The 144,179-nt window shown below is 39.7% G+C and overlaps 7 protein-coding genes across 10 annotated transcripts; 3 read left to right on the top strand and 4 right to left on the bottom strand.

Annotated features, from left to right (window-relative positions):
* Nucleotides 1-7,513: 7,513 nt before the first annotated feature.
* Nucleotides 7,514-14,605, bottom strand: rhoub (ras homolog family member Ub). Its single transcript, XM_020651058.3, has 3 exons — nt 14,180-14,605; nt 12,199-12,257; nt 7,514-9,676 (listed from the first exon to the last, which is right to left on the bottom strand). The coding sequence occupies exons 1-3, from the start codon at nt 14,394-14,396 to the stop codon at nt 9,221-9,223; spliced, it is 732 nt and encodes a 243-aa protein (XP_020506714.1). The 5' UTR covers nt 14,397-14,605; the 3' UTR covers nt 7,514-9,220.
* A 1,599-nt stretch (nt 14,606-16,204) lies between these two features.
* Nucleotides 16,205-30,090, bottom strand: rtn2a (reticulon 2a). 2 transcript variants are annotated; one of them, XM_020651040.3, is made up of 10 exons: nt 29,957-30,090; nt 28,766-28,819; nt 27,788-28,351; nt 26,329-26,529; nt 21,845-22,052; nt 20,457-20,595; nt 18,643-18,712; nt 18,512-18,558; nt 18,373-18,431; nt 16,205-17,479 (listed from the first exon to the last, which is right to left on the bottom strand). In XM_020651040.3, the coding sequence occupies exons 1-10, from the start codon at nt 29,985-29,987 to the stop codon at nt 17,404-17,406; spliced, it is 1,449 nt and encodes a 482-aa protein (XP_020506696.2). In that variant the 5' UTR covers nt 29,988-30,090; the 3' UTR covers nt 16,205-17,403. The 2 variants fall into 2 exon arrangements, with proteins under 2 accessions (XP_020506696.2, XP_020506698.1); XM_020651042.2 differs by lacking the exons at nt 26,329-26,529; nt 27,788-28,351; nt 28,766-28,819; nt 29,957-30,090 and adding an exon at nt 25,022-25,173.
* A 4,366-nt stretch (nt 30,091-34,456) lies between these two features.
* ppm1na (protein phosphatase, Mg2+/Mn2+ dependent, 1Na (putative)) lies at nt 34,457-40,115 on the top strand. 2 transcript variants are annotated; one of them, XM_020651078.3, is made up of 7 exons: nt 34,457-34,611; nt 34,766-35,249; nt 36,735-37,306; nt 39,225-39,342; nt 39,455-39,569; nt 39,670-39,733; nt 39,895-40,115. In XM_020651078.3, exons 1-7 carry the CDS (start codon nt 34,609-34,611, stop codon nt 39,925-39,927), a joined length of 1,389 nt encoding a protein of 462 aa, XP_020506734.2. In that variant the 5' UTR covers nt 34,457-34,608; the 3' UTR covers nt 39,928-40,115. The 2 variants fall into 2 exon arrangements, with proteins under 2 accessions (XP_020506734.2, XP_065816486.1); XM_065960414.1 differs by having other exon boundaries at nt 34,474-34,611; nt 34,729-35,249.
* Nucleotides 40,116-41,610: 1,495 nt separating this feature from the next.
* On the top strand, nt 41,611-47,057 carry si:dkey-202g17.3 (amino acid transporter heavy chain SLC3A2). 2 transcript variants are annotated; one of them, XM_065960412.1, is made up of 10 exons: nt 41,611-41,889; nt 43,078-43,462; nt 44,637-44,801; nt 44,878-44,978; nt 45,059-45,136; nt 45,214-45,269; nt 45,368-45,545; nt 46,165-46,272; nt 46,353-46,412; nt 46,505-47,057. In XM_065960412.1, the coding sequence occupies exons 2-10, from the start codon at nt 43,087-43,089 to the stop codon at nt 46,895-46,897; spliced, it is 1,515 nt and encodes a 504-aa protein (XP_065816484.1). In that variant the 5' UTR covers nt 41,611-41,889; nt 43,078-43,086; the 3' UTR covers nt 46,898-47,057. The 2 variants fall into 2 exon arrangements, with proteins under 2 accessions (XP_065816484.1, XP_020506731.2); XM_020651075.3 differs by lacking the exon at nt 41,611-41,889 and adding an exon at nt 42,000-42,989.
* A 1,296-nt stretch (nt 47,058-48,353) lies between these two features.
* ptgir (prostaglandin I2 receptor) lies at nt 48,354-72,654 on the bottom strand. The gene is made up of 3 exons (XM_020651054.3): nt 72,283-72,654; nt 71,087-72,111; nt 48,354-50,169 (listed from the first exon to the last, which is right to left on the bottom strand). Exons 2-3 carry the CDS (start codon nt 71,903-71,905, stop codon nt 49,882-49,884), a joined length of 1,107 nt encoding a protein of 368 aa, XP_020506710.1. The 5' UTR covers nt 71,906-72,111; nt 72,283-72,654; the 3' UTR covers nt 48,354-49,881.
* Nucleotides 72,655-84,537: 11,883 nt separating this feature from the next.
* calm3a (calmodulin 3a (phosphorylase kinase, delta)) lies at nt 84,538-93,627 on the bottom strand. The gene is made up of 6 exons (XM_020651053.3): nt 93,383-93,627; nt 88,990-89,020; nt 88,528-88,671; nt 87,746-87,852; nt 86,944-87,079; nt 84,538-86,299 (listed from the first exon to the last, which is right to left on the bottom strand). The coding sequence occupies exons 1-6, from the start codon at nt 93,383-93,385 to the stop codon at nt 86,271-86,273; spliced, it is 450 nt and encodes a 149-aa protein (XP_020506709.1). The 5' UTR covers nt 93,386-93,627; the 3' UTR covers nt 84,538-86,270.
* A 13,965-nt stretch (nt 93,628-107,592) lies between these two features.
* Nucleotides 107,593-126,613, top strand: LOC109996769 (uncharacterized). The gene is made up of 18 exons (XM_065960538.1): nt 107,593-107,623; nt 107,716-107,745; nt 108,476-108,518; nt 108,890-109,044; nt 110,227-110,361; nt 110,872-111,060; nt 112,154-112,258; nt 112,421-112,609; nt 115,487-115,591; nt 115,755-115,885; nt 116,436-116,449; nt 117,939-118,027; nt 121,384-121,460; nt 121,662-121,882; nt 123,186-123,342; nt 124,411-124,573; nt 124,705-124,758; nt 124,848-126,613. The coding sequence occupies exons 1-18, from the start codon at nt 107,593-107,595 to the stop codon at nt 125,102-125,104; spliced, it is 2,145 nt and encodes a 714-aa protein (XP_065816610.1). The 3' UTR covers nt 125,105-126,613.
* Nucleotides 126,614-144,179: the final 17,566 nt, after the last annotated feature.

Genomic DNA, 144,179 nt, shown 5'->3' with positions numbered 1-144,179 from the left:
CCTTGGTTAAGGTAAGGGAACAATAGAGGTCACTGTTTAAATACAGACAAACAATGTTCATTGTCCTCTCATGTCAAATAAAGACATATTGTTGACACATCCATCACCCTGCCCTCCTCCCTCTGCGGATTTTGTGGCTTCATAATAATGTCAAACTATTTCCTCCTGAGTCTGATTGCGACAGCCACTCTATGTCTCTGTCACCTAAGCCCTTGTGATTTAATGACTGCTGGTGTCATTAAGTCGCGGAAGGACGGTCTTAGCATTTATCTTTGGAATCGATGACCACATGTGCAGTCAATCTTGCATGTGTGGAGCAAAATTATCTCTGTTTACTTTCGCAACCAGGGACACTTTGTTCCCTCTGTGCTGTTGAGCTGGTCAGACCTCTAATGAGTCACAGAGGGGAGTAAATAATCAGCTTCCACCTCTGACATTATCACTGACCACTAAACCTGTGTGCTTATTTCATTGCCCTTTGTTTACTCCTGGAATTAAATCCCACTTTAGTTGATAATGTCAAATCTGCAGCGATGTTTGTGAACACTCAGTCAGGGTGAACAAATCAATATTTAAACCAGTGAGTCACTCATGGGTTAACTGAGGTTTCTTTGTGCTTTAGTCCAACTGAAGGTTATTGGATTTTCAGTCCAAACTGTGGTAAATATTGGATGACATCAAGGCCAGTGAAACTAGTGCATAAATGTACGTCTATGTATATGGAAAACACAAAAACACCCACACCATGTTCTCTTATATGTCCCATATGGGAGATCAAAGCACAACAGGCTGCCAGCAGTCAAACAGAGAATGAGGGAACACCAACAAAATAAACTGAAAAAGAGTGAGAGAGAGGGGAAGCACAGGGTGAAGAAGAGGAATAAACAAGAGCCAAGGACGGAGAGAGAAAGTAAAGAAAGTGGAAGAAAATATGCACATATGTCCCAGAGAAAATGAGGTCACAACATCCATAAGCCATTTCTACACAGAAAACAATGTAAGTCTCAGGAGGCCAATCAGATAACATGAGCCAAGAGGGCTGTAGTGTCAGCCAATCACCATCTCTGTTGGTGACATCAGACGAACAGTTGGATTGAAACCAGGGAATATGATCTCCCAGAGAAAGGGAAAAAACTTGAAAAGGTGGTTCCCCTTTGAAATCAAAACCTCATTGAATCAGACCCCAACGTCTTTACTTGTGTGCTCCATTTCCATCGGCTATTTCGCTTTTAAGAGTCATTTTCATGACCCAGATACAATTTGGCTCTTAACACTGAAACGTTAGGACAGTGGAGGCAACTTGAGATGTTCTGCAAACAGCAGATGTTCTCCTTATCAAGCAAGTCACAACATCTGCTTTGTGTCAGCACAGCAGAGATTATAAAATCCAAAATGCTAGCAGCTGAACCTCAGAGATAAACATGTGAAATTGTGACCTAACTCCAGTCAGTTATTAACTACAATCCTGAATGGTGAGGCGTTTCTGTTGTGTGGCAGAGCTGCAGATAAGGAGCTGATACAGAGCCACTTCTGTCATTGTCTCTGAAGCTGCTTTATTGTCTTTTCAGCTGTGTGCTCAGTTATAAACTAAAGGAAGTTACAGAACCTTTATCTGCGAGTACCTCTTTAAAAAACAATGACGTGTTACAGTAATGCGACATGTGACAAGTGCACTTGGGTGTGTTGTGTTTGTGAATAAAGTGCGATAACCTTTTAATGCTTTACATTCACAGAGCAGGTCTAAAGGCACACATGGTCATATGCTAAAATGCTGATGCTAACCACATGTTAGCATGATACAATTTGATTATTAGCACTAAACAGAAACTATAGCTGAGGTTGATGCCAATGACTTTGGTTTTCAAGTGCAGTGGTTACTAAAAAGGCATTGGATAAATGTTTTGACCTGTTGCTGGAGCCATTAAAACCAGACCATTTAAAGTTTTTTGCAATTCATCCTGAGTGGAAGATGACATAACCATATGTCATGCCTCAGTTGAGGAGATATTCCCTCCATTACACCTGCATTTAAAACCACATATATATATATATATTAAAAAAAAGAATTATAATAAATCATTAAAGCATATACAAGCATGGCTCCAGGAAACTCAGCACTCAGACTCTTGAGTGAATCAACATTAAAGAACTATTACAGGTTGACAGATGCTGAAATTACTTCACAAAGAATCTGCTTGGGCAGTAAGGTAGTTTATAGGTTCTTACACATGAATGAACCTGGAGGGTCGAGCTGAAGCACCTGTACATCAAAACAGTGAACATGTGCGAAGGCAAATATAAACAATAATGTGCACATCGGAACAGTTTGCCTGAAGAAAAGACACATGTTTCCCAAACCACAGGACAGATGTTGTGGAGGCAGGGATGGGCCTCTTTATAGCAAAACACAGAGCTGTTCAAAGAGGCCCCTCTGACCCCGGGACAGACCGACTCAATTAGCTCCCCATAATGAGACCTCACTGTGGGGGGGCTTTTATATAAGCTTATTAAAACATAATCCTGCTAGCAACGCCGAACTGTAGCATGCTGGAGAGGCTAGTCCTGCAACAACAGGTTTTGTCCTCTACGCTCAAACTAAATATTACTATCTATAAATAAATAAACTTTTCATTCCATCAGATTCTGCCCTTTTTGTACAAAATCAGATTTAATCTCTCAGTAATCTCTGTTGATTTTACATATTATTTTTAGGTACTCTATTCACATTATGCTTGTGACCTTTTTCTGTGCCATTGGCTGTGAACGGCAGCACATAATTCTGTATTTCCCCAAAGCAGGTGCAGTACAATGCAAATGTTTGAGGCAAAGGAGAAATAAGGACAAACTTTATCCTCTGACTTGGAGCCTTAGTTAAGCTCTGCTCTCCAACCTGCAGGGGAAATGAATCATACCCAAGAAATCGTCCTTGCCGTCCCTGTGGCCAGGCCCTCACTTCACCCTTCTCACCATGCGCAGACAGAAAATGTTAGAAGAGTGAGTTGTGTATTAATGATAGACTGCTGATATTATCTATTATAACTCTAAAGTGAGTTCAAAATGTAACAGGAGTTCAGGAGAAAGGAGAAAGGAGGTGGGTATGAACATTGACCCTTTTAAATGTTGTCAAATCAGGTACTGAACATTTCAAACATCAACATGGATAAAGTCTCAGTGATGTCATCCATCGGTTACTGGAGGGAAGTTGTGAAGCCCAATGATGGCAGTGGCCATATTGAAAATGCTGTCTCAACCTAACTTTCGATCAACCTAGTAATAGGCAAAGAGATGGAGCTGAGGCAGACTTTAGCCTCATGACAGACAGCTGCAACACAACCACTTGCAGTCTCATCAGTCAATCCCCTAATTATAACTCTTTTTCTTCATAAAATCAAAGCAAATGAGTTGTGAAAAAAATCACCCCCGTACAGTGTGCCAATAAAGACATGCACTATTCTAAACAAAGCTGTTTTTTGTACCAGGATGTAGACATTATTATTTTTGCTGTCAAGTGGAACTGTGTTTTTTTTCTGCACTTGTGTATTGGCATCATTTTACAACACTGGAGGTTGCTGCTTGGCGTCAAACGGTGTTAGCGACACAACTAATTCACAGAAGTAGGGAAAAGTGATGGAGGGCATGACATGGCCTATTCAATAAAACATCTGCATCATTTTAGAACCAACACCGTGATTTCAGCCTCTAACTCCTTGAACTACAGTTCCCATAATGCATTATTTGGTGGCTGTAACCAGTGCAATATTGCTATCGAGCTTTAGCTATCGATGCCCAGAGCTTTAATTTCAACGCCACTGTTTGGGACTATCATTTCTTACACTTCAGCATCTAGACTGGATTAGCCATTAGTAGTTCCTGTTTATTTCTTGATATTAAACATTTGGTTATTTATAGCCCTCATTTTAAGAACACTAAACCATGTACACCAATCTGACCTCTGAATAAACCTGATGTCAATTTCAGACCCAGCACTGAATGCTAATATCCCTGTGAACGTACAGTATGAGAACACTGGAAAAAGTCACTTGAATAACTGGATACAGAGGAGTTAAAAAAGGGAGGTTTAATTCTTAAATGTACCATTAAACCGATTTATGTCAAGAATAATGAACTGTATTCAATCGTTTGTTAAGACAACGTGTGGCTGTCTTTTAATCAGTGCCCCAGACATATCGCATTACACTACAAGAGCTTGAGCAATGGTTAATCCTTAAGACAATGTACAAAGTGGACCACATACTACCGGTTTGATCCCTTCCCACCTTGCAGACCTGATAGACGTTGCTTACTAATCCCAGCCAATAGTCTGAGCTCCAGTTATTATGCGGGCAATTATCTGAGAGGTGCCAGAGAAATCTTTCACCAACTTTAAGATATCAAAACTGAATACAGAGCTGCTCTTTCATGTAGAGTCAGAGTTCAGTTGTTACCTAAATGTTTCTCTGAAGTTATGTAAGAAAGTGGGATTAAAGGTCTCAAGAGTTCAACCACCATCAAAGTTTTTACAGCTGGACCAAGCTACAGCTGACTGGGCCACGCCATTATCTCCCCACCATTAATTTAAAAGGGATATCTGAAACAGTTTCCATTACACCCATAGCTTCCACTAACACCTAGAAATAGAACTGAGGGGATTTACCTAAAAAGAACAGACTACATGCTGTAAAAGCACACATGTCACGCATGGTTTCATTTAAGGCTTTGTCTAATCATTTTTAGACTTAGCTCAACAACTAAAACAGCTACCTAGGTAGATGAGAAGATGGATACAACTGCCATTACATATGAAGCTGAGCCAGTAGTTACAAGCAAAGTTACTAGCTTAAAAACTGGAACAGTAACCTGTTACCCCTCTTAAGGTAAGAAAAAATCCCCAACAATGGTCCTCTAGCTAACAGTATCTTGTTTTTTATACCAATACTTTGTTGATAAAAATAAGGAAATATGAAAATTGAAAAGGTATTATGCACTTCCAATTCATCCAGCGTTAGATCTTTATGCTAAGCTAGGCTAAGTTATGCTATACTAAGCTAAACAGCAGGAGGCCATTTTTCAGCTTTAATTAAATGGAGCTTTGAAAGTTGTATCAATTTACTGTTTGTTTAGGGCACCATCCACACGAATACGATTTTTTTGTAAACATAGTATTTTCTCTCCCTTTTGGCCTCCCGTCCGCATGAAAACAATTGAAAACAGAGTTTTTGGTCACTGCAAACGAAGTCTTTGAAAAATGCATTCCAAGGTGGAGATTTAAAAAATATCACGTTTACTTGTATTCGTGTGAACAATTAAAACAGTTAAAACGGAGCTTTTTGTAATAGTGACGTAATTACGTCGACTTGCGTGTTGAGCATGCGTCATAACCAAGATGGCGGGCTACCAGTTTGTTTACATCTGTTCGCTGCTGTTAGGTTCGTCCGTCCAAACGAATGAATCGGCTTTGTGTTTGTTTGTTGTGTTTGTTGACTTGTTTCGCCATCTTTCCAAATCACCGCTGTCAAAAGGACGCTTAATACGCATATGGTGTTTGATGTGAATGAGACACAGCTATTATCGCCAGCTACTGGCCTGGCATGCTTATGTGAGCGTTTTCCATCGTTACTGCGTTGCCATGTGGACTGAGAGATTTTTTAAAAACTGTTGGTGTGGACGGGATTTTTTTTGCAACTGGAGGGGGGGAAACAGGTTTTTAGAAATACTTTTATTGGACTTGGTTGGACTTTTTATTCATTTTTATAAAAAGGAGTATTGTATTTCCTATCACCTACATGGCGCTGTAAAGAATGTCTATATGTTTTTAAAACAAAAATCTGTTCAAATGTACAGAAAATATATTTAAACAGTTCAGTGAATAATTAATACATTTTATAGTTTAATTTGTAGAAAGTAAAAAAACATCTCCAAGGCAAATAGGAGTTGTCCCTCACGATTTTGTACTGGTGACCTTAGGATTGCTTCAAACCTGACTTTGGTCCCTTTCCCTTCAGCAGGTGTTGACCAAACCAAGGACAGAGCTCCCGTTTCTCTGAGTGGCTCTGTTGGAATGAACTCTATATCTGCCACAGTGGAAGCCGTCATGTTGAGCAACAAAGGTCATTTAAATGTTAGTTTTTCCTTCAAGACCCAATGCATGGAGAACTACAGAAAGATAATATTTGGTCAGTTCCACATGAGCTCTAAAGTGTTTGTTATTGGCTCAGTAGTATGCTCTACGTTTACATATGAGGGGAAAGAAAAACCCACATGTATTTGCGTAACACGAAGCTCTCCTGTTTTAGGTCTCTTGAGATTTCAAACCCTTTTCTACCTCTGGGGCAGTTTTGTTATTTGAGAATGATGTACACGTCACCACTGATGTGTTTCCTGTCTTTTAGTTTCATGACTGACAGCTTAAAAATATCTTAAGACAACAACCTGTACTTCTAATGGAAAGGTAGAGTCAAACACACAAACCGCAATCCTAAATGTTTCACAAGATGGCTGCCTTGCTAGGACAAAACAATGCCTTCTATAATATGGGTGGAAATTGCAGCCATCCTGACAATCATAATTAAACCAGTTGGCACCACTCCTACCTTAATTTCACCGAGTCTGAGGCCGGACAAAATACTCACCCGCAGCCTGCCAGACGACACACAATCTCTTTTAGCAGCCTAGCCTGTCATTAGCGCTTCCAAACAAGTACAAGATACCTAGCTAGCTGTCATTGTCTGCCCATTGTTGTATACTGTGGTGCAGACACTAGGCTATGAATAGGAGAAAAAACCCATTTCAGGCAATTATAACTATCTGAATGTGCATAGTAAGAAGTCTTTGTGCTAACTTAACCTCTGAGACAAAATCTTTGATATCGTATTTTACTCTGCCCGTACTTTCTACTCAGTTGACGAGTGTATGTGTTAAGTGTGTTTTTACTCTTTATGTGTTACTTGCAAGTTTGTACATTACTTTGTCACTGCATTTTTTGAAAATTTGAGTCAACTTTATCGAGTTTAATCATTCTTAATGGACATTCAATCAACAAAACTAGCAAGAGTGCTATACAGTGGATTTATAGGGAATGTTTCATTTTGAACAATGACCCGAATGGAAATACGTTTTTGGCTATTCTTTACTGTTTTGTAGAAATGTTTGACTAACTAAATATAACATGACTTGTTATACTTCAAACAAGCTTTTTATTCATTATTATGGTTAATGTTCTATTTTCCTCACTAAGGCTGAATGTGTTTTCTTATTTAAGGGGGCCTCATACCTCATAAAGTTTGGGTAAACTTTTGCTTTTAGCCCACATTTTTTATGTATTCTGTATTTAATGGGGACAAAGTCCAGTTTTCTGTGAGGTAAATTTCCTATTCAAGCACATGACAACCTTTAGAATAAATACCGAGACTCTGGTGATCTTTGACTTTCCACTCTTATCATCACACATGTCCGTACAGTGTGACACCCAAGATTGCATTATCTCCATGGAAGAGTAGGCAGTAGAGAGACCAGGTTAAATATTTCACATTTTATTTGGTTCCGCTCTTACAGCTCAACAACCTGCTCTCAGACACCAACAAAGACACTCATACTGTTAAGTACCATTTAGACAATGACTGAGTCACTTATACACGTACACACAGATTTATCCTGATGACATTACAAACATCAAAATTGATTATTATGTAACATACATAATGACATACATATTTCATATATCTGCTCTGTATTGCTGTTGATCATTTATTGGCCCAGACAGACAGAGCTGACCGACAGGCTTCTGAAAAATAAGAAGCAAACATAAAATCAGTCTCTTTGGTGATTTCACCTCATTTACCAGATCATTCAAAAGAGGAGAGCGCTCCAATGAACTGACTGACAAAGACGTAACATGATCTGTTTAAGGCCCTGTCTGTGATGACAAAGAAAGACCCTGTGATCATCAAAAACAGCGGGCAGGGCGCTGAACCACTTTGGTTTCAATGCCTCGAAATCATCCTCTATCTCAAGCACTAAAGTTGCATTTTCCTGCTCTATAACTTATTCACGTCACTTGTCCAAAGGCCATTGTATGGCAGGAGTTGAGTGAAGTGTTTAGACTGTGTTTGATAAGTGCAGTGTACAGTGGCACAACCCAGGTTATTGCTGTAATCTTGTAACAGTTCTAGCATAAAAAATAAATGGCAGTCTTTCAGGCGAAGCTTTCATAAAGAAGTAAACGCCTGAATTTCCAAACCTTCCATGTTTTGTTGCATTAATCTCTTGCAGTAGGCGTGTATTGGTGGGAAGCTTACAGACCTCCAATTGTGTGGTCCACTCACAATGTGACGGCTGTATCAACTGATCAAAATGTGGCACAAACAACAAACACAGGCTGTGTGTAGAGAAATCCTTACAGGAGCATTCGGTAAATACAGACCTGAATGGATGGACGAGAAACATGTTCAAACCACATCTCCAAAAAAACTGTAAAGAATTTATACTCATTTACATTTGATTGTAATCCAAAAGAGAATGAGTTCAAAGAAATGTGATCACCTACACATCAACCTGAAGTTGTAGATGCTTCTGATTTAAAAAAACAAAAAAAGGTGCACAACTGCTAACGACTTTAGACAAGAACATTATGATTAAAGCTCTATTTGGGGTTAAAGCTCAGGAGTTTATATAAACATCATGTTCTGATTTCACCGATTAAAAATGATCGGAAGTGTTGGGGCTGATTTTCAGTGTCGAACACATCAAATAATTTATTTTGTTAATGAATTATATTGAACTAGACACACAGGAGGAGTACACTTTTACTACAACATCCCCTCCCCTTGATGTCAGCTCACATTTCATTTGGACAAGTCCAGTTTGATCTGCAGTCCGTGCGTCTTCAAACTTTATTTGCTCAATTCTTTTGGTTGAATGCTGGTCACAGTCATGTTTAAGAGTCCTGACTCTCTTCGAGGATTAGACAAAGGTTACAGCCATAAAATCTCCGTCTTTTAGGCATCAAGAAAGAAATCAATTCTGGTCAAACTGAATTTGTTTTTAGCTCAGGCAGGTATACGCTCTGCTGCGGTTTGCTTCCCTGAATTAAAGTCATTCTGACCACCACATCTTGGGTCATCCTAGAGAGCGTAAAGATAGTTCTTACATCCAACTCAGTCCCCGAAATAAGTCAGCAGTTTCACTGTTATTATTAGGCACAGGATATGTATTTCCTTTCTCCCTACTGGACGCACACGTACTTCTTCCACCAGGACTTAGAGAGCATCTTCATCTTATCCGCCGTGCTGCGGACCTTCCTCTCCCTCCTAGCTCTCCTGTCAGAGTGCCGCAGCCCCACAGCGATGGCGGCGTCAAACACCTCCTTCAGGTTTTTCTGCGTCAGCGCCGAGCACTCGATGTACGTCACCGCTCCGATTTTTTCCGACAGCGCTCTCGCGTCCTCCTCCAGCACGGGCGTCTCCCTCCGCCTGGCCAGCTCGATCAGCACCTTGACGTCCTGCCGCAGGTCGCACTGTGTTCCCACGAGGAGGATGGGCGTGAGGGGGCAGCGGCGGTGGATCTCGGGGACCCACTTCTCCCAGACGTTCTGAAAGGAGGCCGGGCTGACCACACTGAAGCAGAGGAGCAGGGCGTCGGTGCGACTGTAGCAGAAATGGCGGAGTTTGTCAAATTCATCCTGATGGAGAAGGAAACAGATAGTTAGCACTGTGCTAATGTGCAAGTTTCAGGAATATCCAGCAACATTTCTAAGTTGTTCCACATCTTTACATTATGGTGACAAACTTTCCCTTACTTCTTACCTCACTCGCTCTAATGCGCGCTCAGTGATTTGTAATAACATCATAGGAAAGGGAATTATGCTTATAACCAGTCATTACAAAAACTGTCTGAAGGGATTTTATATTGTGCTCAACAGTATACACAAGCCCTACCTACCCATTTATATAATCTACAGTCATTTCTTAAATTAACACTTTGGAGCCACAGGGCTTTGACTAACAAGGGGCCTCCCACACCTTTGAGCACACAGATTAAGGTTTGCAGACAAAGCTTTCCTTCCTTTTCTTAACCCCTTCCTGTCCACAACTCATTTCCTAACTTCTCCTTTGCTTGCATAATCCTGTTTTTCCACCTCCTTCTGGTTTTCAAATATAAAAAAAAAAAAAAAAAAAACGCACAAAAAGAACTTTAAAACGTGGATTTAAGGATCAACAAACACAGCGGGCACTTTTGAACTCGTATCCAACACAAGCTTTGGCTGTACTTTGCAATCTGATGCCGTGAGTCCATCTGCAGATTATACACATTAGACACATATCAACATCTCAGGAGAAGGAACCAATTTGTTTATCAGCTCTGATGGCAGCTGTTATCTCTTTTCTCAGGAGTGTTTCTTTCTTTGTCTCCCTCACTCACTTTCTACCTCTCTCTATAGCTCTCTTTTTGGCACACCCCATCCTGTTACTGGCCCAAGCTCCCCTCTTATGAAATTGCTTAACTACAGAAGGTGATTGCCGCCTTTTATCTGCCCGTGTTCGCCCAGGCTTGTCTGCATGTGTGTGAGTGTGTGTGAGTGTGAGTGTGAGTGTGAGTGTGAGTGTGTGTGTGTGTGTGCCTCTGTGCGTGCAGTTTTGATACAGTGCGCAGCTTGCAACATGCTGTGAGGTTTTATATGTATTCAGGCTTGTTTGAATGCTTCATTCCACTTTACAGCCAAGTTGTCTTTGATTCTGCGTAGAACCGGCAGTGCCCTCGCAGCGTTTGTGAATGTCAAATATTCTGCTCCCTCCCAGGCGCGGCTCCACGGAATTGGATTATATAAAACACTTTCACAACAGAACTGACCAACATTGCCCCACAGTACAAACATAATAGTGAGGCAATCACTTTTGCCTGGCACACTCCCTGAACCACAGAGAGAAATCATCTTCGTGTCTCTGTGCTTTGTTAACCCCAGTCCAACCTCAACATGAGCAGCCTGTTGATGCAACGCCTTAGACTAGCCTTTACCTGTACCTAAGACTGACAGCAGAGCCAAAGAATTTCCTATATGGATGAGCTCACTGAAATAGCAGGCAAAGACTCATACAAAGAATGTAAGGACCCTATTTTTTTTTTTTTTTCACGTAATAAATCATTTGTTCTATCTATTCATATGTCAAGTTGCTTCCTACACATTCTCCAGAAAAGAATATGTAGAAAGCTGGTAGGCTACACCTTTGGTATTGATGCTTTATAATTAGCCTGATAGTTTTCAGCCGCTCTGTGAGGCTGCACTCAGGCATAATAGTGCTTTGACCTAAATGCTAACCTCAGCAGGCTAACACACTCAGAAAGTTTGCATGGAAGACAAAGTGCTGAGGTCAACAGGAAAGTCAGTAGTGCTTTGGCCTAAATGCTAAATCTAGCTTACAAAATAAGAGTATAAAAAAACGATAAAATGCCGATGATGAGATAGTTTAATCTTTTCTGTATTCAAATAATATTTGAACGTGTAATCTAACTTATATTTGCTAATTAGCTCTCAAAACTAAGTGCTGAGGCCAATGTGACATTTATGAGCATTTTAGGTATTTTGTCTTTTGGTTTGGGTTGATTTTGGCGCCCCCTGTGGACACAATAGGACCTCTTATCTCTTGGTTGATCTTGCCCTGTACATGTGTAAATAAGGATTTCTGACAAATAATCTCATCCTGCTGCTTTTAACAGTCAAATTTAACACTCTGTAAATATTTGGGTTTGGAAAATGTAAAAAAAAAAAAATGTAAAATAGATTTCTGAACAAAAGTAGATTCCTCACAGACCAAATGACATTTCCATCCGTAAAGACAGAACGCTATATTGCTAAACTGTGATATGTATTTGAAGCAAAGGTTGTGAGGCATCAGGAATATAACCCTTTGTAACAGCCCCAAAAAGATTCATACATTGAACATGCAACAGCGAAATAACTGTGTCCCAGTTGTGTGATTCTACATTTCTTTACTGCACAGGAGGCACGACGGAGGGAGCTTCACATCAGCTCAAGGCCGACTGACTGTGCCCCACCATTACACCTCTGTGGATTTTACACAGCAGACGAGGTGTAACAGAGGTGTAGGTATCATGCCTTGAATTGAATGTGAGAGGGACTATTGTGATGTTGATAGCAGGCCACTTCACAGTGCAGCGATGTGCTTGTGTGTAAACAGAACTCACCTGTCCTGCTGTGTCACAAAGCTGGAGTCTCACCGGGTTTCCATCCACCTGAACCACAGCTGTAGAGACAGAAAAGGGCAGACAGAGAAAATAAGACACAGCTGTTGTAACGACTAGAAAGCTGTCTACGCTGTTAAGTTCCCACCTGACACTTACGGAGTTAACACACACACACACACACACACACACACACACACACACACACACACACACACACACTTAACCACCCAGCAGAATATTTTCTGGAATAAACAAAAGTCTGCCGGTTGAAAACACAAAGACCCCCTGCTCCGCTCTTCCAGCTCACAGACGACGGCCTGCTCTGCCTCGCCTGCCCACCCAGCCTGCCTCTGTCACTGCCGAGACCATAACACTTTACAGTCTGTGGGACCTCTCTGTGATCTTTGTAATCTCTTGTGTTTTGACAGAGGCCATTCAAAGGTTGTCTTATAGGGGGGGTAAACCAGAGCAGATTGTTGTTTGTGCAATGACTCTCCTCCAATAGGCCCCATTTCGGGATTGGAAAAGTGGATGAGTCATCTTGCAGCGAGTTTCATTATGGAGCCATTTATTCTTTTCAGAAGAGCGAGCACAATGCCGAGCAGCAGGCACATGGAAACATTTACAATACGCCTGGAGTGTGTGGTGGGTCGTGCCACCTGATCAAAGAGTTTGCTGGAACTACTCAAGTAGTAGGACAGGCATCATAGCGCCCGGTTTCAACTACAGCAAAGGAGAAAACTGGATGAAAGGAGAGAAAGAGAGTGAGCTGCCCTTGTGTAATCATTTCTTAATCCCTGACATATGATACTTCTTTGATTTTCCAGACCAAAACTGGCCCTTATCGTCCCCTCTCCTCTGCCTTTCTGCCTCCACCTGTGGCGTTGCATAACAGCCCAGACGTCAGCTTTCATGAGGACGCTCTGATTCCAGGCACCGAGAAATGACATCACCACTAAGGGGCCCCCCCACCCCCCCCAACTGCACAATCAGTCTCTGTCAGGCCCCGGCTGAAAGACAATCACTGCCTCTGAGCCGATGCAACAGATGTGCCCATTCCAGTATAGAGGAGAGGGCTCCATGGGTCAAGGCTGACAACAATAGGCAGAGTTGTGCAATCCAAAACCCCTGAACCAGAGACGCTTTCTGCTCTGTACAGGAGGGCTGAGCCACAGTGCTTGTCTGCGGGCGGCGTGCGTTCTCAGAGAGTGTTTTATTGGATTTCTTCGGGACAAGTTGTTAGTTTTACAGCTCATCGGCGTAATGATAGAAAATTGCAGAGGTTAATGGTGAAAACGCATAAATTGACACGTCAGTTTACAGGAAACAACGCCTAGTGTTTGAATCTTCTTCTTAAAAAAAAACATTTGATCTTTTAAACATGTGACTTCATCTAATGAATCTCTCACTTTAAAATGTTTACACAAACGTGAATCAGACTGTCCTCATGCGTTCACAGTGTTTATGTTGTTATCATGAAGCAATAAAAGGTGATCAGCAGGTCACAGGTGTATTTTCATTCCCCTCTGAAGACTTCTCTGTACTTTTTTCCCCCAGTAAACAAAACTTGAAGGAACAAGTGAGACAGTTTGGAAGGTGGAATTGAGCCAAATGAAAACCTGCTTGCTCCATCAGGGAGGATAACTAATAGTCCTCTGCATTAACACAGATAGAAAAGAGATACTAGGAAATACAAACACATCCAACACACCAGTGGAATAACAGGCAGGTTGACAGATTGCTTAAAATAGGAAGCTGATGAAGATTTTAGGGAAAATGAAAAGCAGATGGATCAGGCAGTTAGAAAGAAACAGACTCACTTCTAAAGTTAGTTTCAACTTTGAAAAGAGGTCCGTGAGAACCTCTGATGCTGAAAAATCATGGCAAATAAGCCTTGAATAGACCCCATGTTTAGGACTATCAAGGAATAAGGCAAAAATGTTTCAAATGTAAAACTGTTCCATTTTTGTATTTTGCTTACCTGAGAAATCATCAAATGCAGTAGGGACGTATCTGGTCGGGTATCCATTCGTCGTATAGCTGACCACCAGGCTGGTTTTGCCCACTGCTCCGTCACCGAGTAGGATGCACTTTAACAGCCGCTCCTGCGCCTGCCCCGGCCGGTCGGTTTTGGGGTTGTGGGGGGGCACCGGAGGGGCCGAGGTCCGGCTGTAATCCATGGTGTCAGGAGGTGACATTCAATCAGTCCACTTTTCTTCGCGCTCTCCTTAGCGGGGAAGATAAAGGACCCACCATGAGAAGACGATTTCTTCTTAAGAAAAAAAAAAGAAAAAAAAAAAGAAGTTCTTAATCCTTAAATGATGGCGAGTAGGCTCGTGCAGAAAAGCGCTCCTCTTATCCTGCGCGCGGTCCTGCCAAATCCACTGTGGCACTTTACTATGAGAGACACAGACTGTGAGGGCGGGTCTTTAGTAGCTTCAGATTCATTTGACTAACCCCGCCCACCTCGGAGCAGGCTGATGAAAGTAAAGCCAACCTGGAAGTGTAGCCTTTTTTAATTAAAACAAAATTGTGAATCTTTACAATGGAAAACGTTTGTTTCCATTTCTTAGTTGTTGTTGTTTTTTTTTTTGTTTGTTTTTTTTAATCCGAAACTCTTACAATTTAAAAACTGTGTCACTTCCCAGGCCTCATTGACTTTGACTTTGCAGGCAAGTCCTGACTTGTTCTCACCGGTGAGAAGCGGACAACCTTGATGTCCATTTTGAGAACGTCACATAAAACCGTCTCAGCTCAGACCCCCTGACCCACTTCAATTTGTAGCCAGCTGATCCTGAGCAGGTCAGCTAAAGACTGTATAGCTACAACAGAACAACACGTGACTTTATATTGGCTATATATTATATTATATTATATATTCATGAGACATGTGAGAGTGTTTCAGACTTATATCCGAGGTGATCACTGATTTCTCTACCTTAAACTGTCACACTTGGGGTGGGGGGGAAAAATGCTTTCTAAGCAATGCTTTGAATTCTGGCGCCTCCTTGTGGTTGGATGCTGGAAAAACTGACCTGCAAGATGTAGGCTAAAGTTTCACAATTTTTATGTTTTAACAAACTATTCATCTCTGTGACTTTAACCTTTTTGACCTACCAGTGTCAAAAAAAAAAAAAAGATTTTTTTTTTTTTTTTGGAAACAAACAACCTGTAACAGCCACTGATTTTTTTTGGTATCATATCCTTAGAACCTAATATCCTACAGATTATGATTATGACTAAAATGACCTGAACCTTTACTGACAAGTCTGAAAATCCATAAAGGTAGAATTAATGTAAAGTTGTGTGGCCAGATATAGGACTACCTTCTTTTGCAAAGTGAAACAGATTATATTTGAAGTCTATTTTATCTATTGCTTTCTCTGAGTGTGTTTATTTTACCCTGATTAAAACTCTAGTTGTTTTTAAGTATTATAAATAATAATAGTGTACTATAACTATATTGCATGTGTTGACAGATTTTGAATAAAACTAAGAGTTACTTTCATGTTTGGATTTAGTTTCTCTTTCTTCTGACATGCAGAAAACAAACAAAAAGTATCTAGACTTATTGAGACAGAGCTACACGACAACACCTACAGCAGTTTGGTTTTAATAAGTAAATCACAAGGAGCTGGTGATCTTTAATTCATTGTGTAGCTATTGTCTTTGCTGATGGGTGAAAATCAGAAAATCAGATGGGTGAAAATCAGAAAATCAGCAGTTCAGAAACTGTAGGCCAGTGTGTGTGCATGTGTGTGTATATGTGTGTGTGTGTGCGTGTGTGTGTGTGTATATGTGTGTGTGTGTGTATATGTGTGTGTGTCCAGAGCTAAGCAGTTCATGAAGATTATCAAAGCCAACATGTTTTGGGGTTTTCTTTATGGAACGTGTCTGCAAACATAACAGTGCTAACTAGACCAAAATAAGGCTTTCATAGGAATAAACACATATTTAGCGAGGGCTACGAAAGCAAGCACGGTAAATGTGGACTTGAACTGCAGAGTGTCCTGAATTCTTTTTATTATCCCTAAAACTGAACTACTTACAACTCTGTATAAGATACCTTGTCATGACACACGTTCTATCACACAATTATCATACACATACATAACACCATTCTCAGGAAGGCGATGGGAGGAGACGTAAGCCGTTGTCAGCAGCCGTGAGCGCTGTGAATCTGATCATGCACTATAACCTGCAGTTAGAAAGGCACCTGCTGTATTTCACTCCCACATTCCTTCACAAGGCTGGAGATGTTCACAAAAGAGCTCAGAGAGGATCAGAGGGGAACTTACTGAAAAGTGATTGCACTGGATTATGATACATGTAACATTAAAGAGGCTGTAGCAAGGGAGGGAATACATCTCTTTGTCTCTCTTTAAACATGTTAGGTTTCCACTTCCTATTTATTCAAACGGGGGAAGGAAAGCTGCCCCTTGTGGTGAAAGTGATGAAGTGACAAAATACAACATGGAAAAATTAAAATAATGAACACTTGAGTGGCCTAAGGTGAATGGTTGTGTAGATGAGGAGAAACAGAAAGTGTTGGATAATGAAAGAGAAATGTGGCTTTAATTTCTTGTTGGTATGTTTTTTTCATAATGCAAGCAGTGTGTGAGGCATAACACAGACACACTCACATACACACACATAAACTGTCATGAGATTGAAAATGCATTCAAGTGTGACACATGCATCCTTAATTGCCATGAATAATGTTTACCCTTGTTTTTGTCACCTTAGCAACTCACTACTCTTTTTCTCAGGTGAGTAGCCATCGGTGTGGGAACTTTCCATTCTTGGTTCTTGGTCTTAGTACCTCATTTGGACTACAGCTTTCCTCTATCTAAGACACTTCTTGAGTCATATTAACATATTAAAAACAACGATTACTTCAAAGAATACGACGAGCTGCATCTTTGCATCTCTGATGTCAGCAGCAAGAGTCTCATCCAGGATTCATACACCTTAATTATTTTTTCAAACTGACACCCCAACCTCCAATCCCTTAACTAAGATACAGTTAGAGTATAAAGTACCATGCGTCATCTTCATCATTGTCCAATTAAGTAACCTCCCGTCCCTTCCTCGGTCTCTGGAGCTCCATTCTGTGGAGCTCTGAGCGCAGACTGCTGGGTAAGACATGTGAGTGACAGCCTGTAACTCTGGGAGATTGTTCTGTAAGTCCTTGTCCATCAGTTTTTACTGGGCGTTGGGTTTAGCGCCACCAGGAGTTGAGTCAGGAGGAGGTCCACCGCCTTGGGCAAGTCTATGCAAGCTGTGGAAGACAAATAGAAGAGTAGTCAGCGGCATCACTGATGCAGGTCAACAAATGACAAACAATGAACAGCTAAAGACAAGTAACAATCTGGGACTGCTAAAAGTATAGAAATATAACTTTCAACTGTCATCATAAGCAAGATTCTTGTAAGGTAATATTACATTTAAGGTTTATTTTGGGGCTTTTTGTGTCTTTTTTTAGAAACAGGACAGTGGAGTCAGAAATTGGGGAGAGAGAGAGAGAGAGCGAGAGCGAGAGCGAGAGCGAGAGAGAGAGAGAGACATGCAGGAAAGGAGCCAAACCCAGGCCGTACATGGGACGTGCTCACTAAAGGCTACCTTTAGGGCGATTGGGCCTGAGAGGCTCCCACAGGAAATTTTTAACCAGCAGTCATTTCTTTTCCTGCATTCGTACCAATTTAAAAAATATATATATTTCTCAGATTCATGATGGACAAGTTGTCTTTGTGCTTTAGTCAAACAAATATGGGATTTCAATTTTTGGAAATCATCACATTCTGTTTTTATTTATGTTTTACACAACATCCCAACAGTTTTGGAAACAGGGTTTTACCGAAATCCAACTTTTTCTGAAAAAAAAAAAAAGACTCAGGACAGAGCAGGAAAGATTTTTATAAGTTGTATTGTTCTAAAATGTTATTGCCGATGCACAGTAAAAGTGGAAGCACCTTTTGTAAATAAAGAAAGAACATGTTAGCACTTTACCACTCACATATTACACCAAGTGTTGTTAGCATGAACTAAAGCCACTATCCATCGATCTGTTTTTTATTTTTTCACTGGGAGATCAGTAAACCAGCTATCTAACTGAAAAACTCATCATATTTGTGCTGATGGCAACATTGTGCCAGAAGATGGCGCCATACTCACGTGTCCTTAAAGTTGTCAATTTGGGCCTGGATTTTTGCAATGTAGGCGTCCACCTGCTCCTGTGAAAGAAAGAAAATAATCAATCACTGACTGTGACATATAAAAGAGCAGTGGTAAGAATGATGAAGAGAGTTATTACCTGGCGCTGTCTGTAGAAAAGTGGCAGAGAAAAGACGGCGATCACACCTGAAGAAGAAAAGAAGAAAAGGAGAAAGTAATGCGGCTGCCATTCAGTCTGTTAGCAGATCCTGTTTTTACAAAGCTTCTTACTGATGATGAGCAGAGTAAGGCCATTGCACAGCTCTCCCAGGTATGTCACAAGGTACATCAGAACCAGGAGCTAAGACCAAGAGATACACAAGCCGGTTAACAACAGACGAGTCATGACTCATATCCATTTTATTTCATTGAAAAAGAAAAACTGGAACAGTCTGAGACTCCAAATATGGTTTGCAGTGTTTCCCCTTATACCCCACAGTGTCACAACTCCTGGTCTAGGATCCAGTGTTGCTCTGATATGGGACACCCCTGTCTCAGATGAAAAGAGATTCCAGCTGATCCCGGGCGTCTCCAGCGTACCTCCGTCTGTGTGCCATGTCACATACCGGCCAGGTCAGGGTTGAGAGTGAGGGGGTGCAGGGGTTTAGGGGGCTCAGTCAGTCCACACTTACTCAGCGTTTACTGTAAATGTGTTAAGAGTCTGTGTGCTGTCGTACTGCTACTGTTCAGTACTGAACAGTCATAAATGTATTGACAGGACTGGATTTATAATCTGATGTGAGAACAAAAACTCATTGGACATTTCAGCTGAAAATGATAGAAGTAAGTCCATGAGGGAATGAAAGACAAATCACTTACAAAATAATCAGGGAAAGAAAAGTGTCACTCATACAATTGTCTCTCCATATATCAGTTATTGTAGATCACTGTACAGTGATATTATGGTTAACTTATCCTGGTCCATGTATCTAATGATGTCTAATGCTCTCTTATGGTATCATGTCATGAGTAGCCCTGCGATGCTTACATTTATTGTATGCTTTGACTGCTCCACTTAAACATATCAACATTACTTTGTCTATGCTCGTCAGGCAAACACTCCCTGTCTGTACCCAGAACATTTCAAATACTTGACATGACCCTTTAATATAATATCACTTTGCAACAATCAATAACAGTGCAAAGAAAGCCATTTATAGAAACTGTATGGTTCTGATTAAGTTTGTCAATTGTACAACTTTTTCTATGATAGATGATGTCATAAAGTACCAGGGCTTTAAAAACACTTCAGATCTTTATTTCAATCCAAAGCAGCGGTGGTGCATTTATATCACAGGTTGGGAATAATTGAAGTTTCAAGTCCTTGGCAAACCTGGCCTATTTTCAACAACAGTATCCTAGGAACTGTTATCCAGACAAATAAAAGCATAGATTATATATATGCTGTATATGGAAACGTTGGTCTATATGTTTGTTATATGATGACATGTGATACAGACTGATTGATTTGATAAATATCTTCAGAACTGTTTGGCTGTGTTAGGATGAGCAGCATACCAAGAGGCTGGATAAAAAAAAAAAACAATGGCTTAAACTCAAAGAATATATGGAATGTGTTTATGCTGTGTTGTTATTCATGAAAAATGACATTACGTATATTTTGGGGGGAAAAGGAGAATCGTGTAAAGGCGAGGGCAGACTTCTATTAGTCATTGCTTTCCACATGATCACAAAAAGACAGCGTCATTGAGGCTCACAGTTGCCTTCAGTGATTTTGGCCAAATTTAGGAGCTTTCTTCAGGTTTTAGCATAATTAGACAGACAGTTGGCATGGCGATGGCATCGTCAGTGAGAAAAGGAAAAGGTTAATGGAAAAAAAGAGCAAAATGAAAGAAAGTAGAGACGTACTGATGCCTGGGTTAATAAGGAGGAGAGATTGTGGACAGGGTGAGGAAAATCTTTGAGAACAGGTCGTTAAGACAGTGAACACAGCCAGCACACACACACACACACACACACACACACACACACACACAACTACACGCGCACACACACACACAAGGACATATTTAATTATAGCTCACCTTGAGGGACTCAAAGAGGTTTCCAACGAAGAAAAGTCCCTTAAGCGAGTCCACTGCAGACAGAGCCATGACGATGGCTTTCTGCATGTAGCCGTCAGCTTCCTCTCCGCTGAAACTGATGTCCAGATCCAAGTATGACCTGAGCAGAAATAAGGCAATGAAAAGAGGACATGAGGTTCATCGGTCCTTTAGTTTTTATCAAATAAGGATTTTAAGAAACACAGTATTACATGTTCTATGGCAGAAATCCATCACGCTCAAATATAAACTGTTGATCAATGATTCAGACAGAACTTTCGATTTATCAAAGACAACTCAACTAAATAATGAAGATAAAAATGTTAAAACAAAAGCTACATAACCTGACATAGCACATCATAATTACAAGCCTTGTGTTTACAAAGTTTTAACCACTTGAATCTAAACTTAACCCCAGCTTTATATAAGCATCTCGCCAGCACACAGCCATAAATAGATTCTACTACTGGTTGTAAGAGCAGTGAGAGGGTAACATACAATACAATATGTGGCCCACAATAATGATAATATTACTAACAGTAATATTGCAATCATTGATAAATTGTAATTCATCACAGTAACTGATTAAATAATTTAAAATGACCTCTAACGTGAATGTTTCACTGCAATTTAAGGTCAGTTTCACTCAGACTGTAAATATTAATAGACGAAGCCTGAGTGACGTCAGCCATCTGTTACGGTAGGGGGTTCCGGAGGCTCATCAGCAGCGGCAGCCATGGTCAACATAACGTCAGGCTGAGAGCCGAAGCTGAGCCGGGTTTTAAGCCTCTTGACGAACCGTTACATCGCGCCCGCATGTCAATCATGTCAGCTACGCGCCTAACTATGGATAACACAAATGTTTTTCAAAATCTTTGAAAAAATGTAAAAAATATTCATCCCCCCGCAGTGTGTGTGCCAGTGATGACAATAACTAATCAGACCTATTTCGTTTTTTGGTACCAGGCTGTAAACATGTTTATTAATGTTGTAAAAATGTCTCTTTTGCCTGTCATGTGAATGTGATTTCGGTGTTCCTGGAGCCAGCCTCAAGCGGACACTCGACAAACTGCAGGATTTTGCACTTCCGCATTGGCTTAATTTTTCAAGACCGGAAGTTGCCACTTGGTTTCACCTCTAATCTCACTTTATCTCTTAACGTCTTCATCACATCTGACGGATAATGAAGAGTGGATTGGACAGGCCTTTGGCTAAATGATCTCAGGTGTGAGTTTTGGAAAACATTTATGCACTGTGACTGTGCTGAGATCTGCGTTATTATGTTTGGAAAAGGTGGAAAAAAAAAAAAAAAAAAAAAAATCACAAAAAAGAGAAAGAAAATTAAATTAAGAACTATAAAAGCATCTTACTGGAAAGGGTGTTTCCCATCCCCCCAGTTGAGGATGTGGAGGACTTGGTAGTAGATCCTCACTGAGATGGTGAAGCATATGACAGCCAGGGAGACCATGGAGACCACAGTGATGATGCTGAGCTGGAACAGGGCCAGTAGGCCCACCACCAACCCTGTGAGCACCATGCCTGTTCGCTCCGTGTCCTTCCAGAAGATCAGGTCCATCACTGAGGGACAAGGACAGAAAAGGGTCAGACAGGAAGGTGAAAAAAACACAAGAGAGGAAGAGGGTGACATTATGAAGGACAAGCAGTGTATAGTTTGCAGGAAAGAAAAAAACAGGGGGGGGGGGGGGGGGGATGTATATATATCTTTATATTTTGAAATGGGAGGTTTCCTCGCTTCAAACAGCTGACAGCATCACTGCATCCTTCCTAGTTTTCACAGAGCAACTGCAGCAACATCACTCAAGAGTCGAGATCCTTTGGCAACCACAGATTCTTTCATTTCTGGGCAACAGATTCCACCTATGGGACATACCGGGAAATACAGACTTAGGGACAGGGACATGACACATGAGGCAGAGAGGGATTTCCAGCCTCCAGCGCGAGAGGACACACAGCAGCAGCTAAGAGGACACGTCAGGCTCCAGCTCAAGCTAAATTTAGCCCTCAGATGAAAGAGGGACGAGAGTGGTCGAGGAGAATTCAAATGCAGCATTTCACAGCACCTGCTGGCGCACGTCAGGTTGTCAGCAGGCCCCTTTCCACACCGTATTGGTGATCTTTATGGTATCCCAGCAACAACTGCCATGGTGACTGAGGCGCCAAATGATTAAAGTTTGCACGAGTACACTAGTGAATATTTCAATAATGCTAAACCTTTATGAATGAAAACTATTCTAAACAACAACAATACTAAATAGAACTGCATGCAACCCAGAGTGAAAGCAGGGATTTCTGTGCTGTGTTCTTACACGGGATGTTGTCTACAGTACAGAACTGTCAGACAGTGTATTCTGTAGCTTTGTGCTCGTCATTCAGTGTAATGCTAAGCCTGAGCATAACAATCAAGGGAAGCCTCTTTGAAAAGCTTGCACTGACAGCACATGGATTATTTATATAAGCATCACTGCACACAAGTAATACCCATGATGCCCCTGGCCTGGAACACACCTGTCCAACATGTTTGTTTGTGCAGCTCTTATTCTCGGACATAATTAATCACAATGGAAATATAGATCAGACAGCTACTATATTTGATAACACAGGCACTGTACTTGAATGTAAAACTACATACGTCCTGCATTAATCTGTAACTCCAACTCACGGTTTTGAAAGTCACCTAACAAGGTTTTAATAATTAGAAATGGCAGAGTCTGTAAATAAGGATATAAGTCTATTTGCTGTCCGAACAAGAGTGAGACAAAAAGATTGACATCATTCTTTGATATGTTTGTATACTGTAATTATGCATCTACAGAGAGCAACTGTTAGCTTAGCATTAATTCAGGAAACATCAGGAACAAAGCTAGCCTAATCGTGTCCAAAGAGAACAAACTCCTGATACTAGCACACTGAACTTTCTACATATTTTTTCATTTCTGTGTGTTTTAGAATTTGTAGGGGCTGCATCGAGGTGCTGTTCGCCGTTGCCTGACAGCAAGAAAGTTCCTGATTTGAATCCCGCTCAGACAGGCCTTTCTGTCTGGAGTTTGCATGTTCCCACTATGCATGCACGAGTTCACTTCAGATACTCGGGCTTCCTCCCACAGTCAAAGGACATGCTCGTTATGATTTGGTTGGGTTGGTTATTTGGGGACTCTAAGTTGTCTTTAGGTGTGGATGTGAGTGTGACTGGTGACCAGCCCAGTCCAGTGTGTCCCACCTCCCGCGACCCTGAACAGGGTGAGCAGTATACACAATGGATGGATGGATCAATTCTGTTATGAAACTAACGTTAAACTATATTTTTTTTATCTTATTCTGCCCAGTGACTTCCTTCAGTCTCCACTGGTCCATTTTCAACGAGTAGTATTAGACTTTTAGTACAGATACAAATTCCCTGATAAAATGTTTGTAAGCATGCTCTCTCAATACGTAGTCTGGGGTTGAATGTGTTTCTTTTCTCAGAGCTAGGTTAGCTTCCTAATCTCTATGCTAAGCTAGGCTAACTGCCAGGTTCATATTCAGCCAGTGGTATCGATCTTCTCATCGAACTTTAAGCAAGAAAGTCAATGACCCTTTTGCCACAATTAAAAGTAGAGACTTAACGCCCAATTTCAAATTTGTGTCATCAACAGGAAATATCTGAAAACCTGATGGGAGAAAAATAAACTGTACTTGTAAACTCTTTTGAGTTGATGGAATAAACAAACATTGGTGCCGTTAAAAGCGCTCTGGACAAACTTCTTCAATCCCTCTTTTTCTATCAACAACCATCTCTGATCAATGTGAACTAATTAACATAAATATATATGAGAATAGAGCCCACAGAGTAACTGAAGCAGTCAATTATCCAGTGAGTACATTAATCACAATGAGTTACGCTTCATTTCAACCCAGCCTGATATCCTCTCAATTTAACATCAGCATCATGTATGTCACAGTCTTTTCGTAGTCCAGTCTGAAATGTCTCTGCTCGTGCCAGCTCTTCAGCCTGAAGAGGAAGCACTAAAATGTAAGAGAGGCCAGCTGCCAAAGTTATTACACACTACAACAGCTATCTGCAATGAGCACACCACAACAGGACAGTTCACACTCATTTGAATGGACGAAAGGAAATTTACATTAAAGCCTCTGATACAACGTGTACTCCGCTACATCTGAACGAGCCGGCTCATCAGTTAAAAGCCAGGCTCTCCTTTTCGCTGACAGAAGCTGCTGTATCCAGAGACTGGACATGTAAAAGATCAGAGAGAAGAGAAATCCAGTCAATTCCCAACCTTCAGTCCCCTGAAAGTCCTGCTTACTCAAGAAAACACTGAAGTTAAGAAGGTCAACAGTCAATTCCTAAAGACTCAAAGTGTCTTCCTCCCCTTCACACTTGAAAAAGAAGCTCTCCTCTGCCTCCTTTCTTCTCGCTGAACTCAAACACAGCTCTTTGCAGTTGCTGAAGACTGTAAGTGAATACCAAGATATAGTCTGCATAGGTACTTTAAACTGTCTTGTTATTCGCTTTAAGTCCAAAGTCTCACCTTTACTGGCCATTTTGGTTACAGCTCCCAGTGTTTCCGCTCACAGCCTCTGTCTCTCTACCTCTTTCTGTCCCGCTGAGATCCCCCTCGCCCCTCTGAGCTGTTTTTGGCCCTGCTCGCTCAGCAGTCCAAAGGCCCAAAATAATCTTGCTCGCAGCACCGCCCACCACTCTCCGCAAGACTCCAAGAGCTTCACACATAGTGAGGTGATGATAGAAAAGAAGATTCACAACATTTACTAAATGACTTCATCATTTATTGAAGCAAAAGTTCACGTTGAAACAGACTGAATATTTTCTATTCCTTTGAACTCAGATAGTTATAGAGTTAATATAGAGTTATTTTGGGCTGTGTTCATCATCATGTTCTGTCCAACACCTGAAACAGGAGAACCAGGGTCTATTTTCTGTTATGTCACCACAAGTGACAGTGCAACCTGTACTTACAATTCATTACAAAGATGAGCTTGACTCAGGGTAAAGTAAAACCTAAAGCAAATCTGAATGCTAAGAGGTAATACACAGAATTACTATTTTCCTGATGTCCTCATGCATTACATTACACTGTATACTGTAGAGGTAGTGTTCACTTTGGTGTTTTGGTTTTTCCTGAACTCTGTGCTAGAATCACATATCAGTCACCAATGAAGAATTGAGGTTTAATCTGCAGCCCCTAAAAGTCTTTTATAAAACCAGATGAAACGTGATGCTCCAATGGATGCATGTGTGCTATTTATTCAGGACACCCTAAACTCTGTCATCAGCCTGACCACACATTCATCAGTGTGAAGGTTTACTGCCCCCCACATCCACTAAAATAAGACTGAGCTCACTAAAGACCAACTGTCCACTTAAAATACCAGAAACGTGGAGGCCAGGATGTTATCTCTCTGTCTCTCTTTCTCCATTTCTCAGTCTTAACCCCTTTTAATTTACAAAGAGAATCACAGAAGCCTGCAGTAGAGAAACCAAACACACACGTGACTATCTTTCTGCTTGTCACTAACAGTGATTCATTCCGACATCAGAAGTGACGGCATACAAATCCAAAAAAGTCTGCCAATGCCAGAAATGCTTCCCTCACAATTAGCACAACTATCCCTGCAATTCTCAGAGAGGGTAACTGAATGGGAGGGTCCATCTTTGTCCGCCTGCCTCTGAAGGCCCTGAAAGCGAAATCTGATATTTTCTTTATTTAAAGCATCGATTAACCAGCAGAGTAGAAGCTACTCGCTCAGCAACAAAGACAAAGACACAGAGAGGAGGAGGGGGAGGTAAGAGGACAGAGGACTGATGTGACTGCTGTACCTGCTACTCGCATGCATACTGTCGGTTCCTCTGATAGGTTGAGTGCTGAAAACCAGTGATCGCTGACCAGCTGTTCCTGAGAGTTTAGACCGATGGCAGCTTGCGATGAAGACGCCGGGCCTCTGGGTTGCACAGATGTGAGCAGCTTGACTGAAATGGTTTCCCTGGAGACAGGAGACTCTGGCTCGGGGGATGCCGCTGCTGGGAAACAAAAGATGATATCATGTTCATGATGACGTCACCACTTAGTATCTGCACATCGTCAACCTGAAGTCAAATGTCTTCCAAAGTTTGAGAGAACATTTAGGACCTTAACTTGCCAGAGTATTTAGACTGGAACATGTCTGATATGACTGTGAGATACAAGTCCAGAAATAACTTAGTTTCAATACTTCAAATTTCCTTGCACAAAATCCTAAGGACAATGCAGTTTTGAATGGGCTTATAAATACAATTCAAATATAAATATGAATGCACTGTTGAAGTTACAATTAAAAATGAATCATGTTCATTAAAACTCGTTAATTGAAGCTGATTTGTTATTTATACTCAAAGTTTTAAGAAACTGTCTATGTCAGCATATTTAATTCCACATTAAAAATGTTGTTTGGATTAAGTTTTCTCAACATATTACGTTGCTCTGAAATGTCTCTTAAATACTAAAAAACAACAAGGTGAGGACTGTGGTGAATGCAGGGCTGATTAGACATCAGAACATTTCCTAAAAGCTCATCTCACATGTTTGATTTGTCATAGCTAGCCAAGAAGAAGATGTGAAAAATCTGATGATATGACACTTACATATCCCCATGTATTAAGAACATGATCAGCCTCTGCCCCCCACCCCCTCCCCCCAAAAAAAACAAAAAAACGACCCAATAAAATTTTGGCACAGTTGACATTAAGTCATGTGTCGTCATAATGTCGGCTTCTATGAAAAATCACATCAGGTCTGCTCTTAAGTAAAACATTTAACGTCATAAAGAAAAGGAATACAGGTCAAGCTCCTTGCACATCATGGTTTTATATCCAACCATGAGACAGGGTGGTAGAAAAAGATATATGTGCAAATAAGACTGGCGAACATTCACATTATTTGTAGAAGCAGAGCTAAATCTGTCAATCATGTAAACTATATGTAAACATGTTAAATGAGCTACACTCCTATAATCAAATGGCTTACTTTCCTAATTTTATCAGGTAAATATTTGGTAAGATGTTTGATATTAATGTTTGAATATGTGGACAGAGCTAATGGCTGCCTGGTTAGAGATAGATTCATGCAGCTAATTAAAGAAAGAGTTTATGTCAATGTCTAGTCGATTTACACTTCTGTCTTTTGCTGACTGTGCTTTACAACCAACTTGAAGTCAAGTGTTACTTGCGCAAATAGCCTCTTCAGTTATGATACTACCCTACACAACACAGAATCAAACAACCTCCTCTGTGTGTTTCTCACCCTGAAGTGTCTGTGAGAGATCCTGGGAAGACAGAGATCGAGAGGGATTGTGGACAGTCTGAGTTTGACTGCACAGTGGCTCCTCTCTTTGGGCTTCTGCGTCTCTCTCCTGATTTTCCTGCTCCAGATTTTGGGGCGAGGGCTGGATTGTGATAGTCTCAATTTGTCTGTGTTGCTCCCTCCTCAATGCTGCCCTCTCCTGTTCTCTCCTTAGGGACGCCTCCTCTTCTTCCTCTCGGCTGAGGAAGGCTTGAGGGTCCCAGTCCACGTCGGGGGAGTCCAACAGTGTTTCCAGGGTGTCTGTGCGGATCAGAGGAGTGCGACTTCCCCGAGAGTAGTTCCTGCGCCGGTCCCGGATGTGTCGCGAGGATCCCACCGCTTCTGCCTCGGCGATGGCAATGTAAGAGAAAGTCAGCTCGTAGGAGTGCTGACGTGGCGTGCCCCAGATGGAGGGAGATGAGGCCAATCCATCGTCATCATCTGGATCTCCACTTCCTCCGTCGTCATCGTCGGACCATTCCCTCGCTGTTTGCAGCTCGAACAGCTCCGACTCTTCATTTCCACCTGAATGGAGACAAAAACAATTGTCATCCTAAAGCTCCCAATTATAGAGACACTCTAACCTCTAACTGTGTGTGTACTAGAACAATGTCCGACAGGGAGAGTTATTTAGCTCGTCATAAATAGATTTGTCAGATGAAAGCAGCCAGGTGTGTCTCTTGATGTCTGCTTAAAAGAAGTGTGACATCCAAAGTGAGTGAAACCCTCTTTGGTGAGAGGAAAAACACCTCGCCTTCCAAAAATACACCCTTGTGTTTAAACATTGATCCTCAGTGTTAGTGTTTGAAAGTTTAGAGAGGCTCTCAGATGTATTCTTCTGTTGTTAAGTTCATAAGACAGACTTCAGGGAGCAGGAATCTCTTGTTTTCCTAAGTATTCCCCAACAGAATTTCTCAGTAGATGAACATGCTTCATTACCGTCGGTGCATGGAGGAGTGGAGTCAGGAGTGGATGCCACTGAGCCATATTCCTCTGAAAGAAAACAACATACAACATCAATCTGAGTAAACATTGCAAAAGAACTAAAGACTCAGATCAATCTAACAATGCCTAAAAACATATCCAGCATAGGTGAACTCACATGACATAATTCATAGTATTAAAGCCCTGACAAACGATGCACTATCATGCTATGAGTCATTTTTAAGAGTAATTACAATGAAGTATTCTATATCTGTTTGATTCAACTTTGAAACCGTGACAGTAGGTGTCAATTTCCCTTCTTATCATGTTCCATCTCTTAACTTCTTTATCCTGCTGTCTTCCTCTTCTTCTTTTGTTTTCATCCCGCTGTCAACTTCTTTGAGCAAACGTTCATTTTACTCTCATTCATGCTGTAAGAGTCACTGTGAGAAGTCATGAGGTGGTGAGTCAAAGTATCAGGGAAATATGTTCAGCATATTTAAATTAAAATATTCATATTTGGCACCAGCTATTCGATAACTGTATCATGAGTCAGAGTGTTCATAATTTGCTGTACTGACACATAACATTTTTTGTGTATCAATTCCAAACAAAAGGGATATGACACTTTAGTTGCAGACCGTCTGTCAGTGACTACAGACATATTTCCTTTCAGAGCTGAACTGGCAGCAGTAAAGGCCTTCACTATTTTAGACAGCCAGCATGACATTAGCTAGTAAATCAGCCAAGGAGCAAATAGTTCAGCTAATTCTCTATTCTGCACGTTTTAACAAATAACAATTCAACTGTAAACCACTCTGGTTTACTATTACAGAACACAAGGATGAACACTTAAAAATAAACAAATAAGGCTGATATGAAAGCCTACAAAAGCTTTAAGGTAGAAATTACTAGAATTCTTTACAATGCAGGAGAGTCTTACACACAAGCACACAAACGTCTGCAAATCAATAAGAGCAAAAACAACAGAATAGGTCTCCTTCCTGCACTGCATTCATCCACTCAGCCATGTGTTTATTAAAGGTAGGAGCAAGAGAGAGGAATGGAGAGTAGGCAGGAAGGGGAGGGGAGGCTGAGCTAACACATACGATGCTTACAGCAGTTATCTAGCAAAGATTGCTGAGCTGGAATATGTTAAAAACATAAACTAATGCAAGAGGAAACAGCAAAAGAACACAGACTCACGGCAGTGGGAGAATCCTAAAACCTGGCCCATGCTCCATCAAGGCATCGCTGGGCCCATCCAGTATGGAAGCCCCCCCCCCACCCCTCCCAGCTTCCTCCTCTGATGCCGGCTCTCACGTCTTGTGGATACGTTCTCTCTCTCTTCCTCCTCCTCCTCCTTCTGTTTCTTGGTCCTCTGTTGAGCAGCTCCCTCTCTCTCCCAGCTCTGGCTCCGTCACTCAGCAGCCCCACCCTGCCTGCCTCACTCCACCATCCTCCCTCCTCCCTTCATCTCCTCTGGCATAGTCATGGCTGCAGGGGTTGTAATACGGCAAATCGACAGAAGCATGAGAGCGTGTCCCTGCGTCTGTCTGAGCCTGTTGTCGTCTCCCATTCATTCACAGCTCCTGTGTCTCTCTTCCTCCCTCGTCATGTGATTTCATCTCAGGATCCTATAGGGGCAGGCAGGAGGAGAGGCAGTAACAAGCCATTAATAATGAATTACTTGAACGTATACAAACATAAAGTAGGCAGTATAAAGCATAGCAGCATGTATGTTTTGCAAGATTTTACAATGTTTATATATACTATTGGTTAGTGTTTACCTATCTTAACTGTAAACACTTACAATTGATTTGCAGTTATTTTAAAATCTAATCATGCAAGACAAAAAAAACCCCAAAGTGCACATGGTAGACTTAAAGCTTTTTCTCAAATGGGAATGAAAGCAGTGTGGTACAGCATAAGAAGGGGGCAGCAGTGTGCAGCTAAAGGTGATAAAGAGCCATGTTTAATGCAAAAACAAGTTAGAAAAAGAAAATCAAAGGAAGGACAACGTGTGAGGCCTTTTGCTCTGATTTATTCTTTACATTTAATTTCAATGAAAACATCAGAAATACGTTGAACATGCAAGAAAGCAGAATTCAAGCAAGACAATAAAACTGTTCGATGTTCAATATTTATTTTACGAGTCAAAGGTGAAATCATCTGTTATTGATAAAGATTTACATTCAAGTTAATACAATCAGGTGTCTGTTGTGTGGTCTGGTATTACCAATACATAAAGGCTGATTCTGTAGTCTAGAAGTATTTAAAAAAGGCTCCTGTTAATCCTAAAAATAGGACACTATCACTTTAAATGAACATCAATGTGCCTGCTAAAATGACAGGATATTTGAACACAACAAAGCGATTCAATTCACTTTCAAGGTAAAAGACACATGCAAATGTCCGTCTTGTCATCGACCATTAGGACCATAGCTGGTTTTATCTCTGGTTTCATAGTGCATCACATTATGATCATGCCAATGGGTACTGTAGTGGAAAAATACCATCTGTCTGTTGCCTTCGTTTGACCTTAAAAGATTAGGATGTTCGTGCGTCATTTAGCAATTAAAAACTGTTTCTCTGTATGGCCTTGGTCTGTATCTCCAACAGGAACACTCCTCAGGATCTGGGTACAGCATGACCCTAAATCAGTGCCCTCCTGACAAAGGAGTTTCTGTTGGTGTTCCTCCGTACCAGGTACGTTATAGAAAGAAGCTTGCATAGATAAATCACCAGGCAAACTAGCAGAAGGCGTAGTCACTAGGGCAAGCTGAAACCAATGACGATGTATCACTCATGTATATGCAAAATACCTACACCCTGTGAAAGTATGAATATGCTCTGAAACCGGGACTGCCCCAGGAATCTTTGATGCACTTGTGACTGATGTTACTTTTGTAGCTGATTACCCCTTTTGCAAAATAACTTTTTACTATATGCAATAAAATACACAAAGACAAAAGACTTTGACTTGAGATCTTTCATTACTAACAGAAAAATCCACAACAGTACACATGCTACTATATCTTTGTTAGACCTAGCACATCATTGGGAATTACAGTAAATTATAAAGGTACTGATGGATAGCCTCTAGAGATGAATCATCTCATTTCTGAGTGATGTGATGTAAACAACACAAGTGATGTAAACATATTCAACATACATAAAGGCTCTCTTTTATCAACCTACACACACACATTCACCACACCTACACAATGTAAACAGGGACTAGACATCACTAAACATATATTACACCAGTAATAATGACACTAATAAGAGTTATCGTAATGCTAAAGAAGATGACAAAGGTAACAGGAAGACATTACCATTGAAAGCAGGGGAAATTTTTGAAGAAAGCATAACAACAACTTTTTAAAGGGACCTTATGAGTTGATTGTTTATAGATCAGCTGGCAAATTGTTCCAGACGGAAGGAGCTTTGAACTTAAAGGCATGTATGCCAATTTCAATTATGGCATCTACTATGTTAAATAACTCATGAATCAATTAAAAAAAAAAAATTAAAAAAAGAAAATTAAATTAAAAAAAGTTTAAAAACTAGTTGTGTAAAAATATAATTCAGAGGTGATCAGAGTTAAAGACTCTTAACTAAGTTTTGCCCTTTAAATGTTTGTTTCTGAAATAGCTGACAGGTGGCTACCTCATGACCTGAGAGGTTGAGAAAGTTAAGAAATGATTTTCACAAACAGTATTTTTGTCCTGAGAATGGCTATGTATATTCAAATACATCTGCTAATTGGAGAGGTATAACCTACTGTATTTGATTTGTCAAAAAACAAATCTTGTTTAAAAAAAAAAAAAAAAAAAAAGATACTTATGTTGAGCCGTAAGTAATATAACAAATGATAAAGGTCACACAGACTCCCACTTTCAGTGTTATCCTGTCGACTCTGTATGTGCTCCTTCTTGCGAGGGTTTATAAAGGTAAACAAACACACGCACTTCACATGAAACACTGCCCGCAGAGAGCAAAATGAGCTGATAAAGGGTTTAGCTCTGCTTATAACCAGATAATTATCACAACCTCAAGAGTTCCTACACCTAAACCAGGTCAAGAGCTCCAAAATACCCAGAAGTTAATGAGATTAAGACAGCAGCTGTTATGGTTGGACAACATGGACTCAGCAAGTCACAAACTGAATGAAGATGGAGTTGGTCTGGTGGTTAACATGAAAGTTGAGGAAAATTGGCGTTAAACTTTATTTATATATATTTGTATTTAAATGTTATAAAATTTCTCATCATTGAGTTATACAATTAAACAAGTATTAGTTTGTTCATTGAAAATTAACTGTAAGTTAAAACTGTGTTATTGGCATTGGAGTCATAGAAGTGGCCTAATTTATTTAACCCTGTGAAGCACTTTGAATTTAAATGTATAAATGACGATTAATAAATAACCTTCCTTCACCTTGCCTTGCCTAAAACCATAACAATTATGAGTGGAGCATGTATAATGAAAATAGCAGTAATAATAGGGGACCTACATTTGAGCCTTGAGGGATGCCATATTTAATGAGAGCAGTTGATGATGATCAGTTTCCAGTGCTAACTGAGTAGGTTCTGTCATTCAGGTGAGATTAGAACCCTTAAAGTTTCAGTCCTGCAGAACAACTTCATTCTCCATGTGTTTTAAGAGGAGGCCCCATGTACAGAGGCTACAGTCCGCGACACACTGATCGCTGGTTCGACTCCTGGACACAAATATTTGGTGCATGCCGTCTCCTGGGCTCTACCACAACATTTTCTGTATCATTTAATCTTTCCAATGTCAAATAAAGATAAAACTGCCAAAAAGTACCTGAAGAAGGGACGTTCTTTTTCCTTTTCGAAGCTTTGAAATCAGAATGGTATTTGTCAAGGTGTTGGATCTGTTCAACTGTTGGGAATCTCAGTGAAAAAAACTGTGCAAAGATCTAAAAATGGTCACTTGGAGATGGCCCTACGGTTGACTAAGATATTTAAGCCTTTTTCAAAGTTTTTTAGCTTTAGAGTTTGCAAAATTGCTTTTTTAAAACTGAATTGGACAAATACATTTCTGTACAGCTTTTTATTAATGTCAAAACTAGGGGGCAGTACGTGGCAAAAATGTTCCCTGAATATGTGTCATGGTAAATGGGATTGATTTGTAAGACAAACTCAGACAGCTGGCGGGATGACACTGGTTAAAAGTGCTGGACAAAAAGAGAAATAAAAGGATGATCAAGCAATATGAATGAGTGCACCAGAGCAGCTATTAAATTGACATTGTCCCTGGGTTGTTGGGTCCAATATTCTCCCTATGTCAAGAATGAATGAGTTGTGTACCTTAATTCGTATTTTAAAAAATCATATATAATTATATTTTACATTGACAAAAAGGCCCTTACAAATGCAGTAGAAGTGACCAGTATTGTTTTCTTTGTCTATTGTGATTGCCCAAAATTATTAGCAAAATTCTGAATGACATCACACAACAAGTTGTTTTTAAGTTTCTCCTTGTAGATACAATCCATATATAGACATGCAAGACTAATTACAGCATTTCTCTTTGTTGAGTTAAACAGGTGCTCATAATCCATGCATTAGTGCAGACCCAGGTCATGTGGCTGCCTCGATAGCCAGGTGATTATCAAGCAGAGTTACAAAGACGGAGGGAGGGAGGGCAGAGGGATAAATCAATAAAAATAGACAGGCCAATAGAAGCGCAGGGCTAATGCTGGATCGGTAAAGAAGAGAAGGAGGGAGAAACAGACACAGAAACAGACAGACGCAAAGAGGAAGACACACTATGGTCCAATTGTAAAATAAAAAGGACAGAAGAAGGATTCTTGGACTCTACCCCACATGGTAAGGGATATAAAGATGGCCCTGATCAGTTTAAACAGAAAAACTACTCAGTTTTTCATTTAAGAGGATAATCCTTATTTTAAGTTACTTTTTGTTTACCTGCTTGGGGAGTTACAGCCTAACTGTTGCACTGGACCTGCTGCGGAAAACACAGGGCCGGAGGAGGGGCACCAGGAGGAGACGTGCTGCTGCCAGGCCAAAGAGGAAGCTCGAGAACAGGCTCCGTGGTGTGATGAGGACAGCCAGGCGTGCCAGCAATGTGGAGGTGCCTTCCTTCCTCCGTCAGCTGGTCAAAGAGACAGAGAAGGTGGTCACCTTCTTCTTCAAAGGGGGACCTAGGGAAAGGGAGAATGGAGAGGAGGACAATTTTGATGAGGACAACTCCATGCCCAGCCCGTACCTGGACCGCCCCATCCTGGAGAAACATGTGTCCGAGGGGGGGTCTCAGACGGGCTTAAACTACGCGCTGGCAAGTATGCAAGGCTGGAGGGCTCAGATGGAGGATGCCCACGCCTGCATGCCCCAGCTGAACGGCGAGCTGAAGGAGTGGGCATACTTTGCTGTTTTTGATGGACATGCAGGCACCACAGTGGCACAGTACTGCTCCAAAAACCTGCTGGATCACATCCTGGCAACTGGTAAGGAACAATAAATTAATTAATAAGATGAATCTCATTCATAAGGATAATTTAATTACTTCTGATATCCCTTTTAATTGTTTGTTTGGAAAGGATGTACGTCCTATGGCTTAAGGACGTTTAGCTCTTGTTCAGCTTAAATGCACTTACAGTAAGTAGTTCTGGTCTGGGGGAAGTTATTTAAGAACAAAACCAAAAAAAAATCTTGTGCATTAATGATGAGTACATTGTATTTTACTCAAAGTGAAGAGCAATACAGTGACAGTAAGACTTAAAGAGCCCATATTCTGCCCTTTTTAGGGTTTGTATATTTAATCTATGTACCTACTTTTGTACGTTCACAATAGCTAAAGTTCAAAAAAAGTGTCTGTTTTCATGTACTGCTCCTCCTTGCTCCCTCTATGCTCTGAGTCTGTCAGCTGCACTCTGTTGAGCCCACACTGTTAGACCCCACGTGGGCCAAGTCTGCTCTGATTGGTCTGCCGATCCGCTCTGTCGTTATTGGTCAGTTGCTCAGCGCACGTCTCGGAAATTTCAACATGAGCTGCAGGGCTTGCCACAACGAGCCAATGGGCTTAGATCAGTGATCTCACACTGACAATGACGTCGGACAGACAAATTTTTATCGAGGGGGGCTAGAACCGAGCGTTACATGCAGCTAATGCTGCAGCTAACAGGAGGACGTAGGAGAAGCCGCGTTTCCGCGGACTTTTTGCACATAGATGTGCCTAAACATGCACAGGACACTTGGAAAACACACTAAAGAGCATATAAAACCAGAAAAAGCATAATATGGGACCTTTAAATGATAAAGGTTTATAGGCAAACTAATACTCCAATACATGGAAAGAGACTGAACATAGAGTCCTCAAGAGAAGCTGCTTGAGAGCAGATTTACTATAGCTAAAAAAAAGATTAGTTTCGAGGGTGTAGCTACCTTGTTAAACTAGCATAGCAGAGTTTATAAAGACTGATGAAAGCTCATAATACAAATAATGTACTTTTCAGAATTGCAATCCCAACTCTGTGTCTATCAAAGTAATAAAGACCGTTCAGGAAAAACAGTACAAGTGCTAACATTCATTCAGATGTCCAGTTTTCTACCAGACATAAAGGGCTTTGGAGAGATTTGTTTGCTATGTGAAGTAAAGTTTTCAATCGTAATCACATTTGAGGGCCATTCTGTGAAGCTTGTTGTAGCTGTTTCTGTTTCAGTCAAGTTTTTTGTAGGCTCTCTTCCTTACGATCTAAAAGTTTACAAATAACCAGCTCTTGTATGCATTTTCTAATCTTAAAATCAGTACCATTGTGTGGGGCAATTTTTAGCCAACATATTAATCCAAACACGGAGGTGATGTTCTGGAGACAGATTTTTCAAATGTAAAACACACCGATACTAATTTATATCCAACTTGGGTCAATGTTTGTTGTCCTCTATGTCAGTGCTGAAAAACTAAATAACTGTATTCGAACCATTTCCAACAGGTGTGATCAAAACTAGTGAGGATCCCGGGCAGGTGAAGGAGGGGATCCGTGAAGGCTTCCTCGACATTGATCTCCACATGCACAAATTGGCTCGCCAGGACAACTGGGACCGCAGTGGCACCACCGCCGCATCTGTCATGATCTCACCGCGCCACATTTACTTTATCAACTGTGGGGACTCACGCACGCTGCTCTGCCGGAACGGCCAGGTCGTCTTCTACACCGAGGACCACAAACCGTTCAACCCCAGAGAAAAGGAGCGCATCCAGAATGCTGGAGGCTCCGTGACCCTGCAGAGAGTCAACGGCTCACTGGCTGTTTCCAGGGCGCTGGGGGACTTTGACTTCAAGGAGGTGGACTGGAGACCTCCAACAGAGCAGCTGGTGTCGCCAGAGCCAGAGGTGTATGAGCTGGAGAGGACGCCTGAAGATGAGTTCCTTATTCTAGCATGCGATGGCGTGTGGGACGCCATTGGTAACGAGGAACTGTGTGCCTTTGTGCGCAGCCGTCTGCAGGTGTGCGATGACCTGAGAGAGATCTGTACTCAGGTCATTGACCTCTGTCTCTACAAGGTGAGCTGTTCAGAACAGAATACACACAAAACACATGAAACCATGAGAAAGGCTTGGGTAAAATACTCTGCAATAGATACACTTAAACCTTTGTGGGATTCAAATATGAATTAATGATCAAATATTGTTTACCTTTAGTATTCTGACAGTGCACCAGGAAGAAGAATGACTTAACGACATGCAGACTGTTATACAGAGATGCAATGCTTGTGCCTATTTACCTGACACCTGATACCTGACTCTCAGCACCAATAGCAGAATATTTAACGTTTATCACACAAAACTACCAAAGTAGAATATTAGTACATAGAATGGTTCAAAATTCAAGACTGAAATAAGAAACAAAGAAAACAAACAAGCACACATTTTGATACATGGTGCAACAACTACATTTTAGTTTGCTGCCACAAAACATTCAGGCTCAGTCCCCAAACACTCACCTACATAGGTGGTGACAGGTTGAACATTTTTTGCTTTTTTAAACTTTCATGTGAATGATATGTTCTTGGTCAATCAAACATGTAGTGAATATAACAAGATGGAAACATGCCTTAATAATGGAAATGGATCATTTGTATAAGAAATTTTGATAGATACACATTAAGCCTAGTCTCCACAAGCACTTTTTATATCAGATGGTCTAAATACAGAGTTAATTCTTAATTCTGGCCTCAACTGTTAACTGGCTTATATGTTTACTTTACTGACCTACTAACAGAAGGCAGTTACTCAGGAATATCATGAAAATATTGAGATTAATTTACCTAATTACCCAAAACCTGTGTACATGTTGTTTATCACCCAACATCCATTTGTCCACACTCAGTGCATAGGGTTATTCCAGGGAAAACCGTGTTAAGAGCAGGTGTACTCATGAATGGGAAGCTTTAGATTAAGCCGAGTGTTGTGGGCAGGTGTAAACTGTGGGCAGGTGTAAACTGTGGGCAGGGTCTTTGCTTGGGGGAATTACGCTGCTCTTGTTATGTAAGCCGATTTGTCCTGCAGGTCGTCTTAATGCTTGTTAGTAACTGCCTGTTTGAACAGTGACGAGCACGCCCTATAAATAGATGTATTAAGGCATGAAGGGATATGGAATAGCAGGGGAGAAATGCTACACATGGCTCGGATTAACTCTGAATGTGAGTCTGTTGACGGCAGTCCAGTATTACCAATCCATACATACCAGCTCAGAGGCATTATCCTGGCCAAGATGTGCAGCTATTTATTTCACCTAAAAAGGCTTGCAGTTGAAAGACTGTATGTACCAGTACACACCGAGTCTCACAGCTAGCATCTCTGATGTCATAACCAACAGGCTGATGGTAGAAACCTGCTGAGACTTCACAATAAAGCTGAGCAACATTTGATTTATGTGGCCAATACTGATATCCAACTAAGGATAAAAAATTCACTGACAAAATATCAAAGAATGGTAGTTGTTATAAGAAGAAAAGATGAACTTTCTTAATATGAATCAGATGTTTGACAAAGTTGTGTGCATTTTCTAAGCCAGGCATGTTTGAGAAAGTCGCAACTTTATTTAACAAAAAGATTACATATCTGTCAGTCCAATTCAATTTTGTTTATCAAAAGGTCTTTTAGAATACACTTTTTCTGTAAGAGGGGAGAAAGATCCTTCACTGAAGTAAAACTACCATTTATAGTGTAAAAAAAGATTTATTTTAGGCATCTAAAGCATAAGATGTCATTATGCACACAGAAGTGTCCATGACATCCAACTCATATCAGTTTTATTTAATACCTGCTTGAGGAGGATTGTATTTTTGTTTTATAAAATGTGCAGGAAAGAGAGGCATAATGTGTCATGTATGTAACATTTTTGTATCCTGCAGGATTAGTAAGAACTAGTGTCAAACAAATTAAGAGAAAACATTCTGCACTCTGTCTCCCCCTGCAGGGCAGCTTGGATAACATCAGCATCATCATAATCTGCTTCCCTGGCTCCCCCCAGGTGTCACAAGAGGCACTGCAGCAGGAGGCAAAGTTGGAGCAACTGATCGATATCAAAGTGGAGGGTGATTTCCTGCTGTTACCTCAAAGCCAAACAACACAGTCTACATTTTAAACTACCCTTAACCTCTTGAATTTAATCTCAAGGTTTTGACTGTTTTCCTCATTTCTCCACAGAAATAATCCAGAACATGAGGTCTAGAGAGGAGGACCCTGACCTTTTGTATGTAATCAAATCCTTGGCTGCAGAAGAGATGCCAGGGCTGCCACCAGGAGGCGGCATCACTAGCAAGTGAGTCTGAGTATTGTATCCTCCTAAATGAAACTCCATTCTTAGGAGGGAATGTAAAACTTAAATCCTTTTGACATAATACCACTTTTTCTCTTTGTAGGCGAGACTGCATCATCTCTGCGTATCAGAAACATGTCATGGCTCTCAGATCTCAGGAGCCCATGGTAAGACACAAAATACCGCAATAAACGATTCGTTTCATTACCACTGTTAATCCTTTTTCACTTCACTCCAATAGAATCTGAATATCTTGCTTTATCCAATACTAGGCAAAAAACAAATAAATTCCTTTAATCAGCATGGTTGTTTATTTGTGGCATTTCAGGACATTGAAGGATCGTCGGAGGAGTCAAACTAAAGCTATTGCCATGACAACAGAATCCTCACCTGCATGATCATCACGGTCTCCGTGGAAACCACCTTCAACAAGAAGCTTGATTTTTTAGATGAGCTATGAAATGAGGGTGATTCTGCGTGTAAAATGCTCTCTTAAAGTTTGGCTTTGTGGTCAAATAAAGTAAAGTCCAATTAAATATCTAGAATGTATTTCTGTAATATTGGCACTACATTTCATTATTTGTTAGCAATAATTATCTATACAGTGCCTTGGGGCACTGTTTGTCTCCACATACAGGCTTATATAAAGCAGCTCAGTGTTTATATTTGGTATCCAAACTGTACATACAGAAAACAAAAGATACCACTGCTAATTCTTAAGAAGCTGGTCACACATTCAGAATATAATTCCACTCTTTCAAACAACATGTTTACAGGCACACGTGGGCTTCATGCATGTTAGAGCCTCTCGTAAACAACTGCAGTATGCAGTGCCCCTAAGTAAGTAATTTGCACAATGCTGTCAGGTACTAAAGTTGACATGGATAGTAATGACTTATAAGAGTAACAACATAAACATAAACATATGGCATAGGAGGGGGAAGCTAGAGGGAGAGAGAAGACAGGATAAAGAAAGCAGGAGAGGGAGAGCTGAAGAAGGAGGGGAGGGGTGGAGGAGGTCTGTACTTGGAAGGAGGATGAGATGTTCCCAGGAATTAGCACACACATACCTCATTAAACTTGAACCTTTGTGGGACTTTAGAGTGGACGTGTCATGTGTGATGTCACCGGGTTATTTAAAAGCCATCTTTTTTTAGGAGGCAGATTAGTGTGGACGGATTTAGCGCACTGATAGTAAAAATAGTTCTATGATAATATATTTCAATTATGGAATAGTTATTTCTGATTTCTAAACATTTTCCATTTCACTTCTTATCTTATACTTTGATGGCATAAACAGTTTAAGGCCCCAACTTTATGGAAGCCTTTTTATCTGAACCAGCATTTCACAAAACACAAAGACCTCTCACTGTTACGCTATTTGATACGCTGACATTTCAATACAACACAAACACAATTCACAAAAACATTTTTAAAAAACACAGTATTTCACAAATACAAACATTTTACACAACAACATTAAGGACAGCATTTTATTCCATTTTGTAATGTTTTCGGAAATAATGTTTTTGTGTGTTTTGTGAAATGATGTGCTTTTTGAGATTTTGATACATTTTGTAAAATATTGTTGGTTTTCTGAAAACGTTGACATGTTTCGACCTATAGGGCTACTTTTAGTTTGGTCTACAACATTTCAGAATAAAAAGAAAATACAAAATCACACTCCCAAATTGTGACAGCTCCGTTTTGAAAGATGTAACTAAGTGTACTTTGACTTTTTTCCTCAAAAGTTTCTGACATTGATAACAAATGAACTATAACAAATGAAAAAAGTTAATCATTTTCGATCACTAATTTCAGCCATTCCTTATTAAAATATTTTCTTCTTGGCCTTTTAACCTTCGGGTTTTGAATTTATAATCCTGCAATGATTTTCTTGATATTCAGGTCACGGACTGAAAACTAAACACGAGTTAAAGACAAATTCTGTTAGAACATGAGACAATTCTCCACTTAACCTATTCACAGCCTGCTTAGCCTATTCCAGGTAGTTCAATTCAAGTGACTCCATCATGAGGGTCTTTAGATGGCTCCCCTCAGCGGTCATGGGTTTTTTCAGAATGTGCTGCGAGGGTGTGGCGAAGCTCGTCACCTCAGTATTAATTGACTGTGTAGAGCTTCTTTTTTCTAGACAGAGAGCCTTTCTCGTCACACTCCTGACAAGTCAGACTCAGAAATCCAAGTCAGCTTAGGATAGCACGGCTCAGCTTGGATCACTTGTGGACAAAGAAAAAGAGGAAAGACAAGTTGGAAAAAGACGAAAAGGATCTGAGAGAAAGTCCAGAAACATCAGACAGAAAATGTGAGTAATGAGCCTTTTGGGGTGGAATTTTGAGTTTCTGCAAGGTGCTCTGATTTCTCACACAGACCCATGACATAGTAGTGCACTGTGCTGTCATTTACAGTGTAATTTGAGAAGCTGCTGTCAAGTAAAGCTTGTTTGTGCATAACGCTAACTTTTTAAAGGAGCTCATAGAAAAATCTGCGCATTCTTTGGAGGAGTTTTATGAGTCCAATGATTTAAAATAGACTCACTACAGACTTTATATACGTCTAACTCAGGCCTTTTCTGCAGGATTTAGTATGAATAGACAAACAACAACATGTCAAATATGAAGAAAGAGATGAATCATAAACAGGAGGGGTGATCAATGACATCAAAATCAGATTAATATTGTAACAGCAGTCAATATGCACATAAGCATTTGGCTTTAATGCTTTACATATTTTGTAAGAAAGGGAATTTGGCAGTTTACTGTTTCAAGGTTTTACCATTGCATTTATCTAAAGAGTAATACAATTAAAGCCCATTTTTGTCTATAGTCACAAGAGGTAAACTTATGGGTTTATTCACAGTATTTAAATATTATCTTTTGGCCTAATGAGTCAGTGACTGTTTTTGGCTGAACAGGCAACTGTCCATGTGTAGGATTTTCTTTCATTAGATGGACAAAATAAGTGACCATAATTAGCCAATACCAAAATCCCCTCCAAAAACACAATGAATACAATACAGTCAAGTCAATTTTTAAAGAAATATGTTCAATATATGTGAATCTGTTTTGTTGTGAAATGCCTTATTGCACAAACAGCTATCGGCCTTAAACAATTATAGTGAGATCTGTGTGCGAGGGGCTTCAGATTTGTCAATCACACACCAGTGATGGCTTTTGTGCAACGTCACCAGCACGCCAACGCAGCTAATTAATAAACTGAAACACCTGAGTAAACCAGGTAAGCTAATAGAGAGGGGAAGTTGGGTTCACGTCATGGCGGTGCTGAACGCTGAATGTCTTCGCATTTTTTGTGTAGAAACGTGAAGTCCTGTGGTGTTATTATTTGTAGTCCTTTTTGTTTCACATGGAACAAACACATTCCGAGGCCGAGGAGACAGGTAGCAAGGTGTGCTGACAGACCAAACAAACATTGTCCAGGTGAAACTTTAACCCACTTCAAACTAACTCTCATAACTAATCTCACCCACCTGTAGCCGGGCAGGATGCCGCTGAACGCAGGAGACACCGGGTACGGCAGCGTGCCAGGCCCCGGGCTGGTGGGCAGTGTGGGGGCCACGGAGTCAGCCCCGCTGCTCATCCCTGAAGAAGAACCGGAGCCGGTCCAGCTGTGGCAGCCCATGTCCAAGGAGGAGCTGGAGGCAGCCGCTGGGGGCCCTGGGTGGAGGAAGGTGCGCTGTTACCTGGTTGTGTTGTTCTGGCTGGCCTGGGTGGCCATGCTCGCCACCTCCATAGCCATCATAGTGATGAGCCCACGGCCGGTCCCCACGCAGTTGAGGTGGTGGCAAAAGTCGCTGTTCTATAAGCTGCAGCCAGATGTGTTGACGGATAAGCAGGCCGAGGGGTCAGAGGGCATCACTGGTGAGGAAATATCCATATCATAACAAAACACATTATGTTTTAATGGGGGTTTGTCTTTAGCTCAACAACTAATAATTATAATATGCAAATATCAAAATATGCAACAAGAATTCTGTAATTTAAAATGATTTAATAATTTCAAGTTGATTATCTGCCCCCTGGTGGTCATATTGACTCACATCATCTTTGAAAAACCTGTAAAGGCTAGGTTTGTTTTTAGATTCTGCAAAACATGCTTCCAAAAACCTACTATTAACATGTAAAAAGAAAATGCTGACATTTATAAGCCATGGTGTGTACTCATGGGATCCCACACTACTTTGTAAAAATGTATTTTCACTAGATGGCCATGTAGTCCCAGATTAGCTTTAAAGTCAATTTGATACAGGGACCCTCCTAACAACAGGGCTTCAGGCTCATGTAAAACAAAACATAGGCTCTCAACAGTTTATACTCTTTTATTTTTTATTTTTTTGCAATTTCCTGACGTATTTAAAATTAAAAAACACACTTACAATTTGACAAACGTAGGACGGTGTCTATTCATGAGGGGAAAGCGACATGTTTTCTGTTGGTGGTGAAAGGTTGAGTATCAATTTATTTCATCCTTTTGTGATCAGAAGCTGCAAGCATCTTGTTGACAACTTTGAGACCCTGTAAATATATTATTTTAGTTATTGGACGTGCAGCTCTATGGCTCATGTTCGTCTTTTATTTCACTTTAAAAAAGGCCTGAGTGAGAACCAGAGACTGGGATACACACCTTTTATTTCAGCAAGCCCCTAAAGAGTTTCTTTTTTAGATAAGATAATTTTGGACTAAAAAGAAATTCTGAGATGAAACTGACTCCAAATTTCAGTGAATAAATACATTTATCCTTTATTTATACTTTTACATTCTGAATCATTTTAGAATTGTCTTGGTCTCTTGGAATATCTCAATTATTTCAGAATAGGTGCAATTGTGATGTCATTGTTATCCTGGGCCATGTATAACGTGTTGTATTGTGAGTTCCCTTCTCTAATCCCTTGTACGAGTATGAGCATCTCCTACATTTAAAAAAAAAAAAAAAAAAAAAAAGGCATGTACACAAAAGAAAAACAGCTTAAAACATAGATGTCATAGATAATGACATGAATCAGAAACTATACAGACTCTGTTTGTTTCTCTCCAGCTCTTTGTGAGCAGATTCCCTACCTCAAGTCGCTGGGTATAGGGGCTCTTATTCTGGACGGACTGTTTGATAAGGGGGCATCTCCTCTAAACGTCACTGTGGCTGGTGTAAGATTGGGGACCTTGCCTCAGATCGAGCATCTGATCACCGAGAGCAACAAAGCAGGTGACTAAAGGAATTATTTGAGTCAAACAGCCAGCACAGGCAGACTTGTTTAATGAGGATTTTCTTGGTCCTGCAGGTCTCAAAGTGGTCTTAGACATTTGTGAAGTGGATCTCGTGGCTCCTCAGGATGTAGAAGGGAATGCAGACAGGCCTTCAAATACGTCAGCCACAGTACATGTAAGAACCTGGACTCTTTTCAAGATACTGAACTTTTCTCACAAATGTTGGATTTCCTAAAAACTTGACTTTTTCTACAGCAGGGACTCCGGTTCTGGTTACAGCAGGGCGTGGCAGGCTTCGCCATCTGTGATACAGATGCAGCGTATTCAGAGAAGGTAACTCGATACTGAAGAATTTCATATTTCTTAAGCAAGCAGAGTTTTCCCAACATGATGAAATATTACCATTTCAGACCCTGCTAGAGTGGAGGGCAGTCTTCACAGAATTCAACACACAGGAGGAGGAAAGGTATCTGTATACGTGCAGATGTGGATGGTTTTTGTATATTTAAAACTAGTTTCAAAGCTTGTTAAAGTGTGCCTGTTCTTTCTCTTGTGTCTCTTCAGGATTGTTGTGGTAAAACAGACCAGAGACTTTCTGCCTCCTCTAAACAACGCTACACTGGTGGATGTGGTCATGAGGTCAATTCTGCCTCATTCAAATGGCAACATGTCTACAAAAGACGTTGCTGATGCTATAGAGAAAGACCTGCAAAGAAAAGAAGACACATGGCCCAGTTGGACAGTAAGACACGTGCATGAGGCGAATACAGTAAACAGAATACATTTTAAATGCGGTTTTGTTCATGTGCCTTTTTGTTTGGTATGGTAAATCCTTTTCAAGACACATTTTCAATTAAAGATACATTTTACTATCCTTATTTATATCATATTTAATGGCATACACTGAGATTTTAAAATATGCAAAGCATACCTTATACTTTCCAGACTTCTTTAATATCAGATCAGTGCGTGAAACTAAGTCTTTTTCCGACTACATTCTTGAGATTCATTTATAATCCATCTCAAATGAAGAAAAGTGAGACATGACCATCACTGTGTCCTAGTGCCCAAAGGGATCCTTCCAATATCTTGTTGTGCCCCATAACGATCCAAAGAGGATCAATTGGCTAACCTATAATGTGTCAAATAAAGCGAAGTAAACTGTGTTATAACCTTTAAGAAAACAAAAGACGTTGGTGTTTTTGATTAAAGTAAATATAAACTATTCACCAACTAGCATAACACGTTTCTCAGCCAAATGTTTCAGCTTTAACGGCATGGCATAAGTCATTTGCTGTGTAGTTTTATAGCACTTGGGTCGTGGAGGGTGTTATCATAAAACTCAACATGTCTTTCTGCAGATTGGAGGTAAAGCATCTCCTGACTTGAAGAAATTACTCCTGGTGCTGATGATGACACTGCCCGGGTCACCTGCGGTTCAGTATGATGAAGACCTTGACCAAAGACAGGTGACTTTCAGCTCCAGACTTTGAATCCAATCATTCTCAATAAAATTCAACTTTGCCCAATAAAAGTTTGTCTTCAACAGAATGTGTCGGTGAGAGTCGTCTCTCCACCTGGAGAAAACATGCCATCAGAAAGCAATACAGTGAGTTTAAAATACAAAAGTTATCTGTTTTTCATTCCAATCAAGTCGTGTGTCAAATTGAAATGTCTTTCTTCCTACCGTCCTTCCCTCAGGACAAAGAGAAGAAGAAGCGTTTAGCTGTAGCTCTCTTCAGCTCCCTCAGTCACTCCAGAGCCAGAGAAGAAGCCCTCCTATACGGCAGCTTCACTTTCCTCCCCTTCAATTCCACCACCAACTCCTCCATCTCAAACTCTACTTCTCCTTCACCTCCTCCTATCCTGGCCTTCCTGCGCTCATGGGGTTGTGTCCACTTCCTTGTCCTGCTTAACGTCGGGTCTGAGCCTCATGCCCTGGATCCAGCCTGGGCCCCGAGGCTGCCCAAAGCTGGAGTGTTCATGACCAGCACAGAAATGGACCGTTTGGGGACGACCGCTCTGGAGTCGCTTGAACTGCAACCTCATGAAGCCATCGTCATCAAGCTGTTTGAGTCTGGAAGCTACTCGTAGAGCCTCTCTGTGGTCAGCCGTGTGGAGGCCTGAAAGACTCTCATAGAATAACAGATGTCTGACTTTTTCTTTTATGGTCCTGAAAGCATGTGCTCGGAGATCACTGAAATACAGCAATGGTTTGTGTGGCATCATGTCAGTAAAAGAAGTGAACTCTTAAGCTGAATGGAGTCTGTCTGTGTCATTAGTACATTGAGCAATTCTTACTCATAATAACTAAATCCTGTGGAAACACCCTGAACCATATGGTTGATGAAGGTCATGTTTTCAACCATTGCCAGGCATATATGCATCATTGTTATTTCATTTTTATTTCCTAGTATTTCCTTACAACATATGGCCTGATTAATGTGAAACTACCTGAGCCAATAAAGCAATCCCTTACCTAATCTGCCAAGGCAACAAACCACAATGTGAGCTACAATTAGTCCTCTGTGTTCTTAGTCATCGAGCCCCATGGGCAATCTTTTGTTGAGCAACAGCCGTCTGGATAGTAAATACAGGTTTGCAGTTGTATTGATTTACTGCATATTAATTCAATCCTTTCTGCTGCTGTGCTGTCACTGAGGAGAGGTGACCTTTGGGGAGCTTGTGACTTTGAGATGCACATTCAGGTGTTGAAGTGCACATTATTGACCACATAGTGGTGCTACAGTACCATCATTACTCTCCTGGGCTTTCAAAATAAAATTGAGCCTTTTGGGTATGTATAAAAATCAATTGTTTCTAATGACAAACTGATCACACATACAGTAAAAGACCATTTCCTCAAGCTGATTCTAAAGCTCTTGTATTGTTGCAAGTTACAGCATCAAAAATAAAAAATAACAAAGGGTTCATTTGTATCCACCCATGGAAAATAAACTTGGACCCCTGATGCTGTTCTCATGAGATAAGGATCTCATAACCAGATAGTTCCTGATCTTGTAATTACGAGAAAAGACATCATTAACTTGTAATTACACGATAAGGGATCCAATTCTGTATCGTTCCGTCGTGAATACAATGTGCCTCTGCTCTGAATTTATTAGAATAAAAACAATTTCCCTGAGAGAAATACAATTTCTTCAATGTTGTTGAACTTAAGAGGAAGAAAACAATCTAGAAGGAAGGTAGATGCTGCTAAATTTTGAAGCTCACTAAGCAATAATGTGAATAAATGTATACTTTGACACTTCCTCTTTTCTGAAAAATCATCTTTTGGCATGTCATTTTCCATTTATGAATGTTACAGTTGACAGTACCTGGTGACTACAGTTGTGTATACATTTCCCTCTGTATTCAAAGCATATGTTAGGATTGTAACAAGTCCAAAACAAATGACAAATCTAAACTTAAACATATTCACTTTATCTTTTCATTGCTTCTTTTTTATAATCTAAACACGTCCAGCAAACATGCGTGAGTCTCATGGCGGTCAGAAACAACATAATGAACGCTGTGTTTGGATAGGTAGGACTGTTAAACATCACAAAATCGCTGTGAACATTTATTAAATCATAGTTTCTCTTTGGGAACATACATAGCCATGAGATGAACAACAGATATTTTTCTCATATCGGTATTTTATTCTGCATGAACAAACTGTGTACCGTACAGTGAATACATTTGTTTCCCTTAAATAAATGAATAATTTTATATCAATTCAAATATTTAGACCCTCAAAGACCATATGTGCGAGTCATAACGAGTCTGACTTACCTCGAGACATGCATGACTAAGACTTTAAAGACTTAAAAAAAAAAAGTGAATGTGCCACACAGAAAAAAAAAACTTGAATCACCACATCTGTTATCCATTTCTATCTCTGCTCTCCACTGCATGAACCAAACCAACACAATTGTTAGGATATACAACATCATTGCACAGGGTAAAAGGCATAAATACACTACATTTCAATGCAGCTACAGCATTAATCTCATGACAAAAGACAATTTCTCACAGTGCATTTTGCAGCATTAAAAAAAGATTCACAGGTTATCAGGTAGCTTAGATATCAGTGAGAATACAAAGTCGGGTTGGAAACAAATGTTTTATGAAATAGAAACAGTCTCCATGTTAAAATACTGAACATCGTGGAGGGGAAAGTCGCTTCTCGTTAGTTTTCATTTTGTTTATTTGCTTGTCTTAACTTGGATAAACTATGTCTCTCTTAAAGACCACATTCACCTGTCACAACTACACCTATAATTCTTTAGTCACTGATCCAGCAATGACAGGGAAATTGACGAGCTGGTCATTTATATGTAGACATTGCTATATAGCCTACTCAGAAGTGGACGATCCAATTACAAAGACCTACTGTTCTGTGTCTTAAAGCTTCTGTGAGAAGTTTGAAGCTGGTTGTGAAACAGTCTGATCTATAAATGGATAGCTCGCCATGACCTACAAGAGCAAATGAGGCCACTAGCAACAAGATTTATTATTTCTATATTGTAATTTTAAATGCCTGTTTACCTGCCAAACCTGTGTCAAACGAGTGAAATGCTGCAGAAATTGCCTCTTTTTTGCAGACAATTAGTGATACATTTGACGGGTGAAATAAAGCAGGACAATATTTTCAGCAGAAAACATGACTTACACAATCAGCAAAGAGAGACGTACCACTTTTCCAACAGGATGCAACTTGTAACCACAGGTTAACTTTAAAGAAACATCCTTTAAAGAAAGGGTAGAGAGAAAAAAGGAGTCTGTATACATTCATGCAAATTATTTAACAATAAAGCTATATCCAAGTGCATATATTCTGAAGTTACAGTATATTATTCAAAGACATGATACAGTGTGATTGGTCAGTGTGAGTGTTCACTTTTTCAAAAGAAGTTCATAGTGAAACTCTACCTGCCCCAAATAGATGATTTCCAAATTTTCTTTGTCATAGTCTTGTCAAATGTTTCATTTCACATCTTTGTTCCACTGTTTTATCCGACATGAAAGCCTCATGGCCTCCACTGAACCCTGCAGAGCAGAGGGTTCCTGTTGGGTCACAGGGGTAAATTGGGATATATGTTGGTCTGTGGAAGTTTCATGTCAGGGGGATTATGCTGTATGTGATGGTCCAGGGGTAAAGACAGACCGCAGTGTGATGTCGTCTTCACAGCTCCTCTGCTGAAGCGGCAGCTGAGCAGAGAGTAAAGGTGGCGAAACACAGACTTGCGGCAGATGATGAAAACCCAGGGATCCACGATGGGGTTGAGGGCGTAGAAACGGAAGGCAGTCAGATTCTGTGTGTCACCACAGAATGGTTCAATGGCGTTGATGAAGCCTGCAATCTAAAAAAAAAAGAGAACAGACATTAGACAGAGTGAACTATTAAAACTGTAGAGCAAGAAAATTGTGCTTTTGTACACACAGAACTGTCAGTCAGGTATGTTGCATTCTGGTACTGTAGGGTTTTAACCTTTACATATCCAGAGCAGGTTTGGTGAATGGCATAGTTCAGACACACACCCTGAAATATAATTGTAATGTTGTTTTGTTTGTTACACCTCTGTAGCTTTGTGTCAACATTCATGCTCCCTCTTCATCGTCATCTGTCTTTCAACTCATCTACACATCTCTCCTACTTCCTTAAATCAGGTCTTTTACAACTTGCTGTAGAGCATTACTAAACCCTATTTCTTCTTGTTTTTTGTCGTTTCTAAGCTTAGATGTTGATGGAGTGTTTCTATAGTACATTACTATGTGTTCAAAGGAATCCTGTCAAGGAATTGCACTGGTTTGTGCATTTTTGCAATCTCACACCTGACAGTTGAAGGATTTCTTTCTGTGATCAGGACTTGCATTAGTTTGCCTATGTGAGTTACTTAGTATAATGGTATTTGGTTATTAGATACACAATGGCTTGGAGAGGTTAGCATTAAAAATAGGAGTTGTCCCTTTACAAGCAGGGTGTTTTTGTCTTTTGGGCATGTGTGCTTTGTGCTAGCTAGTTATATGCAAATCAGGACTAATGTAGCTGACTAAAGTTATGTGGATTAACAAGTTCAGCTCAACAAACTCTACTGAAATAGAGTTAATCAGTGACTGTTTCATAATGAGTTACTATTTTTAAACCATAAATCTACAAAAATGTCAAAAATGCTGACTTTTGAACTCTTGTTTGTGAGCCAACTGAAGACCCTGCATAGAGCTATGTTAAATGGGGAACATCATTTTTCATTTTTCGGACTGAAATATTAAATTACAATTAAAAGAAAATATTATTTACCGGTATTTAAACCAATCAAAAGGAAGCTTCTGTACTAGACAGTGTTTTGGTAAAAGTGTCATTACACAAGATGAAACATTTTGCTGCTGGTTGGAGCCAAATGAAACCTGATTCATGGCTCTAAGATCAGAAGACGATGGACTTTTCAGCCCTTTGGTGTTTTAACAAGCTGAAAACATGTGACAGAGTGTTTAGTTTCAGAGTCGGTTGAGACTGTGGTCCGTCTTGTTATGCTATGCTTTACAAAATGTTATCATCAGGCTGTTTAAACAAACAGCAAAAAAAAACAGTCTCTGTGAGCGTAAAACAGTCTCTTTTTGAGCATAAAGGTATGACAGGCTGCAGACATTTGGTCCACACGGCAGCGGATGCTTTTCATCACGCACAGAGAGAAGCATCAGCTGGAACACAGGAGCTTTTGTTGTCACCTTGTTCTTCATCTCTGTTAACAGTTCTCCATTTCCTCCATGAAATGTCCAACAAACTGTGACCTCATCAACAGCTTGTGCTAATTGAGTACCACAGTATGTGAACTGCTGTAAATGTTTCCCTGTTGCTAGGGCCTGGACTGAAAACTAATAAGCTGGAGACAAAGTGACTGCTGACAGAGAGAACCTGTCCAGAGCCAGGCCAAACCAGACAAGAGTCATCTTACTCTTTGCTCATTTACCGGCTTAGCTAACAAGGATGTGGTCGCTCTGATAGGCTAATGATGCACTGATACACCCAACAGAAAGACCGAGAAATGGAAAGTAAGAGGGTGAGTATATGCAAACTCAAAACAACAGCAATCATTATGTTCTCAAAAGATGTTGAGCTCAGTTGCATGAAATCGTCAGAACCCTGGAACGGCATTGTCATCTCTGATGTGTCAGAAGTGGTTGCAGTCCAGAGTGCAACAAAACACAACCAGATGTTCATGACTTTTAAAGAAGAAGTCACGTTATTCGAGGGTGTGTGGGACTTCTTGAATTTCACAACAACGATGTTGTCAAAGCCTGTTGACCTTTCACTGATTTCACCGGCTTTTATGCATCTAGTGCTTATAGATTATAATCACACACAAACACACATAAACAGACACACACACAGTCGGAGTCCGGATCTGCACATTTTGAGAAGGTGGGGCTGCAGCTTACTTCCAATGCACCTGCTCACTTTTTTTTTTTTTAAATAGTGATTGCGACACAATCACAAAACTCAAAGGAAATATTTCTTAATTTGACCTTAAGCAACTTTTTTTTTTTTTTGAGAAAAACAGTCAAGTCAGTTTCCCCTGTTAACTCCACCTACAGTATATTTATAATGATTGAAATCAAAACCAAAAGGTCAAATAATTGAGTTCGAGGACAGGTTTTCCCCTTTATTATCATTATTACTTTTTAGATCATTTAGGGCTTTTTGGACCTTTATTTTAGAGATAGGACAGTGAACAGAGTCAGACATCAGGAAGAGCGAGAGAGTGGAGAATGACATGCGGTAAAGAAGCCACAGGTCAGATTCAAACCCGGACCACCCACTTGGAGGACTATACAGCCTCCGTACACGGGGCACACGCATTAACTACGATAGACTACCGGTGCCCCCCCGCCATTATTATTCACTTAACACTACTTTGCATGTTTTTTTATGTGCTAATTTCAAGTCTGTGATTAAGTATGTAAATGTTCCCCCTACTTGTTGCAATTTCTTCATAAATGTGTACAACACGATTTTGGCACTGTCTGATAACACAAATCATCTTGATTGAAAAACAGGAATTTCTTTTGGAATCAGAAGTTGAGAATGAAGCTGAGATTCAGTAGCAAGCATAGTGTTACACTAACTGAAGCTAGCGTATTTTCATGAAGTCATTCATCTTGATAATTTTGTGGCTATATCTTAAAATTGCGTCAACCATTTTAGGGTAATTCTTATTTTAGGTTTGTGAAGCTGTAATACATATGTGTTAGAGACGTCAGCAGCAGAGTTATATTTGGATTGGAGCCAAGTGTCTGTCGTGAGCAGAGAAGGAAATGTGACTCTGAGACTGAAGAAATGCATATGTCTGATATTTAAGAGTCAAGGTGATGTCTTCTTTCTAGCCTTTTAGAGATGAACCGAGGCAGCCAGGAATTTGTGGGCTGTACCTTCTAGCAGAATATAAGCCACACTGTGAAGATGAACACTTTGCCAATGATTGTCAATGATTGTGAGATCTTGGTCAGCGATGGTCTGCACTTTGTCAGCCATGTGTGTTGTTGTCTGACCATGGCTGAATAAATCTAAGATGATCCACAGTCTGTTTCACGATTTCATCATTGTCCATCTACTACAGAAATAACCCCCACCTAACAGGTATCATACAAATCTAAGTAATATTATCATAGGCCTACAACATCATTTATGACCTCTGTATGACTTCTTAGTTTTAAATTTTAAGATATAAGCAGCTAACCTTAGCTTGCTTAGTGGGTTACAGTAAACCCGCCAAACAACACCTGGCAAAGTAAATATAAAAAGGCAAAATATCTTTGCACAAGTAATAGTTTGTGTATCTTATGTTGTATGGTGTATTTAACTACATGGGCTCCATATCCATGGGGCATTTATAAACAATCAGCAGAAGACATTATCCTGTTAAAGGCTCTTTTTCTGGTCCATCATCCCGAAAATATTCACTTTCTTGGCTTAGTCCTACATCTCAGAAAATGCTTCTGCTGGAAATACAACTTTAAGTAAGACTAATGCTTCGGTTACTGGCATAAAACACACTGACAAACACAATGAAAAATGTCTCTTGTGCTTAACATACACTTTATCCATCATCCAGTGTTGCAAGAAGCGTTTCAAACAAACATGAATCACACTGTGCCACCATCCTCGCCTACACACTACCACCCTCAGTGTAGTTTCTGTTCCTGCATGCCACCCTGCCTCTTATGGTCCTCTCAGCAGACAGGACACTTAAGACAAACTGTCTTCTCCAAGCACTCCCGGCTGCACAGCCAAAAAACTGATGAGGTGTCTGGGTCTCCTTAAACAGGAGCATGGAGAAGTCTAGTGTTCAAAGAGATATCCAGAGACAGAACACAGTAGCCAATGATCATGGTGATCATTTAGAAGAACAAAGAATCATGTCAATGCAGACAGATATAAAGAAGATGCTGTCAGTCTGCTTATAGAGACATAAATCCAGCAAAGCCTCATGTTCTGTACAAACAGCTATAAACGGTCCATCACACACAGCAGGCTGTGCGTCTATAAACAGCAGCATGCTGATCACCAGTTACTGTTCTGCAAATCTTCATTTTCATTTTCGTTTTTTCATTTGAGATTCATTGGTTTTTATGTGAAATTACATACATTAAAAAAACCTAAATCACAAAAGTGATATCATGAAATAGCTTGCGTTGTCGACAGTATTTGGTTTTGCTATCTTTGGTGAAGAAAAGCAGAGAATTCTTATACTTTCAATTCTGAAACTATATCAGTTTAGACTCAAATGAATATGACATTATCAAAATTGTTTTTCTGTCTGTAAAATGATGGCTTCATAAACTCTAATCTTATAAGGTCTTAATCTCTTTATGTAGAGACCTTCCAGATATTTTGATGACTCTTCATGTACCTGGACCCAGCTCTCGTAAACTGGTACATCCTGGCAGAGACACATGAGATCCTATTTAGGGCGGATGGCTGGTGTGTCTTTCAGAAAACAACCCACGTAATGGATGTCTACACTCGACGGCTAATTATTTTCCATCTTGTTGGTCCTGGAGGAGTCTTCCCAAACCTTTATTTTCCCTGCTCCTGTTTCACTTCAGGATCGTTATACGAGGTTAAGAGCAAAGAAGGGAGGGGATTACAGCACGCCTTTCAGAGACGACTGTATATGCACAGCAGTGTGCACAGAGAGAGAGAGGTACACTTGCTGCAGCGCGACAGAAATAATCAAAATAGTACGTTAAATATACTAGAGAGTAAAATCAGAATATTAATTTCAGTCTTATTTATGAAATCAGCAATAAGATATTTTTCTTGTTTACTTGGGCGCAGTTGAATAAAGTTGCAGAACTCAGCATTGAAATATTATCATCTGCTGAAATGGCAAACGTTATTCAAGCAGTCGCCTATTCACACACATGGACAAGAAGCATTTATTTAGAGTTGTGAATTTGTAGATCTGAGAAACACGCATTCATACTGACTATTGTGACAGTATATTATATATATACTGACTAAGTGGCTTACTTTGTTAAGCTCTGCCTTCTGCTGATGGAAACGTGGTGTTAAAAAACGTTTTCTTTAAATTGAAATAAGCTGGAAAAAACAAAACAATATGCTTTAGGAGAGGACATTCACAGTCAGGGTTTTTTAAATTGAAATGACTCAATCAGGATCAATTACACCTAAATGTTGTGTGTGAATCTAGCCGACTGACATTGAGTCAACCCCATGAAATGACAACAGTTGGTTGGTTTATTTAAATTACAAATATTTCAAATATTTATTTAAAGCCTCCACGTGTTTTTGGACCAACAGTGATCGTATTTGGACAAAAGGGTGGATATCTGTTATTACATCTCTATCCTGTTTGAAGCTATAAACACAATGTTCTATTGTTTCCAATTATTTTTTGCCCTGTGTTTCACATCACAGACCAAATACACAACAAGCCATCTCTAATTCTTGCCGGCAGGTGTTTGATCTGAGTCTCTGAGAAACCTGCAGACATTGACACCTCTGAAAACGGTCAATTCCATTTTGATTGTCCAATAGCACAAACCATAAATGTGACTCAATTGATTCAATTTGGTTATCGCTTGTGTTGCTGGTAAGCTATTTTTCCCAATTGCTTAAAATATTTTTTGTAATTTTCTTTTCTCACTCAGGGAAAAAAAATAAAGATAATATTTAAAGAATATTATAATTTTTCTTTCAAATGATCAACAGTTTAACATTGAGTGCTAAACAACCATTTGTCACATTAAGGGGCAAACTGCTGCTTCCCATGAAACTACTGTTTCTGGTAATGTGTACTTTCCTTCCCCTGTGTTCACGCCTCAATTATCTTCATACCTAAAAATGTTTACTCAGTTTTTCCAGTGTACTGCTGCACCATCTTTCGAATCTACTTAACCACCTCTCATTTCTTGTAAGAGTTCAAAAGAAGTTCATTACAAATTCAAAGGTCTTTTCACGCAACGCAACTCCTCTCTGGAATTTATCATGTGTACAAAAAAGAGCCAGCATCCTCACAAACAAGTCGAATTTTCCCATTATCTTTGCTTTCAACCAACGACTTGTCAATAATAAGTGATTTCTTGACAAAGCTTTTGAGCCCTGAGCTCCACACAGAGTCAGAGAATCAAATAAAACCCCTAAGCTGTCTGTCCATGCACATTTATTTCCTACAGGACCTGAGGATGCATCATCTTTGACTCATACGGTGAAGACTTTAATGTAAAGGTCAGGAGGGTTTCTACATTGAATGGAAATTTCTTTGCGCCACAGGAAGCAGGAAGTTAGTGAGGAGGTGATTTGTGCAGTCTGAGGAACATAAAAACAAGCAGAGGAAAACAATGAGTGGGGAGGCGCATCTGGTGCATGAAATCAATATGTTCATTAGTGAAGTTTCTCCTTAGGCTTTGTTTAGGTAAAAGATCCATGTCTGGCTTCCAAGTTGGTGCTATTAAGCTGTTGGTAAAGATAATAAAGTAAATGTGCTATGTGTCAGGAGAAAGAAAACATCAAATATTCATAAGTGGCAGCAGAAGGAGTTTCATCAGGAGAATACTTCTGTCTGGATGTCCATTAGTCAGTTTCCTCTTTAAGAAATGCCTGAGGCTGCAGTGAGTTACCTGCAGCCATTAGACCCTACTCAGCATTGTGCAGAAAAGGACTGCTGAGTTTGAATCCAGTCAACTATGTTGGGAGACAAATTACCTAAAAGCAAGATGATAGATTTTTTAAGATGTACATTTAAGATGTACATTTTCCTCGCTACAATCATGCTTGTCTTTAATTTGTGCAAAAATAGCATAATCTGTACATTTTTTAAACAGCCTTTATGTGCACAGAATCTAGAAGTATCACCTTTTCATCTCATTAGTACTGTAAAATGAAGAATTAGGGTCTAACTGACTGTCATCGTTAGCAGATCACACACATCACAATCTCACACACAATCTCACACACACACGCACACACGCACGCACACACACACACACACACACACACACACGCACACACAAGTGTCTGTTTTCTTGACAACTGGAAACAGAGACAGCACTATAAGAGGAAGTGGAAACTGCGGTGTAAGGTTGAAAACTCCACTTACAGATAGTGAAATATAAATATCGCTGATGAATATGTTGTCAGTGATCATTTCGCAAAAGCTTTTTTCTTTTGTAACTGAGACACCAAGAGGCGTTGACGGCGGCTGCCCTTCAACAGAGATTAAGCGACAAGAACCCAATGTCAACACTGTAACTGTGTGGCGTTGCTGGTGTCTGGTTTTGACTCTGTGTTGGCCCTGTGACATAGTGGCAGATTATCTATTGAAAAACAAGAGGAGACTGTGATGTTATCCGTTATGTAGGTCATAACGTTTACATTTTTGTGTAATTGTTGCTCAGCTAATCTTGTGTTTACTTCCACTACTGATGCAAATTTAGATTGGTTTCTGTCGTTGTTACACATAATGTTGCAGCCACATCCTATTTTCTGATTCCAGTGTGTACACTTACTCTTCTTGTTTATATAGCTCGACAGATTAATCGGCCAGCCGATAATATTAACATATCAAGTGACTATCAGCATCAACTAATCTCTAAAATGCAACAGTACTCTATTTATCTCTAAAGAGCGAAGATAGATCTGAGAAAGATATCGGCCAATACATCTGTATCTGATTTTTCCTCTCCCTAATATCGTTATCAGTCAAGCCATACATTTCAGCTCAACTGACCAATGTGAACTATGTCAATTTTTTTTTGATCGGCAGTGAACAACTTGAGCTTGCAATAATTCTGACTTCATATCTGGGTCCTGTCATTGTAGTTAAATCCAGCACTAACTTTGTTAGCTGTTAACTTGCTGTTAACATGTTTGTATTATGTGTTACAGCTCTGTCTAGTTTGTGGATGGCTAGGCTTACAACAATGCAAATAAAGTGAGTTTGAAGAACACTTTCAAATTTAAGAGGCTAATTAAAAAGCAGGCGTTTGTGCACACATGTCTGAATGCATACCGTAAAAGCACAAAAGAACAGCAGCACAGTAGGTACAGAAAACCACAGACGCAGAAACAACAAGATAGAAACAAATGTAATTTCAGAGTTTCGGTTGTCTTCGACCTACAAAAACAAACACAACATGATACTCTTGATCAAACTAAAATGAGCAGGTAAAACAAAATAACTGCATTGGTTTTAGTTTCGGCACAATGGGATAAATGCAGGTTAAACCACCTGGCAAAATGCACTACATTCATGTTTCATATACACAAAGTTTACTTTTCGCAGGCAGTGTGCAGTTCATGCAAAAGTCAGACTTTGTTTCCTCTTTATGCTGCCAAAGTGAAACAAGACACACAACGAAGTACTCCATGAGAATCCTAAAGTTTGTAAGTAAACGCTGAAAAACTGTCACGAGCAGCTAGAAGTGCATGATTTTTATCGTCTCTTTATTGTCCTGGGAAAGTTGACTAGTTCCCTCCTTTTTTTCAAAATTATCTGCCAGAAGATTTGTTTTGTCCAGCCTTTCTAACTGTCAACATCCAACTGTGAGGGTGTCTTTTTGTGCTGCTGGGACTATAAATGTTTGAGCCAGGCTGCGTACTGGGTGGACGCCAGCTGGAGATCAGCAAGGGGCGTCTGAGGTAAACTCTTGAATATTAAGGATGGACACGTAAGACAGCGACTTCCTTCACAGACCGATTGAATCTAAAATAAATTGTACAGCCATCTAAGTCCATATGTTACTTAAACTACATACATAAAAGTGTTAGTATGTTATTATGGGTAAGTCAATGTCCTGACAAACATTAAGCCCACACCATCACACAAGACGTCCCTTAAAAAAAAAAAAAATATATATATATATATATATATATATATATATATATATATATATATATACACACACAATATCTGCCAGAATCATATAGAAGCATATATGTTCAATTATTTTGGTCAATAGTCGAAGATTCCACAATCATGTACTTTTAAACTTCTGTTTTTTGTACAGGCAACACAAATGAGATGCCACATATTCATAAGTGAGCTAAGCGATGACCTGGATGTCTTTGGGCAGAGCTAAGCGAGCTGTTTTCAGTCTTTGTGCTAAGCTAACAGTAGCTGGCTGTAAAGCTTCAGAACGAGCAGCCGACAGAGTTAACAGTGATATTTATATTCTCATCTTACCATCTGCAACTTTTTCAAAATATTTCTTTGAATGTCTCGAATTTAAGTTGCCAGCTGAGTCATTTCAGATGTCAATCATAAGACAAAAATATTTATCGCAACGTGAGTTTTCTCAGCGTTTTCCAGCACTGTGCACCGTGCTTATGGTTGTGAACCGTTCCTCTGTTCAAGTAGAGTTTGCCATGTTCAGACAATAAAGAATGATTAAAGCACAATTAACCACCTGGGTTCTTCAACTTTGACACAGGAGCAAAAATCAGCCTTTAACTCTGAAAGAAATAACGATTTGATTTATCGTGATAACAAGAGATATCGACTGGTATGAACATTACTGTGATAACATGTTTGTTCATATCGCCCAGCCCTACTTATTATCAAGCTTTTGTTGAGCGTCCACATATGTATTTTTAGGAGTCCTGGGAGTATTGGGGGGGGGGGGGGCTTATTCCCATCACATATTTTCAGGTTCTTTGCACTTGTAAATATTGGCTTGTGTTCAATGAGCTTTAAAATCCAAGAACCACAGAATCTGCTCTGACTGTCTGGGAACAATTATCTCTCTCTCTTTTTTTTTCTTATGAAGACCGCATTCTTCTAGCTGAAAGCCGATCTCTATTCTTTTGCATCAGAAGATATTTTGGACAAATCACTCAGGACATTTCATATGGACTGTTCCCAGAATATATAAAAAAAACAAAAAACGTGACGCATGTCAAACAATGAATAAAAAATGCTTCGTCTAAATCAAACCACAAAAAAAACGAGTGTGTCCTGTTGTTTGAACCTGCATGCAGGAATGATTAATTGTTGAAAAAAAAAAGAGTGATTCATTGCGCGCTGTTTCACTCAATCAGAAGGATTGGTTTGTGATTATTTATGAGCTGCGAAAAACTTGAATACTCATCAAAGCTCTAAAACCACATGAATGATCAGCTCGTGTTTTTCAGTGCAAATTTCATGAATCAAAACCAACTTCATGGAACAAAAGGGGAAGATTCAGGGCTGGACCCAATAACACCAACGCTCCCTTTAAACAATCTACAAAAGATAACACTTTATAAAAACTTCTCTTCCTCGACTGATTCCTAGTCGTATTGCGTGTTTTGTGTTATCAGACTTTTATTGAACTATATGTCAGCTGTTTCCCTTTTTCACACGTCGTGCTGCAGGTCCACAGGTGATCCCGATGTTCTGCTCCACTAACAGTTTGTTTGATGTGAGGGTGTTGTATTTCACTGAGGTGTCCCAGCCTAGTTTTATTAGGTCATAAATATCCAGAGACAGCAGGCAAGGCGGGGTATGAAACAAGAATCTTATTGTTTTCTCCGTCAGTTAAATCCCAAAAGATTTAACGATTAAGCTATCACAGGGAAGGGCTTTGGTGGCCGATAACTCTTTGATCCTGATCATGGTTTGCAAAATATTTGTCAAGCTTTAATTTGAATTTTTTGTTTTGCGAATCCATTTTTGACCAATATTTCTCAAATTGTTGTTAAAGCTAGTACATATAGAACACTTTTATCACATTTGCTCACCCTAAGGAGCTCAAAATAGATGATTGAAAAATGTACCCCAAGCCGATATCAGTTTTTGATCTTTCTAGTATAAAAAAACAACCCTAACCCTAACCCAAAAACTTGACCCCATGAGATTGTGAAACTCTACGCTTGGGTGTGGAGCACGTTTCCCACAACAGATTGTGAACATAAGCCGGGGTTGATAGACGGAAAAGTCTGACTGGGGACATGCATCGCAAGAAAACCAAAAGAGAAAAATCTGCATGTGCAATGATACAAAGACACAAACAACACATTTCTTTTGTTGCCAGGTCTGTTAAGCCTAAAGTCAGAGGTTTCCACAGCTGACTCTCTTTTAACCTGGCTAAATCACCATGGTTGCTTACTGTAAGCCTGGTGGATGCCAGGTATGTTCATCAGAGTTCAGAGTAAAATCAGCCGTAAACTGTTGTGTTTTTATGAATTATTACCTGGAAATGTTCTCTGCTATCTTCAGCTGAAGGACTGTGTTCATGGACACTTTTATAATCGATCATAATGTACGTTTGTAATGACACAGAAATAAGCTGTGCAGCTACAAAACCACAGCCTACTGTTTGCATTACATCAGCGAGCCTGACGTATAGTCTGTAATCTATACATCATTTCAAGGAAGACCACCAAATGTCTCTCATGTGACCACATGTTTAGTTACGGCGAGGGGGCAGTCGAGCCTGAGGCAGATATCGATTAGAGAAGACAGATTTATGCTGAACTGACATTATTGTTTCTATTAAAGACACAAGCTAGGCCCAAAAGTAATAACATTTACCAAGATCAAAACATTTATCATTTGGTCAATTTAAGAACCTGTTTGATGACGGCCCTGGACGAGTCGATTGTACCAGCACCTTCTAATTGGTCATCAAATACTTTGATGACTTTGTCATCACATAATGACGCACAAGTTGGGCACTGATGCATCTTGCTCCTGTAGTAAGTCAAGACAAGAAACACTGGGGACAAGAACTAAAAAGTAATACAGGAAACACTTAAGACACAGAGAACTCAAGAATGTTACAGTAACAATACAAACTAGGACGAAGAGAAACACAAGGATAAGAAATGACAAAATAAAACAGGAAACACTAAAGACTAAACTAGGAAAGGCACAAGGGAAACAAGCAACACGAGGGAAGAATAAGACAAACTAAAAGTACAAAGGAACGCTTAACTCCGAAATGAAGAAATACAAAACTAAACCAGAAACCCATGGCTGATAATCTGTTAAGTAATATTAGACACCAAGCATGATAAACAACGCCATGTGTTTGGCTTTAATGAGATTCAGCACTTAAGATCTGTACTGTGAAGGGTTATTGACAGGTCTGTTCAGTACTGGGGCATTTTACAGCCCCGGCAATGGTTTCAATGTGAGTGTTCAGAGGAAAAATGTGGTAAGCTGTCCTACTAGAGGTAAACAGAAATCATCCAATGGACAGAAAAAAAGAACTGCATAGTGAAAACCTAAACAAGATGTTGCAATGGCAGTGCTCCATTTAAAATAGTTTTGGTTTCTGAGCAAAAGATTTGACACAAGGTCCAAGAAAGAATATCACTACCCACGAAGGTAGAAAAAATATAGCGACTGAAGAACTTGTAAAATGTTTTGGAGGACAATGATTAAAACAAAATCCTTATAATGAATGACTGAAAGAACAACAGTGAACCAGCTTACTGTAAGAAGGTAAGTTAATAACATTACCCAACACACAGTGAGCACACCAGATTCCATTCATATGCTTATAATGAATATTTTATAAGAATTATGAAAGGGTCAAGCTTAGTCAAGAAACCAGCAATTATTTTCTCTCAGCTTCCCCTTTTACTTTCTATGTTGTAAAGTGCCTTGAGACAACATTTGTGATGAAATGGCGCTATACAAATAAAGATTGATAGATGTGTTTTTACTGTCTTTTAGCTCATTGTTTTGTTTTTTTCAGCCTGAAACTTTCCCAGCAACATTGAAGTATCCAGGCAACTCTTCTTTCAGCACAAAAGCTCCAAACATTCCCTGTACACCTTCTGTGCCACAATAAATAGCTGGTGGTGACCAAATATGGAGCAAAAAGAGGGTGAATATTGCACCAGAGTTAAAGAAGTGGCCATAAATAAGCCTCGAAGGGATTGTCTCCTTGGAGAGTAAATAGGAACCGTCTGCTAACAAAGTTTGCAATATAAACGATGTTCAGTATTTACAGCTTGATTTCGCTTGCCCCGTGTTGCTAGCAATTTCAGTCAACACAGATTTAGGTCAAAATCTACAGTGAAGGTAGTAAGGTTAATTTGCCCTGAGACAACAGAGGATGTAGTCTGTTCTGAGCAATAAAACAGAGGCAAACTATTCTGCTTTGATCAGATCAGCACATACCCATTGACTCATGTATAGAGCCATTTATTTGGATAACCCAAAACACAACCTGGAACAATAACCTCTGTTGATCGATTTTGTTTTTTTAATCTCCGCTCTGCTCTCCACGTCTGTCTTCATCCTCTTTTTCATCATCCTCAGGGTCTCAGCCATTACAGGCCTCTGCCGCACCTGCTCCCCTCTGATTGAGCCCTGCAGCCATGTTCTTCAGCTTACCAAAATGACACATTAAAGGGCTTCAATATCTGTTCCTTTTTAACTTAATGTTTATTGCTTTCATGTGTTGTCCACTTTTAAAACTACATAAAATCCCACATACCAGAAAAGCTGGAGCCTTGTTTGCTGTAAGAGGAGTACATGTGTGCATGTTGATCATCCTAGTTTGCGTGTGGTGTATATGTTAAATATGGGATTAAGCATTCAAAAGGAGTCCTTATTGTTCAGTACACAAAGCCAGCTGCTGGTTGCAGAGCATCATCTTTCCTTATGGAAACCTGGAAAGCTCGCAGTGACATTTATCCTGCTGCAGCACCTGAGGCACGATAACAGATAGCAGAGAAACAATAGCTGCCTCTTATTGTGCTTGTGTGTCTTTACATGTCAAAATGAAACACTCCCACGCTGTGTGGACTCACCTGTCACCTCAAACATATGCAAAGGTTGACTACACAAAGACCAACTTCAGAAATGATTTCAACATTTCCAGTTGTTGCAGAAGCAGACGATCAGATGATCCAACTTCTCGGAGGTATTACAGGGATTTCAGCTTTGAGTCATCTTGGATACGTCTGGATTTTGGGACTTTCCCCATTTTCCACACTTACTTTACTAGATGTTGGATGTGGACACCGGGGAGTGTCTGTGTCATCCTGTCAATCTGCATATTTTTCATGGCATTCAAGTCAGGGCAAGTAGATGGACTCAAGAGCTCCAGGCTGTTATGTAACTATTGTCATGTGGATTAGTTATGCGCTTAGGGTTAGAGTCCTTTGAGTATATATAACTGCCATTAATTTCTTAACGTGTCAGTTGTTGATGTTAATACAGCTACACACAAGTGTTTCATTCTTCTTTCCAGAGTTCATAACAGATGAACTATTACGTTTTTGTATTTCCAAAGAAAAAAGTGTTGTGCTTCGCACCGCTCTACGTTGTTTTTAAAACTTAATTCCATGTGCGATTATGTCAGAATGGTTTCCTTCTGCCTAGTCTCTTACGTACTCAACCCCAGATTTATCAAGTGCTACAGCCCCCTGAAGGACTGATGATGCCCTGTGACTGTAAGTGTGTTCATCTTCTTGATGACAAACTTCTCCCTCCCCAAGTTTGTTCTGTCATTTTGACATTTGGAAATGGTTTGTTGCTTCCGTTTGATCTTTTCACCAATCCCAAAGTGTGTCATGCTTTTGTGAAACCCTGGGATTCAGCATTTCAGTTTTTATTAGGAAGCCACAGTGAAGCGGGAGAGGCATTTTATTACCGCCTCATGTGTACAAATAAGCCAACATTTTCCACACACACACACACACGCACACAAAAAAACACCCTCATACATCTAGCAACTCGTTATGTCTGACCTCTGTTGGCCTTAGTAATCATGGCGTCAGATAAGTCAGGTTACCTCATCTAAAAAGAGAGAATGGATTGGCAGTCCGTGTTGATGTTTTAGTCATACCAACAAAAAGGGTTGCACAGAAGAGCTCTGGGATCAATCCAAAACCAGAAGTTTCTCCTTTAAAGCAAAACATCACATTCACAACATCACAAACTGATGAAGGCACGTAAAAAGGATTACACGCAGCTCTTTTCAGATGCAGTAATAACTTTAGCTTCCATTATCACTGTTCCTCCTGGTGGATAGATAGGGTGGAACTAGTTTCCACAAGTGGCACTTAAGGGCGTTACAAGTCCGTAATATTTACAGTCTACGGTCCGCCCGTGTTGACTAAGCCATCGACTACGTCACCGTGGGGGATCGCATTACACTCACAAACTCTGCCAGGTCCTAGCACGGACCCGGCACGGTACAGTCAACGTCCCACCACGGAAATAGGGGACGTTTTTGGACGTAACTGAAGAGCTCATTTACGGATTTTCCAAGAATATTATCGTAACGAAATACTCCATGAACGAGTCTTCTGAAGCCAAACAAGTTGTTTCGGCGCTTCGACCAAACTGTAACGATTTTCACAAAGATATATCTTTGACCGCGTTGATGTTTTGTCATTAGTGCACAAGTATTGTGTGTTTTTTTTTTTTTTTTTTTTTTAAATCTGATATTTTTCCGGCACGGACGTCTAGAAGACAGCTGGAGGCCAATTATAGAAATAAACAATGAAAGTTTCACATGATTCCAAAACTTGGCTTTGAAACTATTTTCAGAGGAAGTACAAAAGTACTTTGAAGGAGACACACTACTGTAGTAGTGAAGAACACTGAATGTAAACAAAACTTTGTTTGTAATACCAACTCCACAGGGTTTCTTTAATTCTTCATTTCCTTCCCAGCATCCAGACCACCAATCTCCTATTTATGTAGACTCTTCACTTTAATGCTCAAAGGATTGAGTTTTTTATGAACACTTAAATCAATAAATCCTCTCATAACAGCGGCTACTTACAATATTTTTTAACAACCCAGAGGTGTTACCCTCTTTGCCAACTTACCTTACACACACACAAACACAAGTTAATATAAGTGTGCTACTCCAGAAACCATTATCAGAGATTCAAATCTGTCACACAGTGCTGCTCCTAATTATAGTTGCCAAAGTTGCCAAATAACAAAGGATGCTGCTGGGAGATTTTATAGGGCTTCCCATAACACATTCTTACTTATCTAGCTACTGGAGCTGTCTGGGTCAATTAGTGTACTCTATTTTTTTTACAAATGACTTGCCAACATGTTTTAAAAAGGGCTAAGGTAGCTGTGTTCACATCAAGCGAGTTAAACCTAGAATCACACAGAACTGAAATCAGTGGTTAAATGGATAGAAAATAATAAACTAGTACTGAATATCACTAAGACAAAAGGTATGGTTCTGGGCTCAAGTCACAACCTGTGTTGAATCTTTGCATACATGATGTACATATTAACCAAGTGAAGGAAAACAAGCTCCTGGGCATCATCTAGTAAATTATCATGGAAGAAAAAGATAGACCATACAGTTGCCAAGATGGGATTCTATTTAAAAGATGTGCACATTTTTTTTTTACAGCAGACTCAATGAGACAAGGGGATCAGTGAAAACACTAAAGTTAGATTCAAATTTGTATTTAAGCAGTATCGTTTGACAGAGTAATCTCATCTATTGCCATTCAATCAATCATTCAATTTTTATTTGTATAGCGTCAACTCATAACAAGTGTTATCTCGAGACACTTCACACAAAGCAGGTAAAAGACCTTACTCTTTGTCTTTTAACATCACAAAAGAGCAGGTAAAAAGACCATACTCATTGTTATGTTACAAAAAGCAGGTAAAAGACCTTACTCATTGTTATATTATAAAGACCCTTTGAAGAAGAAAGCCATTCAACAAGCTATACATTTTATTGGACTTATTTTCCTCCTGTAATTGTTGTATTTGCGTATTTATTTATTTATGTGTCTGTATATTTAGGCCAATGTATTTTGCAGATACATGTATACATATTTACATGTATTCTTTAATTCATCAGTAGATTGTGTACATAGGAACTGAACAGGTTCAAATGCCACTACCATGAATTGAACAATCGTATTTATTATTTGAACATTATTTGGTGGAATCTGTCCTAACCTTGTCATTGTGTTCATGTTTTGTCACGTCTGTTAGTACTGTAAGGTAATGTGTTGGGATGAAAGCTGTATCTAATGTTGTTTATGTTCATGAGTGTTATTTGGTTTTAAGTTGTAAGATGACAGTCACACTGTAATGGTTGTTGTGGACCCCAGGAGGAAGAGCAAAGAACACCAATGCTGCAGCTAATGGGGATCCTAATAAACTAAACTAAACTGATCAATTTAACAACAGGAGAAAATCAATGATACAATCACTTCCAATTTAGTAATAGCTTGTGATAGGAGTGCAGTGCTTTATTGATCCAGGTATCGACCTGCATCATATGGTTCCCAAAGCACCTCCTGTGGTTCCCATGGGAACACATGGGAGGCCTGGGGGGATTAGTCACTGACAAAATACACTATCAGTCCATACCTGTCCTCCCCAAAGGGAGAATAGTTTTGATCATTTAGAAAGTGAAGAGGACAGGACAAAAAAAAGCAAATAAAAGACATAATGGACTGATGTCGATTTTCCTTTCAAAGGGAAAACGTCCATCAAGACACATGAAATATACTGACAAGAAATACTTAGGATAGTAAAAACACATTAACGGACTGCACTGTAATTGCACATAAAGCTTCAAATGAGGATGACGTTCTTAAACATTGATTTATTGATCAATGTTTTTATTTCATTTACCGTCAAATTTCACATTTCAAGCTTCAACAAGCAAATGATTAGCAATAAGCAGTGAGCAAGACTAATCTCAACTGTCATTGAATGACTTGCTGTTTCTGCGCTCATTTCAAGCATGCCAAACTGTTTTCATTCTTAATTCATGATTGTTGTTTTTGTTAACTCAGTGGTGTAACCTCCCATAATGGAGCTCTAACAGTGTTGTAAGAGGGTGTTTTGAGTCCAATCCCATGGCTCCAGATGGATTTTTGTGGCTGTATATTCACGTGTTTAACTAACCAAACCAATTATTCCATATGGCATCAATTTCCTAACAATGTCAACAGTCGTTGCCAGAAAAGAAAAAGGAGTTGCATGTTTCACGCCACATCACACAAATCAAACGTTCTCCCACGGGACATCAGCAGGGATATAATTAATCACACTAACTTTAACTGGTTAATGGCACCTTATCTTTTTCCAGCTTTCTACTGTATCCACAATGCTGCAGGTTTAAATGAGTGGGAGGAGATACATATAACATCCAAGGCCATACGCTGGAGAGTGACAAGCCAGGGTAAGCTGGTGTGACTTGTGCCAGTGAAACATTCACAGACAAAGAATTTAGCTCTTGAAACCAGGTCAAGCCACCAAACACAAAAAACATCTATTTTTCTGAGAAACTCCCACACATCTGATTATTGTCTTTCAACACTTCCCTGATAGCACAACCACATGCAAACGTATTCCACCATAAGGATGAAAACTCTTGCTTAACAAAGAATGAATACAGCCTCACATGTTTTCATTCGGGGGGAAAAAGCCACATAGCAAAGATGACATTTGGCTGCCTGATCGGTGAATGCAGATGTGCAATGTTATTCTTTCCGATGAGATGTGAGAGATTTGCGAGTCCACAATTTTTCACCTTTTTTTTTGTTTTTCAAACTTGTACCTGTTTTACATCTCTGCTGATGAGGGAAACATGCAACAAAGCCAGCTAAAGCATTATTCTTCAAGGTGTATTCAGTTACAAAATGAGCTTTATAAGCAGAACTCATGCAGGTGCTGGAACAATTGTGTTGGCACATTCTTGAGTACATAATGACTCGATGTCATTTGTATCAAAAGGTGTCAGAACTCAAAAGATCTGTCACGAAATATGCCAAATAAAAACATTTTCATTGCACTTCACTTTTTTTGTCATGAACATCTGTTGTGCCTCAGGCAAACCAACCCATGTTAATCATAAGACCCAATCTGTCTGGAAACAAGGTAGGTCTGCTGACATGCACTTAAACACTTCATCACCATAGTCTCACTTCTTTCAGTTCCAGAGGTCACACACACACACACACACACACACACACACACACAAACACACACACACACACACACGCCTGCTGAGAAATGAATCACTAATTACTTAATCATAGGGTACTGAATTACTCACAGTGATATACTGCTGATCAGGTTGGTAGAGATGATTAACTGATGGAAATGAATGAGAATGTCTAACATTGAGGTTGTGAAGATAAAATAAATGTAAAGGAACCGAGACTTAAAGGAGCAAAATGGAAGTTGCTAAATAAAAAAGGGACCCTTTACTGTGTGTTCACCACTTACTTTCCCTATTAAATACCTTGTTCCTAGCACACATGTGACCCATACATCTGCACAGCTAGATTGCAAATACCATTTGCAAATGATGAAGTTGGGGTTTCAGTTTCCTTCAGTCTTACTCAGACAGTTTTGACAAATGTATATCCTCATCACTGTTCCTTCCCCCGGGGCCCTCTCAGTCACAAACTCTGCATGCACTGTGGCCAAGTCAGGAGGCAGAGTTTTACCACAAAGTCACCAGATGCAGACAATGAGTAGTAAGTGAATAGCGAGAGCATGAACAAACACTTCTTATTGCTTCCTGTAAACACTCATCAGAGGAATGTTGTTAAAAAAAAAAAAAAAGAAAGTCTGGCGTGAATAACATAAAGCAGGGATGCCTTCATGAACTAGCATTAATCACATCCTCCAGCTGGTGTGTAACGTTGAGAGGGGGCAAACGCTGGAGAAGGGTTTACCTAAGCCTCCTGAAAGAGCCATCTGGGGAAGGCAGGGCCGGACCAGTCCCCCAGGTTTTGCACACTCTTCTCAAATAGGCAAATGAATGGCGCTAAGAAGATAAATGCACTACACAGACACACTCACACACAGTGACAGCATGCCATGTGTGGTGAAGGCTGCATTCTCACTAACACCTTTTATTGCTGGAGTCGGTAGAGCCAAACACAACCATTAAGAACGAAGACACCAACAAGGCATACAGACAAAAACAACAACCATCACCATGCCAGCTGAGCTTTCTGTTTACATAATGATTACTGGAAGAAGGAAGGAATTATTTTTATGAGCTTAAGAGGTTGGGAATATCTTCAAGGCTTATACAAACCTATTCTGTTCTAAAGAGATCAGGATAGAGCGGTTTAAGAAAGGTTTACTTCTGAAATGCGGGATCTGGTATCCACAAGTCTGGGCACTATCTATAGGCCCCCTAAATAATCTTTAATCAACTTTTTTAAACTGATTTAATTTCATGAATCATTTCTCACGGTGCTACTCTGAATAAAGCAGTGCATGTTAAAAATCTGTGTTTATCATGTGCCATGGCTTACACAGCATGCTAGCTTTGAAGTTACAGTTTATGTTGTCTTTGCTCGTTCGCTGTTTCAACTTGTCTTTAAATTTGCATTCCAGTTTGATGAGGATGTCAAGTATTGGTATGGGATCGGTGCTAGCCTTGTCCTATTCCCAAATTCAAGTATCAGTATCTGTATTAGAAGGAAAAAAGTCAAAAGCCATCATTGTCAGTATGCAGATATACACACTGTCTGAGACTTATGTTAATGAGCACACAACAAAAACAATGGTTAAAAACGATGTCTTCTGTTCCCCTTTAAATGCAAACTGTCTGTTTTTGATTTGGTGAGGAGGTTTGGTTCGTATTTCGAAAATTGACTATGACACATCAGGGTGTCAACAAATACCTCCTTTTCCAGTTTATTTAGTTCATAAGATGCTGACATATTGTGATTCAAATTTCAAATCTGAAGAGTGCTGAGCACAGGCCTCAAAGTGTAACAGATGGAGCGGAAATTCAAAAGAGGGAAATCATCACACACTGTGGGAATGTCAAAAGTGATCTCACCGTGAGCGGCAGGGAGCAGACCACAAAGATGACTGTGATGAGTGCCAGCAGCACCAGGTGGTCCATCTCCTCTTCCCCCTGTCCGAACCAGGCTAGGCTCAGCCTCCGCTTTCTCACATTTGAACCCGCCGAGCCCCGCCGCATCATCTGGTTCCGGTGCATCTTGCATAGGCTGACTATGACTGAGCCGTTGCACACCAACACAGCCAGGATCAGCAGAGCCATGAGGGAGGAGTAGGACACAGAGAACGCCATCACCAAGCTGGCCCACTCATCTCCTGTCGCATCCATGTCGATGAAGCACCACGTCCCGGGGCAGTACTGTCTGAATTTGCCATAGCCAGCGTACGGCAGGAGGCAGAAGAGCAAAGAAAAGAGGTAAATAAAGAAAAGAGTGAATTTGGCAAAGCTGCGGCGGATGTGCACAGAGTAAAAGTAAGGGTGGCTGATGGCCAGACAGCGTTCCACAGCCATGGCGCACAGGATGAGTGTGGGTGCTAGGCCAAAGAAACTCATAGCAAAGCCAAAAAGTTTGCACAGTGTTTCATCACCCAGGCCGATCAGGGATACGTTGCGGGCGTAGCAGATGAACACAGGTGGGCTGAGGAGGCAGGTGCCCAGCAGGTCAGTGAGGGCCAGGCCGGTCACAAGGATGCAGAAGACTGAGGACCTGGAGCGATGTTCCTTCTGGTGCACGCCGAGGATGAACAGAGCCAGGAGGTTTCCAACTACGGCAGCCAAGAACATGATGATGCTTACAGCCGGCTTGCCTTCCCCGATAACCTCCATAGTGGCATTGCAGCTATGGCATGATTCCATGTTAAACTCACGAAGATGAAGTATGGCTGCTCAGTGTGGAATAAACAAGGAATCCCCAGACAACAAAGCTGAAGTCTGACCTTTCGATACCATTATGTGACCACAGAGAAGGCAGGGATTGGTGAGACCCATCATGCTGCGTTGACTTAAAACATGATTATCAGACTGTCTGGGTCTCTTTTACAAAACAGAGTTTTGAATTCTTCCTGTGGAACAAAGAAAAACAAATAAGAAAATATTATCTCAGTGTTTAACTAGAAAAAAACTAAGAATCATAAAACTCTCATTAAACAAAGAGTTAAAACATTTCTGATGAAGCTATTCTGCTAAAAGTCAATCACTCAACTCCTTTCTCATGATGACCAATAACCACTCACATGTAAGACTGTAGAGCGGCAGCAACACGAGTGTACACTTCTGCTTCTTCTTCTTCTTCTGCTTCTTCTCCCCCTCTTTCCCGAGCGATTCAGACTCTCCGTATGAAAATATCAAGTTTTGCCTGAGCCGAAACCCAGATGTGAAGTTTAAAAGTGCCGCGTGCCGGTATCGAGTAGCTGATGCACGCTCATCCACAGACAGAGAGAGACTGCACGAGCTCCGGGTCTCCTCCGCTGACTTTCCACTTCTGTGTCTCTGCACCTCCCAGTCTCTGTGTGAAGCCCCGCCCACTTTACCGACGCTCAACTTTTGTTTGAATCTTACGTTAGGAAAATGGGAAGTAAATGAAAATGAAAATCATCCTTATAAATGGTTTCACTTAGAATAACCGTAGTCTCTTTCTTGTTTTAAGATCTTTGTGTGTACAAGAGCAAGTGGATAAGAAAGGCATTTGATGTAAACAAACGATCCAATAAGAAGTTAAGAAAAAATGTCTTAATATTTTCATTATAAATAGCCCAAATGTGCCTCTAGTGTGCTTAGAACTGGCTTATTGTGAGGTAAAAAAAAAAAAACAATGATGAAAAATGTTAAAATGTAATAGCCTAGATTTGGTTTTTCTGCAGCGTCTCGTCTCCTTGGTTTAAGGTTTTGAATAGCATTAATTTCCATTAGTTTAAATTTAATTTAGGCCTATGTATTTGGTAGTTTAAGGGGTGAACCGATTTTTGCACATTTAAAGAAAGTTTTCCCTGTTTTTCTTTTTTTTTTTCATTGACCAATAGGTATATTTGATGTTTCTGAAATCTTAACTTTTTGTGCATCCTCAGAGTGAAAACCCTGATTGCTGAAAGAGGTAAAACCTCTCAACAATGTGGAGCAACAACCCTGGAGGAGACTGCATGCTTGATGTGTCACTTTGGGTTCAAGAGTATTGTCTGACCCTCTTGAGAAGAGTCCAACGACTGTGCACCAGAGAAAGAGCTGTTCAGAAAATACAAGTACTGCCCACGTGACAGCACTGAGGCGCACTTGGGGAAAACATATAAATGCTGAAATGAAAAAGTTCTGATGTAAAAATTCACAAGTAAATCTCTTGCATTCAAAAAGTGGCCAAAGTAGAAGGACAGTATAGCTATTATAATAGACTAAAGAGTAAAGAAATCACAACATAAATTGGTCCATTTTGTATGATTATATAAATAGCATTTGAATTAATACGTAGAACATGAACTTGTATTTAATGTTGCATCTGATAGAGGTAGAGCATTTATTGTTTGGAAATCTTACCTGTGCATCACATTCATCATTATTGATCATCAGATGAAAGATATTATTAAGTATTACTAAAATATAAATTGTGTTTACCTCTAAAATGTTGTAGGGTAATAATTTCCATTGAAAATAAGTAGAATGAGAGTACACTGAGAGGGCTGGTGTTCCGCTGTTTTGCAATTCCCTAATTGAATTTTTAGTCCCACGGGAGAATGACCTCATTCATGTGTTCACCCACGTGTGACCTGTGATGACTAAGACACCATTGACTGATTTCTTTAAAGCTTGTTTTAATCGATTTGAGAATGAAATTAACAGTGGGAAACAAGGTTTTTTTTAAGTTAACCCATCTGACACATTATGAAAACGTTACCATTTCCGCAGTCACAGAATGTAATAATGAAGTTCCTGAGTCCTTAATGGTTTTATTTCATGACAGTTAAAATGAGACTTAGCACCAAAAAAAGTCTCCACACAATACTTTTACGTAGTAATTACATTTGTTTGCTCAGTACCCACTCTCAGTTATTCCACATGCTTGCTTCCTGTTGCTGTTTCTGTAACTGACAGAATATAATTATGTCCAACGGAGTATTGCAGATCAGGTTTCTCCTTGTTTTACTGTAAATTAAAGTGATGATTCACAGTCACATAGCTGATAGCGGATGGTAGTTTGCTGGCACTAACTTCTGTTATATTAAACAAAGACATGAAAATACTTTGGGGTTTTTTCAAATCTCCGATTCAGTTTTGTTTATTCTCTCCAGCCTCTAGTCCTTCCCTGGAAAACAAAGATGTATTCCGCTTTGAACAACAAGGCACCTTGTGGCAAAGATGGCATGTGGGGTGTTTACAGAAGCCCTGCTCATAAAACAAAGCAGGCAGGCAACTTTAAATAAACATCACACACAGACGCAGATGTATTTGTACAGTTCCCAAAGTTTGTGAACATACCATTTTACTGTAGACACCAACTTCACAACATATGGTTTTAAAACACTTTTATGAGGATCATTACCGGTTGAGATCCCCGCACCCGAGGCCACGTGGCCCCTCGGTGCTGGCGGCGGATCGTCACTCAGAAAAACTCTCCCTCTCCCGGTACTAAGCGGTTGGTATGGATATGTAATGCATGGATGGAAGGATGAGTGAAAGTAGGGACAGATGAAAAAGTTGATGGAAGGCTGAACAGAATAATGGATGGACGATGGATGGTTCAATGGATGGCCCAATTAGTTTGATAGATGGATGATGAGGGATGATCAATGAATAGATTTATAATGGATGTAAAAACAGATTGGGGATAGAATAGAATAAATTGATAGAATTGTGAATGGGGCCATGGCTTGACCATTGGATCAGGATGGATGGGTAATAAATTGATGGATTGACAGGTGTGCAGATGGATCAACCATTAGATGGTTGATGGATGAATGGATTGATGGATGGATGAATGATGGATGGGTAATAAAATGGTGCCATGGATGATGAGTTGATTGCTTGACAAAACAATTGATAAATTAACATAATGATTGATCAATGGAAGATAAGGTCTCCTCATCTCCAACAGTTTATCTACTCCGGTACTTTCACCACTCGTCGCCTGAGTATACAATATCTCTCTGTGGTATTTTTCTTGTTTTGGCTGACATCTCTGAGTATCGTTCTGTGTGAACTACTAGTTTGTTGCTAACCTCTGTGTCTCTCTGCCTCAGTGCCTGGTGTTTGTGCTCGTGCCTGCCCGCCTACTCGTGGAAGCCTCTACCTTGTGGATTTTGTTTTTCTCGCTACTATTCTCCTATGCTCTTTTGGCATTGTGTTTTTTGTTGTCGCACAAGATCTGTGCCTCTGTGTCCGGAATTTTGCTTTTGGGTCTGTACTCTCGTGCCGAGTCATAACAGAATACTCAGGCCAAGATGGACCCAGCAGACTCCGACCAGTCGCTGCAACTTAAAGTCCTTCGTCGGGCCATCTCCCGCCAAGGAGAGCGGCTGGGTCAGTCCCTTCAAGGCATCATGGATTACCTCCGTGATCTCTCTGCCAGCCTCTCCCGAGTGGAGACTCACATCCATGCCGCAGCGGCAACGCCACCTGCCGACATTCCTCCGTCTGCTCCAGAGGTTCCGCTGTATGTTCATCAACCCCGTGAGCCATATGTGCCCGCACCAGAACGATATGACGGTAAATTGGGCGAGTGTAGCTCGCTCTTGTTTCAATGTTCTCTAGTGTTTGAACAGCAAACCACCACCTATGCTAATGATAAGACAAGGATTGCTTATGTTTTGGGGTTGCGCACAGGGAGAGCTAGATCGTGGGGTTGTGCGTTTTGAAATAGCCCTTTTACAGCCCACGCCTCGTTCGATCAGTTTGTTACTGAAATGAAGTCAGTGTTTGACCACCCTATCTGCAGCGGAGATTCTAGTAACAGTCTGCTTAGTCTCAGTGTAGCAGAATTTTCTGTTGAATTTAGGACTCTAGCAGCGGAACTGGGTTGGGATGATAAGGCGTTACAGGGGATATTTTTTAAGGGGCTTAATGATTCGTTTAAGGACAGTCTAGTTGGAAGAGCAGAGACAGGGACACTGCAGGAGCTTATTTCACTTGTAGTTAAGATTGATAACCGGCTTAGAGAACGCCGTCGGGATAGAGCCCAGGTGACCTCCCCCAGAACATCAGGCTCCTTGTTTCCCTCTCAGTTCCCCAAGCCCGGGGTCGGATCCAGGAACTCTTCGGGTTTAAACGGGACTTCAAACTCTCTCTCTACATCCCATAATTCTCCTGAGGAGCCCATGCAGCTGGGTCGAAGCCGTCTTTCCCTTGCTGAGAGAAACAGACGCTTCCGTGAGAAACTGTGCATTTACTGTGGTGAAACTGGACATCAGATCGCGTCATGCCAGCAGCGGTTAAACGCAAGGCCTCACCAGTCTCAGCTGGGGTTCTGGTGAGTCGAGCAGTGGTTCCTGCTTTACCCCGTAAGCGTCTAAATGTGGAGGCCAGTCTTATCATCAATGGTGAGCCTCTTTCCCTCCTTGCATTAATTGATTCTGGTGGATTCTACATGGAGCCACAGTGTTCACTAAACTGGATCTACGGAATGCTTATCATCTGGTGAGGATAAGGGAGGGAGATGAGTGGAAGACTGGTTTCAACACTCCCCTGGGTCACTTTGAATACTTGGTCATGCTGTTTGGACTCACTAATGCCCCAGCAGTGTTCCAAGCTCTGGTAAATGATATCCTTAGGGACTTCCTCAACAGGTCAGTGTTTGTTTACCTGGATGACATTTTGATTTTTACAAGAAATCTGGAGTAACATCTCGTTCATGTTAGACAAGTTTTGCAAAGACTGTTGGAGAATAAATTGTTTGTGAAGTCAGAAAAGTGTGAGTTTCACATCTCTTCAGTATCGTTTCTGGGATACATTTTGGAGAGCGTGCAGGTTGAAGATGGATCCAGCTAAGATACAGGCAGTGACTGAATGGCAGACTCCCTCTAACAGAAAACAGCTACAGAGGTTTTTGTGAAGCCAGATGCCTTATCCAGACTGTAGCTGGGTAATGAGGAGGGTTCTTCCAACACAGATACCATAGTGCCTCCATCCTGTCTAGTGGCTGCGGTTACCTGGGAGATCGAGTCAGTGGTAAGAACTGCCCAGATCACTCAACCAGACCCTGATGGGGGTCCACCTAACCGTCTTTTTGTGCCAGACTCTGTTCGTTCTCAAGTGCTGCAGTGGGGTCACACATCCAGCTTCGCCTGTCACCCGGGTGTTTCACGGACCCTGGGACTGCTACGTCGTCACTTCTGGTGGCCCACCATGTCTACCGACACTCGTCAGTTTGTGTTGGCTTGTACGGTTTGTGTCAGGAGCAAGGCATTGCACCGTCCTCCTGTCGGTCTCCTCCATCCGCTCCCAGTACCCAGTCGTGCCTGGTCTCATATCACTCTGGATTTTGTTACTGGTCTCCCTGTGTCACAAGGTAACACTACCATACTCATGATTGTTGATCGTTTTTCTAAAGATGTTCATTTTGTGGCTCTTCCTAAGTTGCCCTCTGCATCTGAGACTGCTGAGTTACTCAGGATTCGTCGGGTCTGGAGGGAGACTCGGGCTGCCCTGCTCTGTTCCAGGGAGCGCAACCAAAGACTGGCCGATCGGCACCGGACTATGTGGTGGGACAGAAGGTTTGGCTTAATGCTAAGGATATTCCTCTCAGTGTTCGTATGAAATTGAAACAGTCATTAATCCTTCTGCTGTTCGTCTCAAACTGCCTTCAGCACTCAAGATTCACCCGACCTTCCATCTACCTTGTGGATTTTGTTTTTCTTGCTACCAATGCTCTTTTGGCATTGTGTTTTTTATTGTTGCACATTAAAGACATTAAAGTTTGGATTGTGCCTCTGTGTCCGGAGTTTTGCTTTTGGGTCCGTACTCTCGTGCCGAGTCATAACAGTATTAGTGGATGGTAGTGATTGAAAAAGGGTTGGTGCATCAATGGTTGAACAAAGAAAAAGAAATATGGATGGAGATAAAAGAAAGAAGCAGCTCCCCAACTTGAGAAAGAAAGAAAAATCATAGAAATGCAAAAACAAGTGACAGTACACCAATAGAATGCTTTTATCATACATCAAACACATTTGTGGTGACAGTGCATGCTTTATTAGAATGAAAAATGATGGTTAGAAAATCCAAACTCCAGATTAATTCAGCTGTTTTTCATGAAAGTAGACAAGTTGCAAAAGTAGAAGAAACAACAAGTTTGTGTGTGTGTGTTTGGTCAGAACTTGTTGAACTTGTTTTACCATATGGATATGTTTGGTCTTGTTCTATTTAGTACAAGACCAGCTCCAGGCTTTTATTCTCTTGTTGTAAATATAAGAAGGTGTCACATCTCAATCTGATTGTTTGGTTTGTTTATTTAGCTTATTTTCTTGCTGGTCTGGAGATGACTGTTGAAAGTCACTTGACTTTTTATATTCATTCCTTTTTGAAAGCAGAGTGAAACTGGCTGTGATGTCAGTAAAAGAAGAAACTCTTTGATGATAAGTATCAGTTCTGGAAATTTCATCACCAAATCGTTCAAATAGCCATTCAGATGTGCACATAGAGATGTCTGTTTTTTCACCTTCAGGGACTTCCAAGTTATTTTTGTTTGTAATTACTTTCAGAAAACCAGCAAAGACAAAAACTAGTTTTCAGCGCAGATATAAAAAGTATAGATGGACAGGGACAAACTCATACATACTGATTAAATCATTTAGGTTGGATTTGACCTTCAAATGATGGTTAGGTCATGCACGATTCTAAATGTTACCTCATGCTTTATATTGACCTGGAGAGTAGTGATGAAAAGCGTCACCGTCTGTATTGAAGTCTGGGAGTTATTTCCAATGGTATTTAGTCTTTCCATAAACAGTGCTTACGCGTACAGTCCTGCAGTTTGATCTTTAAGATAAGGCTCAACTGCTTGACGTCTTCAGAACAACTGGTGTTAATAAAAAACTGAGTAAGAGCTCCAACACAGCTGGAAAGCTTAAATTAAAGATACAAGACTTTTTCTTGTTGAAAAGAAACCATTTTTAGCAGTTAAAACAATAGCTTGTTGCCCTGTTAAATCAACATCTGTTGAAATGATCATCTTAAAAGATCAAAAAAAAAGATAAAGTCAAAAGACTGAGCAAGCCAAAACAAATGACTAAAAGAGAAGATGGTAAAAAGTGGTCTCAGGTCTGTAACAGTTGAATGAACTTGCACAATAAATGTGTGGATTGGTTGTGCTAAATATGAAGTGAAATGAGGTAGTGGGTGATGAGCTAAAACCCCATTAGGCTTTTTTACCCCACTGTTCCCACGTATTCCAATAGATACTTCCTCAAATGTTGTGAAAAGTAGTGACAGTAGTGAAGCTGTAAGTTCTGTGAACTGAATTGAAAAAGAAAAATGATCCAAGACTCATTAAATGAGATAAAAAAAAATGTTGAACTCCTCAGCCCATCCATTACTTTCCTTTTTAATTCAATACTTTATAAAGGAGTAGTGTGCCAAAGTCTGAACTGTTGCCCTAAAAATAATATTCTGTAGAGTCATTTAAAGATTTCACAGACAGTGTTATTGTGTTGTGGAAACTGACACAGATTAGGTTTTTCCTAACCATCTCGACGATACACAGACACCTATAATGCAAAAGTAATGGGCCAGCCCTGCTTTAGCTTACCTTGTTTGATGCAGATCAATCATAATGGAATCTGTAGATGTTTCTCTGATGACAGAAGCTTTTCTTGCTGCAGCCTGTGTCCAAACAGGCCTCGGCTGGCATGGCGTCATCTCAGACTCTGCTTTCTGCCAACAGACTGACATTTAGGATGCTGAATTCCATCACCATCAGACTCAGCTTCTCTTGGGAGCACAAGAATGAAATTAAACATTTAACGGTAAATACAGAACACTTAGACCAAGGTGATTCTTGGTTCTTAGAGCTAAACTTTCAAGACGTGATTTTTGCAAGTGCAAGGCCTCAGTGTTCTTTAAAGCTCTTATGAGGAACTTTCATTTGTGGCGGTTTTGGCGCCCCCTGTGGTGGACACAACCGTATCTCCAATGTATTTGCTGATCTTGTATAGTACATGTGTACGTTGTGGGGTTTTTTTTTGACAAAAAATTTCAGCTAACAGACAAATGTGTCCCTTATTCAGATTCTTACTAGGGAAAATGTAGAAGAAAATTTGATTTGGCAGTAAATATCTTTGTCAGACACCTACCCCGCGGCAGTGCCTTGGCGTTTAAAATAACCAGATAGAAATAGTCGTTTATTATTCTTGTGGTCCCATTTGCTTTTGAATGTGATAAACTTCTATCAACATTCATTCAAGTATGTTTCATAGCCAGCTTAAAACTCATCACAGGGCCTTATAAGATGTTGTCAATTCATCTAAAGGATTTAAAATCACCTTAGAATGAAACAGAGGGCGATCTGTCGGATTGATTTTGAAATATTAAGAAGCCACTTGAAGCCACCATGAAGTGTAAAAACTATAGTTGTGTTGCAGTGTGCAAACAGGCAGGGATTGACCTTTTCTTTTTCATTCATCACATCTCATGTCGCTTGGTATGAGTGTATAAAACAGATGCTCATTATGAATGCTTTAATGAAGTGATTGTATGAAAGGTTGTACTGTTTCAGCACACTCACGCCAGGGGAATGTTGGTGTGGTTATTATTCACTAAGTAAGAAATAAGAAATGCAGCGCTCGGAGGATTTCTGCTGAACTCTTTGGTAGCTGTTCGTCATATCCCACTAAAGGGGAAAATGAAACACGGCCAAAGTTAAATACCATTTTGACACTTTCTCTTTAAGATAGCGAGAAACATTTATATTTATTGTAGTTTCCCTTCGTAGATGTGTTGAAAGAAATACGTTTTCACTTCCCTTTTGCTTAATCTTTCCAGTAATTGATAGACTGACAGTTAAGTGAGGATCAGGAACTGAACGAATGGATCTGTCCAGCGGGCTCGTTCATGATTCCCTACTGTACATTATTGTGGCGCTGATTTAGGAGAAAAATCAAGTTAAGTCAAGAAAAAAACAGAAAGTCTTTTACATTATTTTCAGTTAAATAAGTGTCATGAGGGAGTTTCCCAATTAAAGCCCTGCTTCCCTTTTTGCATTGATAGAATAAAAACATTCTAGGAACCAACCAAACTTGAAAGGCCAGGGGAACATTTTCTGGAAAGGTGAAAGTTTTTTCTTCGAGTGTTCCACATTAAATCTTTGTTTCTAAAGTTTCGAGGAGTGACTCGTCCTTTATCCTATTTAAAATATCATCACCGTCTTGTAGACAGTGGCTCAATTGTTGTTACAACACAGACTAATTTCTGATTTTAAATGTATGAGATGATTTTGTTCAGCAGATTTTTTTAGGTTGTCCAATAAAAGTTCTTTGTGGTAGTGATATACAGTATATAGTCATAGGAAAGTACTGCAGCACATGACTGAATAACTCATAACTGAAATGTTGCAAGAGAAAGTCATAGAAGCATGTTCAAATGGCCATCGTGACATCATGACATATGATACCATATTACACATATAGGCTACAATGTCTCAGTCTACTTTACTGTAATACTTTCCAAGGAGTTTTTTCCCCTCAAAAACACGATTTAAGCACATAAAGAACTTCTATCTAAACAGTACGGTTTAATTCTTAAATGCAATGCCCTAAAAAGCTATATAAACTTCCAAAGGTGAGCTGCTTTCACATTTTTAGTTTGACATTTTAATCATTAGTAAAGAATATTTACAGTTTAATGAAAACCTAAAAAACACAGTTTTTCATTTTTTATTTTACTGCTCAATCTTTTGAACACAGGTTTTAGAGAATAAAAATAAATGCAAATGACTCAATACACACTCAGTTAAAAAAAAAAATTCTGTGAGAAATGTTTTACCATGAACATCTGTTTCCAGTTCAGTGGTGAATACTGTAAATGACAGCAACGTTGTGTGTCATTCTGGAGAATATTCCTAGTGGTAGGATACCACAGAACCACAGAATCCCCGGTTTGCTTCAGGCAGGAACCTGTGTATTTTATGTAAAAAAAACAAAAAACAGCCTCTTATCAACCTTTCTGTGATGGTAGAAAGATAGAAAAATAAGTCCAAACAAAATAGAATATAGGAAATCTGCATATTTAGGCCACTATGCAGGAAGGTATCCTTAAAGGTCACAGTACAGTTTCATTCAATGTGGTCATGCATCATGATGGGCATGATCACACACACTATGAGTGTACAGGATGTACACATGTAAGGGCTGAATCAAGGCACACCCACACCTTCAAACTACTTTGAGCCATGTTGTTTTCTGTGAAAGCTAGAAAACGGATTCATCAAGACTTAGATGATGAGCAGAAGCAATGCTGTGGATCCTTTCCCTATACTGCCTGTCCCCTGTGGCTAACTTAACAAACAGGTATTAATTCTATTAGTCTTTGTTTATTCTGTTTTTGCATTCTGCTCAGTAACAGACAGAACATGGACACCAGTGGTTGTAATGATGTGAAAAAGAAGAAGAAAGAACTAAGTGAACGTGTTCACAATGTTGCTGTGGTCATGTGCAAAGTAAGGGTCATTTGCAAATAAAGCAAAAACCTCCAAACAACAATTTTGTATAAACATTTTCTCAGAAAGGAGGAATTATGCAAAGATCTATAACTATGTTAAATGTACTGCACGTATCTGTTACTCCTATAAACAGTTGCATTGTTTGGTAAAGTTTACATACTGTAATACTACACAACCTCCTCTTCAAAGCATGAGACAAAAAAAGGAATACTCAGTGTTTGCAAAAGGACTATTAGGTTACAATGCAACCTGGACACAACTATGGGCACAGGGTGTGGTGCACACCAAGCAAGCACATTAATAACCTACCACACACCCATGTTCACACATTCAAAAACACACCTCGTGTCAGCATTTTAAGAAAGGTGTGCGGCTCAAAACAAGCTGCATTTAATCAACTTTCATTAAAAAAAATTGTAATCATTTTAATGAGCTGTTCAGTCATTTTGCTTGATCTCTTCCTGTCCTGTCCACACTGTATGTACTGCACCTGTCCTTCTTTAGAGAGGGTTAGTTTGGTTTTGTGGATGATAAAACAGCACCACCTAGTGTTGGAGTCAATCATTTCTACAATATCATGTTGTGGGACTTCCCTGTTGACCTTAGTGCAGTTAAGATGCCAAAGATAACATGTTTTAGATTACAGTGAAGAAAAACATATCCTGTTAGTACAAGTTCTGTGAGTAGGCGACATGTCATACACTTCTGTGGTAATTGTAGAGTGTCGGTTCAGCAAAAGTGCTGTGCTGCTTCTTTTACTTGGCTATTGTTCAAATAGCCAATACATTTCTGACAGCTGTGTTTCCCAGTCGTCCTCAGAACATGATTTTATGAAGTGGTGGAAATGTATTTAAATTAAAATATCAACATTTGGCAGAACTGCGCATTATTGTTACATTACTTATCTATTAACAGGTAGTGTCGTCATTATTGATGCAATATCATTTAAAGCTCCTTTGGCGCCCCCGGTGGACACAGTGGTACTTCATGGTTAATGTAATAAAAGGCTTTTGCAGGTGATAAAGAGGCATCAATGTCAATTTAACTCTGATTCATAACTATCTAAAATCTCCTCACGGGAGCTCTAAGCAGTATACTCAATCTTTTGAATAGCTTTATTTATTCTTGGGTAGGTTATTATGCAACACGCTGTATTGTCATAACATTCAGATCATACGGTTACCAGATAAACTTAGATATAAAAGACTAAAATAAAGGAGTAAAGATAAGGAAAAAAAAAAAAGTCTGTAATCCTCACTGCTCCCTGTGAGAATTATTGCACAACACAGTGGGAGATAAAACCAGTGAACTTCTGCAGTTACACAACCACACAGAGAGATTATCACACCTCCCCATGCCTGTGATCCTGCAGTTATCATTGTTCTGCTGAGTGTGCTTCATCCTTTTCCTTATTTATTTACCTTATCTACTTAACCACACGATTAGTGTGTAGCCTATCACATCGACCTGGCCCAGATAAAACCTCATCCCATTTGCTCTGGAACCTGCCTGTCAGTAAAAAGGCAAGTGCTCCTTGTTTGCATTTAGAGTACGAGGGTTAGGGGTCTTGACCCTGGTTGACCTGGATTACCTCAGGCTCCTGGAGCAGTGTAATGAGCCGCTAAATATAGCCTGCGCCCGGGTTAGTTTCTCCAGTGAAGGGCCAGGGTGACCTGCACCGACCCAGTCTGAGACTGTCTGGGATTAGAGCTCCTCTCTCCAGCACTGAGACACAGGCAAGGATGGGAGACAGTGCCACAACTGTTACATCAAAGAGTGGATTTTGTAAATGGCATCGTCTTTAAGACAATATTAACAGGATGTTTAAGAGTCCATAAACATGACAATGAAACGCAGATCAACTAAAGCTCAGTCAGTTTATTGGTTTCTGGAAAATATATCACATCTTTACATTTTTGAGACACCTTCAGAAGTTAACAGTCCAGTTACCTTTTACTTCCATTCATCTGAATCTAAGATGACCAATTAAAGCGCCTCCAACAATATCTAATTATGATGTTTTCGAGGGAATCATGTGATACCTCAGATAACCCGCTTCTTAAATTTTGACCCAACCTCTTCCAAACACTGAAACCAATCTCTCCCATAAAAGCTGAATTCTTTGCTACACCCCCTCCGTCTCTGAAATTCCCGGTCTTACAGCCCAAATGAAATCACCTCCACTACAAGTTTGTGTTCGTTAATATACATTATTTTTAATCTGTTCAATAAACAGCAAGCAGGTTGAAGTTTGAATCACCGGACTACAAATTGAAGATCAGACACCAACAAGGACGACAAATGAGTAGAACACGTGTTTGTCATGGCAACAGAAGCAGTGACATTTGGTTTCTTTTAATCTTCTAGAACAAACCTTTTTTTCAATATATCCACGTGGTTTATACCAAAGTGCAAACATGTTCAACTGCATGTTTTTTTTACATGTTATTATATTAAGTAGATGTATTATATTCTAATGAATTACAAGTCTTGCAAGAAGGTTGAGGCGTTCAAGAGTATTATGGCACATTTCAAAACCAAGAGAAAACATGTCACAGGTCATTTACTACAACAATAGGCAATGCAAACTTTACGACACACTAATATAGATCGATATATATATATTTTGTGACCAAAGTTTGTCATCAATACATTAATATTTGAGAACACAGATATAAAGCATTACATCAATATAGTATCAGGATATCTGTTTGAAGAACAAAAGGTTTCAACTGCAGTCCTCGAGTGTGTTTTCACAACCATCCCCCTGAAGCATGACAACATACTGCTGTCTCCAATCAGTGCTGTGGGCAACATACAGCCCACCCCCCCACCCCCCCCCCTCCATAAACAAGACAGTATCACATCCCCGAGGGGGGAAAAAAAACCATCAGCAATTTCCAGTCTTTCTTCCTTGTCCAAACTCTTCGGTGCTCATCTCTGACCGAGCACCAATGAACGCCCTATGTTGCAGCTATTTGCTCTTGCAATAATCATAGTGACACAAATGTTACAGATATATAGCTATATAGTAATGTATATACCTCCAGTGTGTACACGATCTGACCACTACCTCTGACCGCATCAGAGCCTCCTTGTTGTGACAAGAGACCGCCACAGAAAGGGTGCATGCAAGAAGAGTACTCATTTCAGTATTTAAAGAGTCACCATTGGTGCAAGAGAGTCCGTTTGTTACGTCGAATATGGGAAAGATTGAAAACAGCCAACTTCTTTGTACTAACTGTGGCTTGGGGTTTCTATCCCGCTGCCTTTTCAGTGTTGCTCTTTCCTCTAAATTAATCAGGAGCAGGGTGACTCAGCAGAATCTTGGGTCTGAAGTACGGGGGCTTCAGCCCTCTAAAAGCTCGGTCCATTAGCTTCTCTAGGGGTTATTCTGTTGGGTGTTTGCTAAACAGATACCTTAGACGTAGTTGGCTGCACTGAAGCACAAATTGGAAAATTTGACAGAGAAGTGATTTTTTTTCAAGGGCGATTTGGGTGTTTCTATTTTGATAATTGTTCCTTTTTTGGTTCTTAAAGACATGTATCTTAGGAGGACAAGCAACGCTGAGAGAAATCTCACTGTTCTCTTCACTTGGCAGTCATCATCTGGACAAACTCTGTGAAAAGAACAGAAGACAAAGATGAACCCTTTCACCTCCACTAGTGCATACATTGGTATATTGACAATTCTGAAGGTTTGTTTCGACTCCTTCAGTGACTTGAATATAAATACATACATACACCGACATGATTTACCCCCAGTAGAGGAAAAAGATCCCAGCAGGATCTATAAAGCAGACCTTGCTTGTCATGGTAGCATGTTGGTAATGTGCGGGCATTTGAAGAGAAAGCACCCTGGACATCTATCTTTTAAAAATCATCTCTGATATTCACAGTCCAAAGATTAAGCCACGCTGTGATTTTTCTATTAATTACATTTTCAGCCCCGCCCATTAAAACATTTCAATTCAAATGTTTTCTCTTTTTCACTCCCCCCCATTAAACTAGTTACGTTTAAAAGATGGCTGAATTAGGCTTTTTAATGTCATATTTTGAGTGTGACTGCTAATAGAGAAATAAGAGTCATTCAGTAATTGCAAAACATAATCCGATAAGTCGATTAATTGTTTCAACAATGCGATGACTAGACGAGGATCAGTCCTATTTCACGGTGGTAGTAGTGCATCATTTTCAATTTGTTCAAATTTAAACTGAAGTAACACATTTTTCTTTGAAGCAACAGAAAAAAAAGACATCTCACCCTCATAGTTGACTTGGCCGTCACCGTCTATGTCAGCCTCACGGATCATTTCGTCCACCTCCTCATCGGTGAGCTTCTCTCCTAAATTGGTCATGACGTGTCGTAGCTCTGCTGCACTGATGTAGCCGTTACCATCCTGCAGATGGACATAGAAGAGCTGTTGTTACTGTGCTTGTTTTTTTTTTTTTTTTACCCCTGTTTACACTGTAGTTATAGCTGAGCATCACTTATCATTCATTTCAGATTCCCTTTCATGTCCTGGGACAGTTAAGTCAAAGTTTGTGCAGTGCCAAAAATAAGAGTTTACTGGTTTTTCTGTGTTTATGCCTGTAAATTCGATGGCATAGATCAGGTATGTTATTGGCAAGGGAAGAAGAAACAAAGACGCAGTAATGTAGAAGCATTTAAACTGTACTTCTTCAGCTTCACCTGGATTTACAGCTAAATGCTGACACATATGCCTCTGAGCATGCAATAGATTATAATCCTGCTAGCAGTGACAGCAACACAAATCCATAAATACACCTTAAAGTGGGGCAAAGGAAAACCAAATGGGCTAGCAGAGTATTATGTAGAAATCTCCCTCTACATATAGAAGCCTATATTACATGAACGAGTCTGAACGTGTTTTGTCGTAAGAAAAAAAAAGGGTAGCTAGCCATGACAGAGATGAAATGGCTGTGACATTTGATAGAATAGAAAAAAAAAAAAGAGTTGAAAAGAAAGTCTTTGTTGTCATTTCCTACATTTTCAGACCACTTTTGGATAAAAAAGTGAATTGTAACACTTGACCCTGACGTACCTTGTCAAAGACTCTGAAGGCTTCTCGGATCTCCTCCTCACTGTCTGTATCTTTCATCTTCCTGGCCATCATGGTCAGAAACTCAGGGAAGTCAATCGTACCATTACCTACACAGCCAACGAATACGAAGAGGTTAGAACTGTTGTGTTACTTAAGTCATTACATAATCTTAGTGAGAAAAAAAGAATCAATCCAAGAGGACCTCAAATCCATCTGCTGTGTTATTGTCATTTTTATGAGATTTCATAGTCATTCCCCGACAATGTGGAGTACATATACTGATTGCTAATTGTTTTTTGAGAAATAGCATACATTCTTCACCAGGTACACATTCAGCTGGTAAAACTAAACAATATTATCAGACTACGGTAGAAACTCTGTGTCATAAATAACTTGTGAGCCTAAATAAATAGGCTCGCTGTAGTGACCTGAGACGATATGGGGTCAGGTCAAAGTTCATTAGAAAGGACGGTACGGCGCGAAGCATTTCTAGGGCCCAGTCTTCAAACCAAACTTCAAAGCTGTTAGAGGACAGGAAAAACACTACCATGGTAACAATGTAGTAAAAAAAAAAATTATTCTCCTCTTTAAGAAGGAAGATAAACCAAAGAAACAAGATTTCACGCTGGAGTGAGACTTCAGTTTTTTTTTAAACAGAAAGTATAAAAGAAAAACCCACAATATGTACTTCCTTTAAATCACCATACTGAAGGAGGAATATTACAAAAAATACAGATGAGCGGGAAAAAATAATGTTGTAATAAGTTTAACGTCATCCTCACCATCAGCATCCACCTCATTGATCATATCCTGCAGCTCCGCCTCAGTGGGGTTCTGTCCCAGAGAACGCATCACAGTTCCAAGCTCCTTGGTGGTGATCGTACCATCACCGTCCTTATCGAACAGCGAGAAAGCCTCCTTGAACTCTGTATACGACAAATAACACTGTTAGTATCCCATGCAGATTGTTTTTGATACAGACACCCTACTTAACGTATTTCAAAGAATAAATTAACATTTCATTATTGACAGTGTGAATAACTACTTTAAATCTACAAACGACACAACGTGGAACTCCAGGCGGATTTCAGAATGGGAACGTAGTCAGTATCAGGAACAGGACCAGACCTGAACCAACACCTCACAGCCCCCTCTGGTTCCTCTAACCTGAGACATCTTAGTTTCTTAGGAGGTGTTGTGATGAAAAGGTGCTGAATTTTAACAAAGAAATATGGTTCACTCACCAGCAATTTGCTCCTCTGTCAGCTGATCAGCCTGTTAAAAGAATAAGACGTTAATAAAACACAGGTAGTCAACGATAAGACTCAGATTAAGGGAATCTTTGTTCATGTAAATATTTATTTTCTCACTTTTTCCTCTTTATTTCTCATGTCTTGATTTATTAATCTAATTACGACACATACATGTTCTTCTGCCTGCAGCGATCAGCTGTTGCCCTGTTGTGTACCGTGTATACAAGAGGATACTGGACCATACAGGATACATCGAGGGGAAAAATGTCTGCAGACGCAGACTCAACAGGTCAGAAATAGTGTACAAACTGGAGCACAGGAGTGATCCCAAGTTACCTGGGGGGGTTCAGGTGTGTAAACTGTGAGCCTATGCCAACGAAACCCGGAGAGCTACGAGTGGCACTTGTTAAAAAGCTGCAGGATCTTTAAAGGATCAGAAAATACTAGTGGCTTAAACATGGCTGCAGTCTGTACATGAAAGACTGCCTGAGCAGTTGGGGGTTTAGTACCTTGCTCAAGGGCACCTCTGCAGTGCTCAGGTAGTGAAAGGGGATCTGGAAAGAGCACCTCTCCAGGTACCAGCCCAATTTCTACAATGGGACTTAAACCACTGACCCTCCAGTTCTCAACATAAGTCCCTACAGACTGAGCTACTGCCCTTATGGTGGTTGATGTAAAAATAGAGTAAAGGTGGTACAAGTACACATGGATGGGTCAACATTTACAGGAAGAAAATCATCAAATATTACGCTCTAGACAGTAAAATCACATCTAAGCGTAATGATATAAGAAAAATGTCATTCTACATTTGTTCAGAAGCAATAATCAAGTTTCACACTGATTCTAGAGATGCAGGTTGATTCTGTCTCTTTATATTGTGTTTTCAGTATTGCTAACGTCATGATTATAAACTAAATACTACATAAACAGCTCAATCTGTCACCATTTAAACATATAACACTACAGGGGTAATTTATGTCTAAAAGAAGAGAGTTTGTTTCCCCTCTGCCACAGTTTCACATCAACATGAAACATCTAATGTTGATCACAGCTGCTTTCCTTTGTGGTCGAAAAATATACACTCTCTCAACAGTTTCAGTGCCTTTAGTGTAATCGAGTTTCAATTTCAATTTTGGCTTCCCACGATCATGAAAACAAGATGGATTCAAATATGCAAAATACTCTTCATCATGTTTTTTCTAACACTTATATGTGTTATGACAAAAGTCCATCCTCTCCGTCTTTTGCCAGCTCCACACAGAAAATATGTGCTAGAGGCCGTTTGGATATTTTCCCTTTGTGACATCAGAGGCAGTAACTCCTCCCCCAGGTGGGAGACACACCCACAGCTAGGTGTCTGTTCTGCCCTCCGAGTCTGCCTTCTTACCGTCAACAACAGAGCATGGAGCAAGAAAGCCTGAGCCACATCCTCTTCTAGAGAGGGGCGCGGTTAAACAGCTGCATTTAAAGCTACAGACACAGAAACAGCCTGTTCTGAGCACGGCTGAAATAGAGGGGTTTATTGGCATGATATCGTACCAGAGTGGATCAGAGTGGATTTTTGGCAACAAACTTCACAGACATGTTTTGGGGAGCTCTGAGACTAATTTAAACTTGTTGAAATAAAGTATATGTGACATTTTAACCACAACTGGACATAGATTTGATCATGTTTGTTGTTATATTCTGTTATCTACACAAAAGTAGATCACAACTATCTAAAAAATCTCTTGGAAACTATGAAACAGCTAGACACAGACATTCTTTCTTTATAAAGCGGATATTTTCAAATAGGGTAATCACTGTTCTAGAATTTCGATACAATGCAAGTTAAATTTAAACACTATTGATACCTGCTTTCTTTGATACCATGGCAACATTTAAAAAAAAAAGCCCTTGGCACTCAGTATTGGGTAACTTCTTGAAACTCTCGCCAAAGTATTTCTGCATTCAAGACATCGCTCTCTCTTTCTTTCTCTCATGGCAGTTTTGGGTTAAAAATAAGAATGAATATATTTTTATAATTAATTATTAAAACAGCTATTCTATTGTTATAAAACCTGGTATCAAAAAGTACAAGAAAGTATCCACATTTTGACAAACTCTTGTCTTGTTTTCTGTTTAACCTCAAATGTAAGACCTGTTGCAGCACAGGAGGAAGCTCATAAAACAGACGCTCTCATGTGCTCTCCTCTGAAGACTGCTTTTACCAATATTTGAGTCTCACACACTCCATTCATTTCAAACTTCAGCCGAGACATAATGCTGCCGTCCACATGAGGCCTCACCGGGCCTGTCTAAGTCAGTGAACATGCCCACTTCAGACTGAGAAAGCGTTATGAGGGACGGGTAAAAATACTCTACAGCCTAAAATACGCACCCCTGCTATAATTAGTGAGACTCGAACAGGGTCGCCAATGTAGCACACTGAGTAGCACCACGAGCAAGCACCTCGTTGTGCCTTTTTTTCCATGAACAGATGTGAGACTCAGTTTATCATCATAGACAAACCTCTGTGGAAACTGTTGATTGCTGCTTTATGACAGTGTGCTCCCTCATTATGTCTGCAAGTGATTCTAAGATGTCTCTGACACACAACTGGCAATCAGCTGAAACGTGAGCTTGCATAAAACAAATTCACTGAAAGACTGGTTCTGATGTTATTTAAGTGGTGAGGATAAACTGATTACACTACTGCTGAAGCAAATGATTCTTTTTATTGGAGAAAAGGCTGTATATAAGCAACTAAGGCAGTTAATCTCATGTAGCTGCAGATATCTTACCTCATGCTCCAGCACCACGAATTAACAACATCTTTTCAAACACACCTTTGCGTTTTCAAAAACCAAAGAGATTAAAGCTAACACATCAGTAGCTCGAGGTGGTAGCAATGCCATGTGTTCTTCGAGTCAATTTCAATGAGTCACCATGCTGGTTGCTGCTGCTGGTGGTGCTGGTTGGGTGGGGGCGGGGGGTTGGGGGGGTGGGGGAAAAAATAGAAGAGAGCAGGACAGACTGCGGAGTATCTATTCTCTGTACTGCCAACCAATTCAGTGGTGCTGAAGCAAGTAGTGTGTGGATCAGAGCACAGATGAGTGTTAGAGGATTTGTAAGCCACACAGTCTCCTTGACTTTCAGATCCAGCAGTAAAAAAAAAAAAGAGATCATACCAAATATTCTTTAGTGAGCACAGAAAACTACATGTGCTTGATAATATAGTGAAGATACAGAATTCTATTCAACCAGCTTGTCACTGAAAACGATATTGCAGCACGTAGGAGCCAACTTTTCTTACTAAAGAGGATTTTTCTATCACAGACCATGTGCCTGTTCTTTGACACTACTGAGATGATGAGAGATGACACACAGAGACAGAGGCAGTGTGCCGCCACCCCCCCCCCCCCCCCCCCCCCCAAAAAAAATACTTAAGTTACCATTTTGGAGGGTGCACTGCAGGTCTTGACAGCCTATTGCACCAAGCACGGTTTGGTTTAATGCAGGGGGAAGGGAGGGGTTGCAAAGAGGAGAATTCAGCAGGAGCAGAATGCGGTGCAACGTTATGGCGCAATACGTAAACGGAAGAGATGCTGTCATTGTGGTGTTGCAAGAACAAACAGTCCGAGGCGATGCAACAATCTCCACGGCGAACAAATTGTTGCTAAAACGCTGGGCATTGCTCTTATGTAATCGCAATTGATGGCGAGGGCAACCCATTGTTCGCTTGTTGCGCATGTCAAAACATCCTGCTGGGGTTGCCCTGGGAGAAGTGCAACAACTAGTTGGATGTCAAAACGGTAGTTCAGTTGTCAGTTTTGATGTCAATCTCTGAAGATTAACGAGAGGGATTGAAAATCTTGAGGGGGAGGGGGGGGGGGTCTATTTTTAACACAACACCCACTTCGCCACCACGCCCACTATTTACTCAAAGAACCGATAAAACGCTGCAAATAATAAACCTTCATCAGAGTTATCAACACGGATTTACAAACACTCTTAATATGGCATTAAATCAGGAAACGAGCGGCCTGTTTCCTGCTTGTATCACGTCGTGCATGCTGCGCAGTTTAACATATTAAATACATTACTGCTGCCGGTGTCCTCGGTGCAGCAAAACCACCAAACAAAATACGTGATAAACTGTTTTAACTGCAACGTTACATGTTAATCAATGTCAGTATTTGTTACTTATTAAGATAATAAATCCGCAAAAAAGGCTGCCCTTGCTCGTTTTGGAGGATGAAGTTGACGTAATTACGTTTCAGAATATAAACTTTAATGCAACAACGATCATGTGTGGTTGTTATTATTTCATGAAAAAACAGTGTAATCGATGATAGCTAACATGAGCTAACAATGCTAACGGTAGTCACGTTCACGTACTCACCATCCTGTAGACTTTTCAAGCTCCTTAAAGATGATAAAACACCCAGGGTACGGTCTTCTTCTTTACAAAGGAGATATCTACTTTACAAATTGACTTAAATGTATATCCAAATCTGTTATATAATATTTAATTCGGTAAAGAAAATGTGGAGAACGTATTGTTGGTGATGCAGAATTGCCCGGCTTCGACGTGCTGTGCAAAAATTAGAGTATCACTCCGCCGGTAGCGCTTCGTCTTCTTCTTCGTTTAGATATTCCGGCAGTTTAGACGCGTACAAGCGTATGACTGCCCTCCATAGGTAGACAGATACTAAATCATGCTACGTAACATAACTTAAATTCTTGAACGTAATCCTGTATGGAGGACGAGACCTGACAGAAGTAGAAATAATGAAATAAATAAATGTATAAATAAATAAATGTGGAAATAAATAAATAAATGGGGAAATGAATAAATGTAGAAATAAATTTAAGACATTTAATTATTTATGTCCCATTTATTTACCAGTTTTTATTTATTTATTCACGCATTTAATTATTTATTTATTTATTCATTCTTTTATTTTTTTATACATTTAATTATTTATTTATACTTTTGCATAATCCTGTGGCATGTTGGAAATGAATCATTGCTTTTGCAATCAAGTGTTCTTTTTCATGCTAGCCAAGCAAAGCTTAAAAGAAAATAACGCTTCTTCTTCTTCTTCCAAACCGCGGGGCCAAACGGGGGCCAGTTGTTTTGTCAGAGGGGGACATTAAACCCAGGTCAAAAATAGACAAAGATGATTGCTTTAAAAAATATATAAATATTATGCCAAATAAAAGTGCACATCATTAAATACCATGATTCATATTTGTTTAATTAACAGTATTTTATACTAGATTGTGAGTCCGGTTGTTGAGTCAAATACTGTGTATGTGTTATTAGGGGGGCTCTTCCTTTTGGAGGGGTGGCCACAGGGGGGACCAAGCTCAGTGTTACAGGGGCACTGGCCCCTGTTGGCCCCTGCCTAGAACCACCCATGACACTTCCCCATTTCTAAAATCCTTTTGATAGGCCTATTGTACGGAAGTATGGAAGCGCATTGCATTCACCGAATAAAAAAAAAAGAGATCTTATCTCGTAATTATGAGATAATGTGTCTATTTTTTATTTATTTGGTGAATGCAATGCGCTTCCATACAAAGAAGCAGCAGTGACAGGATTAGAAAATGAATCCCAATGGTCTTGTTTGCTTTTGTATGTCACTTAGAAGCAAACACTTTTAAACAGTATGTTAAATAACCAGATAAAAACTTCTTATAAATAATAAAAAAAAATATATAAAAACATTTATTGAATAAAAAAAAATGTTAGTCTTGTTTGTTTATTTATTTATTTGTTTATGTAGCCTATTTATCATTTAGTTATCTTATTTCTTAGCATGAGCTATAAGCAATCATGAATGGTCATACTATGCTTTAATTAAATTTGTATGATGAGGAGATGATCTCATAGAAACAGAAAAACAGAAATTGCCTTCCTGACAGCTTAAAGAATACACAGGCATTGGTTTGTTTTGTAGTTGCATTCTCAGTACACTTCACTATAGGCCTACCTTTTTCTTTCATGTGAGTTCAAAAACACTCCAGCAGAGGGGGATATTGCTCAAGCTTTGCCTGCCTGCTTAGACAATATTTCTAGTGGCATCAGAAATTATTGTCAGTGTGTGTGTCCGTCAGTGTGTGTGGGGACTTAATGCTAAGGATATTCCTCTCAGTGTTCATATGAAATTGAAACAGTCATTAATCCTTCTGCTGTTCGTCTCAAATTGCCTTCAGCACTCAAGATTCACCCGACCTTCCATCTACCTTGTGGATTTTGTTTTTCTTGCTACCAATGCTCTTTTGGCATTGTGTTTTTTATTGTTGCACATTAAAGACATTAAAGTTTGGATTGTGCCTCTGTGTCCGGAGTTTTGTTTTTGGGTCCGTACTCTCGTGCCGAGTCATAACAGTATTAGTGGATGGTAGTGATTGAAAAAGGGTTGGTGCATCAATGGTTGAACAAAGAAAAAGAAATATGGATGGAGATAAAAGAAAGAAGCAGCTCCCCAACTTGAGAAAAAAAAATCAGAGAAATGCAAAAACAAGTGACAGTACACCAATAGAATGCTTTTATCATACATCAAACACATTTGTGGTGACAGTGCATGCTTTATTAGAATGAAAAATGATGGTTAGAAAATCCAAACTCCAGATTCATTCAGCTGTTTTTCATGAAAGTAGACAAGTTGCAAAAGTATTGCAAGAAACAACAAGTTTGTGTGTGTGTGTGTGTGTGTGTGTGTGTGTGTGTGTGTGTGTGTGCGTGTGCATGTGTGTGTGTGTGTGTGTCAATGCATTCTGTGTGTGTCTGGGGTCCAACTGTGAACTGGTGAACTGCAGTTGCATGTCACAGATGCAGAATTTAGGATGACTAATTCTTAAGGCTTGTTTTTGTCTGTACCCAGTGGTACTGTGGAATTGCCACACCCTGATAAGAATGCTTATCAGACTAGACATCTTCATTTTTCACTCACAGTGTAGATATCACAGATCAAAAACCCTGTCCATCTATTTAAGAAAATCCCCAGATGCTTTATGTCTAAAATGTTATTCCATTACTGCAAGAAATGAGTGTCTGTACCCATTGGAATTTCCTCTGGAAGGTCAAAAGTATTTATTAAATGCAAAGGACAGTCAACACATTTAGAGCTCTTTGTAAAAAGAGCACAGTTCTACTGATACTATAGAATAAGCGGAATAGGATGAGCACATTCAAAACAGTTCTATCTTTTGTATTTTTATGCTAAGACATCTTTTATAAAAGGAGCACAGATCAACTTTCAAATCACTCTCTTTTGTATTTCTGCGCTAACAACTGGCTGTGACATCTATTTCTGATTGCATTGGCTTCTCATTGGTTCTTACATATCAGCTGATCACAGTTACAGCCTCTGATTGGGATGGAATTTGGCTGAGCCCACCTGGGAAGTTGCACCAAGGAGGAAGCAGACAGAGTCAGGTGACTGACTGGCGTACAGCACCTTAACAAACTCATGGTTAAGAGTTTGTTAACTCGCTTTTGCTCTTTTCTGAAAAGACGAAGAGAAAAGAGGAAAAGCGTGCAGCTTGAAGGAGGTGGGAAAGTGTCAAGTGCAAGCTGTGTGGAGAAAGGCATGAGGTTGAATAAAGGAGTGATCTGGGGAAAACCAGCTGCGGTTTTTATGGATGAACTAAAAGCTAATCTAAAAGAAGGGAAACTGAGGAATGTACAGAGACTACAGGTCTTCAAAGAGGGAGAGAGTAGAGGTAGTGACAACATTTTGTTGGAATTTGAGGAAGAAAATCTCCCACAGAAAGTTATATTGGGATATATGACCTACAATGTAAGGGAGTATATACCAAGACCAATGAGATGCGTAAGTGTCAAAGATTTGGACACACTGTTCAGACATGTAAAGGAAGGAGAAGCTGCGCAAGGTGTGGGGAGGATCATGAATATGAGCAGAGTAAAAAAGGTATGCCATCTAAGTGTTGTAATTGTGGAGGAAATCACAGTGTGGCATATGAGGGATGTGAGGCGATGAAAAGGGAGGTGCAGGTTCAACAAGTCAGAGTGCACAATAAAATCACATAGGCAGAAGGAAGGCCAAAAGAGCAAACAGCTAGAACAAACGGAAGAGGGGAAAGTTTGCGTGGATTTGAAGAAACTGGTTACATTCTTAGCAGCGGTCATAAATGCTACAATGGAAACAGAATCAAAAACTGAAAGAATAGAAATAATAGTAAAAGCGGCAACAAATCATATAAACATTAACGGACTGACATAGGTATGGTAACTTTATTTGTACCTGTAGGTAGATTTGGTTTGCAGCGTGAGTCGACCCCTTTTTGCATACAAACGACGGCACAGGACAAAACATAAAGTGACAACAGTGCTCAGTACTAAAGAAAAAAGCTAAAGTAACCCATCGTAAGAATAACACAAATACAAACAAGATACAAATAGGACTATACCCTCAATCAAGTAAAGTAAAAGCAAGATAAGAATAGGATTTTACCACTGATCAATAAAACATGGTGAGTAAAAGCAAGGTCGACATTAGCCATCAGTAAAAACACGATAAAGGAAAGACAAGATAAAAAGTGCAGAGATCAATAAATATAGTAAAAATGCTCCAAAAGAAGGTTGCTTCTGCATTATGTCTTGATCATCTCACTGATAGCTGCAAGGACAAAGCTGTTTTTGTATCTCTAAGTTTGTTTGTGTTTTTATTTCTCTCTTGTTGTTTCCCATTACTTCGGAACTCAATTTCCATGTCTCTGGTTTTGGAAATGTTCATCAGGAGGAAGGATTCCTCACTCAACAAAGTCCTGAATGACTGGACCGTGATTAGTCTCATCGTCTTGCAGCAGACTGACAGAATCGTCAATGTATTTTAAAATGGTTCTGTCCTCTCCGCTGCTGTGACACATATTCGTGTAGATGATGAACAGGAGAAGCGAAAGCAGACATCCCTGTGGGGATCCGGTGGAGGAGCAAACCTGGTCAGCCAGGGTTCCATTCACTCTCACTCTTTGTGTCCTTTTAATTAAAAAGCTCAGAATCCAGCCCACAAGATTATTACTTAAATTAAACTGTTCTAAGAGCCTCTTAGTTAAAATTTGCGGTTGGATTGCATTTAAAGCAAGATGAAAAATCAACAATTAAAAGCCTAGTATGAGTTCCTTTTCTTTTTTTTCTCATTATTTCCCTGTTAGTTACAGGTGAGTAAATGTCACAAAGCACATAGCCTACATGTGGTCTATATATTCTTGTATAACATTTAGAAGCTAATGCCATCCTTAAGTTTGTGTCAGGATGTGTTTAAAATGTGTTTTGAAGGTTTTAAGGTACTTTAGCTATGATGATCATGAGCGCTAACTTAGCTCATCGCCATGTTCATATATGGGCGCCACTGTATGTCAGTCATGGCTTGTCCCTAGCTCCCATGTTGTTTTGCTAATTTTGCTCCTGCATATCTCTTCAGTCCAGAAGACTGTTCGTTTTCATATTTTGTACTTATTTTCATGTAAAAAGTGTAGCGCTAGCTTCGCCGTTTCTCTATGGGATTTCCCATGTTATTTGTTAGCACAATGCTAAGCGAGGAATGATCTCCTCCTGTATGAACCTGTATGCAACTGTATTGCATTAATTAGAAGCTCTTAAGTAGCAGAACCAAATTATTTTGTAAAATTAGTTTGTGTTTATTAGTTTGTGAAAAGAATAATAACACACAGAAACGTTTATTTTGTAGTTTTGAGAACTTTTGTATGTAATAGGCCTATAAGACAAGTATAAGTTTATGTCTATTTCTGTGCATATCGTGTTGAAATTTGGATAAAATGTTGTTTTTGAAGATAGAAATGCTAAAATACATACTGAGGATGATGTTAAAATGTATGGGAAAAAACTAGAACAAGTCAACACTTTTTGGTTTCTAGGGGTTTTATTTGATTCAAAACTGAGACAGAGTGATCATATAAAGAAGATAGAGAAAAAATGCAAGATGGTTGTTAATGGAGCCTTGTGGTAGTTCAGGCTGAATACGGTAGTTCGCCCACAAGTGGCCATCAGCTTATCTGAGAACTGCCCCAATACCAACCAATCATTATCACACTCTGACAACAAGGCGACATATTTAAACAATTCTGCCTCTCACTCACTCCTCTTGCATCACAACCACTGTGCTGTTAGACACTGTTGTGAAATTCTCTTTCCACCACCCCAACCTCCACCAGCTTCAGTCAGCACATTTTATATTCTAGGATGAATTGTTTGCTTGTTATGTCTGCAAGATGTCAGTATCAATACATGCACAATCAGGTTCTGTTCTGCATGGCCCCATGGGAGAAATTAAAGGTTTTCACTCTCAGCAAAATCTGTGGCATGCTGCACTGATACTGCTGAGAGCTGAGAGCAGAACCAAAACTGTCAAATACAACTGTACAAACAAATAGTGCAATAAATGGTAAAATCTATGATGAGCGTATTCCTGACTGAAATGTTATGAGATGTCTGACTGGGTCGGACTGGGGATCAAGTAGAAGTGCTTTGAAGAGCATTTATGTTGCTTTGAAAAGAACTGTTAGGTTATGGAAGTTTAGTGGAGCAGCAAAAACACAACTTAAGAAAATACAGGTCATACAAAATCAGGCATTAAGATTGTTGCGGGGCTCGAAGGACTTCTCCAGTTACAGCAGTCCAAGTTGAGATGGGAGAGGTCTCACATAACTTGTGATAAAAACAACTAATGATAGAACTACTGGACAGTGTGGGCAAATATCCAAGGTCACAAAGAAGGATACCATCAAACAGTGAAAGCCCTCCAACCGTGCTGGGAAAGTGGAAAAGCAAAAGCAGAATGTTATGTAAGCAACTGAAATGGCAACACAAATAGGAATGGGAAAACATACAGTTCTACAGTACATTATCCAGTGACGCCAGTATGATTATTTCCTCCTGTGACCTTGAAAACAAAAGGCAGAGAAAAAAAGGCGAAGGAAACTAGGCAGACTTATTGGAAAAGAGATTGAAATATACACATTAAACTTGTATCCCTATCTATACAGAAAAACTGGATTTGCCTTTGTCCTTCCAGAATTAAATATAAGTTAAGGAAAGAACACCAGAAATGAAATTTACATGTTGGCGATTAGAATGGCGTTGCAGTGGACAGAAACAAAAAAATTGGAATAAATTATAGTATGTTCAGATTCATTATCGTCACTGGTATCATGACAGTCTATTTCATCAGAAAGCAGATAAGACCTAACTTATGAAACATGAGTCACTCTTTAGGTCACAGAAATCGCAAACAGTTGTCAAGTTCATGTGGATACCAGCTCACAGGGGGATTGAGGGGAATGAAATGACTGACCATCTGGCTAAACAAACCTTAAAGAGCATATTGCAGGTTAAATTTTTTGGTAAATTAACACTTAAAATTGTCTGATCAAGGCTGTAGAATAAGTCAATGTTAGATTTGTGTGTGTTATACAACACTAAAGGGCAAAAATTAGAGGAGAAAGTGGCCGTTTCCAGTATAGCTGTTTAGAACGCTCTTTTTTTCAACATCACGTCATATGACGTAGCATGGGCGACTCGTGTTTTCTGACTCTGCTTTGATCCAGAGTGGTAGTGGGTGAGAGCGGGAGTTTCGGGTCGTATTTATTGTGTTTCTTCCATTGTATTACATTTAATTTGACCAGTTATTAAGATGGTTAAATATTGTTTAAATAATGTTTCCCTAATAGGAAGAAACATGGAGTTAGCTATCGTGCCTGGATTCACTTTGTGCAGTTGAAGAGACGAGACTTTATTTCTGCATCTGTGAACTGTCACAAAAAACGCCAGTAACATTGTGTTTCCAGTTGTCATTTGGTCACAACATTTGGACACATCGGGTGTGACTTGAGGGGCTGATCGCCAAGTGAGTGTCTCTGGTGTGTAGCGGAGCTTGCGATCGGTGAGACAAGTTTTGAATGTGGTTTTAATTTAGTTTTACTTAAATGGTTATAAAGTCATGTACTTATGCCTTGTCCTCCATTTTTAGCAAAGTCGCCGGGTGTTGTACTTGGCGGGGGTTGCTGGGAAGGTTTGGGCCCAGTGTAACCCCTCAATTCTGGTTCTCAGCAGACTGTAGAGATCATGCTTCTCTCAGGTTCATGGCATTTATTCATCAGCACACAGCTGTCAGGCAAACAAACACATGATTGGTGATGATGGTAAACATACAGCACAGCTCCAGCTCCTATACATTGAAATATGAAAACAATTAACACACCGAAGATGACGATATGTAAACAGAAGTGCACGAGACCCTACAGCAGGGATGGGCAACTTTGGTCACAGCAAGGGCCACATTCATTTAATTCTCACTGCCAGAGGGCCAAATTGTAGAACACAAAAACGATTAAAATCAATTATGTCTCAAATTTAACTCAACATATACCAGTGATCAAATATTATTATGGACATATTTCTGGTTTTCACTATTTCATGGCAGATTTTGGCATCTTTTCTTCATGTTTCCAATTAATTGATGTGTCAAAATTGACCTGAGGGCCACGTTGAGGGTTGATGGGGGCCGCATGTGGCCCTCGGGCCGTCAGTTGCCCACCCCTGCCCTACAGCTAGCTACTACATAAATTAACACACTTAGCAAGTAAACTTTACTCAGCAAAACAATATTAAACACAAATCACAACGCAGCAACAGTCACAAAACGTGACAAGACTACTTATGTCACTTTATATGCACTTTGATTTGATTAAAGTTCATTTTATGGCTCAGTGTTTACAACATCAGCTGTTTTCATTATGTACCGTAGTTGAGATCATCAGCCAGCCAAGGGGACCAACTGACGACCCAGACCTCTGTAATTACCACCACCGCCACACGAGGGCGCTGTTCTCAAATAAATAAAAGGAGCCTTGCATAGATAGAGATGAAAGCGCTGTCTATTAAATCTATATCTCAAAGGAATAAGATCACAAGATAAATTTACAGAAAATTAAAGGAACACTGAGTGAACACAGCAATACATTTTGACGAACTTCAATTATCTACAATAACCCCGTTACACCAGCACACCAGGTACGCACAGCAATAGGTATTTTTGTCTAATAAAGCTATGGCCACTGTGTAATTGATGTTGAGGATATGGTTTTGTATTATGTTTATTTTGGGATTAGGGAAATGTATTAAGGTGACCAACTAATGCTTCTATTTTCTTTGTTTTAGGGAGCCTGGCAGATTTCCTCTGCTGCTCTTACCGTGTGGGTTTTGTTTGTTTTTTTGTTGTTTGTTTTCTTCGGTGTTGATTTTTGTTTCGGTATTTTGTTTCTAGTCCGCCTGGCATATGAGCCGGTATTTGAGGCAAAATATCTATGGGGTTGCCTCAGTAGGCAGACAAGTTTATTATTCAGTAAAGCATCACAATACCTGCCCATGCCATATTTCCACCCGTAAAACATTGAAATCTGAGCCGATTATCTTACGGTGACTCATAAATGTTATGTTAGTTCATTTAACAAACCTTGGCACCTGATCTGTTTCTGTGTTTCATTTTTGACTGGTAATTTATTTGACCCCTGTCAGATAAGAACTTAAAAACTACAGTTCAATCAGGAGAGACAATTGAATAAAGACAATTATTTATTACAATGAAATATGAAAATGTTCCCTGACAAAAGAGCTCTCTCTGTTTTATGGAGCCTGGCAGATTTCCTCTGCTGCTCTTACCGTGTGGGTTTCGTTTGTTTTCTTTATTTATTATAGATAGAGAGACTAAAAGCTGGAGCTAAAAAAAAGTGTTGTGTTTTATAACTACAACCTGGGTGGAGTGGTGTAATGTGGGACACTGACTAGATGTTTTATTTTTTATTTCTTTATTTAAAAAAGGACAACGCACATTAATTAACAAGAGCAACAAAGTCACACATGTAAATGTGCCAGATTTAGCCATGCAGGCTATTTTTCATCTGCAGTCCCTGGCAGGTTGATGACATTTAAGAAAACATTAAAAAGCATATAGGAAAATGCAGCACAAAAACATAGACACAAGAACACATAAGCATAACAAATTAAACAACACATACGCATGGAAGCAATTGATAAAGCAGCACATAGACATAAAATAAAAATGTGTAACATATATTTAAATACATGAGCATTTAAACACAGACAAAAGCACCATGCACAGACAAGGAGCATATATAAACACAGACTACAAGTAAAGACAAAGTACATTAATCCAGATTATGGCAGCATGTCTGATTTTTGAATAGCCATTGTTTTATAGATTTAGGAAAGGATTTCAGAGATGTTATGTTCCTTAGTTCTGTGGGTATAGTATTCCAAGTATGTGCTGCTCGATAAGAAAAGACTGACTGCCCAAAACTACTTTTTTTTACATGGAATTTTACAATCCCCTCTTGCAGATGCTCTGGTAGATGTGTTTAGATTTTGTTTAATGAATTCATTGAGTGGAGGGGGAGCCATACGATGAAAATTTTTATATACAAGTAAAATGTCGGCTAATTTAATCATGTTTTCCCAGTTTAATAAATTATATTTAGTTAGGATTTTACAATGATGATATGAGTTTGACTTTTTATCCAACGTTTTTAAGGTCTGTTTATAAAGTGTCTCAACTGATCTTAATGTGGTCCGTCCTGTTTGTGTCCAACTGGTGATACAGTAATTCATATGTGATAAAATCATGGCATTCATGTACAACCTTGAGGCCTCCGTAGTTAAATTATTCCTTATGTGTCTGAAATTCGGATATTTAAATGTCCCCCTAATAATCCGCTTGGTTTGGCCTGAGGATCCCACAGCATGCGAGCGTGGTTTACAGTTCGGAAAAGTTTAACACCGCGGTGTTTCACTATTGCAGGATTTATTTTGCGCTTTGTCCTGTTTATTGATCCACAGTTATTTTGTTGCACATGATTTTCTGTGCACTGTGTCATAGCGCACGGTAAAATCTATTCTGACGTTGCTAAGAATTGTCATTCGACCCATCGCCCACCCCATAGAGTCCAAGCGCCAAAATTATTTCTGTCAAGGAACATTTCCGTATTTCATTGTAATAAATACTTCTATTTAATCAATTGTCTCTCCTGATTGAACTCAAGATAGGCTACTTTACAAAAAGCGGGGTTACTGTTACACTTATTCTTGCCCTTTCTTTTTTCGTTTGCTTTCTTACGACACTGCTCCTCCCCTCTTCTGCCTCAGGACCAGTTTTATGGGGTGCCGATTGTAAAAACGTTGTCATGTATATTTTTTCAATATTTAGTTAATATTCTTCACATTTTAGCGTTTTACACATAAATACTTGCAAAGTTTAACTGTTGAAGAAATATTTCATAATATATCTAAATGTAAAATATAAATGTGAATATTATCTAAATGTTATATATATATCTAAATGTGTTTTAGAAAATATGCAAATCACATAATTCCACATTTAGATTTAAATTTAACATTTAGATTTACATTTAGATATATTATTAAATATTTCTTCAACACTTAAACTGTGCCATTATTTATGTGTAAAACGAGCTAAATGTGAAGAATATTAGTTTAGTGTAGTCCTGTTCGAGGTGCCAAGCAAAGCCCTAGACAGGCTCCAGCATGTCCTGAACTCAGTTTGGCCCTACCACCTGCTATCATCCTGCCATTGGAGACGACTGCTGACTCATCCACCAGACAGTCAGAAAGCTGAAATCTTCCTCCACGCCCCCAACTCTGGACTTTAAACCTCCACTACCCATCATGAATATCTCTCTCTCTCTCTCTCTCTCTCTCTCTCTCTCTCTCTCTCTCTGCCTCCCTCCCCACCTAGCCACCTCAACAGGAAAACCAAATTAACCACACTTAACATTGATGTCAGTTTGACATTTGCTTCTGTCACTTACGGCCAAAGGACTTTAAATAATACACTGGAGTACCATCTTTTCAATAGTTAGTGCCTAATATAGTTTCAAGTCCATGCATATAACACCCTTTGCACATAATCTTAATATTTTTGTATATCTGTATTTAGCCTATGTTTTTATTTGCTATCTTCTATTGTTTTATACTATGAAGTTTGCACCGTGGTTCAGAGAGAAACAATTTTTCTGTATGTCCAGTATGTATGGCAAAATTGACAATAAAGTTGACTTTGACTTTGAAAAACTTAAAAGAAAAAAAAAACAATTCTTGCTTCGTTCACACATCAGCTCACCCCGGCTTCAGGTGGACATTTTACAAGGGGCTGGGGCAGAGAAATTCTGGGAAAAGTCAGGGAGAAAAAAATCTGCAGTTTGGATTCACACATGCAGCGCACCTGAAAATGTTTGTGGGAAAACCCTTTTAAACGCCTTTAAAGTGGCACAGAGTACCAATTGTAATTGTAAAGATAAAGCTGATCCTCTAACATAGATAATGTAAAACCTGCTCTTATCTGATCTGCTTCAGATGTGGGCAGTCAATGGCAGCAAATAAATGAGGGGCGTTGGGCTTGATGCCTGCATTCACCTCAACTCCACAAATGACTTATCTCTTGATTTTTGAAAAACATTTATTATTAACAGTTATACTTCTTTAAAATAAAATCTTTGTTATATTCTGAAGGGATTACACTAAAGCTCGAAGGAGGAAGTAGGACGAGAAACCCAGCTTCAAAATGCTCGGTCGAAAACGAATAATGGAGATCATTCATTGAGTCCTGCAGATTTTCTGAGCCCTTCATCAATGCCGTCTCTAAAGTATGCCCTCCCTGGCACTCAGCAAATTGTCTGTTTGGCTTTAAATACTATTCTACAATTCTACAATTCACTGAGCAACTTTTGAATTTTTGAATTTTCCTCGGGATCAATAAACTATCTATCTATCTATCTTAGCAGACGCTTTTATCCAAAGCGATGAACTCTTAGCTCTCTTGTTGTTTCTCGCTGCCTCAGTGACTAGTTGTGTGGCATTATTAATGTTTTATCTGCTTTTCTATCCATAAATAATTAATTAAAAGTCGTGTCGAATGCGCCCTTTCATGCGTGTCTCTGTATTTCTAATCCCAGATCGCTGATGTGTTAAAGCGAGAGTAAAGGTTATTTTGTTGTTTTTTTTCTCTTAATGTTCCTCGTCAGAGCGCTGAAGATGAGAGACTACAGGCTGGCAAAGCGCACGGCTTTGCCTTGGGCCCATTAAGGAAAGAGATGAGGCATTGCAAATGTATTCTGGGGGCTGGCTGTAGATTGTCTACTTACCCAATCAGAATTCATTTTCCTTACAGGCCCACTGTCTCTGCTTTTTCCAAGCCTTTGATTGGGTGGGCCAAGAGCAGCTTGAGAGACTGCCTCTGTCTCGGTTTATGATGATGTCATGTGGTCAAGTCACCGTTTAGTTCGTTTTAATGTTCTTTATTTTTGTGTCATTTTTTGTTCATTTTTGGATTAAAACAATTGCTACATTAATGATCTCACAGATATCCTAACCCTAACCCTACATGAGGCTTTACAAGGCTATAGGCCTTTACTTGACTCACCACTTTAGATGTTCAAACTGAGCTCTGGTCTCGGTCGTCTGCTCGCTTGACCATCACGGCTGCTTTTTACAAGGTGCGTATTGTTGAATCTTCAGGTCATTAACATAACTCCTCCGATACATGAAGGAGTCGCATCTACGAGAAAGTATTTCATTTACTTTTTTCTCGAGAAGTTTTGAGTATTTGTACCTACTAAATTCTTAATATAGCCCAATACGACTTTAATATCGACGCCCCTCAAACTAATGAGGGTTTTTTTTTTTTTGGAATTTGGTTATTAGGTTAGGTTATTTCTTCAAATCACCAGCTTCGTCGAAAGCAGTTTGAGGAAAAGTTAAGTTTTAGTCAACATCATAGGCTAATAACTCAACAGAGGTAAATGGCTATAGTTTAACTGGAGTAAGTTTTAAACTACTTAGCTTACTAAAATTTGGTTTTATTATTTAAAGATGTAAAAATTGGATTTCTTTCACCCTGACTTTCCACTGACCACTTTATCTCTATAGCTCCATGACATGTGTCAGCAGGAAAGGATCCAAGTGGAGTGAACATGATAGAAACGTTAGTGCTGGTGTGAGTGCGCCATGGAGAAAAGTGACAACTGCAGGCTATTGAGTCACTTTCAAAAAACAGCATGTTTAATAGATGACATGTCAGAATAGAACATGTTATGAACCGTGGGACAAAAGCAAATCAGCTGGTTTTACTGCTCATCTTTCGCCAGACCAATCCCTTTCGTTTTCTTTTATTCTCTCATTCTCACACTAAAGGGAGAGTAGCCTGAAGGATATCTAACGTTAATGCTGCTGAAGTTTGTTGTTTACTTAATGACAAACAGGTAGGCTACACTTTTCTAAACTAAAGGTATGTGGGACTAAATTATTAACCTAATTGAATGTGTTACTGTGAACGATTTTTGTTGGTACACATTTTGGGCGGTGCATGCATCGAGCACGTTTGACAAACAAGGTTTATGGGTGTCTTCTTTAGGTGGTACCACGCTGGAGGAGGGGCTAATTGAAATTGTAGGATAATTATCTCTATATATTTAGTTGCGCATCTCAAACTCCGCAGTTGTAACGCTCTGATGCTTCAAGCAGGCTCAAACATGTTCTCTCTGTCAGTGGATTTCGGTTTGGGTAGGATATGGATTCTTCTTCGCACAAGTTTGTTTTAATTTCTGAAACTGACAGATCTTGAATAAATTTTGTCCTGTTATTTGGTTCCACAGTGTGGCTGACCTTTGGTTTAATTGTGTGCGGTAAGTGTGGCGCTCATTCATTTGGCTGTTTGTCTCCGCTTATGGTGTAGGGTCATGTGATGATTTCTGCAGCTGATGTTACAGAGTGTACCTGGAGGTACTTTTTTATTACTGTACTCACCCTTGGTGTGATGCTATCGTAGCTTTGGGAGCCTCAGTCTGTGTGAGTATGTGTGTGTGTGTGTGTGGTGTATAGCCTATAGGCTATGTCATCATATTAAAAGAATAGTGTAAGACTCTGAGAGATGGGTTTTGGAACTTAAATGAAAAAATGTTATTTCCTTCTTGCATTCCCCCTATGTGATGGTATGCAAGATATCTTTCATTTTCTCCACCACCTAAAGAGATGGCGCTTGAGCTTGCGTCTGCGTAATGCTGTGACCTGCTGTCATGATGACAGTTAAAGGTAAAAGGACGAGTAACGCAGCGTTGTTTAAGGGCGTGGATTCGATTGTCTACACCTGTCATGAAACTAGGAAATACCCTTTAAATCGTAGCAGCAGAACTTATGTTTAGAGAGTTGGCACTAGCCTATCTGCCATAAATAGCCCACTTGGATTGCCACTTTGCAATACAAGTGGCTTATTCACTTGTAAGAAAGCAAGTCCGGTTGCCTTTGCACTTTCACCTAATTTAAATGTGGTTTTCATAATGCTTGAACATATTTAGCCACTTCTCCTTATTTTCCTACCCATCTCTTACAACTTTAAACTTGTGTTTTTGTTGACAGAGTCAGCCAAGGGTTCATGTGCCTTTAAAAGCAACTGTTACAGGTAGGCATTCCCCTTCTTTGTGGGTGTGTGAGGAAAAGTGTTTGGGGCCATTGTGCAACAGTACAAAAGTGTTTGTGGTGACAGATAGAGAAGCATATAGGAAGCACTGATGGGCTATTTGCCGATAAAGCCCGATATATATCATATCTGACCATAGCACTTAACATGAAGATGTACACCTGTGCAACTATTTAAACTGTTTTACCTAAATTCCATAAGAGGGCAGCATTGTAAAGGATATGGTAAAATGTGCATTGACATGACAGGGAACCAAAACAATTGTGTAAGAAAAAATAATTTTCTTTATATTTAAAGTGGTGTCTATTGATTGTAAGAGAATATCTCTTGGTTTATTTTTTCCTTGATTGCAGAAAAACCTGTAAGGGAATAGAGTATGACACCCGTGAGGCTGTGTGCTGTGAGAATAACCTCCATCCAGGAGCAGGACTTTCATGTTGTGGAAATCAGTCCTTCAACTCAGCAGAGGCCACCTGTTGTAAAGCTGAACTCAGACAAGAAGTAAAAGGTAACTGCAGCACATTTGTGTTACAACCAGTTGAGGATGCTAGACACAGAAAAAAATGAGGAGGCAGCTTTCTAATCACGGAGCATGTACATTTAAGTAGTTACAATATTGTTACACTGTTAGGATAGCTTAAACCCTTATGACTCGTGACTAACAAAACAAACAAAGCCAATACAATTGATATACACTATGTTTCAAAAGTCATAAAAACTCCTATGAATAACTTAACTCAAGTGTTTTAGCGACCCCCATTGCTAGCATGTGACGCAACTTACCAAAGAACATGCTGAGAAGTTCAAATAGGTTGTTTGAGCTGAGAGATGGTTGAAAAATGGTAACAGCATGGTTCTGTCACAGGATATCAGGAAGAAAAACTCCCTCCTTGCTAAGTCGTACCCTCGTCAATTATAAATACAAGAGGTTGAGTGTTGATCTGCTGTTGCATCACTTATTCATTGCGCAAAGTTGTATCTGAGATCCACATCTGTTGACATTTGACAATCTTAGCCAATTGGGTGATTCCACAGTTTTGGCATTGTTTTGGAGAAGCCAGCTGCACATATTTAGCACATATAACAATTATATTGGCAAGCCAGTCGTCTCCAGAACATCACATGTGCTCTATTAGCTGGAAGACCACAAGTTCCAACCAACAGTACACAACCGATACCCTACCCAGGAGAGTGCAAGCTATATATAGGGATCTAACTCAATCATAGTGGCTATGAAGGCGATGTCCAACAATAACTGTAAAGAATTCAGCAGTTAAAGATATGAAACTTGAATCAGACTTGTGTTTGAGATCATCGTCACAGGTATTCTCGTCTTATTTATGATCCATGGTTTTACTGATTTTGGGGTTTAGTCATTTTCCCATTGAAATAAAAATCTGTAAATAACACTCTGATGAAAAAAGATTTCACATAATCAACAAGTGACTGTTAAGAACATACTGGCTAACAGAAAAGAAAACACCAACTCTCTTTTGTATTATAGCCTGTCATTTTATAGCTCATCTGCCTTAAAATCTGTCATTTTTATGACGGGTGAGGTACAAATAAGGCCGTCTAAACTGTTTGTCTTTTCATTCAACTGGGAACTTCCACATGCTGACAAAAGCACTTCCTGCTGTAACTGTGTTGCTGTGCTTTGTGGGTCTTGACGTCATGTCTGTGTTTGCAGCTAATGTTACAGAGGGTCTGAGCCAGAGTGTGTCCTGTTGCTGTAGTCTGAAAGCCTACAACCCACTCAATGAAATATGCTGTCAGTCAACCGTCAAAGACAAGCCTACAGCAAACGCACAGTGTTGTGGTGAAGGTTAGTAGACAGTGGACATGATTGTTGGGTTTAAAGCCTTTTTAAAACACACTTTTCATCATACAGAAGAGGAATATATATATCCTATTTCAGTATTAACTTGTGTGATTTATACCATCTCAACTAAATATCCTCGGTTGTGATTGACTGATAAATGTAAATTAGTAGTTTACCAATTAGTATAATTAGACATACAAGATGGACATGTTTAGATCTATTCAACTTTTCATCCAGAGGAAGGCAACAGTGAAGCTCAGCTACAGAACCTGAAACCTTGGTTTGTTTCATCTGAAAATGATTACTCACAACTGTTCTGGTGTTTCCTACATGCAGATTTGATTTTCTGACGATTTCAAGACTCAAAAGATTATTACCACTTTACACTGTAAAAGTGATGTTCTGTTCTTGTTCTGTGCAAAAGCTGGTGGTGTAAAAGATAACTTGTAGCCAGCAGGTATGTCTGAGGTTAAAGTGATACGTTTTAAAGAATCATTCCAATCTTCTCTACAGATGCTTTTGATAAAGATACACAGCTGTGTTGTGGTCTCGGTGATAATAAGAAGATCCTGTTGAGAATTTCCGATCGCCACCAGTGCTGCGGACATGACCAGTTTGACCGTGTGACTCAGCACTGCTGCCTGAAGGATGGCTCTTTAGTGATACATTCCATTAACTCCAGCAATTGTAGAGAGGAGTCAGGTGAGTCTCACCTTACAATTTTTAAACGCAGTTTTATGCAATGTATTGAATTCATATTTTTTAAATGAATTCCCAGCTGTTTTTCCCTTTTTAGGGCAAAAGTGGGATAAAAAATCTGTGTTCTTCGGTAGGGTGTAGGGGGTTACGACCTGGCTAGTAGGGGAAAAGGGAAGCATCATAAAAAGGAGATGGTTTTGGTAAATTATTTATTAAAAAAGAAGTAAAACTGTGACACAGCAACAAAAAGGTGAGGCTAATTGAAATGGCCAAAGAGTGCTGCCCAATTCAATAACACAGTAAAATGTGTGTGTGTGTGTTTACTTAACAAAACTAAAAGCTGTCTCAGTTCACACAATAGAACGAGGGCCTCAGAACATACATGATTTTACAAACAAATAGGAAAGACAACGAGAGGCAAGCTGAAAACAAACAGAGCTTTCCTAAAACTGTCGAGCTGGCAAAGCTTCTTAAGGTGTCAGTGGACAGGTGCTCCCCTTTTGATTGGTTGAATGTCTTGTTGCAGCTCCTTACCTATCAGGGTTCACCAGCAGCAGCAGCACAGGTGAATGAAATCAGGCCAACGCGCACGCCAAACACAGGAGACGGGGTGCGGCTGGAGCTGTAACATAGGGCTACATTCAAAGTGTTTGGGGCCCACGTCGGCGCCCCCTAGAGCGGGATGCTTTACTCGATTGACTATTTCACTGATGCCTAGAGCTGGCCTCTGCTTTTTACATGTACCAGGGTGGAATTTTCATGCATATTGTACATCTATGGGTGCTAAAGGTCCTGCGTTGTCATGTCAGACTTCATTTGGGTTGGTTGGTCTTTAGATGGCATTGTGATCACTTCTTCATATATATTTTTAAGTCACAACATAAGATTTGTTTACGTATCTGGCATGAATGTTTATTTTTCGTCTGAAACTAAAAGATAGCACCCTGCACAGGGACCTTTACACATTTCCCATTCCCTTAAACATATTTTAAATGGTATTGTAACATCAGGGAGGTGTGTAATGCCTGTATCTTGACTTAATAGTATATGTATGCCTGTGTACCAACCATCTTTGCCATCTTTCCAAATGAAACAGTGTCAGCTCTCTGTGGACAGAAGACATATGACGAACGCAACGAACTGTGCTGTGAATCATCTCTAGTAGCCAAACCAACACCAGCTTCCAAATGCTGCGGTAATGGTGAGTAGAGCAGGAGAAAAGAAAACATCCTTTGAATTAGACGGGGAAAAAACTAAGAAGTATTGAACAGAAGTAAAACTAAACACACACTGACTACATCAGGCCAGTTGTGATATTGGATGAGGTTAAAGTGATACTGAATAATCCTGATTCTTTCCCCAGAGACATATGATGAAGACAACCAGTTGTGTTGTGGTCTTAATGAAAAGAAGATCCTGAAGAGGAAGTCCAGTAACCACGAGTGTTGTGGACAGAAGGGCCAGTACGACAAAATGACTCAGCGCTGCTGTTTGGTGGATAACGCTTTGAAGATACAACCTATTAATTCCACATGCTCTGAGGAATTGTCGAGTGCGTATGAATAATCCCTTTAACTGCTTTACACAGCTTCCTGTGAATCTATGAAATATTTTGTTTTAGTTCTGACTGCTTCTCAGTATCGTAGTGTTTTTTTTGATGTACACATTTTTAAGTTCAACTACTCAGTGCAGCCCGGTCTATGACATCAACAGGTTGATCATTAAAGGTCCTCGTAGATCATAATTGACTGTAAAGCTTCCTATTTCTGTTTTATAATTTAAGAGCAGTTGTTACGACCAGGGAATTTAGGACCCAGATGCAGGACACATAAACAGCGGGGTTGATTGGTAATGAGGTTTATTGTGGCAAATGGAGATGAAGATAGGTTGAAGACTCTGGAGGTTAGCAGAGTGAAGGGGATGAAGGCTGACCAGACTAGAGTTGGGGTGTGAGTGTGGCTGAGCAGTTTTGAGTCCAGAGAGCAGGTTGAGGTAGATGGCTGAGCAGGAAGGCAGGTGGGTGAATGGTGATCCTGAAGCAAAGGAAAAAACAGGATGGGACTCAAAAACTAAAACAAGCACAAAAGATTAATTTCAAAGATCTTTCAAAATCCTAATTAGCCCGAGACGTCGTCTACCGCAGTAGTTGATACAACGATCTGGCAATGAGTGCATGGAGAGCCGGGGTATATATACTGCTGAGTTGATGAGGAGATGGAGAGCTGGTGTGCAGGTGAGAGCAGGTGAAAGGAATGAACCTCAATCAGGAGGGAGCCAGAGTGAGAGATCAATGACAGCAGTTGTGTCTCTGCTGTGAGAGAGACAAGACGCAGCCTTCAGGTATGACAGGTGGTTTTGTTTATTTGAGTGCTGCTTATGCAGTGTTATCTGTTATCTGGCATAAAGAGGAGCCTACCGACTAGATTGTGTTTGAGTGCAGCACAGATAAGACAACAGGAACCAAGCAGACAGAGCTGAGTGTGAACTTCTTTTGTTCTCCAGAGAATACTGTATGCAAGTCGTATACCTTGTACGTCGTATTTTCAGCTGCAGACATTAGCTCATCATAGCTGCATCCAGGAACCCATGAGGGATGAAAGTGTGAAATGATAATTAAAGGAATAAACATGCCAGTTCAGGTCCTCTAAGAAGACATTCTGCTTGAAGGGAAGTCAAACAATATGAACTGTTGTGTAATATCTAACTGAAGTTTCAAACCTTTATCATTTAAAGGTCCCATATTATGCTTTTTCTGGTTTTATATGCTCTTTAGTGTGTTTTCCAAGTGTCCTGTGCATGTTTAGGCACATCTATGTGCAAAAATTCAAAGTCCACGGAAACGCGGCTTCTCCTACCTCCTCCTGTTAGCTGTAGCATTAGCTGCATGTAACGCTTGGTTCTAGCCCCCCTCGATAAAAATTTGTCAGTCCGACGTCTTTGTCAGTGTGAGATCACTGATCTTAGCCCATTGGCTCGTTGTGGCAAGCCCTGCAGCTCATGCTGAAATTTCTGAGACGCGTGCTGAGCAACTGACCAATAACGACAGAGCGGATCGGCAGACCAATCAGAGCAGACTTGGCCCACGTGGGGTCTAACAGTGTGGGCTCAACAGAGTGCAGCTGACGGACTCAGAGGGTGCGTTCGAATTGTCCCTCCTATCTCCTTTCACTATCCACTTTACCTTAACCCCGGAAGCATTTAAGTGGCGACCATGATAAAAGCCGTTTAAATTCTCTAAAAGTTAAGGAAAGGTGGGTCAATGCTTCCTTTATAACCTCCTTTAGCATAGGATACACTGGACCATCCTTTACCAAAGGAGATGAGATATGCCGCCCCACAATTCCTTGCGGCCGCAACATTTAAAGCGAGTCGCGCATCCGACCGTTCACGAACATTAACGATGATAGTAAAATGACATAGATCATGTAAGAGTTAAAAAGATAAAAGACATTTTTATCCAGATGATGTTTTATTCAACATATTTCATTCACTTAAGAATGCTGTGCAGTTGTACATTTGTATGCTTAAAACATTATGTGTAGGTTATATCTTACATAAATGTAACAATTAATTTCATACAATCATTTATGTTGATTTCTGATTGGACAGGAAGCTGAAGGTTTCACTTTTGTTACTTGTAGCCTGGTAGCCTATATTTCTTTTATTTCAATCCCAACCTTGTGGTAATTAAGATTATTTCACCAGTAAGAAGGCACAGAAAAAGTTTTTTTTAGATGTGTTTTTTGGAGTCCATTTTCTGAACATTGTAGTTTCAACACGGCAGACCCACGTCATTAACCTCCGCCGGCCTGTCGCATTTAATGACGTCGCCTAGTGGAAAATGCGGTTGGATTGTCAGAGCAACGAGATCGCCTTTCCTTAAGTCCTTTAGGAATGCTCCTAACATCTTTCCTTAACCTTATGACGTTTTCTCGGGGTTAAGGTAAAGTGGATAGTGAAAGGAGATGGGAGGGACAATTCGAACGCACCCAGAGTGTAGAGGGAGCAAGGAGGAGCAGTACATTAAAACAGACACTTTTTTTTCGGACTTTAGCTATTGTGAACGTACAAAAGTAGGTACATGGATTAAATATACGAACCTGAAAAAGGGCATAATATGGGTTCTTTAATGTTGGGGGAAGGAAGGTATTTATGCTTTTATGAAAGAGACAGGACAATGGATAGCTTTAGAAATCAGGGAAATGGAGAGTGGAAAATTAAATATGGTAAAGGAGCCACAGGTTGTATTTGAACCCGGGCTGCTAAAAGATAGCACCCTGCACAGGGACCTTCACACATTTCCCATTCCCTTAAACATATTTTAAATGGTATTGTAACATCAGGGAGGTGTGTAATGCCTGTATCTTGACTTAATAGTATATGTATGCCTGTGTACCAACCATCTTTGCCATCTTTCCAAATGAAACAGTGTCAGCTCTCTGTGGACAGAAGACATATGACGAACGCAACGAACTGTGCTGTGAATCATCTCTAGTAGCCAAACCAACACCAGCTTCCAAATGCTGCGGTAATGGTGAGTAGAGCAGGAGAAAAGAAGACAATCCTTTGAATTAGACGGGGAAAAAACTAAGAAGTATTTAACAGAAGTAAAACTAAACACACACTGACTACATCAGGCCAGTTGTGATATTGGATGAGGTTAATGTGATACTGAATAATCCTGATTCTTTCCCCAGAGACATATGATGAAGACAACCAGTTGTGTTGTGGTCTTAATGTAAAGAAGATCCTGAAGAGAAAGTCCAGTAACCACGAGTGTTGTGGACAGAAGGGCCAGTACAACAAAATGACTCAGCGCTGCTGTTTGGTGGATAACGCTTTGAAGATACAACCTATTAATTCCACATGCTCTGAGGAATTGTCGGGTGCGTATGAATAATCCCTTTAACTGCTTTACACAGCTTCCTGTAAATCTATGAAAATTTTGTTTTAGTTCTGACTGCTTCTCAGTATTGTAGTGTTTTTTTTCAATGTACACATTTTTAAGTTCATCTACTCAGTACAGCCCGGTTATAAAAATTGTTACTTTGAATTATGACATCAACAGGTTGATCATTAAAGGTCCTCGTAGATCATAATTGACTGTAAAGCTTCCTATTTCTGTTTTATAATTTAAGAGCAGTTGTGTCTAAGAACATGGTTAGTGGGACCTCCATGTTGGTTTAAAACCATTCTATTACATCTATCTGAGGCAGAGCACACGTACTGGATTTATTCATGTCAGCTAGCTTGTTTTTGTTTAGTTTTCCGACTGTACAGGGTGCTGAGAATAAGAACAGTTGTATTATGCTGTGAAGAATCATAGTTAGTGCTGTCATGAACATGTACTAAAAACATGTTGTGCTTTATGTCCACAGGTGTGCAACAACAGGTAAGACATATCCTACCTAACACCCTACTATCTTTAGTTTTTGTTTAGTCTTTTTGTTGTGATTCATGGTGTCTCATCAGCTGCGCACAAAGCTGCCCAGAACTGTAACCATAGTTACCATAATAGTAATGTCCAAAACATATCTACTGATTGTAACACAATCTAACATACAGAGAGCCACCTGTGTAACTCCAATCCTCTTGTTGCAAGTGTTGCAACACTGATGTTACAACTTCACCATGGAGCCCTGGGAATGTTTTTTTTTGTTTTTGTTGGATTGCCTTGTATTGATAAATGAGGAAAAGGAACAAAGCAGTGAAGTATTAGTTTGCCCACTAAGATTTCTATATTTCTGTGTTTTTTCTTCCATATATATTTTTAGAAAGGAGCTCAACCCAAACGGTAAGTCAAGTTTTTAAGTCTTGTACTGACACCAACGACTATTGTTTAATGATGAGCTATATTCAATATTCTGACTAGTGTTTCAATTCAACAAGTTCAGCTTTTACCTTAAAAATGATCACAACTTGTTCTAAGTTGTACATACACCGATGTATGTTACATTTCAAAACTGCAAAGAACTTTTATGCACAAAACAAGAGTCATATTGCTATTGTAAAAAAATAAATTCAAAACGTTTAACAATTTTTCTAAACTCTTAACGCACCAACACACCTACAACACACAATTGGCAAAACGGTTAATTTGATGCTCAAAATCACACATTGTAATCTATACTTCAACACTAATTTTCAAAATACAATAATACACAAAAAAACACATTACACTATGTCCACCAAAACACTGCAAATATTTCTCAAAATCAAATAAACTTCCAAAACACTAACACATGTTCCCTTCCAACAGGAATGTTTAGTCAACCACAGCACAATTGTCATAAAAACACTGACATCAGATGGAATGACAGAAACTGCATTATTTTACCTGTGTCAGGTCTGCCCTTATACAATAGAAAGTATATTGTATTGATCATAGATTGTGTTCTGCACTGCAGTTTCTTTTGGAGCCTCTCTACATGTTTGTTTTGTTGGGTTACTGTAATCCCACGTCTTCACTTCCAGTAAAGGTAGTCATTCAAACTGGGCAAATTGCCACCAGAGAGGCACGCCAACTGTATGACTTGGCATGTACGTTTCATGCTTGTATCCACACTGCAAGCTACCTGAGATTATTGCTCTTCCAACATTAATTGTTGTTGTTGGAAGAGCAGATCATTTAGCGAATTAGCAAAAGCTAACTTTCTGTGTTTGGCACCTGCTTGTCCAACAGAAAGCAGGCCAACTCCACGTACGCTGGTGAAAGCCAACCCAAAGTTCACCCTCATTTTGGAACAAGCTTTACCCGTGTGGCATTTCCCCTCACTGTTATCATATTTTCCTCTATTTGCCTCCACAAGATGTGTGGCAGCTGATAAATGATGACTAAAACTAACTATTGTTTATTTGTGCTTATCTGTGCACATTCACAGTCCTGAAACACACAATATTTTGTGCGGGTCATCATGTTTCAGCGGGACTGGATACCTCTGCTGTGAGAGAGACAAGACGCAGCCTTCAGGTATGACAGGTGGTTTTGTTTATTTGAGTGCTGCTTATGCAGTGTTATCTGTTATCTGGCATAAAGAGGAGCCTACCGACTAGATTGTGTTTGAGTGCAGCACAGATAAGACAACAGGAACCAAGCAGACAGAGCTGAGTGTGAACTTTTTTTGTTCTCCAGAGAATACTGTATGCAAGTCGTATACCTTGTATGTCATATATTCAGCAGCAGACATTAGCTCATCATAGCTGCATCCAGGAACCCCTGAGGGATGAAAGTGTGAAATGATAAACAAAGTAATAAACATGCCAGTTCAGGTCCTCTAAGAAGACATTCTGCTTGAAGGGAAGTCAAACAATATGAACTGTTGTGTAATATCTAACTGAAGTTTCAAACCTTTATCATATAATGTTGGGGGAGGGAAGGTATTTATGCTTTTATGGAAGAGACAGGACAGTGGATCGCTTTGGAAATCAGGGAAATAGAGAGTTGAAAATTAAATATGGTAAAGGAGCCACAGGTTGTATTTGAACCCGGGCTGCCTGCTTGAGGACTGTAGCCTCTATACAAGGGGCACTCAAACTAACCACTAGGCCACCGGCACCCTATCAGTCTGTACCCTAATAAAAAGCCACCATTTGGGGCACTGGTGGCGCAATGGTTAGTGAGCGTGTCCCATGTATGGAGGCTGTCGTCCTCCAAGCAGGCGGCCGGGGATCCAATCCGACCTGTGGCTCCTTTTGTGCATGTCATTTTAAGTCCCTGGTAACAGACAACCAAAGAAACTGACAAAGCCAAAGAGTAAGAGAATGTTTATCTTATACAAAAAAAACTGAATTTAATGAACAAGGTGGGGGTGAGGATTGGACAAAGTGGTTGTGCCAAATAAATCAACTCAACAAAACAAAACCGGACTTAACTAGTCTCTAACCTCATGTAAAAGTAATCCAAACACAAACCTGACTAAAAAATATTGAAAGATAAAACCACATACTGTAGGTGGCACATACCACACTTACCTAGTGTTTCTAACAAAGTCAACTAAGTATGTGTAGCAAATGTAGGGGAACACCAACTTACCGAGTCCAACCTCACCACAAACCTTTCAGCACAATGATCCACAGAAAAACTGGCCGATACAACAAGACTGACAGAGAATGATGATCAAACAGCATGACTGGCAAAGAGCTGTTGCTGCAGAGTTGGTGTGTCCTAAAAATAAAAAAAGCCACCATTCAATGCAACTTATGAACACGCTAACATTTACTAACTACAAGGAGAGACTACAATATTTCCTTTAACATATTTGGAGAACATAAGAACATTAAGTCTGTGAGTAAAGAGAGAGAAATCTTTATTTGTTACAGCACAGGACTGTTTCTCTACATACTGAACTCTGTGCCTGTGGAAGTTTTTTTTGGGTGTTACTTTTAAGGAATGTGTCAAGCCAAAATGAGCTAGCGAATCAGCATCAGTTGTTTTTGGCCAAGATCCTCAAGGAAAGCTTCTTCCAAAAATTCGCCCAAGCATTTGATGTTTTGAAGTGGTTGTTATTGAGACGTGACAGCTTAGGAAAAAAAAAACAGACTTTCTGAGCTGACACCTTTACCTTCAGGGCATCATCTGTTCCATAGAAAACTTTTCCATTTAAAGAAATCCAAACTACATTGTTACATTTAACAGTTTTACAACTCATTTATTGCCACTGCAATTGTTAAGACTTGGTTAGATTAAGGTATGAATGTGAGTATGGTGTAAGTTAGGGAAGGATTGAGGTCACGGGTAAAAGAAAGAAAATACTAATGTTGTGAATTTTCACGTTACTTAAACATATTTTCCTTCCAGCTGGAGTTGTATTTCACACAGCTGTTAGAGGTCAGGTTAATGTAAGTGTAGGCTGATGAACTATGAACAATACAGTTGTTTTGTTGTGAAGACATCAGGCACAAAAATGATTTACTCTCTCAAAGCAATCAGAGTGGGCAGCAGCTAACTTGCACACTGCAGAAGGAAAAGACCTCTGAAAACATGGATCAGAAAACAAAAGTAGAGACTTGCCTCTGTTCTTTGGTGTTAACATTTTAGCTGAACTTTCACTTTGGAAGTATCAAGGTGTAGCGGTTGTGTACTCTCTCTTGCGTTGTGTGATGAATCATTCAAACACTTTTACTTTTGGCACCAGCACGCCGTTTAATCTGATAACAACAGAAGCACATGCGGTCTCTCACAGCCACTCTTGTAGTAATAAGCTCGCAACATTGCTAAAATATAAGAACAAATAATTGAGCAACCTGTTAAGCAAGCTACACCACGGAGATCAGAAGTTACATTTTAGCTAGCAAAACACATGTGATGAGCCTAAATGACTCAAAAACATAGTAATATGGTCACAGAAAAGTTTTACAATAATTTCGGAGCTTCTCTCAAACATGTGAAATAGAAAAATATTACTTTTATCAAGAAAAATGAACATATTTTATAGTATTTTAGCGGAGCTCATATACACAAACTTACCACGGGGACAGCATAGTGCAGACTGGCAAAGATACACGGGTTGCACCGCTCAAGTCTGCAGGGGCACAAGCAGAGGGCGCTTATGTTACACAGAGTCCCAGTGGATACTCATTAGAATTAATTATAAACGGTATTTAAACAATAGAAATAGTCAAATAAAGACATTCTATGCCAAGTGATGGCAAGTGGAATCATTAACTCCATTACACAGGAACACAAAATATAACACTGTCTGACGACTTTCCTGTCCAATGACTGACTCCATAAGAATTTCAATAACAGCATGTAGAGTCATGAATTCTTATTTTAGCTTTTTGTATTTGCCAGATCTCAGGGAGTTGTTCAGTTGGACACGAACCATCTGAAAGTGAGATTAAGATTCCATCCTGCAGGTCATTGAAACAGGGAACGCTGTAACCCCGAACTACTGTTATAATTAATGCATGACATCATGGTGAGATCCAACAACAAGAGAGCCTTAGCCCTCCCCTGTGGCGACTTGTGCCATCAGACAGGCGCAATACACACACCCGGTGCCTCGTAAAGCTGCTTTTTCCTATGACTGCAGATCAGCTCATGTCTTTGTTTTGTTCAGATGTGAATATTGAAACACTGTTCACACACAGTTCTACAGCCTTTCTACTCTGGGAAGATAGGATGTGGGTGTTTATCAAAGGAGCCAGAAAACCAGTTTTTCAGCACTTATTAAATGTCAGCCCTGTTTATCAAATTGGTTTGTCTTGGTCTAACCCTCTGAATCATTTTCTTCATGCCCACACCCTCTGCACATGTTTAAACTCCGCTGTTTTTTTCTGTTCTGCTTGAATTGATCCATCTTGTATCAACTATCCTCTGTCTAGGTCAGGGTAATATTGACCCCACATGTTCACATGTCTGCTGTGCTGGCTGTATATCTGAGTGGAAGTCTTTGGATCAGGTAATGTACCACTGACCCTTTTTCTATCTTATGTGCTCAGATGAGTGAATGATGTTAACAGTTTAAATACACGCTGTCATCATTACAACGTTATATGTTATTATTATGTTATTGCATTTGAGTGTGGTTATGACCGACCGTGCCCCCTTGTTTCTGCTCTTCCGCACCCTTTTTATTAAAAAAAATCTCTCTCTCTTCCAGGGCTGCGGAGCGACGCAGAACAGCTTGGTACAGCACAAAGTCCTTTGTTTTGATCTGGAAACAGACAGAAAGGATGGAGAGGAGTGTTCAGACATCAGTGTTCCTTACCTCCAATCTAAAGGGACTATATGTTGTAATAAGTTTCATGGCTCACCAGGACAACACAGCTGTGGGACAGAACTCTACAATCCTCATAGAGAAATCTGCTGCAATGGACACAGGTGATTATGCGTGCATCTCTGTTGATGTTTATCCATAAAAAAATACTGATGACATTCAGTGAAATTGTAACCCTCATTGTTGAATCAGCTTTGTTGGTGTATTTGTCGGGCTCTGTGTGCTGTGGCTTGCAAAGTGTTTAAAAGAGTCTGTGCATGAGGGAATAGAGAATCTCAGACAAGGAGGGGCGGGGGAAAAAAATCAGTGTCTGAGACAGGCAGGAATTCCAGTATCTTTCCAGACCACTGTTTCCTTTTAACCTTTAAAATGCACCCAGCTACTGAGTCAGGGAATGTCTGTACGGCTGGGTCAGCTGCTTTCTCTTAATTTTTGTATTTTTCTGGCTGACTGTATGTTTTTCACGTGTATGTTATGACTTCTCCTCACACAAAGGTTTACCATATTTGGACGGGGCCTAATATTTAAGTCATAATACATTTTGTTCTTGCTTTTGGAGTTCAGAGAAATACTCTTTCCTAACAATGAAATGTCTTTAAAATGTGAATGTAGGGGCGCGCTGGTGGCGCAATGGTTAGGGCGCGCGTCCCATGTATTGAGGCTCTCTTCTGGAGCGGTAGGCCCGGGCTCGCTTCCACCCGTGGCCTCCTTCCGCATGTCATTCCCCACTCTCTCTCCCTGGTTTCCGATTCTATCCACTGTCCTGACTCTGCATTAAAAAGGCAAAACAAAGCCCAAAAATAAATCTTTAAAAAAAATTTGAAAGTAGTCAATAGCCGTGATTAATTCACATAAGTTATTAATACACCCGGTTGATTTTCAGCTTCTTAGTTTTAGGTCACAGTTTTAGATTTACAGTCAGCACTGTATTGACTGAATTTTTTTTTTTTTTTCTTTTTCAAAATCTGCCTGGAGAGAAAAAACTAACTTGCTAATCTACATGTGTTTTGATTGATAATATTTCCACGCTGTTCTGAGTCAGTTTGGTTCACTGGTGCTTTTCAGCAGTGTTTTTAGTCATTTCTGTCTGATACATGATTTTCTATTTAAATAGATATTTTATTTTAATCAGTACACCTTCTAACACTAACAGCATAACATGCATTTTACTCAGATTTTTATGCTTCAAGTCTTCCCCCCCCTTTTAGTAATGATCACTACTGTGATACAACAGTACAGTGGCTGAACATATCATTTTAGACACTGTGTTGCAGAAGTGATGTCAATCTCACATCCATAGCCCCCTTTTTAGACCATCTATCTTTAAATGATCACAATACAATTATAATAATTTCTTCATCTCACTCCCCTGATGTGACACTCACTGCTAAACCTGTATCCACACAGACATTCCAAAGAAGAAAACAAGCGCTGCTGTGGGGTTCAAGCCTACAACATTAAGAACAAACAGAAGAAGTGCTGCGCAGGGACACTGTACCACCTGTCATCTGAAATTTCGGCACATGAAGCACAATGCTGCGGATCCAGCTTGCAGAAATCATCGGTAGGTTTTCTGATAACATCCGTAGTTACTGTCATCATTATGTTTGTAACCTAAACGCATTCAGCGTGTCACAGGGCTACGCCGTACCCTCCAGGGCAGTGGTTCCAAACTGGATTTGGATTTGGAATGTGTGCCTGGAAAAAAGAAACGGTGTCAAAAAGTCTATGAAGTGCTCTTCAAAATGTTTTGATTTGTTCAGTTTCTTTGTTCTGTCACGTGTCTAAGGTCCAAACTGCACCATTTTTAATTACATAAATCTGAATTTGAAATATATTCCAAATTCAGGTCCAATTTTCATGAAGGATTTGGTAGTGGGTCCTTGGTCTATACCAGATAAGATCCCCTGCTCTAGAGTAAGGTACACACTTGCACGCATTAATGTTACACAGCCACTTTGAAGTAAACATCAAGCCGGCTAAGAGGCCCGTGTTAATGTTAGATTATCATGACTAGCAACAACTAATCAGTGTGACTGATCTTTGACAAACCGTAAGTATAACTGCATGTCAAAGAACTTTAAAGATTGTATTTTTGTTACATAAAAACATTGAATTCTTTTTTCAGATATGTGATTGTTACTCACTTGTTGCTCCACAGCCTTGTATACACTCCACTTCCACAATCAGGAACTGTTAAACAGAAATAATGCCTGCCATTGGCTTACAAGGAGGTGTGCCAAGTGGAAGGCGCCAAGTATGGTGGAAGTGTAGGGGTGTTTAGGTTGCTGAGATTAAAAATGTTCTTTTAATGGCAGTTTAAGAGTTTACTTACATGTCATGCAATATGATATGTTTAGCCCCATTTCAGGTGCTTGTGTTGTTTGCAATTCAGCTAATACTCACATGAGATTTAGGCTACAGTATATAGGAGAGGAAGGGGCAGGGGTCCAGATTGTGTAGAGCTCCTTTGTTTCGTTATTTTCATTTTCTCCAGGGCTACACTCTACATATTGCTGCACTTGTTTTCACTGTAAATACATTCACTGGGACTGCAGAGATACCACAGAAGCACAATCCTAACACTGACCCTGCTCTGTCTATTATTCTAACCATTGTACTTTATATCCAGGACATTTGCTGCTCAAATGAACACAAGGAGGTGCTCTACCCTGCCAAGACGGGATTCAGTTGCTGTGGTCACCTCTACTACAACACGTCATTGTGGTCATGTTGTGCAGGGAAGCTGAGCCCAGTCCACAAACCAGGACAGCGTCATGGCAGGTCGATTAAAAGTCAGTTTTGCTTTTCTTGGACACCACTTTGACTAATTGCCTTGAGAGTTAGGCTTGATAGTTGACATTTTAACTTGGTGTTTTTGTCACTATCTGGATCTAAAAAGATGTATATAATGTTCCTTTTACAGAACCCAGACTTGTATCGATGAGCAACCTGAATGAAGAAGATCTCTGCAAAGAAAGTAAGATATCACTTTCATGCGAACTGGGAAACAGATACTGTTATAAATGTAATTAATAATAAATGTAATATATTTATGTTCCTGTTTAGTGCTTATCGGGATTGTGGACAGTGTGTCTCTGCACAGCATCGTGTTCAGCAGTGTGTTCAAAATCTTTGGAAGAAATGCCACTGTGATACATCTGCCCTCGACTCGCGTCCTGAGAGCACCTGATCACTGCAACTCCCCAAAACTGATCCTTGGGAAAACCTGCTTTTTTGATCAAGTTAATGTCTTCACTGATTTCACCCATGACTCTCTTCACCAGTCCCTCCATTTTATTATTTCCAAATGTTATCGTCCTTAAACCACCTCTGGTTAACCTCTTTTAACAGACATTGTCAGTGTCAGGCGGTTTACTTGAAAAGCTTTCAAGTATCTTTTTACTAAAATTACTGAAGTACATACACTACCTTACTAAGCAGTTTGTAGTTAAACAGCTCAATACATTACCTATTGACGCTTCCTTTAATAGTGCCGTTTCACAACTCCATAGCTATGGGTCAGCCTTTTAGGACATTATTCATAGTTATTGAAACATATGATGTTATTTAGAAGTATGAAAGTACAGCACTGATGATGATGATTTGGATGACTGAGTAGAGCTCAGTATTACAGTCAAGAGATTTGGTTTAAGGTCTCAGAACGAGTCACAGTTGAATTACCTTTACAAACATTGTTCGGGGGAACAGTGGAAACCAAGATGATGAGGGAGCTGAAAACATTGCCCAAAAGGGAAGAAGATAAAATGTAGCTATAACCTAACACCATTCAATAAACTAAAAACATGACATTACTGGATGTATCACGAGCTAAAGAGAATCTTTATTGAATGTGAGAAACAAAAATATATTGTGAGTCAGAACACATTGCAGTTACTGTCAGTGCATTGGGTATAAGTTATTGTGCCTTAATTTGGAAATTTACCAATTGATTCTATCTTGTGTGTCATTTTACCAAACAAATTTGCAATGAAATGACCAAAACATAATTTAGAAAAACAGCCAAGACTTCAAGTAAGCAAACTTTCCAAAATGTAGAAGTCGAGCAGTATTACTGGAATTATTTACTGCAATATTTGTAATAATAATTCTTGTTGCGAAAAGTGTAAATGCTCCTATAAGTGTCTTATAAAGTGAATGGGGATTTAATGATCTGTACTCTTTTAAGTATATGCTTCGATTCATTTCCAACAAATGGACATAAACTACAGGGAAAAGCTGTTGTTTTTGCAAAATACCTGTAGCTGATTTATTTTCTGTCATGAAAGAATATTTATTTTCATTTCTACATAAGCTTGACAGCTACAAGCTAATACATTTGGTGTTTTGAAATAATAAGCTGACCTTAAAAACTTTGGGCTTAAATGTATTTATTCTCACACTCAAGTTAGAGGTGGCAAGTGTTTGCACAAGCCTTTGCACTATTACAAACATGATTTGTATCAGGGCTACAGATATGCTATAATGCTAACAGTCACCCAAAGGTTCAACTGTGCCTTGAAAATACTTCTACATTATCATTTCGGTTATCCTTTGTTGTCTCAGACTTTTCATGTGAATGTGTTTTCTGTAATGTGTTACACTGTTTTGGAAACAGAGTCTATTTTGACATTTATCAGTACTGAACATTCTTCTGTAAACTCTAATTGTACTATTAGAATTAAGGAATATTTTATTTCCCACACTATACTTTCTGTTTAAACTGCATGTTTATATTGATTGATTTATCGCATGTGTCTTAAAAATAACAGGATTTGGTGGGTGCCTGACTCTTTTGTGTTTTTCTACTTAATAAAAACAGTTATGACACCTTATGGGCCACACTTGAGTTTTTGAAAAATAATCTTTATAATGTTCCCATTGTACCCTCACTTTGCAGGCTGCAATCATTCATGATTTGTACTAATGCCACTAAAAAAGTAATGCATGTAAATGTATTACATGATTTCTGTAATACCCAGTCAACGTAAACAAAACTAAACACAAAAGCCAGGGAAGAAATATGAAAGGCCCTGAATTCTCATCTGAACTGATCTGGCTCTTAAACTGATACCAAGCAAAAATCCTTTAATTTTTCAATTAAAAATGCACAATTCTGATCAATACCAATACAAATTCACAGAAGCACTGGCTTCTTTCTTGCTTTCTTTGGTATTCTTTTGCTTCTGGGTGAAAAAAAAAGACCAGGGATTGACATAAAAGATACCACATTCCCAGTTTACTGTTACTGCATGGTATTAACAGTGTAGGATTGACAAGTGTTAAACCCCAGTCATTCATTTGGTAAGGGAGCTTCAACATGTCCAATGTTTACAACTGATGGAAGTTTACTGATGACCACAAGCTCGACTGGCATCCCTGATGCATACTTTTCCAAGAGCTAGTGCTGAAAGTCGAGCCTGCCTGAGGTGTTGTGGGCCTAACGTGGGTCTGTTGAAGGTGGCACTGCTGTTTGGGGTTGGGGTGGTCACTAAGGCCCATTGGTGGGGTATGTACTGTAACTTATCATTAAGGCAAAAGCTTGGGGATGAAAGCTTCTGTATGGTTATTTGGAGAGGGGGTTCCTCACTGAGCGCTTATCCTTTTTATTTGGGAACACATATTGTATGTTTAATGTAATTTAATCAACACGAGGTTTATAAAAACAGACGGATTTCTAATCATTGGACATGCATATGTTCTTTCCTTTCTTTATATTGAAAAGTTAAACCATCTTTTTGTCAAATTTGCACCTTAATGACAAAAGATGTCAAAATATAAAAGCTGTTCTCTTTATTAATGTAATTCCAAAAGCATGACCTTTTCAAAACAAATACAGACAATTCCAGTAATATACTGGAACAACACGTGTTTTAAATTGACTCGCCTCCCACTCTCTTCAGTTCCAGTCACCCATTTTTTTTTAGAAATTGGGGAATCAACAACATACCAGACATGCCATGATGGAGAGGGGAATTGAAAAGTAGACATTACAAATTTGATGACCTGCATATTATGGGGTTGTTGTTGGCTAACATATACCTAATGTGTGTGTGTGTGTGTGTGATATCCTAATTAGGTTATAATTATCATCAAATTGTTTAACTTGCTGAAAACATGATCTGAGACATCAGTAGAAACAGTTTAACAGGCTGTCCCAGCTTTTGGCATCAGGTTTGAGGGTTGTATTTCTAAACAGAGAAACAGGAGGCTAAAACATTTGATAAATAGATACACAAATAGTGAGGCTTAACCTCAGAAACATTAAGATCAGTATCTCTGTAAGATAGCCTTGCAGTAGACACACACGTTTTCACACGTTTTAAGCTAGTCTGCTTGTGTTGGCTGAAAGAGGCCATGGGCAAGAACAGTGTATATGTTTGTGTATGTTTGTGGTTCATAAAAAAGAGAGTACAGATGGGTTATTGAGCTGGTGGTAAGCAGTAGCCATACACAGAGCATTCATGCCTCTGTCAAAGCTGCCTGCAGGCTCAGAAGCAACAGTTGCCAACACAGTTATTCAACACGAGGTGAATAAGATAGATTTAAAGGGAAGAACAAGATAAAGACAGAGAAAGTGTAAAGCAGCCAATCGGTCTCTCCTGTAGAATCTGTAGACTTATGGTACCAGACATCATGGATCATGTTGCTGTTCATGTTCAAGTGAGAATGAATAAAGATTTCGCCTGCTGCGGCCCGTCCCTGATCCCCAGCAGGCAAACTGCTCGTTTCTACCTGCTTTTTATTCTCATTGCTCTGAACATGCTGGCTGCCGCTGCCATTTTTTCTTCTTTGGAAAGGCCAGCGGAGCTTCAGGCCCACAAGCTTTGGGAAAGGAGGCTAAAAGTTTTCAGTCAGGACCATGACATCAGCTGTGAAGACTTGACGTCTCTTGTTACGCCACTATGAGGAGACAAGTACTTCACCTATCTGGACGGACCGAGGCAGAGCGCTATTCATCATTTCTTAAATATAATACAGTTTTAATTTCTTGATTGTCTTTCGTTGTATTGCAGGTTTTTGTTGTTGTTGTGTTTTTAACTCATTCCTAAGTGTCCTTTACTTGTAAATGGCCAGCCTGTCAACATGCAAGGAGTAATATCAGAGTTCTATGAATTTACAGTCAAATAATGAAATTTCAATTCCGAATCAGAATATTGTAAAACACTTCTGCTCAGTCAAGGTCAAATGTCTTATCATTCTGATGGCCAATAACAGATAGAAACTGATATGTCCTAATAAAAAGTGTATCCCTTGACAACCAGTCAGTAACATTTTTCACATATCTTTAACAATTACATGCAATGACTTATCACAAGCAGCCTAATACACATTAAGCCACATTGATCTCTATAAAAAGAGATGATTCAAACTCCGCTACAGTCCATCTAAATCAATATTTTACCTGAACCCAAAGAGGACAAAGAAAAGTCTTATCTCTTAGACAGACAGCACTGGACCTGGATCAATTTCCTTTTAAAAACATCCGTTTCTACCGCCTGCAATCATTTCCTTATGTAACTACACCTCTGGGCTTTGTTACACTAAAAGAAGGCTTCCTAGTGAACTTATTTTTTCAAAGAAACAATGATTTGTTTCACATGACTCATGACCGCTCCGTTTTATTCCAACATTAATTTGCTGCATTTCCTTCCTTAAGTTTTCATAATTTCTACCTTCCCTGATTGTCTGTCCTGTGACCTTTGTGTACGTGAAGTATTCGGTGTGAATCACGACTTGTTTTGATAACAAAATAATATTTTTTTTAAACCACTTCCCCTGAACTGAGAGGACAGAGTGGGTGGAAGGACAGGGTCATAACAGAGAGTGTGTGGGTTGTATGTACAATACAGGAAAGAAACAATGCATGTAAATGATGTAGAATAACTGTGTGGAGATGACACTTAACAAAAGATTTAATAAAGGACAAACTGACAGTGAGACCTGGCTCCATTTTCTCAGGAGACTTAGAGTGTTTGGTGTTCGTAAAAACATTATGTTCATTTTTTATAGAGCAACAATAGAGTCCATTTTACGGTATGGCATCACCAGCTGGTTTGGTGTTCTAACAGTAAAATATAAAGCTCAGATCCTCAGCCTGGTTAAGACAGCAGGCAAGATCATGGGAATGTGTGCCCCTCTTACCAGGATCTTTTTGAGCAGGCCACAATAACACAGATTGATTTTTTTTTATAACTCATCGGATTTTATTCTATTAAGGAAAACGGCTATGCCCATATTAGGGTTGTGTCAGATTTGATTGACAGCTCTGCACGCTGCATCTGTCTGTGAGGTCAGCAGGTCAGGAGGCTAACAGCTTGATCCGTCTGATTTCTCCTCTTTCTTACTTCGTTTGGAGAGTTTGTTTAACACAGATCTGACAACATACATGGCTTGCTGTGCGGTTAACAGACCATCCAACAAGTTGATGCTTCAGTTTTCTTCGGTAAGTGATATAGTAGTGTTATATTTACTGCATACTCATGTGTCGGTATTTATATTTACTGCATACTCACTAAACCAGTCGGCTAACTGTGCTCAGTGTAGCTCATTATTTACGGTCAATGGTTTAGAAATGTTTGTTAAGATGTTGTTGTTGAAAATAATGAGTTTGTGTGATGTTAGAAGCTAAAGGTTCACCTCGGTGGTTAACCACAGACTGTAAATATGGTTATCTGACGTTATGATGAATGTTATACTCCACCTAAATGTGGACATTAAAAAACAAACTTTGTGTAGTAATTATCCGTCAGTAACATAAACTGAACTCAACTGAACCTAATGTGCTGTGTAGGTTATAGAGGATGACATTAATGTTACATGGTTGATGTAGTGTCTTAAGATTTATGCAAACTGTTACCAAATTAAAAAAAATGCACTTTGTAAGAGCATCTGTAACCATTAAGAACTATATTAATAACCATATTAATTTTCACTGAACTCATACACAGAATATAGCTGTAGAAATATAAATAACATATGAAATATGTATGAAAATAAGATTTAAAGCACATAGATATAAAGTATAAGAAATAGTTTGAAGAATACAGCCATGTACTGAGCTCATGTTAATAATAAATGAGCTACTGTATGTTCTGTACTAAAGCACAGAGAGTTGGGACCTGTTAATGATTTAAATAATTCAGATTATATTTGTTTCATGTTAAGATGAAGTACTATCCACAATAAACTGCTTAATTTTTCCTCATCCCAAAATCTGAGACAATTTGATGTGGAATATCATTGTGCAAGTGAGAGAGAGAGCTGAAAATAGCATGATTACAATAAGGTTTATCTTCTTAACTTTAAATAGATGTTGATTACCTGAATACTGTACCTTTGTTGTCTGGGTAGTACACTGTTGAATTTATAAATGTGCTCTTACACACAGATGAATACAGAAAAATAGATGAGAACAAAAAAATGATTTAATGAATAACTGATATTTTCTCTCTTTCTTTTCCATCCTGAAGACCGCTCACTAAAAGTCCATGTTCTCCTGGATCCATGTCACATGCTCGAGCTTCTTCTGAATGACTTTTCAACAGTCGAAGTTCTGGTGAGAGAAGATGGCCAGCAGATAAGACAGCAGTACATCAAGGAGCTCCACAAGCTTCAGGAGAAGTAGGGTTTGCACCTTGTAAGACTGTATTCATGCTGTTCAAATAAAACTAGATCTCCTCCAAACAACTTGCAATCAAACTATTTTCTTCCCATTTTAAAACCATTTGTCCAGTTTAGAGGGGAGAAGTTGATATTATGTGATATTGATCTGGGAAGACTACATTTCTAAATCATTTTTAACTGTGTTTTTATTCACAAGTTATTGATCTTATTTACTCTCGATGTATCTTGATTTAAGAATGGGGCTGTGTTTAAGGTCATCATTTTGCAATGACTCTGTTGCATCCCATTTTAAGAAATGAACTGCATTCGTATTTATCAAAAGAATAAGAAGTTGTGTAAAAGTAGACTTCCTTCCCTAAGCTATTGAGTTGAGCATTAATGCACATTTTAGTCTTGTCATTTCAAATCTGAAATGTATACTCATAAGTAGACATAAAGGAGTGCATTTATATAGAAATATTTATTTAATCTGAAAAACAACATTAAAAAAAGTCTGTTTTTACAGCAGAGATAAACATGTTTACAGCTTGGTACAAAACAAACAAATAGGTGTGATTAGCTCATGTCTCGATGGAAACACACTGTACGGGGGGGGGGGGGTTAATGTTTTGATGACTCATCAGTTTTGATTTGATGAAGGATAAGAGTTATTCACAATAAGGCGTGTAGCTGACCAGCTTGACAGGCGGGCGCGGTGTAACGGTTTGTCAAGAGGCTTAAAACCTGCCTCAGCTCCAGCTCTCAGTCTGTGGGTGACATCACTCAGGCCATCCGGGGGAGACCTCCCTCACAGCGAGCTGTTGAAGAGAAGCAACCGAAGTCCACCCCAGAAGAACCAAGAACCAACAAATGCAGATGTTGTTGAGGCCCAGGTTTCTTCCTCTGTCTCTGCAGCTCTCTGGGCACCTCGACGGACAAGTCACCAATAATCCACACTGTGTCTATAGGAGAAATACAAAAATGTTCAATTAATGCCTCAGACAAGACAAAATGTACAGTTAACTACATGTGACAGCTAATGCTGTTTTTTAGTTATGAGCCACATCTGCAAGAATAATATTGAACAAGGTAGCTGCAACTCATAATAATAGATGCCAGTCTTAAATACAATTTTTTCTAATACTTAAAGTTTTTGGTGTGAAGCTGACACTGTCCACAGACTCCATGACTTCACGGGGTTCTATAGAAAACAAATGTCTTATCATAAATACTATATAATTATTTTTCAATTGTCATGTTCACCTCATCGCTGTTGACATCAGTGAATATAAGACACAGACATTCCTCTTTTTGTCAGAACAGAAACATGAACTGTATGCTTTGTAATATTGATTTCTTCTGGATGTCTCATATTTATTTACAGTTTATGGATAAAACTTTGTTCATGTATTTCTCTGCTAACACTGACAAAGTCTAGTAACTGCTCTGACAAATAACTAATAACCATAGTTGTATATTTTAAAAAGTGTAGTTTTAAGACTTTAATTAAATGTTTGGGTTGAATATAATTCGTTTTAACTGTGTTGTAGAAAAGTTAAATGTTAACTTCCTGTTTCAAGAGTTTTCTCAGGACGAGCAGGAATAGGGGATGATAGCAGCCTAGCTGTTAGCTATGCTGTGAAGTGGACTGCTAACGTCGATCTGAATGGGCGGAGTTAAGTCCCGCCGGTCCCGCCTTACTGCTGTAGCTAGGTTGATCCGAAGTTAGGTTGAGACTGCAAATCCAATATGGATGCGGCCGTCGATTGGACTAATTTTCCGCCTATGTCACAGACGGGTCAGGGTTCGTCCAGTAATATTTACAGTCTATGGTGCAAACACAACCGCTTCAAAAACTCACTAGTCCCTTTTTCAGTTAGGCTCATTCATGAGCAAAAAATAGAGGATGAACGGAAAACCAGGAGGCCCCCAATGTACCTGTAACTGTTGCCATGTATATATGTATGAAACCGTCTGGAGTGGCATGTGTACATGTGCACAGTGTGCATGTGCCTGTGATTGTAGGAGTGAGTGTGAGTGTGTGAGTGTGAGTGTGAGTGTGAGTGTGAGTGTGAGTGTGAGTGTGTGTGTGTGTATGTGTATGGATACGTAAGCAGACGCTTGGGTGAACTGTAGCACGGATAAGCTAAATGTTTTTTGCACATTTGTAATTACTGTTTTTATATTGTTTTCGATGTATTGTCCATGCAGCAATTTCCCAGCATCCGAGACAAATTTCTCCCTTGGGAGACGAATAAAGAAACCTTTATCTTGACTTGAAATCTCATGGAGCTTTTTTTAATGCAGCGTGGCTGTATGATGTAGCAGCTGCTGAAATGTTACTAACCCTAACCCTATGAATCATAAGCACAGATGCGCTTTCAAAGTCACAAGGAGATCTCGTAGTTTAAAATAAACCAAGGAAATGGACCAAAGCAGCAGCCTACTCTAATGTAAGAAGGTTCCTTCCTCATCTTGTCGACCCAATCACACTCTCATTCTCATGTCTGCTCTTCTTCCCTCCAAATAAATAACCCTCCTTTCATCTGACCATAAAATATGTTCAATTCTTAGAAACTCTGATGCTGTTTTTCCTACAGCATAGTTTCGTCTGCATTCAACTCCTCTCAAGTGGGTCTTGTGATTTAATCTTGTGTATCAATGTGGAAAGTTGGAGTTCTCAGCCAATGGCATTGGAAATTTTTAAGTGCTGTGTGTCACCTTTTTCACATGGCAGCCATTTTCCTTGGGATGCTCAAGTTCTGCTTAAAGGGATACTTCACCTGTTGGAACATGAATCTGTATTGACATTGGGTCATATATGTAGTAGAAATGTGAAATAAGTTTTGAAGTTGGTGCCTTCTTGGCCGATTCATGTGGATGAAAGACACCAAATCCCAGAATGCACAGCACTGCAGGCCACTCCCACTAAGGTCCTCTATTTCAGAATCAGAAATACTTTATTAATCCCACAGGGAAATTCGATCGTTACAGTTTCTCCAAAATATGCAATATAGCAGTAGAAATATAGTAATAAAAACATTTACAGACACATTCGGCCATTTCCTCAACTGATTCTGAGATTTCTTCCAGAAGGAATTGGTATCTTGGAAATTCCTAGCAGAAAACAGACTGTATGTCTGTGTCCATAGGCAAACAGTGAGAGCACCGACACTACCAGTCCGCCCCAGCATAGCATAGCTTTCAAGCAATATGGCGGACGTTAAGTTTCGATTCTGGGAGTGAGTTCCCACCCACTGATCTGTGATTGGTCTGGAGCTCCAGTGGTCGAAAATATGAGGAACTAGCGTTGTAGTTTCATCCCGCTAACTGCAACAGCTTCCAGTGACACAAAAATCGTCATTTTGGGTCACTGGAAGCTCCTTTTCAGACTCAGAAATACAAAGATTTCCCATCTCAGGGGAAAATGAGAACGGGATGCACGACCATTCAAAAGTACTACCAGGTTTCTAATGATACAAATCTTAATGCAAATGGGTGAAGTATCCCTTTAAAGAGCAGACTGCAGGTTGAAGACACCGGTTAGCAATTTATAGGAAAATAACTTTAAAATAATATTTTGAAAGAAATTCCGAAATTAATAAACCACAAGGTCTCCTGGAGACATTTTAGTACGTTTGGGTTTACCTCCGGTATTCGACCGTGACGTCACATGGGTGAGTCCCGCTGATCCTGCCTCTGTTTAACATTAATAAACATTATTTATATTATTTATTTATTTTATGTATTCCTGATGCAGCCCAGTACTCCTGTTGTTTATCTATAAAATTAATGCATTAAAGTCTATGGTGCAGTAGGCTGTTCCTCATATTAAGAGTAGCATACTTCACAGCGTACATACTCCACAGTTTAATATCTATGCATTTACTGATACAATTAAATTGCGTTTTAATTTGGTAGAGGGCTGAGAGACGAAAAGCTTTTGTTTCTGTTGCAACAGAGAGTTGGATTTATCATAAATCGTATGACTACAAGTATTAATACATAGCCTACTGTCCAGTGTATATTACGCGCACATTAGAGAATGTCTGCGTGTGTGGAGATTGTAATCATTAATGAGGGAACGCCTGAGGGTTGCCTCACGCTGAAATAATCAACGTTTCAGAGGTTGTGGGAATAATTCAGCGAAATATAACTAAAGTATCCTGAGTGTTCTGTATTCAGTGACACAAAGCAGAGAAGTTAAATGAGCCGGACAGAGTTCAGGCTATCTCAGAATAACAACTGAAATCTGCCGTGTAAATACCAACACACTAGCCTGCTAGCGCACCTGACTCTTAAAGGGAATGAGAGCTGACACTCTGGTGTGTTTAATGTACACTTGAAGTGTCTGATGTAACTAGGACAGAGATAATATAAGTTTACAACGGGTGATGCCATTATTTTGCTTTTCTTATTGCCTTACGCCTCAGTCTCTTTATTTCAGGTCTTCACATAAAATGTGCTTTTATTTAGAAAAACTGCAAAGGGGACTTCTGCTACATCGTAAAGTTATGGGAGTAAATACATACAGCTAAAATAACAACCAAGAGGAGAAAATGTTACACTTACGCTGTTTTGTGAGGTGGATTTATCTTAAAAACCTCGGTTTGGGTGACTTACTCTCTTTCAGAAGGATGCTACATGCAGCATGTTTCCATGTGTGAGCTCTGAGCTCTGACTCAGTGATGAGTGACAGGAGGATTAAATGCAAATGTAACCTTACCGTGCTTCAACTGTAATCAAATAGATATGATTGGCTTAGTTGTCACTTAATAAATCTTACTTGACCGATAAGTTTTCTTTTAATGACTCCACTAGTAAAAAGTGTACATTTTAGTGAAAGTAGGGGTGTCACAGCACCCACAACACCCACGGGTGAGATGCGCTTGTCTGTGCATTAAATGCACTAGGTTTGGACCATAGGGTTTGGAGACGATGTTAACCCTTTGACAGCCAGGTTAGACTGGAAGCCCTTGCTAAAATTAGGAGGCGGGTCCAAGAGGCGTTGCCTCACATAGAAAGCCAATTAGCTTACACCTCCTGTTAAGGGGAGTGGAGAGGTAGCCCCCTCTCCTCCTTCTTCTCTCTGTGGGACACAGAGGGAAGGAAAACACACCCCCAGTAGGGAGACAGCCTTTGCAATAGATAAAAAAAAAAATAGATAAAGATTACAGATAATGTGTGCATATTTTACTGAATTGTTATTGCATTGTCTATATGGATTCAGAGTGATTACACTTTTGTTTTGTTTTCTTTCTGTTTTCTCTGTTTCTCTCTACTATGCTGTGTGAGAGCTAAAGGGAAGACAGACAGATGGATTGTGTCTGAACTGGATCAGTCCAAAAAAGGCAGATGAGGAGAGACCTGGGGGGTACTTCACAAACACTGGAAGCTTGCAGATGACAGCATGTAGGGATCCTGAATCCAGCTTGATCAAGGCCAGTGCGGTTTTATCCACGAACTCTTTCAACAAACACCTGAACTTTTCTATCTGTGTATACACATTTTTTATAGTCAACATCTTTGATACATGCTTAGTCTGTTTTCGCATAGAGGCTTACATTGTTTCTTCTATGTATCACATTACAATTATATAGGAGGAAGTCTTGGCAACAGACTGACTAATTGAAGCATTTGGTCAATAATGGAGTATTTTTGATTTGATTGATCATTTATGGAAAAGTTGATTTGATTCAAATGCAGTTGAGTGCTGTGAATGCTGGTTTCATTGTCTGAGTATGGTCTAGCTTGACCTGGGCTATTTTGAGATGGAACATTGACATTATTTCCATAATTTTAAGATAAATAAGTGTGATTAGATGCACTAGGTGATAAACAAGTGCTTTTGCTTTTATAGTAAGAAGGCTTTGGTCTCCTTTGGGGTTGGAAAATTCATTCACTTTCAAGTGTGGTAACAGTTCTTTCTAAATAGTTTGACTAATTTCAGTTTGACTTACAATACGAGGAACTAAGAGGGTCATTGTAATGTCAAAGATGGACACCAAAATTACAAAATCAATCACTCCTGTTGATGTAGTACAGAAGACTAATCCTCTTGTTAAAGATATTCCAAAAATATCAGAAAAATGGAGTAAGCGTTGGCCTGACATTGACCAGCCTTGGCCAGTGGAGGGGACTTTGAACCCGGATGTGATCAAAACAATACAGGTACTTGTGTCTATATACAAGGTAAAGCAGAAGAAGGGGAAAAAGGCGTATGGAGAAAAGACAAACTGAGCTTGGAGTTCTGCAGTTGTTTGAAAATAAAGGACAGAAACTGTTAGAAGCTGCAAACGAAAAAAGAGGCCGCGGTATGCAAGAAATACAGAAAAATGATAAGGCAGTGGGTAAGTTAATGGAGAAGGTTAACACACCCTTCTCACATACTGCCTTAGTAAAGAAGCCCCCGCCTTATGAGAAGGAAGTGAAGTTTACTGATGTTTACCCTCAGCTCCCAGTGATTATACAGAAGGGCAACTATCACATCACAGACGAGGATGAACAAATAATCGAGAAGGGAAAGGCTACAACGACCATAGAAATGTACCCAAGCTCCGACAGCAAACACAAAAAGACCCGTTTGAGAAGTTGGAGCGGTCAGCAGTTCAGACGACTGGACATAGAGGATGACAGTGAGAGTGATTCGGATGAAGCTGTTGGTGGATATGACCCAGCAGTAAGACGGATGTTGGCTAAAGTGGAGAAAAAAGGAGACAAGCCGATAAGAAGAGTGGATCCAGGAAAGGACGACACAGATGTGAGCAATGATGATGAAGACTCAGAGAAAGAAGGTTCTTCATATCTTTACCCATTAGCAGCCGGTTCAGGGGTGGAAGATGATGGATGCAGCGCTTTAAGAGAGGTTGGAGAGGACTTTTCTGTTGTTTACAGGAAAGGTCAAGGAGTTAGATTTATGTTGAAGGAATTGTAAGGTAGAATAGTGAAGGTTCAGGAAGTAGAGAGATAAGTGAATGCTCAGATAATAAAATTGTTAGACCTGCTAGGTCTGATGATTTAGAAAGCACATGGTTTAGCCCATGTGCAAGGGGGGAGTTAGGAGAAAGATTAAGAAAGAATATGGTTTTTGGGTACTGTATTTGCATGAGCAGATTGATTATGTCATAAGCAGGTGTACTATTTGTCTAAAAAAAAAAAAAAACAATGTTAGGACGCCAACAGGTCCTATGCGTGAGTTAGTCGTGGATTTTGTTGACATGATAAGACCGGTAGGAGGTAAAAGATACATGTTAGTTGTTGTGGATAGATTTTCAAGGTGGCCCGAGGCCTGTCCAACTAAGCGGAAAGATGCTCAGTCTGTTGCCAAGTTTTTGTGTCGTGAGGTTATAAGCAGGTGGGGACTCCCAGACCGCATATCCTCAGATAATGGGAAAGAGTTCGTGGATAAAACAGTAAGACTAATTCTGCAAAAATTGGGAATTAAACAACGTTTAGGAGCTGTTTATCATCCGCAAAGCCAAGGTGCTTGTGAAAAAATGAATGGTGTGTTAAAAAAACCGCATTGTTAAAATCTGCCAACACACAGGTTTGAATTGGGTGGAAGCGCTTCCACTGGCGTTAATGGTGTGTCGTTCAAGTGGGCTCCGTGATTTGCGCATGACACCCCATGAGTTGGCAATGGGCAGACGGATGCCAACACCTTGTTTGCGTACAAGTGGCAAGGGTCCAAGTTTAGCCCTTTTAGAAGATGAAATGCGAGTGTATGTTAATTACATGGCTGCTTTACATAAGAGAATATACACATATGTCTCTGACAGGCAAAAACGAGAGGAGGTGCAAGAGAGACTCGATGAGCAAAAGACGAATGCAGTGCAACCTGGAGACAAGGTATTCGTGAAGGTGTTTAGGAGGAAGTGGTTTAATGAACGCCGCGAAGGACCATTTGAAGTAGTCCGCAGTACGGGAACTGCAGTCCAGGATAAAGGGTCTCCTACCTGGTATCATTTATCACATTGTGTTAAAGCGCCAACAGAAGAGGTTCCACGATCACAGAACCGAGATGTTGAAAGCGCAAGAGAGCCAACAGAAGCTGCAGAAGCAGCAGAGGTTCATGCAGACCCCCAAAGTCAAGATCCGGAAGAAGGGATTGACTATGTTGGGGCTATGCATGATGATTTTGATTACACTTTTGATGATGTCAGGGATGACTTGTCAGTCCATGAGCAAGAAAGACGATTTGGTGACATTGATTTACAACATGTCCCAAAAACAACAGAGTCTATTTCTCAAGAGCATGAGTCAAAGACTCCAGAGGACTGTGATGCCTCTACAGGAAAATTCACAGACCCAGTTGGGCCAAGGAGTCCAAGGCCAACCCGAAGAAAGGTTAGACCAAAACGTTACGAGGACTAGAGTAGAAGTGACTTTGGGAAAGTCAGTTCAGCTCCCATGTCAGTGTACAAAGGAAAATAATAGGAAAGGGAAATTCCGAGTCCAGTGGGAAGATAGCCATGGTAAGGTTATTGATTTATTGGGGACATCACCACTAGAAAAGTATGTGTTGCTTAATGACCGAAGAAGGTCAAAGATTGAGGGAGACTGTAGTCTTTATTTACGTAGATCTCAGATTGAAGATCAAGGTGACTATAAGTGTACATATTATGACCCAAAATTAGTAAATATGGGAGAGCATAGTGTCCAATCGGGGTTAGGTTACAGAAACAGTATTGTGACTTTAGTGGTACTAAATGAAACTAGAATTGTAAAACCCCTGGCTGTTGAAGTAGGAAAATTGTCAACTACCATATCAACTCTCCCGCTGATTGAGAAAATAAAGCAGACATCCACCTTTTCAAAACTGAAGGTTACTGACGTCACAGAGATATTGCGTCTAAATACAGCTGAGGCTCAAATGATTTCTACAACTCAATTTCCTGTAAACATTGTGATTAAAGCTACGTTAGGGAATTCAGCACGCCTTCCATGTAAATGTGGAAAATGGAATAATGATGGTAATAATCCCCCTAATTGGGAAAAATGCTCGTGGTGAAGAAACAGTGCTAACAGGACCTGAAATTAATAGTGTGCCTCGTGATCAAAGAAAGTATATTTTGTATAATCACATAAGGTTGTTTAGGGTTGTAGACGACTGTACACTTGTCCTAATCAATGTAACAGGGGAAGATCAGGGAGAATATACATGCACTTATTTGGATCCAGAGTTTAAATTTGTACCATATCACAATTATTGGGTAAAAGGGTATAGAACTCGTAAGATAATGCTTGTGGTAGAAGGCCTAGATCCTATTGAAGTAGTTAAGGTGGCTAAAGAGGTTCAAAAGCAACTAGTCACTCCAAGGGTGACTGATGAACAGATGACGTCTACTACTGTAGCTCAGAGAATAACTAGTAGTATTAACGTATCAACTTTGGTTACTACTCTAGCTGCTAGTAATTTTACAAGTGAGGTTGTAAAGATGGGATCTACTATCAACGAAACAATGATGAGTTCTTCGGTGTCTACAAAGTCTGTAGGTATGATGTTGACATCTGTTGCTACATCTACATTAGTTAAGGCAGCTGAAACAATTCAGATGACTATGTCAAATCTGATTGGTGATTTTGTAGATGCTGACGGGACATCAGAAGTCATGACTAAACATCTTCATGCATTAGAGAAGCGTGAAACCCAATGGAAAGCTTATGGGTTTGATTCCTCGGTGTTGCAAATTGCAGACCCGTGGGCAAGTAGAAATATGTGGTACCAACAGTTGACTCACTCTGTTAGATTGGCTAGTAATTTGAGTGGTCCATGTGTCATGAGAGTTCCAGAACCTTTAACTTCTAAATGTCAAAATTATGCACTATCGTGGTTGGTATTTAAGCAACAAGCACCAAAAGATTATTGGATGGCCGTGTCGGTGCATCTATTTACACCTCAACGGAATTGTGCTTGGTTGAAGAACTTATCATATATAAATCTCCTTGATCAGTATGAAGATATTACGACAGCAGTCCCTGATCCTATGGAAGTGACACCTGTGAAGGTTAAATCTTGTTTTTGTTCAAACGGTACTCATGGTGGAGATGGTATGTTTATGGGAATATCAGAATGTGATAACTATATGATGCAATTTGGACGACGTGATCAAAGGGCTATTGATGACATGTATACAGTGACCTTTCATGCACCACATCGCCGACTGAATAAAACTCTAAGTGTAAAGAATCAAACTTTACCGGGTAATTTTACCATAGGAACATTTAAAGATATCTGGTGGATTTGTGGCGATAAGGCATACTTATTTTTACCTTATGGTTGGATTGGATGTTGTTATATGGCACAGTTGAAACTTCCGTATGATGTTTTTGTTATTCAGAAGGGACAAGGGTCTGATGAGGATAACTCTACGACAATCTCTAGCAGTAGAAAGAAAAGAGATTTGGCACAATTTCACAACTTGGAGTCTTATCATTGGAGGATAAGTTTGGGAGAGAAATGGGGAATAGGATTGTTTCCATGGTATGGTGTTACATACTTAGCTGATCATATTGATAATATTACATATACCCTGCAAGGTTTTGCAAACGAGACCATAAAAGGTTTTGAATATTTGTCAAATACTCAGAGGAGTCATCGATTGACGTTGCTGAAACATGACATGGCTCTTGATTACATTTTGGCCAAACAAGGTGGCCTCTGTGTAGCTTTGAATCTAACTGGAGAAGCCTGTTACACTTTGATTCCTGATGCCACTGACAATATGACTAGTGTCATAGATGCTTTGAAACTAATTAGGGATTCATTTGGTCCATCAGAAAGAGCGGGATGGTCTGCGAATACCTGGTTACAAGACCAATTAGGACCAGTAGGAGCTATAGTGGTTCAGATTTTGGTGGCTACCCTTCTATCACTGTGCGTGATGTTTTGTTTTTGTACGCTGTTGTTGACCTTTGCTAAGGCTATGATATTGAGATGGGTAGGAGTTGTGATGCCAGGAGAAAACATTCAGATGCCGCTACTGAGTGGTAATGACCTAAGTGAAGGTGAGGAGGTCATAGAGATTGGAGAGAAATATCCATTTTTGAATATCTGAATTCAACATTGACTCACTATTATTTTGAACTGGAAGTGAATTGATAAAAGGGGGGAATTGAATATTTTAATCATGTATATTAATCATGTATATGTTAATCATGTAGTGGAATAAGGTGAAAGTATGATACAAAAATGAATATCTTTGATGTTTTTGTATGTACAAAGATACTGGCTGTTGATTTTTCTTCCCAGGATGATATTTGGGAGACCAATGTGAGGGTGGCTGATTGTCCAGAGATCCTTCCAGATTAATGGAGTTGAAACAACCAAACTTAAGAAAATGGAGGATGGAAATGGACAACGGAAACCTGAATGAAGACATCATGATGAGGGGTTTCGATTGAAAAAATCATTGAAGGTTTATTACAATGTAACTTGTATTGTTGATAAATATTTTTGTATGTTTTACTTTATAATAGATATTTTTAGCAAGACATATTTTTCTGGAACTGTATAAGATGCATATATTGGGACCTCAGGTGTTTTCTTTCTTTATCGATCCTTAGGGAAAGTGGTGTTAGGAAGGGAGAGGTCCATTGGAAGGTGTGATGGGTCGACCAGCCTGTCTTTGGACAATTTTTAGATTTTATTTCTGAGGTTTTGAATGTGTGCATTTATATATCATCCTGAAAAGTTTTCATAACCCTTTTTCTTTCTAATTGGTTTGGAGTACTATAGGTGGTTGCCTGGGGCAGAGGGACCGTGAGAGAGTTTTCCTGTCTAGATTGTTTGATGGATAATAAAGAAAGATAGCTGCCTGATGGGTTTTTCACTCTCACACTCCACAAATAAGATTTTACTATATTACTAAGGTTAAGCATGGACAGAAGTGATTCGTATGAGGCTAATTAACATCATAATTGTATAATTTATCTCGTTTGCGAGACTATAGTCTCGCTAGGGGGGACTATGAAGTGTCTGATGTAACTAGGACAGAGATAATATAAGTTTACAACGGGTGCGTCTTGTGATAGTATCTGAAGGAGATTTAGGAGTCCCCTCAGGTGGAATGTTTAAATTGAGGTATTGTATAGGAGTATTGCCACATGTGGTTGTGTAACGTGATGTTTTATGACCCATGACGAAAAGCGGATGTCTCTGATGAGACGCAATTGTCTCTGTGTGTTCGAGAGAGCTCATTATTGGCTTCTTGATCCTCCTGGTCAGACGTGACCAGTGATGCTGTTTCTTGCTTAAATAAAATTATACTCTTTGAAAGCAAGTCAGTGTCAACGGCGAATTTCTTCATCATCAAACATATCAACAACAAGGAAATCCACATCACACTCAAAACACACTATGTATAATAAAGACACTTAATCCATCCGCTCTGCGCCCAGATTGTGCGCCGCGTAAAATCCAAAATATAGTCGGACATGCCCCAAATCGCCGTGCGCCATGCGCTTTTGAACAACACACTTTAAAAAGACAGAGAGGGAGGGGGATAACAGTTTCCTGTAACTTATGTTTGATAGGTGCTTGTGCGGGAAATGTCAGCCCATTGCTTCAGCTGTGGAGAGTCTGTGCTGCAGAGAGCATGTCTGGTTTACCCCCAGACCAGACATAACATACCAGGTTTTGAGGCTTGCTGTCTGAATCCCTTAGTCCTGCAGAAAGCATGCATGACCTTCAGGCAGAAGCATCTCCTTCAGGCAAGTAAACACGAGAATGTGTAGGGCAGAAACAATCTGCAATTCTGCTAACTTTTATTATTTTATTATTGTAAATTAGCCTTC

The sequence above is a fragment of the Labrus bergylta genome, chromosome 11 (genome assembly GCF_963930695.1).
Source record: "Labrus bergylta chromosome 11, fLabBer1.1, whole genome shotgun sequence".
NCBI lineage: Eukaryota > Metazoa > Chordata > Actinopteri > Labriformes > Labridae > Labrus > Labrus bergylta.
This window is presented reverse-complemented; position numbering and strand designations above follow the sequence as displayed.

Bases quoted from the DNA above. Each gene is read 5' to 3' on its own strand.
- rhoub (XM_020651058.3), bottom strand. From the start codon at position 14,396: ATGTCACCTCCTGACACCATGGATTACAGCCGGACCTCGGCCCCTCCG. The intron at 12,258-14,179 runs GTAAGCAAAATA...CTGTCTCTACAG, and splicing joins TGCATTTGATGATTTCTCAG to CTGTGGTTCAGGTGGATGGA. The intron at 9,677-12,198 runs GTGAGTTCTGTT...CTTCTCCATCAG, and splicing joins TTTGTGACACAGCAGGACAG to GATGAATTTGACAAACTCCG.
- rtn2a (XM_020651040.3), bottom strand. From the start codon at position 29,987: ATGGGCCAGGTTTTAGGATTCTCCCACTGCC. The intron at 22,053-26,328 runs GTACAGCAGTCA...CTTGTCCCTCAG, and splicing joins AGTATGCATGCGAGTAGCAG to TGATGGACCTGATCTTCTGG. The intron at 18,713-20,456 runs GTGAGCTATAAT...TCTTGGTCTTAG, and splicing joins ACCTCTTTGAGTCCCTCAAG to CTCCTGGTTCTGATGTACCT.
- ppm1na (XM_020651078.3), top strand. The intron at 35,250-36,734 runs GTAAGGAACAAT...CATTTCCAACAG, and splicing joins GGATCACATCCTGGCAACTG to GTGTGATCAAAACTAGTGAG. The intron at 39,570-39,669 runs GTGAGTCTGAGT...TTCTCTTTGTAG, and splicing joins GGAGGCGGCATCACTAGCAA to GCGAGACTGCATCATCTCTG.
- si:dkey-202g17.3 (XM_020651075.3), top strand. From the start codon at position 42,948: ATGGAACAAACACATTCCGAGGCCGAGGAGACAGGTAGCAAG. The intron at 43,463-44,636 runs GTGAGGAAATAT...GTTTCTCTCCAG, and splicing joins GGGGTCAGAGGGCATCACTG to CTCTTTGTGAGCAGATTCCC. The intron at 45,270-45,367 runs GTATCTGTATAC...GTGTCTCTTCAG, and splicing joins AACACACAGGAGGAGGAAAG to GATTGTTGTGGTAAAACAGA.
- ptgir (XM_020651054.3), bottom strand. From the start codon at position 71,905: ATGGAATCATGCCATAGCTGCAATGCCACTATGGAGGTTATCGGGGAA. The intron at 50,170-71,086 runs GTGAGATCACTT...TTTTTTTTTTAG, and splicing joins TCTGCTCCCTGCCGCTCACG to ATTGCAGGCTTCATCAACGC.
- calm3a (XM_020651053.3), bottom strand. The intron at 87,853-88,527 runs GTGAGGATGACG...TTGGCTGTGTAG, and splicing joins CAATGAGGTGGATGCTGATG to GTAATGGTACGATTGACTTC. The intron at 87,080-87,745 runs GTACGTCAGGGT...GTCCATCTGCAG, and splicing joins CCTTCAGAGTCTTTGACAAG to GATGGTAACGGCTACATCAG.
- LOC109996769 (XM_065960538.1), top strand. From the start codon at position 107,593: ATGTTCTCTCTGTCAGTGGATTTCGGTTTGG. The intron at 112,610-115,486 runs GTGCGTATGAAT...CAAATGAAACAG, and splicing joins ATGCTCTGAGGAATTGTCGA to TGTCAGCTCTCTGTGGACAG. The intron at 123,343-124,410 runs GTAGGTTTTCTG...CTTTATATCCAG, and splicing joins CCAGCTTGCAGAAATCATCG to GACATTTGCTGCTCAAATGA.